This window comes from Rhinatrema bivittatum, chromosome 7 (assembly GCF_901001135.1).
Source record: "Rhinatrema bivittatum chromosome 7, aRhiBiv1.1, whole genome shotgun sequence".
Lineage (NCBI taxonomy): Eukaryota > Metazoa > Chordata > Amphibia > Gymnophiona > Rhinatrematidae > Rhinatrema > Rhinatrema bivittatum.
Genome location: NC_042621.1, coordinates 82929525 through 83073703, shown reverse-complemented (window position 1 = coordinate 83073703; position 144179 = coordinate 82929525). Strand labels below are relative to the sequence as shown.

The following is a 144179-nucleotide window of genomic DNA, read 5'->3' as shown; positions in this document are numbered from 1 at the left end:
TTTCAACTTGCTGCTTCCTCATTAATAAAATGAAAGCGAGCATTTAGTAAGCGCTATCAGGTTAATAATACATAAAAGATTTTTTTTTGTTTGTCTGCTTTACTTCAACTTTTGAGTTTCCAGACCAGCTTTTCTGAATTCAGGAACTTGGTTTTAACCTTTTAGCTTATCAGCATTACTTTATTCAATTTATGTTAGTAATGATACCTTAGATCAATTATCCCTTTTCTGTGTTATTTCCAAAGCCTGATACCCCCATCACAGCTCTGCCTGAGGGACAGCTTGTCTACTTGAATCCTAAACGATTTCAACTTCTAATTCAATTGTACTTTTGCCACAGCTCAGCCAATGAGCATAATTCTTTTATGGGTAAGAAACCTCTTTAGAAATAATCCAATAGCACATATTAAAATATAGGTCACTGTAAGAGCTGACAAATATCTCATTTGTCATAACCTGGAAGACAAGCCGACTCCTCATGGGTGCTGTTGATTCTTCTTCCACTGCTTGCAGGCCTAATTTTAAAACAATCAGTTCACAAGAACAATTTATTTACCACTGTCCAAATCATTTAAAGTTAGTTGACAAACTAATGTGACATTTGCAGCTGCGTTTGAGTGAACACCATAGTAAAGAAAGCTGGAGTTTGCATGCTATGGACTCTGTGAGGAAAAGGCTCTGAGGGCCAACAAATTGAGCTTGATCATATAGAGACAATTCTGTTAAACAATCTAGTATTAGCGAGCTTTCAATCTGTATTTTTCTTGATTCTATTGCTTTTTTCTCTAATCCTTTCCCTTGGTCTTCTTTCTTTTGCAGACTGGTATTAGGGGTATTTGCTTGATATGGGTTCCATGGTTCTAAGTAATCAATGTTCAGTTAGATGTTTTAGTGTAACAGGGGGTGAAATATTCAGTGGGAAAGGCTGATCAAAGCTCTGTGGGAATGTATAACTCATAGTCTCTGGTAGAGCTGGAATAACTGAGCAACAACCTTCTGATGGTTCCAATTGGTCTGATTTTATATACAGAGAAAGAGTATTTAAAAAGTCTTATCCACTATGAAGCTTAGATCTCTTTCTTAGGTGGTACCTCCTAATATAAGAACATAAGAAAATAAGAAATTGCCATGCTGGGTCAGACCAAGGGTCCATCAAGCCCAGCATCCTGTTTCCAACAGTGGCCAATCCAGGCCACAAGAACCTGGCAATTATCCACTGTGAAGCACAAGAAATGCTGATGTTCCTTTCGTATGGAGATATGCTTCCATCAGATCCAGAGAAGTGAGAAACTCCTCTTTTTGCACGAACAATTAATGACCACAGAGTTTCCATGCTGAAATTAGTGTCGTGCAAAAATCTGTTGACATCCTTGAGGTCCAATATTGGGAAAAAAGGATCTTCCTTTGGGGGGACCACAAAATAAATGGAATATCATCCTGATCCTTCAGAACTGGAATTACCATTTTTAATGTGATTAACCTTTGCAATGTGGCCAGCATCATGGATCTTTTCTGGGTGGAGTGACAAGGAGAAACCTCAAGGAGCAAAACGTGAGTTTAAAAAATGAGGGGGGCTAGAATAGGGAGAGGGTAGGTTAGGAGAAGAGGAAGGGAGGTTAGGGTAGGGGGTTGGAAAGTTCCCTCTCAGTCCGCTCCTTAATTGGAGCGGTCTAGGAGGGAACTGGGGAAAGCCCCGATGTGTCGCTATGCGAATTTGCTAAATTATACTCCCCTTGCGTGCACCGACCCAACTTTATAACATGCGCGCACCAGCAGGCACATTATAAAATCACGCATAACTTTTGAAAATCTCCCCCAAGGAGGTAATTTTAAAAAGTTACACGAGTAAATGAACCAATCTATCGTAGCAATTTTAAAAATCCATATGCATGTGTAAAGTGCACTTTATGGACAATTCAATGGCATATATTATAGCAAATTTCAAAAGCTCACTTACACAGGTAAAGTACACTTACACATATAAAACCAAATTTTAAGTGTGTAAATGTCTTTTTAAATCAGGCCCATACAGAGTCATTCATCAAAATATGTTAGGCCGCTATCGCGGGCGTTAGAGCCTTAATGCTCGCGATAGCGCCATAACGCATGCATTATTTATCACATCAAGTGACACGAATAAAAATTAGGAAAATTTATTCAAAGGGGAGGAATTTGGGAGGGGAGGGCATTAACAGCGTGCGATAGTGTAACACACGTTACCGCACGTTTTTCATGCCACAAATAGCTAGGGCGAGAGTTCATTGTAGAAATCTCATTTGTGTATCTTTCCTCATTCCAAATCACATCAGATCTTCACTGATGTGTACTGGTCTGCTTCGTACATCTGACTGTGCATGTAAAACTGCCCCCCAAACCCTAGATCACCACTAAAATCTCATCTCGAGTTACTAGATTACCCTCCTACAGTGGAATAAATAGTTTACTACTTTGAGAGCCTTAAAAAGAGCCTCGCTCTCTTAGGGTGTGATAATTCTAAATCATCATAGTCACAACCTTTTTGCTTATCACGGGCATTATTCCTTCGAAATTTATAGAATTTTGATGAATCTAGGCCATAGTGAGGAAGTAATATTTATTTGAGGAACAAAAAAATATTCCCAGTATATTTTCAGTAAATCCCAAGCAGAATTCCTCACATTTCCTTAGTTGAGAACCAAAAATATTTCAGTATGATTTTAAAACAGAGCGAGTGAGAAACTCTCCTTAATCTTTGACAGCTCTGGATGGAAATTGCCTAATCCCTATTTTCACTGAAACCCCACGATTGATGGAAAAAGGGGTAGAGCTTTAAAATGTAACAGAATTCTGCTGTTGGTGTCCTACCAAAACTAACATAAAAATGCACTTGGGTTAATAATAGTCTGTGAGAAATCCCTTAAATAGTAGTTGGAAAGAGAGTGACTTTAATACATGTGCATACTATCAATATGCACATTCCAGTCTAACATTTATAAAAGTGTTAATTACCTGAAAAATGTGACAAGCAAGGAAAGTACTGAGGAAGGAATAATCCTTTATTGTAAAGTGAATTTGAAAATCCCTGAGTAAAATAATTTTAAAAGGGAAATTTCTAAATTGCTGAGACTGTCACAGCAATACAAGTGAACTATGTGAAAGCTGAATAAAGAGAAATTAAATAGAAATAAAATTGAGAGGGATTGCTGCTTATATACAAATGGGTGCCGGCGCCAGCCCTCCGGTTCCTCCCTTGACCCGTCTACGTCAGGCGCCCGCCCACCTCCACTGCCAATGGGCAAAGTGAGATGCTGCAATGCCGACAGGTGCGCACACGAAGGAGTGCAACAAAGGAGCCTGCCCCTTTGTGTGCGTCTTTAGTGACGCCCATAGCAAGCAAATCTAAACTCAGCCACAACTAAACACCTCTTAAAATGGATCTAGTCTACCTCATTAAAACAATCACTGGACGAGGAAACCATAGAATTTATCAGAAGACTTCAAAAAACAAGGAAAAACAAGAAAGGAAAAACCTGATCTATCCCAAGATGAGTCACAATTCTCATCCTGTGACCTCTTCCAGCCTAATGGTCACTCTCCCTTTACTAAATGTACAGTCACTATCTAAAAAAAATCCCACTGATAAATGACATTTGAAATGAAGTTGGCCATAGAGGCAAAAACTCATAATAAAAGCTTTTTTAAATATATCCAAAGCAAGAAACCTATGAGGGAGTCGGTTGGGCCATTAGATGACAGAGGGGTTAAAGGGGCTCTTAGGGAAGATAAGACCATTGCAGAAAGACTAAATGAATTCTTTGCCTCCGTGTTTACTAATGAGGATGTTGGGGAGATACCAGTTCCAGAGATGGTTTTCAGGGGTAATGAGTCAGATGAACTAAACGAAATCACTGTGAAACTGGAAGATGTAGTAGACCAGATTGACAAACTAAAGAGTAGCAAATCACCTGGACCGGATGGTATGCATCCTAGGGTTTTGAAGGAACTCAAAAATGAAATTTCTGATCTATTAGTTAAAATTTGTAACCTATCATTAAAATCATCCATTGTACCTGAAGATTGGAGGGTGGCCAATGTAACCCCAATATTTAAAAAAGGCTCCAGGGGCGATCCGGGTAACTATAGACCAGTGAGCCTGACTTCAGTGCTGGGACAAACAGTGGAAACTATTCTCAAGATCAAAATCGTAGAGCATATAGAAAGACATGATTTAATGGGACATGGTCAACATGGATTTACCCAAGGGAAGGCTTGCCTAACAAATCTGCTTCATTTTTTTTGAAGGAGTTAATAAACATGTGGATAAAGGTGAACTGGTAGATGTAGTGTATTTGGATTTTCAGAAGGCGTTTGACAAAGTCCCTCATGAGAGGCTTCTACGAAAAGTAAAAAGTCATGGGATAGGAGGCGATGTCCTTTCGTGGATTACAAACTGGTTAAAAGACAGGAAACAGAGAGTAGGATTAAATGGTCAATTTACTCAGGGTAAACAGTGGAGTGCCTCAGGGATCTGTATTTGGACCGGTGCTTTTCAATATATATATAAATGATCTGGAAAGGAATACGACGAGTGAGGTTATCAAATTTGCGGATGATACAAAATTATTCAGAGTAGTTAAATCACAAGCAGACTGTGATACATTACAGGAGGACCTTGCAAGACTGGAAGATTGGGCATCCAAATGGAAGATGAAATTTAATGTGGACAAGTGCAAGGTGTTGCATATAGGGAAAATAACCCTTGCTGTAGTTACACGATGTTAGGTTCCATATTAGGAGCTACCACCCAGGAAAAAGATCTAGGCATCATAGTGGATAATACTTTAAAATCGTCGGCTCAGTGTGCTGCAGCAGTCAAAAAAGCAAATAGAATGTTAGGAATTATTAGGAAGGAAATGGTTAATAGAACGGAAAATGTCATAATGCCTCTGTATCGCTCCATGGTGAGACCGCACCTTGAATACTGTGTACAATTCTGGTCGCCGCATCTCAAAAAAGATATAGTTGCGATGGAGAAGGTACAGAGAAGGGCAACCAAAATGATAAAGGGAATGGAACAGCTCCCCTATGAGAAAGGCTGAAGAGGTTAGGGCTGTTCAGCTTGGAGAAGAGACGGTTGAGGGGGGATATGATAGAGGTCTTTAAGATCATGAGAGGTCTTGAACGAGTAGATGTCACTCGGTTATTTACACTTTCGAATAATAGAAGGACTAGGGGGCATTCCATGAAGTTAGCAAGTAGCACATTTAAGACTAATCGTAGAAAATTCTTTTTCAGTCAACGCACAATAAAGCTCTGGAATTTGTTGCCAGAGGATGTTGTTAGTGCAGTTAGTGTAGCTGGGTTCAAAAAATGTTTGGATAAGTTCTTGGAGGAGAAGTCCATTAATGGCTATTAATCAATTATACTTAGGGAATAGCCACTGCTATTAATTGCATCAGTAGCATGGGTTCTTCTTAGTGTTTGGGTAATTGCCAGGTTCTTGTGGCCTGGTTTTGGCCTCTGTTGGAAACAGGATGCTGGGCTTGATGGACCCTTGGTCTGACCCAGCAGGGCAGTTTCTTATGTTCTTATGACATATTAGATGAACTAAGGGCCTTATTTTCTAAACGGATCGCACGTGATAAGGGATGTTTCACATACGAAATGTCCCTTACTGCGTGCAATACCAAAATGGAGGCGAGTTGGCTCTGGAAGAGGAGGAGTCGGGGCATCACCGGGGGCCGACTCCATGAAGATGCCACAGACGACGAAAAGGTAAGGCCCTTTTTGCGTCCGAGTTAGCAACCAATAGCTACACCTTCTATGGTGGCGCTATTGGGTGCGATCGCTGCTGGTTAGCACAGGCCCGCCCCCCATTTCGGCCCCCGCCCCTCATTTCCTAAAGTATCGCAGGCCTGTGATACTTTAGAAAATGAGGCCCTAAATCCCACTATATTCTGCATTACAGAAACATGGCTAAAAGACAGTGATATTGTCCTTCTAAACCAAATAGATAACACAACCTATAATGTCACTTCCCCAGACACAAATGGAAAGGTTAGGGCCTCTAAATCATTTGCAAAAGGGAACTTAAACCATATAAAGTAGAAATAAACCCACCCATTGAGATTGCTATACTAAAATTGCCACCCCTAAATATTGGTTTGATATATAGCCCATCTGGGACACTCCAGAAAGACTGCTCACCTCTAATCGAGGTCTTCATTAAATTGTTTCCAGCTCCAGAATCAACTCTAATCGTAGGAGACTTTAACCTACATGTAGATAGCATACCCAAATCTACAGCATGCAAAATCTTTCTAGATACTATGGAAGCCATGGGCTGGTCACAATTCATATTCAACCCCACCCATAGAGCAGGACATATCCTTGACCTTATTTTCACTAATCAAAATAACTGGTAATCAACTCTTCCCACAAAATATTGCCCTTGTTTGATCATAATCTAATAAAAGCTGAAATAACTCTCCTCACCATATTACGAACAAATCCACATAACAATCAACCATTCACCTACAGGAAAAAAGATAGAAACCCAAACATTCAAAGACACTATTAAAAATAAAATAGCTGAATTTGAGCACCATAATGCTTCCTCATCTGGGGATAAAATCATCTATGAAATAGCAGATACCCCATGCCCAATTCAGACTAAAACATTCCGAAATGAAGGAAACACAACCAAATAAAAGAAACCTTGGTATACTGAAGAAATTAGACATACCAGACTGAGAAAATCGAAAAAACAATGGAGGAAATGCCAGTCTACGGAAACCCTAGAAAAATACAAATCTCTATTAACAAAATACCATGTACAAATCAATAAAGCAAATAAAGAATACTATGCAAAACATATTAATGATGTAATATTTAACTCAAAACTCTTTGAAACAGTGAAAAACCTTACCAGATGCATCTTCCTCCATCTCAAATAACTACAACTTTACAAAAATACTCATGCAATGAATATGCTAATTCATTATTAAACAAAATCAATGCACTTAAATCACAATTCTCCCACTGCTTACCAACAAAAGAGCCTGAAGAAAAACCTGTTCAAGTGAAATGGAACTCATTTGACCCAGTATCTAAAGTTGAAGTTAACCAAATCACTAAATTGAAACCCGTCTCCCAACCACTAGACCCTATCCCTGCAAGCATGCTGAAAAATGTAAATAGCGTAATAAACCCAATATTCACAACAATAATAAACCACTTGCTAGCAGAAGGATTGGTCCCAGATAGAGCAAAACAAGCTGTGATTAAGCCGATCCTAAAAAATAAATCGAAGAACGGATGACTGCACAATTATCGACCAATCTCTAACTTACCTTTCATCTCAAAAGTTCTAGAAAAAGCAGTTTTATCACAACTAGAGAACCACCTAGAAGATAAACTATATCCAAACCAATATAGATTCAGAAAAAGATACTCAACAGAAACACTACTCATTCCCTTAGCCAAGGCTTTAACAATAATGAATCATATATCCTGGTGCTAATTGATTTGACAGTGGTATTCAACACAGTTGACCATATGCTTCTATACCACCAGCTAAGAAAAATTGGAATAGATGGAAATATTAACAAATGGTTCTCATCCTTCCTAAAAGATAAAACATTCCAAGTAAAACTGGGTAATCAAATTTCAGACACCTTCCCTATCAATACAAGCATCCCCCAAGGTTCAGCACTTTCAACCACACTATTCAACATATACCTGCGGCCTATATGTGCATTACTAGCAAATCTAGGACTAAACTTCTTCCCATATGCAGACAACATACAATTCTATATCCCATTAGACAAAACATTTGAAAAAAACTGCGTCATCCCTATCAACATACATGAACATCATACAACAAAAACCTGCTTAACTGAAACTAACTCTAAACCCCCAAAAAAACAATAATCAAACCACCATCCCTAGACCTACGAATCACTAATATTACTCCCTTAGATCAAGTAAGTCACTTGGGAATACAGGTTGACGAGAACTTCACTACAAAAAAACAAACAAATTAATAAAAACAGGGTACTCCAAGATAAGAATATTTTGACTGAAACCCTTAACAACTCAGTACTTCCTTACTGTCTTACAAACACTTATATTTTCAAACCTAGACTACTGAAACTCTCTTCTACTGGGCCTATCATCAAATCTACTAAAATCACTACAGCTACTTCAAAATACCTCTGTAAGACTCTTACTAGGAGCAAGGAAGTTTGAACACATTGTTCCCTCATTGATTACATTGCACTAGCTTCCCTTATACACGATTGATAACACTGCTGCCACAATGTTGTTCATTCAAGTACTTTTCAGCCACACATTGTGGCAGCAGTGTTATCAATCGTGTATAAGGGATCAAATTCTGAAGAATGTTAATCTGACAGTGTCCTACTTTAACATCTTTGTAAACATGGGATTTAAATGAGAGTGACAAATGTACTCTTAGGAAAATACTTGTCTTTATAACTGCCTATATGTTACTCATTGACTGATGTTTTTAATGAATGAATGGGGTTGAATGATGATTGGTTAGTTGGTATCATGTGTCTAGTCAGGATGTATTATTCTTAATAAACATTTTTTATGTTTATATATACGTTTGTGGGATGTGATGATATTTTGGTTCTCATTGATTGTGGGGTTAACGTAATTTACTAGTGAGCACAGCATTCTGATATATCTTCTTTGCGAAGTCATCCAAGCACTTATCGCAACCAGGTGGGGTAGATGCATGTAATTTTGACTTCTTAGCCCGCTGCATCACTGATTCTACCACGATAGATGTGTGTGGTAGTTGTGGTGTCAAATAAGATGTTTTCTGCATTTTGTATTTGAGATCTGTTTTCCTGGCCACGGCTGGAATGGAAAAAGGAGTTTCCCAAGATTTCTCTCTTACTTTGTCCAGAACTGGTTGTGGAGGAAGTGAGGTTGGTTCATTTGGAGCATCAAAAATCTTTTGGAGACCAAAAGTTTCTGCTCTGAGATCAGGGGTTTTTTGGGTCTCTAGATGTAAAATTGCTCCTATCTTATCTAAAAACTTGGGATACAATAGGTCTTCAGGAGGTGAGTATGGCTCCTGCAGTTGATCTGGCGGGTCCCACAGAAATCCCGTAGAGGACGACGGCAAGGAAGATGGTGAGTCCGTGTCCCATGGTGAATCAGGAACATCAATTACTATAGGAGAGTGACGTGAAACAGGAGACCTTTAGGGGGTCAGAGATGGTTGTTTTGTAGGCCGTGGAGAATCTGGAGAAGTGGTAGACGATTCAGATGGCATTGAGAAATTTGTCTGCAGGGTATCAAAAAATCCTGATAGTGCTTGAGACAGCTGAAAAAAGGCTTCCCTTGTCGGAGGTGGCATGACTGGACGACTAGGAGGAAGAATTGGTACCTGCGAGGGTATTTTGTCTATTTGCAGATGAGCTGGTTCCCTAACCTTCTTTGGAATAGTTTTTCCTTCCTGTAGAGAGATTGGTTGTTGGCGGTGTGAGGAATGGGAGTGAGGTCTGAATGAACTGTCAGATTGACTCCGAGAAGATCCAGGTGTTGATGACAAATGTATCACTTCTGCCTCTGATGACGAGCTGGATATATCAGTTCACCTTTTTGGTGATGACATGGGACTGTAAATAAAAGGGTAGAGTCTGTTTATCCATAAGAGGCTTCGTCTCTCTGTGTTTGTTGGAAACGTGACGCCATTTACATTTAGAATTTGGTTCTGATGATTCCGATGGACTTTGTGGAGTCGTCAGATTGCTTTGCGTCGTGGTAGATATGGTGTGCGTTGCATGTTTCCTCTTGTGAGTCGAGTGTATTGGCTGCTGCATCGAAAGAGTCGAATGAAGTGTCCCATGTGCGTCCACTGATAGTACTTGCATCGATCTCGATGCAAGATTCGTCAACTTGGGGGCCCCATGTGTCGATGTCGACTCTTTGTGCGTCGTTTGATTTAAGCGTTAACTTAGACTCTTTATGCGTCGGTAGCCACGCTCCATGAGTTGGCTTCGAGACGGTATGTTGCTTCGATCTGTGCGTCAGAGTCAAGGATCCCGGCTTCGACGCTGAGTACGTCCGCACTTTTTGTGCCGATGCTTCCGACACTGTTTCGGTCGTTTTTGTCAATGACGGTCGCGGCGTTGATATGGGAGTTGTCTCCCCTGTGCGCCGAAGGGCTTGGAGAAACATCACTGCCCCTTGCCGAGATTTTCGAGCGGATTTCTTTCCCTTTTCTGGTGGATCCTATCTTTTCTCCAGACCTGGAGATAGTAGGTTCCACTGAAGCTGCTCTTTTTGTAGATGGGTCCGTTCTCTTCGCCTGGCAAGGAATGAGTGTTGAAAGGGGGGGGGCATAAGAGCCCTCTCTCACCGATTTTACCTCTTGGATCTTCTGGGCCCGTTGTCGCTGGGCCCTCGGCGACATCTTTCCACAGTGCTGGCAGTCACTCTGGATATGGTCAGGACCTAAACACCTGTAGCATAAATCATGACCATCTGTTATGGACATGATTTTGCCATATACACAGGGTTTAAAACCTGGTTGCCTGCTCTGTTTTTTTTAGACATCTTCTTTGAAAAAAGAAAAAAATCTGAGGAGATCAGAAGCTCCGCCTGCGATCCCGCGCACGGAAAAAACAGATTGAAGAGAATCTGTTACTTTCCTGCACAGGAACCCATGCGCAGCCGCAGAGGGAGAAAGCTCTGACCTCTGCTTGGTGAAGCTCTGCCTCCCAGGGACCTGAAGACAGCTCCCATAACAGCATGGTTAATTCAGCCCTGCTATCGACGGGAAACAATAACTGCTTCTCTAGAAGAAGACCATGCAGTCAGTTGGTGTCACCATCACAAATTCGATGGCTTGGAACTCCATGGCAAGTGCTGTACACAGCCATGTGAAGGATCTTGTTTCAGTTCCTGGCCCAGAGCTTTGTTCCCTACCACAGGCTAGGCTGGTTATACTGGGGAGAGTGAGTCCTAGTCATGTGATGGTGATATCCAGGGGTCTATATTCCAAAAGGTTTTTAGAATTCCTGCCTATTTGGCTGGCCCAAGTTATTCGTTTAAGTCATTAGCCACTAAGCTGGATAAGTCAGGAGTGATCCAGAAGCATTATGGTATGGAGAAAAGTAGCCAGATGACTTAACCAGATAACATTGGATAATTGCCTTAGAATAGGCAACTTTGTGTGTATGTTACACTGGGTTCTGGGCACATCCATGAATTTTCAAAGTGGATTTATGCACTTAAATCCACTTTGAACATTTCTGGCTAAAGTATGCAGCTAAAAAGTACCCACAGATTTCAATCTATGCAAGCTTTTTGAAAATTGCCTTCTAAATTCCTTGAAGGTGGGAGAGAGAGATTATGCAATTGTTAAAACAGATTTCTTACATGCCTTATGTTTTATAATTGTACTTCGCATTTCAGAAGTTTTCTTGTTTTTCAGGAATCAAATATCTTATACTAAAGGGAACACAAAACTCTTCCTGACCCTTTCCAACCATGGAAAAATATAACATGCTGAAAAGAAAATTACTTAAATAAACAGCTCACAAATATTTAAAAGGAACATTTCAAATTCAGCAATTGTATTGTTCTTGTTTAAATCAATCAATAAACAGCCTGTAGGGAAGCATTTTCCCCTTCTTCTCTGACCAATAACTCTTTCTTGCAGGTAATTTATTGAATTTGTATTGATTACATCCTTTTAAAATATAAGCAGAGAAGCTTTGTCTCTAATCCATGACATATTATCCCATTATGTCCTATTAACAAGGATATCTAACTAGTTATAACAATTCTTGTTTTTGTAAAGACAGTATAAACTAGGTTTTGGAAAATCCTGAACTCTGGCTAATCGGCAAGGGCCAAGACAGACGTATTGCATCACCAGGCTAATTTGTTAAAGCCATTAAACCCCTTGTTGAACCCCTGTGCAAGCAATGATGCTACAAACTCTTGACTACTGTAACTCACTCTTTTATTGGGTTACCAAAGAACACTTTGCGTGCTCTGCAGGTTTTATAGAACTCCGCCACTCGCTTAATCTGTGGATCCAGTAAGAGAGCACATATTTCTCCAGTTCTAAAGGAGCTTTATTGGCTTCCAGAGTTGCAGAGAATTCCCTTTAAGGTGGCCCTACTTGTACACAAAATGTTACAAAATTGACTCCCTTCCATACACATCTTACATTCTCAGAGAGGTCTTCTTGATGTACCTTCTGTTCGTTCTGTCCAGTTGGACGAGATAAGGGTTCAGATTCTTTCTGTTGCTGGAATTCTTGCGCCAGTGGAACTAACCTTAACTGAATGTACAACATTTTTAAAGAAATTGCTAAAGACCTTTACTCCAACCAGTTTTTAATGACTGATTTCAGTCTTTGACTACACGTCTGGGATTGTCCATGATTTTATTACTTTGCCTTTATGTCTTGGTTATTACTGTTTTTTTGTTTTATGACAAATTGTATGTTATTTAGCAAGCCACTGAGAGCTGTGGATTTGCAGGATATAAATACGTAAATAAATAAATAGATTGGTCCTTGGGAGATTCAAAAGGGATGCTGGATAGCAGGAAGGTGTTTCTAGTATCTACATGGCTCAGGGGCTAAAGGAGAGAAACTATGGTGAAATGACCTGGACAGGATCTGGAGTGAAAGTAAACTTTACCCAAACTGTGAGTTACCTGTTTAAGATTACCTGCAGTGCTTAAGTCAGGAAATGTTCTGATCTAGCCTTCGTTAATAATACATCTATACTGAATCTCCAATACTGGTGTGATTGCATTGCAGAGACCACCATCCTGACAATATGCTGGGAACCTTTTGTTTTTCCCATTCTAAGTTGCAATCCTTGAGTGTGTGTGTGTGAGTGTGAGTGTGTGTGTGTGTGGGGGGGGGGTGTGGTGTCAGAATTAAAGTGATCCAGCCCTGCTCTGTGGTTAGTTTAGGGATGTAATCAAGTGTAGTTTAGTGCTCGGTTAAAGCTAGAGTTTTATTTTAGGAGATGTTTTTTGTATGTGGTGCTAAAGAGAGAGACAAACACTCCATGGTTGTACGCTATCCCAGCCATTAGTCTGTGGCCAGATTTGCACCTCAGCTCTCTGCCTAAGCAATGTGTCACACCCTGCAAAGTGTTTTGTTCTGAATCTGTGTAGTAAATTCTGATTGAATTGCAGTCCCTGTTTTCTACTGGAACAAAAGAACTGTGACTTCAAGATTTTACTGATTGTGATATACAATTTACCAGTGGCGTGTGCTCAGGGCCTTTAAGGGATTCAAGTGAATCCCCGGCGCTAACCAATTTTCTTTTTCTTTGCGCGCATTTTTTCCCAAGTCAGTAGGGATAAGCAAAAACTCCAGCCCGAGCCTATACTGCACTCAACAGCACGATACACTTCATTGACCTACAGCTGGCAGCAGGAACATCCTCTCCTGCCGCGGGGCCCAACACACAGCTCCTATTACGAGATCAGCCCAACAGTAAGAGGAGATGACCTATCACTGCAACTTCTGCTACATCCATGCCACAAAAAACAGGTAATCCAGCAGGCTGCCGCTGAGCCCATCCTTTTGTGGATGAAAAAGTGAGGAGATCTTGTGACTGCCAGCAGAGCCCATCCCATCGGCGGCTGAAGATGAGTCCCAGCAGACCGCTAAGGAGCCCATACTGCTGTTGCTGAAAAAGAGAGGACCCATGACCCGGCAGCATGATAAAGAGGCACAGACGAGAACAGGAGGCCCTAAGCCTGAGTGAGTGAAAGAGCATGATTAAGCCACTAAATGTGTGAGCATTTTTGTGTCTGTCTCCGAATGTGTGGAGAGAGCTGCAAAGGTGAGTGCCTGAGTGTGAGTGAGTGAGTGTGTGTGTGTGTGTATGAGTGAGAGTCACTGAATGTGAAAGAGTGCCTATGCCTGTGTAGAGAGAGCCATTGAATGGGAGAGACTGCTTGTTAGGGATGCGAATCGGGTGCCAGATCGTTCCCGCTATCGGGTTCGTCTGGCCACAGGAAAATCTCGTTTTCCCGTGGATCGACATTTTTTTTCCGTGAAAAATCGGTTTTCAGCTTAGTGCACGCTAACTCATGTTAGGGCGCACTAACAAAAATCTCAAAAAGTAACAAAAAATAAGAAAAATACATGTTTTTTGTTAGTGCGCCCTAACATGAGTTAGCGCATACTAAGCCGAAAAATGATTTTTCACGAAAATTAGGTGAAAAAGTGTTTGTTTGTAGTTTTTAACCGATATGTAACAAATTAAGAAATATCATACGATATTTCAATTAGTTATAAAAACGATTCACATCTCTAGTGCCTGTGTCTGTTTGTGTGGAGAGAGCTACTAAATGTGAGCGTGCCCAAATGTGTGTGTGAAAGAGAGCCACTGAGTGGGAGAGTGCCCTTTTTTTTGTGTGCCGATGTGTGTGAGAGCCACTGAATGTGAGCATGTGCCTCATTTGTGTGAGATAGTACCTGTGTAAGAGCCAGTGAGTGGGATAGCGGGCCTATGTTTGTGTGTGTGTGTGGGGGGGGGGGGGGGGGTAGAGAGAGAGCCACAGAGTGTGAGTTTCTATGTGTATGAGGGATGGAGAGCCACTGAGTGTGCATGTCTGTGAAGGAGAGAGTGCCTTTTTGTGTGAGAGCATGTCTGCATGTATGAGTGCCTGTGTGTGTGAGTGTAAAAGGGAGAGCAGGCCACTGAGCATAAGAGGATGCATTTGTGTGTGTGCATGAAGAAAGCTACTGAGAGTGAAAGAGTGCCTGTGTGTGTGAAAGAGAATGGACTCGTGTTAGTGTGTGTAAGGGGAAGAGAAAGAGGATAAAGTTTGTATAACTTCCTGCCCCCCCCAAACTTCCCAAGGACAATCTCAAGATGATTGTAAATCAAACGTTCCCGGGTAAGGAGAGCAGAGAATTTCTTTTTCTTTCCTGTTAGTCTTATGTTCCTAATTGTTTGATGTTATTTGATATGTCTGCTGTTTTTATTAAATAGTGTATTCCTATAATATGTGCAGTGGTGCTCCTTCCAGGGTAAGCTGGTTGATGTTTGAGTCCTGGGATTAGTGGTGCTTTGATATGGCAGATTTGACTCATGGGGTAAACTGTATTCTTGTCAGACTGTGATAGTTTTTATTGGACTGTGTAAGTATTATCCAAAATATTGTACATGAGCTAGTGAGACAATATAAGACCTGTTTTTAGATTTATCCCTGATCTATATCTGAAGAAAGGGCCTATGCAGTTTTAAAAGATTTTGTATAATTTTTTATATAAAGGTATTTTTTTATTTTGCAGATTTTTTAGATAGCCTGGGCTGTTCTGTTTACCTAATAAGTGGTGTATTGGTGTTTTAGGGCACGATATAATATTTGTACTGTTGCCTTTTTATAGCAAGGGTTCTTAATATTTGAGTGCTGGCAGTTAGTGCTGTTTGACATGGAAAATTTATTACATTGTAATTGTTCATTCATGGCTTTCTGAGAGCCAAGCCCACACCCAATGTACATTACAAAAGGCCTAAGGCCATATGGGATCCAATTCTCTTTTGTATGTTGGGGAAAGGGGACAGAGGGAGTGAGACTAATGAAGACTTGGGGGGGGGGAGGTGTGGGAGGGGAGGGGACAGAGGGAGTGAGACTAATGAAGACTTGGGGGGGGGGGAGGTGTGGGAGGGGAGGGGACAGAGGGAGTGAGACTAATGAAGACTTGGGGGGGAGGTGTGGGAGGGGAGAGGGGACAGAGGGAGTGAGACTAATGAAGACTTGGGGGGGAGGTGTGGGAGGGGCGAGGGGACAGAGGGAGTGAGACTAATGAAGACTTGGGGGGGAGGTGTGGGAGGGGGGAGGGGCGAGGGGACAGAGGGAGTGAGACTAATGAAGACTTGGGTGGGGGGGAGGGGACAGAGGGAGTGAGACTAATGAAGACTTGGGTGGGGGGGAGGGGAGAGACTAATGAAGACTTGGGGGGAGGTGTGGGAGGGGCGAGGGGACAGAGGGAGTGAGACTAATGAAGACTTGGGTGGGGGGTAGGGAACAGAGGGAGTGAGACTAATGAAGACGGGTGGGGGGAGGTGTGGGAGGGGAGAGGGGACAGAGGGAGTGAGACTAATGAAGACTTGGGTGGGGGGGAGGTGTGGAAGGGGGGAGAGGGGACAGAGGGAGTGAGACTAATGAAGACTTGGGGGGGCGGTGTGGGAGGGGGGAGAGGGGGCTGAGGGAGAGAGACAATCCTTATTATAAATATCACCACTCGCCACTCTTTTACAGGCTGGTGAACCCTGCAATTCCTAAGGCCGAAATTGATCAATTTAAATCACAATTGTTCCAGCAGCCAAACGGAGCTTGCGGGTCCCAGCACATTAATGTCCTTGACGCAGGATTGAGAAGAGACTAAGTGTAACCCAGTGGTTAACAAAGAAAGGGGTAAGTACTTTTTTAAATATTTACAATATTTACCTGGGCTCCTGGAGAGAGGGAGAAGCTGCTGTGGAGTGGCCGGAAACTATCAGTGTACCGTATCCATGGTAACCAAAGTGCTTTCTGCTGACAGGAATTGTGAGAGTAGAATCCAGTAAGTGAGAGAGCACAAGGTGTCACACCTGATCTCTATTCTGAGACTGCTCTAAGGTGTCAGTAATACATCAAGTTATGCACAGAGAGGACAGGCACACGATTATATATGTGAAATTAGAATCCAGTAAGTGAGAGAGCACAAGGTGTCATACCTGATCTCTATTCTGAGACTGCTCTAAGGTGTCAGTAATACATCAAATTATGCACAGAGAGGACAGGCACACGATTATATATGTGAGATTAGAATCCAGTAAGTGAGAGAGCACAAGGTGTCACACCTGATCTCTATTCTGAGACTGCTCTAAGGTGTCAGTAATACATCAAATTATGCACAGTGAGGACAGGCACACAATTATATATGTGAGATTAGAATGCAGTGAGATAGAACAAGGTGTCATACCTGATCTCTATTCTGAGACTGCTCTAAGGTGTCAGTAATACACCAAATTAAGCACAGAGGACAGGCACACAATTATATATGTGAGATTAGAATCCAGTAAGTGAGAAAGCACAAGGTGTCACACCTGATCTCTATTCTGAGACTGCTCTAAGGTGTCAGTAGTACATCAAATTATGCACAGAGAGGACAGGCACACAATTATATATGTGAGATTAGAATCCAGTAAGTGAGACAGCACAAGGTGTCATACCTGATCTCTATTCTGAGACTGCTCTAAGGTGCCAGTAATACACTAAGTTAAGCACAGAGAGGACAGGCACACAATTATATATGAGAGAAAGGATAAATGTGAGTGATTTAGAGAAAGTATATATGGAGATTTGAATGTAACTTACTGATTTAAATATATTTATAACTTTTATATACCTATGATCCTGTATAGGATACATATCACACCGGTTTACATATAAACTGAACAATCGCTGTGAGGCGGATACAAAGACAATGAGGTATAATGTACATGAGGCAACAGTGAACAGTAAATATAGGACAGCTAAGGGTGAACGGAACTTTTTTTTTTCCCTGGAAGAGAACAAATAAATATTAAATAAGGATAAAAAATGTCTGTGAAGATAAACACCTTTTTCAGATGATTAATTCCTTAGCCCAGATAAACAGAGAATCCGAATTGATTTCTGATAGTAATTGTGATCAGACATAACCATTTCTAAGGTAATAATAATATATTAAACTAAGGTATAACCAAGATGTGAATTATATGTAGGAAATATTTGCCTGTTATAACGCTCCCCAAATATAATGTGGACTAGTTCAGGTTGTTGACTTTGTCAAATTTCCTATAGAATTATGTTTCTTTTATTTTGGTGTAATCCTGAATACCTATGTTTTATTAATGTTGAATTGATAAAAATCTAATAAAGTATTAATGGAAAAAAAAAAAAAAAAAGAAAAGGTATAACCATCATGGGCTTTAAACTAAAAAGGTGACTTCATCTTGAAAGTAACCTGCATAGCTTGTCAGGTTAAATTTATGTTATGAAGAAGTGCTTCATAGGATTATCTGATTTAAGATACTCCGCAATATTACATTACAGTGTGAAAATGAGAATTTTATCTGTACGAAAATCCTTGAGGACACCAAGGAGAGTTCACCATTGGCAGTGAGGGGAAATAGAATACAGACTGAGCTTGAAATTGTGACTTAGTGTATGTTGGTAAGGTAAACACAAATTCAGCGTAAAGGAGGGATAGTAGCAAAGAAAGCATGCACACGGGATTACTTACCATCATCCTCTTCAGTGAGCAAAGTGAAGGGAAGGAATGTGCGTACTCCTGACCCAGAGGGAAAGTGTGGAGGCTTTTAAACCTTTTTTTCCCCTCGCACCTCAAGTTTTAGAATTCCTCTGTGCCTTAGCTAGAATAGGGAGATTCAATTATTGTTTTTCTTTTTCACAAATAGATAGCCAGTTCCAATGAGTTTACAAGGACTTACATAAAGGAAACATCTGTGGTACACTGTGGGAAGAGAAGTGGGTTCAGTGTAGTGAAGAAGCGCGCTGTGGTTTTAATTAGAGAGGGACTCAGCCCACGCCAGGGGACAATGCTCTGAAACAGACCTCGTGCAGTTCTTCAGGAAGTGTCAATTAGAGCCCCCCTAATCGCTCTAGCCACCTCCGCTAATGGTGATCCCTCAAACTACGCAGGAACTGAAAGTAAGGAACATCTGTCAAACAGTCCTGACACACGAAAACAAGATCCAGCATGTGCCTTAATTTATGTGTGGGCATTTAATGAGTTCTGACCAGCCTAGTGCTTGCATCAAAGTAAAAAAATATATATATTCACAGAAGGATAACAATGGATTTGTTTCAACATAGAAATTAGGGATGTGAATCGTTTTTTGACGATTTAAAATATCGTCCGATATATTTTAAATCGTCAAAAATCGTTAGGGCCAGCGGGGTTCAGGAACGACCCCCTCAATTGAATCCCCCCGCTGGACTGTTGGCAAGTCTTGTGGGGGTCAGGAGGCCCCCCCAAGCTGGCCAAAAGTTTCTGGGAGTCCAGCGGGGTTCAGGAAGCGATTTCTTGCCGCGAATCGTTTTCCGTACGGAAAATGGCGCCGGCAGGAGATCGACTGCAGGAGGTCGTTCAGCGGCGGTCCGGAACCCCCGCTGAACGACCTCCTGCAGTCGATCTCCTGCCGGCGCCATTTTCCGTACGGAAAACGATTCGCGGCAAGAAATCGCTTCCTGAACCCCGCTGGACTCCCAGAAACTTTTGGCCAGCTTGGGGGGGCCTCCTGACCCCCACAAGACTTGCCAACAGTCCAGCGGGGGTCCGGAACGACCTCCTGCGTCGAATCGTTTTTGTCTATGGCCGCCGCCATTTTGCGGCGGCCATTTTGCAAAATGGCGCCGTCTGAAGACAAAAGGATTCAATTGAGGGGGTCGTTCCGGACCGCCGCCGTTCTGGACCACCGCTGGATCCCCAGGTAATTTAAAGCATTGGGGGGGGGGGTGTTCGGGAGGGTGGGGGATTTAATTTAAAGGGTCGGGGGTGGGTTTTAGGGGGTTGGCTCACGATTTTAACGATTTTTCACAATATTTTTAAAACCCAAACGGCAACAATACGATTCCCTCCCCCTCCCAGCCGAAATCGATCGTTAAGACGATCGAGGACACGATTCACATCTCTAATAGATATTGAAATCTCTAAGCACTATAACGCAGCCTTTGCATGTGTGGTTTCAACTGGACTGCGGGCAGCCTCCCACCCTATTCGGGAGTAGCTTGGGAACATTTCACTTATTCTGGATTCATCTGACTGGACACCCAGAAATGAGAAATTGCTAATTGCCTGATCATTTCCTTTTCTTTAGGACAGTAAGATGAATCCAGCTTCCCTCCCTTGGCTGCAGAATGAATGTAGTGTGGTCCTCCTGTGTGACTGCGTATTACAGGGATTACTGGTAAGTGTTACTCCGATCCCTAGACTAATGTTACTACATTCTTCACTGAGCTCAGTGCTGCCTGTTAACTGTTTTTAATCAGGTTTTTTGCTAGTTTGTCCACAGTTGCTTTTGCAGGGAATACTGGTAGGCTGATGTCACTGCAGGGATGAATATACATTGTGATGTCAGTTTGCTCTGACTCCATCTGCTGGTAGAGGTGCATAAGCCACTTGTTCTGGAGTCATCTGACTGTCCTAAAGAAAAGGAAATTATCAGGTAAGGAGTAATTTCTCATTTGTGAATGCTTTGCGCTTACACTATGAATTAGCAACACTAACACAATGTTTCTCTATTTTTTATAGAACCGGTTCTCCTAACACTCTAATCTGATAAGTATATTTTATTATTGGTAGTATTTTCTCTGTAAAGAATACGTTAACTAACATTATGTAAATAAATGTGATTCTTTGTGTTTCAATTATGCTTTCAGGTACAGCAGGACAAGATCACCATTCCCAGGTTGCAGGCAGGAAAAGGAAAGGTGGGTGTTTTATTTTGTCTGTCTCTGTATGTCTGCTTAATCTTTTCTTTTCTCACTGGCTCTTTCCGTGAACTTTTCAGTCTCTATAAGAACATAAGAAATTGCCATGCTGGGTCAGACCAAGGGTCCATCAAGCCCAGCATCCTGTTTCCAACAGAGGCCAATCCAGGCTACAACTATCTGGCAATTACCCAAACACTAAGAATATCCCATGCTACTGATGCAATTAATAGCAATGGCTACTCCCTAAGTAAACTTGATTAATAGCAGTTAATGGACTTCTCCTCTAAGAACTTATCCAAACCTTTTTTAAACCCAGCTACATTAACTGTACTAACCACATCCTCTGGCAACAAATTCCAGAGCTTTATTGTGCATTGAGTGAAAAAGAATTTTCTCTGATGTCTTAAATGTGCTACTTGCTGACTTCATGGAATGCCCCCTAGTCCTTCTATTATTCGAAAGTGTAAATAACCGATTCACATCTACCCCTTCAAGACCTCTCATGATCTTAAAGACCTCTATCATATCCCCCCTCAGCCATCTCTTCTCCATGCTGAACAGCCCTAACCTCTTCAGCCTTTCCTCATAGGGGAGCTGTTCCATCCCCTTTATCATTTTGGTTGCCCTTCTCTGTACCTTCTCCATTGCAACTATATCTTTTCTGAGATGCGGTGACCAGAATTGTACACAGTATTCAAGGTGCGGTCTCACCATGGAGCGATATAGAGGCATGATGACATTTTCCGTTCTATTAACCATTCCCTTCCTAATAATTCCCAACATTCTGTTTGCTTTTTTGACTGCTGCAGCACACTTAGCCGACAATTTTAAAGTATTATCTACTATGATGCTTAGATCTTTTTCCTGGGTGGTAGCCCCTAATATGGAACCTAACATCGTGTAACTATAGCAAGGGTTATTTTTCCCTATATGCAACACCATGCACTTGTCCACATTAAATTTCATCTGCCATTTGGATGCCCAATCTTCCAGTCTTGCAAGGTCCTCCTGTAATATATCACAGTCTGCTTGTGATTTAACTACTCTGAATAATTTTCTATCATCCGCAAATTTGATAACCTCACTCATAGAAACATAGAAGTGACGGCAGAAGACCAAACAGCCCATCCATTCTGCCCAGCAAATTTTCACACCTATTTGTTTTCATACTTATCTGTTACTCTGACTGCTGAGGTCAGTGCCCTTATTGGTAACCTTGTGATTCCAATTCCCTTCCATCCCCTCCATCGATGCAGACAGCAGTGCTGGAGCTGCATCTAAGTGAAGTATCTAGCTAATTGATTTGGGGTAGTAACCACCGTAATAAGCAAGCTACTCCCACGCCCACTGTACTCCTGTTGTTTTTTGAGTTCCTTAATGCCCTGTGTGAGTGGGGGGGAGGGGGGGTAGACTTGTATGCTGCACAGCTGTCAAGAATGGATGTCTGTGGGTCGCAGGTCTTATCCTACCTGAGCCCACTGTAAATCTTTTTCCTTGACTTTTGGTTTTTCTGTGGTAATGGGGAATTAATTCCTGAATAATGTAAAGTGGGTGAGACTTTCTTCATTGAAGCTAATTCAGCTTTAACTTCAGCCAACTCCTTTTTCAAGGAAGAGAGTTCTGAGCAATGGCACAAACCCTAAATTTCCAGATGATTTCCCTCAGAATAAAGGCTCCACAATAGTTACATTGGATAGTCCTCATTTTGGTAAATTTATTTGATGGATAACACCTAAGGGATTACAAATTACTAATTTATCTAGTTGCCAATTATGTATTCAGGCAGACTATAATCACTCATCGTATTCCTTTCCAGATCATTTATATATATATTGAAAAACACCGGTCCAAGTCCAGATCCCTGAGGCACTCCACTGTTTACCCTTTTCCACTCAGAAATTGTCCATTTAATCCTACTCTGTTTCCTGTCTTTTAACCAGTTTGTAATCCACGAAAGGACATCGGCTCCTATCCCATGACTTTTTAGTTTTCGTAGAAGACTCATGAGGGGTACTATGTCAAACGCCTTCTGAAAATCCAAATACATCTACCGGTTCACCTTTATCCACATGTTTATTAACCCCTTCAAAAAAAAATGAAGCAGATTTGTTAGGCAAGACTTCCCTTGGGTAAATCCATGTTGACTGTGTTCCATTAAATGTCTTTCTATATGCTCTACGAATTTGATCTTGAGAATAGTTTCCACTATTTTTCCCAGCACTGAAGTCAGGCTCACTGGTCTATAGTTACCCAGATCGCCCCTGGAGCCTTTTATAAGAACATAAGAAAATGCCGTACTGGGTCAGACCAAGGGTCCAGCAAGCCCAGCATCCTGTTTCCAACAGTGGCCAATCCAGGCCATAAGAACCTGGCAAGTACCCAAAAACTAAGTCTATACCATGTAACCATTGCTAATGGCAGTGGCTATTCTCTAAGTGAACTTAATAGCAGGTAATGGACTTCTCCTCCAAGAACTTATCCAATCCTTTTTTAAACACAGCTATATTAACTGCACTAACCACATCCTCCGGCAACAAATTCCAGAGTCTAATTGTGCGTTGAGTAAAAAAGAACTTTCTCCGATTAGTTTTAAATGTGCCCATGCTAACTTCATGGAGTGCCCCCTAGTCTTTAAATAATGGTGTTACATTGGCCACCCTCCAGCCTTCAGGTACAATGGATGATTTTAATGATAGGTTTAAATTTTAACTAATAGATCAGAAATTTCATTTTTGAGTTCCCTAGGATGCATACCATCCAGTCCAGGTGATTTGCTGCTCTTTAGTTTGTCAATCTGGCCTACTACATCTTCCAGGTTCACAGTGATTTCATTCAGTTCGTCTGACTCATCACCCCTGAAAACCATCTCCGGAACTGGTATCTCCCCAACATCCTCATTAGTAAACATGGAAGCAAAGAATTCATATAGTCTTTCTGCAATGGCCTTATCTTCCCTAAGAACCCCTTTAACACCTCAGTCATCTAATAGTCCAACCGACTCCCTCACAGGTTTCTTGCTTTGGATATATTTTAAAAAAAATTTATTATGAGTTTTTGCCTCTATGGCCAACTTCATTTCAAATTCTCTCTTTACCTGTCTTATCAATGTTTTACATTTAACTTGACAATGCTTATGTTTTATGCTATTTTCTTCAGATGGATCCTTCTTCCAATTTTTGAAGGATTTGTTTTGGTTAAAATAGCCTCTTTCACCTCATCTTTTAACCATGATTAATCGTTTTGCCTTCCTTCCACCTTTCTTAATACGTGGAATATATATGGACTACGCTTCTAGGATTGTATTTTTAAACAATGTCCAAGCCTGTTGAACACTTAACCATTGCCGCTGCACCTTTCAGTTTTTTTTTTCTATTTTCCTCATTTTATCAAAGTTTCCCTTTTGAAAGTTTAGTGTTAAGAGCTGCAGATTTACTTATTGTCCCCCTTCCAGTTATTAGTTTAAATTTGATCATGTTATGATCACTGTTGCCAAGTGGCCCCACCACCGTTACCTCTCTCACCAAATCCTGCATTCCATTAAGAATTAAATCTAAAATAGCTCCCTCTCTTGTTGGTTCCTGAACCAATTGCTCCATGAAGCAATCATTTATTACATCCAGGAACTTTATGTCTCTAGCAAATCCTGATGTTACATTTACCTATTCAATATTGGGGTAATTGAAATCTATCAATATTGGGGTGGAACTAAATTACATTTAGTAGTAATAGCTATAGAAGGTGTCAGCAAGCCTGACATTATGTGACTTAAACCAAGACACCAACCGGTCTTCTCAATCATTCACCTTCTTTATTTTAATTTATTCAAAAATATTTGTTAGAATTTTTTCTTTTTTCTTATTCATAAAAATAGTCCTCCATCGGTAAAAGATAGACTCTTAGTAAATTTAGCTTTAACATATAATCGCCCAACACGGCCAGTGTTTCACCCTTAAGCTTCTTCAGGGGCATATAAAAAGGCATGTAAGCAAGAGTCTTTATCCATTCATCAGGACATGACGTCTCAGCATTTGTAACCGGAACAAAGTGGAGGGATACTGTCGACTCTCTTTGTTACTAGTTGGGTAATTGAAATCTCCCATTATTACTGCTCTGCCAAATTGGTTTGCTTCCCTGATTTCTCTTAGCATTTCATCTGTCTGACCATTTTGTCCAGGTGGACGGTAGTATACTCCTATCACTAAACTCTTACCCAACACACATGGGATTTCTACCTATATTGATTCTACTGAGAATTTAGTCTCTTGTATGATCTTTATCTTGTTGGACTCTATACCCTCCCGGACAAGTTGATCCTCCCTATCATTGCGATATAATTTGTACCCTGATATAGTACTCTCCCATTGGTTATCCTCCTTCCACCAAGTCCCTGTGATGCCAAGTATGTCAATTCATCATTTGCTGCTATACACTCTAACTCTCCCATCTTATTTCTTAGACTTCTGGCATTGGCATACAGACAAAGTGTGTTTTTTGTTTGTATTAACAACCTGCTTTTCAGTTGTTAGGGATAATTCGGAAATCATTAGCTTTGGTGATTTTTTACATATAGGCACATGGACTATGTGTGCTTTTAATGGAACCTCTCTGTTGGGATGCCCTAACTCTCCTGTTTCATTAGTATCCTTCAAGGATACATTTCTCCAAACCATGTACTGCTGAGTGACTGTCTGCTTTCCCCCTTGTTCTAGTTTAAAAGATGCTCTATCTCCTTTCAGTTTACTTAGGGAATAGCCACTGCTATAAATTGCATCAGTAGCATGGGATGATCTTAGTGTTTGGGTAATTGCCAGGTTCTTGTGGCCTGTTTGGCCTCTGTTGGATTTTATGAGTTCAGTAAGGTCCATATTTATTTTCCAGAGAGCAGGGGGATCTCTCATCGGAGGTTTAAGATAGTTTAGGCCTTTCAAAATCTTGCAATGATAGATAGCTATGAAATGGTAATTTCTTTTGAACTGGCATGGTACATTTCCATAAAGCTGAGATGAATGCAGACTGAGGTAATTTTTAATCCAGAGCCTGATAGTTTTAAAAGATACCGTAGCGCAGTGGTTCTCAACCTTTCTAATGCCGTGACCCCGAAATACAGTTCCTCATGTTGCGGTGACCCCTCGCCCCGCCCTTGCCCCGCGAGGGCGGGGTGAGGGCGGGGCTGGATTTTAGTGCATACTTATTTATTATGACATTTATAAACAGAACCACCATTCCTTATAAAACAATAAAATTAAGAAACATAAAGCATCAGTTATAATAGTAAAACCATACTAATAAAAGAATATTTTAAAATTACTGATAAATAGAATTTCTATTAATTAAAATCATATACATTTTTATAATTTCCCAAACACCAATAATATTTCAAAACAGCACATATATCAAACAACACACAATAATTAAAACTAATAAGGATTTTAAAAAGCCCCTGCTGTCCATACATGGGAGCTCTTGATTTCCAGTCACCCTGATATTGTCGAGGATTAGGAGGTTATCCTCTCTCTCTCACACATACACTGTCACATACATACACATTCATGCTCTTATACCCACCATAACCTCTCACTCTCACAGACACTGATACACTTTCAGGGTGTAAGACACTCTCCCCCCCCCCCCCCCCCCCCACTCACATACACTCTTACTCCCCTGGATTTTCTCATACACACTCATGCTCTCACTCTTACTGGCTCCCTCACAACCTCAGAGCCTCTCAGATAAAACTCTATGCAGCAGAAATAATGCTGAATGTTGAGAATTGTGTTATGCAGACTAATCTGGAAAATGCACTAATTTCTACATGAGTCATAATGAATCAGTCCTCAGCTGCAGGCATCAATTGATTATCCTGGCTCCCTTTATGTTTGCCAAATACAGTTCATGTGTAACAGCAATCCTAATTCTCCACCAGATCAAGTTGATTTCACATCCCACTTCATACTTTGTCACCTCCAGCTGAGTCAAACAATGAATCTAATTACTGCCACTGCTGCCACGTGGCTATTGGGGAGGCACTGATTGCTGCTATTGGCACTGAAGCCCATTCTGCTGCCTCCTCTGTGCAGGCCCCGTGGGTTTCCACTTCCTCCATGTTGATCTCGTACATTGTGAGATCCGCCATAGAGAAAGTGCTACTCTTGCACATTCCCAAAGATTACATGTGCCAATCAGTAAAAAGTAATTTATTTTTTTTTACATCTGCTTCCCTTTCTAATTTTTTGCCATTTCCTTTTATATTGCCTTTTTTTCTATTTCTTTTCTCTCCACCTGTCTTCTTCCCTCAAACACACAGTCAGGTTCTCATTCTCACATGCATTTCTCTCTCACACACACATACACAGGCTCTCACTGGCACAGGCTGTCTGAGTCTCACACACAGGCTCTCTCACACCCCCACATGCTGCCTTGCTCAAGCACAGGCTCTCACTCTTACATGCTGTCTCTTTCACACACACAGAGGCTCTCACATGCTGTCTCTGCAAACACACACAGTCTCTCAACTCATCTCATACTCGCACACACCTCTCTCTCACCTCTGGGCCTCTTCTTTACGGGTTGTCACAGGATGGACTCTGCAGTGGCCCTAGTCTTCCCGGCCCCGCTGCTCCTCTTCTGCACGCGGCTGAAGCGCCTCTTCTACCCACGCGGCTGACGCGCCTCCTCCTTCCTCCCCGTGCAGCTCCGGCAACATTTGTCTTCCGGGGCAGGGCGGGCAGGAAGGAAGTAGGAGGAGCACCTGCAGTGGCTGATACACCTCCTTCCTGCCTGCGTGGCTCCAGCAACATACGTCACTGCGACGCGCTAGCTTTTTGGGCCATGTCTCTTCCCTTTTGGGGTTGGAGGAGGCAGGTCGCCAGCTTCGCCCCGCCTCCCTGCAGCAGCCGCGGCGCCGCGGACCGGCAAAAAACCCCAACGGCCCGGTACTGGTCCGCGGACCGGTGGTTGGGGACCTGCTTTAGGCGACCCCTGCGTTTTGGTCGTTCGACCCTCGCCGGGGTCGCGACCCACAGGTTGAGAACCGCTGCCGTAGAGAGTAAAGGGCCTTGATTAATTTGAGAAAACTAGATGGGAAAATCTTTTCTATTTAAAGTTATAAGATTTTCTGGTACAGAATCTGCATGATGCTAAAAACTTTAGAATCCGATATTCAGCACCATTTGTCCAGCTAAGTTTGGACTTAGATAGACAAATTCATCATTTGAATATCTGCCCAAACTCAGTGGCCAGCCCTTATCTGGCTATCCTTTTATCCTGCTAAAATGTTAGCTGGGTAAATTGGAAGTAGAGTGGAGTCACCTATTTGGATAACTTAGCCAAACACCCATATTCAGCATTATCCAGCAAAATTAGCTGGAGAATTTTACGACTGCATGAAAGATGAATTTCCAGCATAAATTCACAGGATAAGTTTACTCTGTTAACTTATTTGATCCCTGTCTTTTTCCACGATACTTATGGATGTTTTCCAGGACATAGATTGAGGAGTTTATATCCAGTCACAAGCAGGTGGAGGATTGTTCAAACCAAGATGTCTTCAAGCATCATTGGTCAGGGAACTTGCTTCTTGCAGATAACTGTACACTAGTAGCTCATTCACTGGAAAGAATCCAGATTATTGTAGACTGGTTTACCCAAGCAGCAAGACCATCAGCCTGAAAAAAACACAAAGGTTAGCTTCCTGTAAGCCCTATAGCAAGCCTAGTTTTCATCAAGAGCACTCAATTGAATGCAACTGACCAAATCTGTTTTCTCAGAAGCATGCTTACCAACATTGACAATGAGATTATACAAAACTTTGCCACAGCAAGTTTTCTTTGGCAGGCTCTGTCATCTATGGAATGAGAAAGGGGTGAAACTTCTTACTAAGATCAAAGTGTACCAGGCAGTAGTAGTATCCATACTATTGTACGGCTATGAATCCTGGATGCTATAATGCAGAAACCTCAGGCAACTCAATTCCAAGAGCTCCCTGGGATCTATCTGCATTATAAGATGGAAAGACATGATCTTTAAAAGAGAAGTTGTTAAAGCTGCCAAGTTTCTAGCATGGAGGGAATGACAGCTAAAGCTTAACTTCAGTAAGCAGGCTTTGTCATAAGGATGGAGGACACCAGAATTCCCAAACTTATGCTTTATGGCCAATTGAAAAAGTAAACAAAGATCACACTACAGATTCAAGAACACTCATGGTGGCCATTCAGTCACTTGACCAGGGTCTGAAGGAGGCAGTTTGGTTACTAAGTCATCTATAACTTGGAAACCAAGCAAATACAAGCACAAAAGGAAAAGCAAGATGACAGAACTCTACAACGTCATCAACTGCAGGTTTCGCCTGTGGTTTCATTGGTGGATCAAAAAAATCGGTCTTTAATTACATCAATGGACACAAATAAATCTAGTCAAAAGGATTTGCTGCAAACTCATGTCATCTTTGAAGAGAGACTATCAATTATTTCTGAATTATAATTGGCAATTGTGTACTAACAAGATTTTCATATTAGCTGCCAAAATGCATGTCATGCTGATACATCTTGCTTCCCTGAAAATATTTTCAGATTAACTGTTTCCAGTTTCTGAAGCATACACAAAATATTGTACAATAAGCATCTATGCCATTTTTTGTAATGCTTTTTCATTTAGAATTTTTATTTGTATATTTAAACATTTCAAATATGAATTAAGTGTCAAGAATGGATTTTGTGAAAAAATGCAACAGAATTTTCATTTTTTCCTTTGATGTGCAAACAGCTTATTTTGGGGAATTTCTCCCCCAAATCAGCTTGTGTTCTTTGACAGTTCTTGTTAGTACATTCTCATCCTCTAACTTATTGAATTAACCATGGAAAGACACCTCACTAGTAGTCAAAAGTGCCATCATCTTTGAAAAGGCAAATGTTTAGACAACCTAATTCAAATGTTAAGTCATTTGCATCTTGCTAATATAATACGAAGGCTTGCAAACTAAATTTCCCTTGATGTGAATATTTGGCCCTATCTTACAGATGAATCAAATACTATTGCCATAGCTTATTTGACAGTAGATTATCAAAATGACACAGACTTTTCATACAATGAAACAAAAGAATTATGCCCCAGGTACACAGTTCTCATTCTGTCTGGTAGCTTCCTTCTGCACCTTTGAGGTTAAAGCTTAATGGGAATATTCCCCAACCGGGACTATGGAGCCATAAGTCTCTATTTGCAGGTATGCAGACTTTTTCAAATTTGTATTAACTCTACTCCTCCCTGGCTATCATGTCAGTGACACCCTACTGCTGAAAGGCACAGATTTTGGGTCCCTCTAGAGCAGTGGTTCCCATGCCCCGGCCAGTCGGGTTTTCAGGGTATCCACAAAAGAAAATGTGCATGCTATGGAGGCAATGCATGCAAATTCTCTCATGCATATTCATTGTGGGAATCCTGGAAGCCCGACTGGCTAAGGGGTCCCCAGGGCTGGGAAACACTGCTCTAGACCCTGGTACAAAGGCACATGAGCCAAACAACGGGTAATACTTTTGAGAAATGATTACGACTCCTCCTGCCTCTCCTCAAAAGTTTGAAAACCCATCATCCATAGCTTTTAATGGCCTGAAGAGCAGAGTCTGTCTCATAGCACTGATGGTGTTGCTGCTGGGCCATTGAACAGACAGAATGTTAATGAAAAAATACCTGGTTGCTAATATTAAACTATAACATCAAGTTTAATAATAACAACAGAAGACAATAGAGAGATAACAGTATTATTAAATATGTTCATTTATTAAGAATAAGAAAATATTAGGTTGACAATTGACCACATGGCACACGACACAAAAAGGAAATGTTATGGCTTACTTAAAATTTCAAAATCCTTTATTTTTAAAGGTGTTAAAATGTTACAATATTTATTAAGTAAATTAATCATAATCACTAAAATTAAATTGATAAAGCTTACATTATATTTGGTTTTCCATGATGAAAATATTTTGGTACATTGTTCAAAAATCAGATTGCATAGCACATGCAATGTATATATAATTAAACATTCTAAATTATCAGTAAGCACTTGCATACAAAGTTAAAATAAAAGAAAATAGTAAAAGTTATTTTTTAGGTTTATGTGCCAAAAAGCATGAAGAGATAATTGGATAGAAGGCACGAATAGCTGTATCTTCAGTTGGCTGTAGAGGCAAAAACTCACAGTAAAAACTTTTTAAAAAATATCCGAAGCAGAAAGCCTGTGAGGGAGTCAGTTGGACAGTTAGATGATTGAGGGGTTAAAGGGGCACTTAGAGAAGATAAGGCCATCGCAGAAAGATTAAATGATTTCTTTGCTTCGGTGTTTACTGAAGAGGATGTTGGGGAGGTACCCGTAATGGAGAAGGTTTTCATGGGTAATGATTCAGATGGACTGAATCAAATCACGGTGAACCTAGAAGATGTGGTAGGCCTGATTGACAAACTGAAGAGTAGTAATCACCTGGACCAGATGGTATTCACCCCCGAGTTCTGAAGGAACTAAAAAATGAAATTTCAGACCTATTAGTAAAAATTTGTAACTTATTAAAATCATCCATTGTACCTGAAGGCTGGAGGATAGCAAATGTAACCCCAATATTTAAAAAGGGCTCCAGGGGTGATCCGGGAAACTACAGACCGGTTAGCCTGACTTCAGTGCCAGGAAAAATAGTGGAAAGTGTTCTAAACATCAAAATCATAGAATATATAGAAAGACATGGTTTAATGGAACAAAGTCAGCATGGCTTTACCCAGGGCAAGTCTTGCCTCACAAATCTGCTTCACTTTTTTGAAGGAGTTAATAAACATGTGGATAAAGGTGAACTGGTAGATGTAGTGTACTTGGATTTTCAGAAGGCGTTTGACAAAGTCCTTCATGAGAGGCTTCTACGAAAACTAAAAAGTCATGGGATAGGAGGAGATGTTCTTTTGTGGATTACAAACTGGTTAAAAGACAGGAAACAGTAGGATTAAATGGTCAATTTTCTCAGTGGAAAAGGGTAAACAGTAGAGTGCCTCAGGGATCTGTACTTGGACTGGTGCTTTTCACTATATATATATATATATATATATATATAAATGATCTGGAAAGGATTACGACGAGTGAGGTTATCAAATTTGCAGATGATAATAAATTATTCAGAATAGTTAAAACACAAGCAGACTGTGATACATTACAGGAGGACCTTGCAAGACTGGAAGATTGGGCATCCAAATGGCAGATGACATTTAATGTGGATAAGTGCAAGGTGATGCATATAGGGAAAAATAACCCTTGCTGTAGTTACACGATGTTAGGCTCCATATTAGGAGCTACCACCCAGGCAAAAAAAAAAAAGATCTAGGCATCATAGTGGATAATACTTTAAAATAGTCAGCTCAGTGTGCTACAGCAGTCAAAAAAGCAAACAAAATGTTAGGAATTATTAGGAAGGGAATGGTTAATAGAACGGAAAATGTCATAATGCCTCTGTATCGCTCCATGGTGAGACCGCACCTTGAATACTGTGTACAATTCTGGTTGCCGCATCTAAAAAAAAGATATAGTTGCGATGGAGAATGTACAGAGAAGGGCAACCAAAATGATAAAGGGGATGGAACAGCTCCCCTATGAGGAAAGGCTGAAGAGGTTAGGGCTGTTCAGCTTGGAGAAGAGACGGCTGAGGGGGGATATGATAGAGGTCTTGAATGAGTAGATGTGACTCGGTTATTTACACTTTCGGATAATAGAAGGACTAGGGGACATTCCATGAAGTTAGCAAGTAGCACATTTAAAACTAATCAGAGAAATTTATTTTTCTCTCAATGCACAATAAAGCTCTGGAATTTGTTGCCAGAGGATGTGGTTAGTGCAGTTAGTGTAGCTGGGTTCAAAAAGGTTTGGATAAGTTCTTGGAGGAGAAGTCCATTAATGGCTATTAATCAATTTTACTTAGGGAATAGCCACTGCTATTAATTGCATCAGTAGCATGGGATCTTCTTAGTGTTTGGGTAATTGCCAGGTTCTTGTGGCCTGGTTTGGCCTCTGTTGGAAACAGGATGCTGGGCTTGATGGACCCTTGGTCTGAACCAGCATGGCAATTTCTTATGTTATGAGATCTATTTGTGGCACTGCCTCCTTTGTATTCAAATATCTCTCGTGCATATTCATGGTGAAAATCCAAGTACATAATAGCCCTTGAGAACCAAGTTATGGACCTTGAGGCTAAGCAATGACATGACACACAGGCAAGATCTCGGGACAGCCTTGTAATTTATGCAGGCTGCTATAAATGCAGTAGATAAGAGAGCTCTACCTTACTTTCAATAGGTTATCTATGGAATCATATTTCTTTAATGCAAGATTTTACAAATTTCCCTACAAGGAAAAGTCTTTTTCTTGTTTTCCAAAGGCCATGTAGAAGATTTAATGTATTTCTACCAATCAAACTAGGGTGTTTAGCTGTACTGGAAGAATAAAACCAATAAGAAATGGGAATAGCAATTTTAAAGAATTATGATAATGAAAAAACATGGGCTATAATTGTTTACTGATGTCAATTTTACCATGAATACCTCTGAATGTGTTTATAAGAAACACCACCCTAACCCCCACCCTGATTCAATGTGTCCCTATAGAGTATCAGACTGACCCTGTGCAGAGGCTCGCTCTCTCTCCCCCCACCCCCAGGCTCCTGTGCCTCAGGAGGAGCAGTAGCAAAGGTTATGCAGGCGCTGCCTTTGCAAACTTTGTGGTGTCGCGCATCAGTCTTGGCCCTGCCCTGGATCGCCCATGACCTGCCCCTTTTCTGGGCATGCGTACGTGCGCCCTTCCTGGCTTCTTAAAATTTGTGTTGCTTGCGCGCAGCCACATGCATGCGTATGTGTCCGTTTCTGTGCGAGCAAAGCTTTTGAAATCTGCCTCCAAGTACCTACAGGTCAGATTCACACTTTCCTTGTGAGATCTCCAACGGGAGTGAAGCTGAATGTCGACTGTAGGTTTCCTAGCTATCTGATCTCCAGTATAGCCATGTAAAATATATAAGCACAAATACAGAATTGTGGGTTTTACACTCGGAAATATTTTAAATAAAACAAACCAAAAATTTAAAAAAAATTGCTCTTCGCAAAGATGGAGTTTGGATGAATAATATTTCTACAACTGATTCTTATCTTCAGAAGCTGTTCTTGCATGTTTGATGATAGTTTTATATCAACTAATTTACAGATTGCACATAATACAATGCTTGGCATTCTTAATACATGAGCACAAAAAAATAAATTGATTTACTAAAATATTTTAACAGGTACTTAAATATTTGGAATGCACACCAACTACACTCCAGCTTGACCTTTACAAATGACATTACAGTTTCAAAATGTAATCAACCATGTAAATCACGTGGAGGGCAAATTTGATACTGTCTGTGGGGCTTGCACTCACTGGACTGCAAAGCTCACGATCAAAGGGAAATGATTGAGTTTACCTTTCAAAGTGTGGCTGGTGCGTACAATGTGGTTCTTTGTATCCATGTACTTTACACCAGCAGGGAAGCAAGTGCAAAACAGCTGCATGAAGATTTGAAAATGAAATCTGTGTGTGTACTTTTTATGCTCCAACGTAACTATACATTTATGTGAGTTGAAGTATATACACTATGAACCAGTCTATGTGCTTTTACTCACATATGGGGGAAAGGACAACAATTTCCTTAACACATTTTTAATGAGTGTTTTACCATGGAAAATCCTTTGATGGCTGCCCCCTTTATCTTTAATGGATAAAGATGCTGAATGACCTATTTTGACCCCATTAACAAATCACTTAAACTTTCATTAGCAATTTCCAAATATAGCACAACACATTTTGCTTGTAACATTTTATTTGATCCTTAGCACATGCTTTCTGAGAGAATTCCACTGTGTAATTATTTAAAATAGGCCCCTTGGTGAAAAGATTACTACAATGGAATGCAAAGTTACTGTTGAGTCTTTCAAGACCCAACATCAGGAGATAAAAGAATGTCGGTGCCCAATGATGTCAGATCCTGAAAGTACCATCTTAAGTCCTGATGTGCGGTAAAAGAAAGCAGATATGTGATTATCCTGAATCTGTCAACTAAGCAAAGATGACCTGTGTCACAGAACAGCCTCACAGAAGCAAGCCAAAGGACTTATCAATGCAGACCTGCTTTAAATACAGGTGTCACACACTGAGCTACAGTGAAGGAGCTGACAAAATAGTAGACAGACCCTTTGATTTACATATCGTTGTAGGGGGGCAATTTTCAAAACTGTGCAATGTGCACCAATTCTCAATGAGAACGTACGAGCATGTTTGCCCTTTGTAACTTGCCTAGGAAAAAGTAACCACAGAGATTTACTCCTGCGTTTTCTGCAGATACTTCATTAAGTAGTTATGAAAATGCAGAACTACATGCATTATTGCCTCCTCCAACCTAACCCCATTTCTGGGCCCATTTAGTTTTCCTGTAAGTAGTACACGATGTTGATCCCTGGGTGTACTTTTACCCATGTACAGGTTGGGCAAATTTCCCGGGTAAATGGTTTTTGAACCAAAAGATTTTCATTTATTCCAATAACTTACAGAGTTTCTCCTACACAAGACCACAATTGGACAAAAATATAGAGCAAGAATTAGGATAATTTGATGCATGGTTTCACAATGTAAATAGCTGCTTGTGAGCTTTATAGGAAGACCCAATGTCTAATCTCACCTCACTGAAAAAGAAAACTGTATTCAGTCATCTTTTTTGTCAGAAGTACTTAAAGAGTCTTCATTGCTTTCAGAATGGATTTTACTGGAAACAATTTGTGGCAATGTATCTTGAAATTCTTCTTTCTCTGCGTTCATATAGTACCTCTGCTGATCCAGGTATGTGGTAAATAACTTGGCATAAACAGGATGCTTCAGTGCAAAGTCTCTGAACTCACCTGAAACAAGAAAACATTTATTTGAAGCTCTTATGTAATTCTCAAACAGTGGGATTATCAAAATTTGGGTCAATCACACTTGAGAAGTTCTATAATTCTACAACTGCAATTTTCAGTTAGATGTGTTGAAAACATACATTATCCATACCATACCATTTCATTACAATTACTTTTTATTCTATCAGTTTTAAAGACCAGATGTACAGCAAATTAGGTTTTTCAGGCCACATCTGGCCCATGGGAGGTTTCCGTCTGGATTATGGAGGTAAACGGAGTCTCTGCTTGTGAAGGCAAGAGTACGTTACTTGTGGCTGGAAGTAAGTGAGGGGCCAGACGTGATGTTCCTGATCTGCTGGACCTCAGATCCTGAGATTGCATGGAAGCTCTTCTCTGTAGATCTCCAGGAAGACCCTCATTGATGCTCCTAGTAAGAACCAATGTGGCATTCAGGCCCTGATGTACAGAAGTGAAAAATATTAACTATTTTATTTTGTATTTCTTCCGGAGGGTTAAGGTCATTGGTGACTTAGATGTGTGGCTGTAGTTTTCAGTTATGAGATCCCTAATGGTCAATGTCCTTGAAAATATGTAGATTACATGTGATTTTATTTTAATTTGTGTTTTATGTATTACATTTTATGGTTTTAAATGTGTACATCACTTTGGGTGATTAAGTATAATCTGGAATGCGATTCAAACATTTTCAAACAAAAAATAGAAATAAATCATCCGATGGAGCAATTGGAGTTGGTCTTTTGAAACAATAGAAAGGGAGTTTGTGACTAAAGGGGGCTTGAAAGAACTCTATTTGAGGTATTCCCCACTGATGAGTCTTGGGATGGAGAAATCATTTGTGAGGTTGAAGATGACGACTCAGTGAATCTGTTACAGTATAAGATTGTCTTTGCCTCCGAGATAAACAGCACTGAGATGCATCTCTCTTAGGATTGCCCAGATCTATATTTTGCATGCGTCTTGGCATAGCCTTAGGGATCCTGCTTGTTTATGTAGTACACTGCTACTACATTAAAGTATGGTTCCCTTTATAAATGGTTTGAAAACAGCTTTCATTTCCCCAGAGTTTTATTTATTTATTTATTTAAAGTCTTTTCTATACCGTCGTTAAGCTAGAAGCCGTCACAACGGTTAACAATAAGGCACTTAAGAATGAAGCTTTATTTTAACATCTAGGCAGGTGCCTGTAAGGGACAGTACATAGTTTCATAATAGCTATAAGATGCTAGGTGAGGTTGTGTGTTTAGGTTTATCAGGTCGGTTCCAAATTATTAATAATCTACTATCTGTTACTGCTTAAAAGTAAAACACACACGTAATGAGTAGGTGTGTTGTGTCAGGGCACAGACTCATCGCTTTCTGCAATTCTTTGGATTCTATTCTCCCTTCTCTTTGTGGTATACTTGTTTAAATAGCCATGTTTTTAGGGTCTTTTTGAATAGTTTGATGTCTTTTTGCAGTCTGATTTCTGACGGCATGGTGTTCCATAATGTAGGCCCTGCTAATGATAGGGCTCTATCCCTTACTCGAGTTAGTCTTGCAGTTTTAACGGAGGGAATAGTTAGTAATGCCTTGTTTGCAGATCTCAGGTTCCTGTTGGGGACGTGTACTTTCAGTGCAGTGTTTAGCCATTCTGTTTTTTCGACAAGGATTAATTTATGTATGATACATAGTGATTTGTATTGTATTCTCTGTTCAATGGGTAGCCAGTGTAGTTCAATTAGGGTATCAGTGATATGGTCCCTTCTATTTTTTCCAGTCAGAATTCTTGCCGCTGTGTTTTGCAGTATCTGGAGTGGTCTAATTGTTGTGTATGGTAAGCCTAGGAGTAGAGTATTACAATAGTCTGTGCTTGCAAAGATTAATGCTTGTAGCACTGAACGGAAGTTGTTTGCAGTTAGCATGGGTTTTAATCTCCTAAGAGTCATAAGTTTGTTGTTTATGTGGCGTGTCTGTCCTTATTTAAATAAAGTCCCCTGTCAGCAGAATGTTTTGACGTGCGTCTCCCAATCTTGACTGGAGGCATCTGTGGTCAAGGTATTTTAAAACTGAGGAGGATGAAACAGTTGACCACTCAGGATGACCGAGTCTACCATGTCGAGTAGCAGAAGAGAGGAATGTAGACAGTTATTGAGTGAGACATGGGCTCTAATGGAATTGGGTTGTGCCATTCAGCTGTCCTCATGTATACACACAAAAGGTAATGGATTGTGGTCGACACATGACCCAAAATTTCCATTAAAATTCTGGTTGGAGACTACGTGAACTATGTGAACATCCTCTTACATGAAAGGCAGGCCCTTCTGATCTCGTTATCTAGATGTGCTCCTATGAATTCCAAATGATATATTGGGGTAAGGTGGGATTTATCTTAATTTAGCACGAATCCCAATGAGAGAAGTATTTGGATCGGAAAGGATATGCTTATCTTCACTACTTTGAAGGCTCTGCTCAATATTAGCCAATTGTCTAAATATGGGAAAACACAGAACTGCTTTTCCTGACATGGGTGGCTACTACTGTTGGGAATTTGGTGAGAACTCTTGGAGCTGTAGAGAAATTAAATGAGAGAAGTTTGATATTGGTAATGTGCTTCTGCTATCGTGAATCCATAGGGAGTAGAATGCAGAACATCCATCTAATATTAGGTTGCACATGCTTAAAATCTTAAAAAGAAAAAAAGGAAGAAAGATTAAACTACTGCTGGCTGTGTTTATTGTGTGTTACTTTTTAAAGCCAGTATTTGTTTGCAAGTATTAAGAATTGTGAGTTTAGCGATAATAGTAATAATTTTGCGAGCTTGTATAAGTTAGTTTTTAAGTATTAGAACTGTGGCCTTGCAAAGGTCAGTTACTTGATATGGCTCCCGGGCAACTAATCACTAGTTTGATTCTCTTCCACCCCAGCTCCCTCACACTCTCCAGTCTCTTTTTCTGCTAGATAACCACGCCCCCAAACCCCCAAAGAAGAAGAAAAATCTTCAAAATAGGATTCAATTAGCTATTTTGAACAATATACAATTAATCCTGATTTTGGTGATTCACTAATTTTAGTCTTCTTGCTGGTCATTTGCAGACATAAATCACTTAATTTTAAAAACCTTAGATTTTAATAGACAGCAAATAATTTAAAAACCCCTTAAACAGAGACATACCTACTCCAAAACCACCTTAAAAACATTAGTAACTTAATAAAATTAGGATGCAGACAAAAGTCCAGCAGTGAGATGGGGGCCATCCAGTCTTTTGCACAGAGAGCAATATGCATAATTCATCTGTTGGTGGGATGTTGTACACCAACTGCAAAGAGCTGCTGGCTCTCAGAGAATGAGTGTGATTTCTAGAGGCTACAGTCACAGACCTGGAAGAGCTTAGGCAGCTAGAGAGGTATACTGAGGATATCTTCAGGGACGTAGAGCAGTCCCAACTCCAGTCAAGCAGCCCATGAGCTGCTTCAAGCAAGGTCACCTAGCAGGAGACCATCACCTTGGTATGGCAGGAAGTGATCCTACAGCTAGGACATGCTCTGCAGGTGATCCCTTATCCTCTCGCATTGAGGAGGTCTCTCTAGGGCTGGAAAGGATTAGGACGGCCATCATAGTGGGCGACTCGATCATTAGAAATGTAGATAGCTTGGTGGTTTGTGGGCATGAAGAGCGCTTGGGTAACTTGCCTAACTGGTGTGACGGTAGCAGGCCTCACATGCCTCTTAGATAAGATTTCATGCAGCCAGGGTAATAAGGAAAAAAGTCAATCTGACACTGATGAGTGGAAGTCTGTGGGAAAGTATTGGAATGGTCAAGTGCAAATGATCTTTAAATTTTAGTTGTATGATGACTGTATATAAGTGAGTCATATTTTTGATGTTTTTAATATTGTGTTGTGTGTTTTAATTGTGGATGTTTTAATTGTAAACCGCCTAGAAATGTTGATAGGCAGTTAATTTTTTTTAAATAAATAAATACAACAGGTTCTAGAGACTAATTTTAGATTCATATCTGGAAACCGATATTCAGAACCACCAGGTTTGTATTCCAGAAATGCTCCCTGTTCCACGAGCAGGAACCCAAAGGCAGGTTGAACTTCAGCGTCAATGCATGGATGAGACGCTGGTGCAGGAAAATGTTTTAGATTTATGAAGAATTGTGGAACATTTTAATGAATGGAAGCCTTTTCCAACAGGATGGCTCCACCTTAACCAGAGTGAAACCAGCTGCTGGCACTAACCTTTAAAATGGAAATAGAGAAGCTTTTAAACTATATGAGGGGTGAGAAGCTCAGAGGCACAAAGTTTGGAGTGATGTATCTGAAGAATACTAACAAAACACAGAAGTTAAGGCATTTCGTCAGAGAAGTCACAATAAATGCTGAAGTAGCCTAGATGCCTTTAAGAAAAGAGCAGAAAGATTCCAAATGGCCCATGTAAATTAAAACAAAAAGATACTTTGAAATAGCTGCATACAAATTCTATAAGTCTAAAAAAAATAAGAAAAAAAGAGGTAGAATATACTGAACTGAATGAAGACATAATTGGCATCTTAGAGACCTGGTGGAAGGAGGATAACCAATGGGACACTGTCATACTACAGTACAAATTGAATCACAATAATAAGATGGATCAAAATGGTGGCGGTGGTGCTATGTGTTAAAAAAAAAAAATAAAAGCAGAGAGTCAAACAGAATAAAAGTTGTGCAGGAAACAAAATGCACTGTAGAATATTTATGGATAGAAATTCCATGACAATGAATTAGAGAAGCTAACAAAATTAGAAACAGAAATAATGGGTGATTTCTATTACCCCAGTGTTGATTAGGTAATTGTCACAACAGGACAGAAACAAATGACTGCTTCATGGAGCAACTGGTACAAGAATAGACAAGAGGGGGGAGCTATTTTAGACCAAATCCTTAGTGGAATAAATGATTTGGTGCGAGAGCTAACAGCACTGGGGCCACTCATCAATAGTGATCATAACAATCAAATCTGACTGGATAACTGAAAAGACGACATTAAGGAAATCTACTGTGAAAGCATTTAACTTTCACAAGGCAGACCATGATAAAATGAGGAAAATGGTTAGGAAAAAACTGGAAGCAGCAACTGCAAAGGTTAAGACTTTATATCAGGCATGGAAGTCGTTTAAAAATGCCATCTTGGAAGCCCAGGATCATTGTATTCCATACATTAAAAAAAAAGTTGAAGGCCAAATGACTGACGGCATGATTAAAAGGTGAGGTGAGAGAGGCTATTCTAGCCAAAAGAACATCTTTCAAAAAAATGAAAAATGGATCTGAATTAAGAAAAACAAAACAGCATAAGTACTGGCAAGTTAGATGCAAAGCATTGATAAGGAAGCCCAAGACAGAATTTGAGAAGAAGCTTGCTCTGGAAGCAAAAACTCAAAAATAAAAAAATTTTCAGTAACATTCGAAGGAAACATCCGGTGAGGGAATCAGTTGGACCATTAGAAGATCAATAGGTAAAAGGAGAACAAAAGGAAGGACAAGACAATAGCAGAGAAATTAATTTAAATTCTTTGCTTCGGTCTTTGCTGAGGAAGATGTAAGGTGATGTTTCAGAACAACTGAAACAAATCTCAATGAACTTGAAAGATGTAATAAGGCAAATTGACAAACTTAGAGTAGCAAATCACCTGGACCAGGTGGTATGCGTCCCAGAACTGAAAAATGAAAATTCATGCTTACTATTAAGTAATCTGTAAACTATCATTAAAATCAGCTAAGGTACCTAAAGACTGGAGGGTGGCCAGTGTTACACCGGTTATAAATAAGGGTTCTGGGTGATCCAGGAAACTACAGACCAGTGAGCTTGATGTCAGTGCTGGGTAAAACAGTTGAAACTATTCTAAAGAATAAAATTACTGAACCTATAGTCAGTCATAGTTTAATGGGCCAATATAGATTTAGCCAATATAGATTTAGCCAAGAGAAATCTTGCCTCACCAATGTGTTACATTGTTTTGAAGGCATGTATAAACACATGGACAAAGGTGAGCCACTTAATAAGGTATATCTGGATTTTCAGAAAGTGTTTGACAAAGCATCTCATGAGAGACTCTTGAGGAAATTAAATAGTCATGGGATAGGAGGCAATGTGGAGGGAGGGAGAGGGAGAAAACAGAGTAGAATAGAGAAAACAGAGTAGACATAAATTGTCAGTTTTCTCATTAGAGAAAGGTGAATGGTGGAGTGCCCCAGGGATCTATACTGGGACTATTTCTAACTGACCTAGAGATGGGAACAATGAAGGAGGTGATCAAATTTGCTGATTCACAATTATTCAGTGTTGTTAAATCACAAGAGGATAGTGAGAAATTGTAAGAGGACTTTGCGAGACTGGGACTCCAAATAGCAGATATTTAATGTGGACAAGGGCAAAGGGAAGCACATAGGGAATAGCAACCCAAATTATAGCCATACATTGCAAGGTGCCACATTGGAAGGCATCACCTAGGAAAAGGATCTTGGCATCATCATGAATGTGTTGAAATTATCTGCTCAGTGTACGGGTGGCAGCTGAAAGTGTAAACAGAATGCTTGGAATCATTAGGAAAGGAATAGAGAATAAAACAGAATATCAATGCCTCTGTATTGTTCCATGATGCGACCATCTTGAATATTGCATGCAATTCTGGTCACATCTCAAAAAAAAAAAAAAAAAGGTACAGAGAAGGGCAACGAAAATGATATAGGGGATGGAATGACTCTCCTTAGGGTTCTTTAACTTGGAGAAGTGAAGGGACATATGATAGAAGTCTATAAAATGAGTACAGTGGAATGGGTAAATACAAACTGGTTTACTCTTTCAAAAACAAAACAAGGGGAAGGGTTTTAAAGGTTCCTGGAAGAAAATACCATAAACCATTATTAAAGTAGAATTGGGGAAATCCACAACTTATCCTGGGATAAGCAGCAAGGAATCTATCAACCTTTTGGAATTCTCCAGATACTTATCACCTGGAAACAGGATAATGGACTTGATAGAGCTTTGGCCTGACCCAATATGGCAAATCTTATATTCTTATGAATGGGCGATACTTTATTTATTTATTTTTAATTTTTATATACCGACATTCTTACATCCGATGTAAATCATACCGGTTTACATTAAACAGAATAGCAGGAAGTACATTTCCATGGTCTAATACAAAGAACATTTCTAATTAAAATTATTAACAAGCAATTAGAAAAAGTAAGAATTGGAATAAAGTTTAAATAAAAGAAAAAAAAATATATATTTTTTTTTACAAGCACAAGGGTTGCACGAAGGGGTGCACAAAGGGGAGGGCCCCTTTGTCGCGTGACGCACGGCGCCTGATGGTGAGGCGCTCTTCAACCATCGCCGGAGCTCCCACTGATGTCGGGGGGGGCGTGGTCATAGATCGCAGTCATTCAATTTCCCTCACCTCCTGCTGTTGGTTGTTGATTCCATATCTTTTTTTTTTTTTTCTGCCATTCAGTTTGTTGTTTAGTTCTCGTGGGGGCCCAGGATGGAGGGTGGCCTCCCCGCTCGCCGGCGCCTGATGGTGAGGCGCTCTTCAACCGTCGCCGGAGCTCCCAGTGATGTCGGGGGGGGGGGCGTGGTCATAGATCGCAGTCATTCAATTTCCCTCACCTCCTGCTGTTGGTTCCGTATCTTTTTTTTTTTTTTCTGCCATTCAGTTTGTTGTTTAGTTCTCGCGGGGGCCCAGGATGGAGGGTGGCCTCCCCGCTCGCCGGCACCTCATGGCGCCTTTACGAGATAAGTGTGAATGGGAATGTGTGCGAAGGCATCATTGAGATCTAAGGTTGTCAGCCAGTCATCTCCACATGAGGAAGGATGGTACTAAGTGAGGTCATTCTGAACTTCTCTCTCTTGAGGTATTTAACTGCCTCAGGTCTAATATAGGACAAAAGCCCTCCTGACTTTTTGAATTAGAAAATATCAAAGTAAAAGCTTTTGCCTTTTTCTGCTACTGGGACTGTTTTTTCTACATTAGCTGACAGTAGAGGTTAATTCCTCCTTCACTACTGTTACTACTTAACACTTCTATAGCACCACTTGAAGTAAGGCAGCTGTGCAAAAACAGTCACAGCACCTTCTCAGTAGAGCTTACGGTCTAATCAAGACAAACATATAGGGCAACAGACACTTTGGGAATTTCATTTAAGACAATGGTTAAACATTAATGAGGCTGCAAGAGGGATTATGATTTAAAAGCAGCCTCAAAAATGTGGGATTTTTGACAGGATTTAAATAAGGGAAGAGAAGAGACAATGATGGTACCAGCTCAGAAAGTCTATTCATCAGCTGTTTTGTAACATTTATTAGTATAGCTATACAATTAATTCTGTGTGGGGATCTATAGCAGCTTGGCTTGTTCTGTTTTCCTAATAGGAGGTGTATTAGTGTTTAGGGCCTGGTTACATTTTTGTAGTGTTGCCTTTTCATAGATACGGTTGTTACTGTTTGAGTGTGCTCCATAATACAGCTCCCATAACCATACTAGAGAGACAATCAAGAATGGCTTGAGGTGAAAAGCATGTTGAAGTAGTTTGGAAGCAAAAGAAGGGAGATGGGACAATAATTAGGTTTTTTTTGAGGAGTGGTGTGACCCCAGCATGTTTGAAAGCAGCAGGAAGAGTAGCAGTGTTAAATGATAGATTGAGGACGTGAGAAGGAAGGGATGACTGCAGTGGAGATAGAGATAAGGAACTGGGTGGGAATGGGAGAGAAAAATAGTGAGTTTGGAGAAGGAGAGAAGATGGGCAGTTTCTTCCACTGGGACCTTGGAAAGGGAGGAGAGTGGAGGCATCCTGGGGAAGGATATAGGAAAGAAAAGGGGAGAGGAAGATTGAGCTGACCTGGTTGAGCACTCAAGGCTAAATTTTGTGACACTTGTCATGGAAATAGTCAGCCATAGTCTGGGTAGAGAGTGAAGGGGGCGAGGGAGGCAAAGAAAGCCAGAGAATGGAATGGAGTGTGGCAAGAAGACAGCAAGGGTTCGATGTCAGAATGCGCCAGATGGACGTAGTAGCCTTGCTTGGTAACAGCAATAGAGGATGGAAGATGGTAAAGCAAGAACTTGAAATATGAAATCTGCAGGGGCATGGAATTTTAGCCAAAGACATTCTGCAGAGCAAGCACAGGAAAATGGGCAGCAAATGCTAGGGATAAGCCTAGGCTGGGTTTTGGTGTGCCTTATAGGATGGGTAAGGGGAGGGACAAGAGTGTCTAAGCAGAGGAGAGTATAGTGCTGTAAGAAGAAACTGCTTCATCAACCAATTCAGACAATGTAGTGGAGAAAAGGAGAGACATAATAGCTCTGGAAAGGTCGACAGTTTGGATATTCCTGACAGTAGATGAAACTATGGAGGAGGGTGGTTTAGTCTGCCAGAGGAAGAACTGAGGAGGAGAAGTCTAAGACAGCAGTTGGAGGAAAGGACTAATCAAGGCAGTGGGCCATGCTTGTGAGCAGGGGCAACAGAGCAGATGAGGTAAAAGAAAGGAATTTTTAGTCACAAGAGTCAGAGGCGTCAGCATGGAGATTAAAAGCCACCAAGAAAGAAGGAAGGAGAAGGGAGATTTATCAATGCATTGATAAATGACAGCCACACGGAGAGGTAAATAGGTTGATGGGATGGGCCTCAAATTAAAAAAAAAAAAAAAAAAAAGGCCACTGTGGCTTTCAAAAGAAACAGCTGCAAAGGTAAGGGAGAAAAGGTTAGCATTGGTAAAGTACCGGAGGTGACAGAAAGCGGAAGACCGGCAACCATATCTACAAAGAGGAGCTAAGAAAGAAGTCAGGAATGCAAACATTTCAAATGGAAGAAAAACAGCAAATATGGTAAAACGGGGGATGGGGCCAAGATTTATTTTTAGATATGTTAGTGATACAACGAAACGCAAAAGTGGCATTGAGAGTCTCCGAAATGAAGGGGGGCAATATGTAGAGGCTGATGAGGAAAAAGCAAAATAGCTTAAATACTTCTGTCCAGTGTTTACTGTGGAAAGGCCTGGAGCAGGACCACATAAAATGAACAAAAATAAGATTAGAAGTGAGGTAAAAATTAATTTTCAGAACAGTGTGTTTGTGAGGCACTAACAAATTAAAGTAGATAATGTGATGGGGCTAGATGCATCCAAGAGTATGGAGGAAACTTAGAGAAGTGGAAAAAGGTAAAACAGTGGAGTGCCTCAGAGATCTGTACTTGGACCGGTGCCTTTTTAATATTTATAAATGATCTGGAAAGAAATACGACGAGTGAGGTGATCAAATTTGCAGAGGATACAAAATTATTCAGAGTAGTTAAATCACAAGCAGATTGTGATAAATTGCAGGAGGGCCTTGAGAATGGAAGATAGCGCAGTTGCTTACCTGTAACAGGTGTTCTAAGACAGCAGGATGTCAGTCCTCACATGTGGGTGACATCATCCGATGGAGCCCGGCACGGAAATCATTTGTCAAAGTTTCTAGAATTACACTGAGCCTGCCCAACATGCCGCTATCCCCACGTCCACGTGAGGTCCCCCTTCAGTCTCGTAACATAGAAAAATACGAGCAAAAAAGAAAACAAACCTGAAGGAGAATCCAACTCTGTGGGGAGGCGGGCGGGATTCCTGAGGACTAACATCCTACTGTCCTAGGAGAACACCTGCACTTTCTCCTAGCACAAGCAGGATGTTAGTTCTCACATGTGGGTAAATTACAAGCTCTAGACTGCCCCACTCAACTAGAGAGACCAACAGCGACCGAACAAGGTACCAACAGGTACAACACAACTACGGTGCTATAGGTAAACACCCCTGTGGGTTCAGGACTGGAACAGATCACAGGATGGACTGACTAAAGGCACTGTCCTGACGGCCGTCCCTGTCTAGGCATTAGTGGGCCGCAAATACGTGAAGAGAATGCCAGGTTGTGGCTTAGCAAATTTCGATGATAAAGGCTGCATGCAAATGAGCCACATCGCTATAACCCGCAGAGTGAGCTTTTACTCTGCCAGCCCGCTGAAGGCCTGTCTGCGTGTAGAAGGCGGCAATGCAATCTGCCAGCCAGTTGGACAAGGTCTGCTTACGCACAGCCACTCCCAGCCTGTTGGATTCAAAGAACACAAAAAGCTGTGCAATCCAGGTAGAACGCCAAAGCCCGTTTACAGTCCAAGGTGTGAAGCGCCCATTCCCCTGGGTAGGAATGAAGCCTCAGAAAAAAGGTGGGCAAAACCATGGACCAACTGAGGTAGAAATCAGTCACAACCTTCCACAGAAACTTGGAATACGTATGCAAGACCACATGATCATAAAAGAACTTAGTGTACGGTGCGTACGTGACCAGGGCCTGAAGCTCACTGACCCTACGAGCTGAAGTGATTGCTACCAGGAATATGATTTTCCAGGTGAGGAACTTCAGGTTGCAGGACTGCAGTGGCTAGAAAGGAGGCCACATGAGTCTTGCTAGGACAACATTGAGGTCCAAGGATGCAACCGGGAGGGCGAGGGGGGTGGGTGGGGGGGGGAGTGGGCTTCAGCTGGAGGCGGCCCTGCATGAAACTGCCCACTAAGGGGTGGACAGACGGGCATGCCTTGACTGAGCTGGTCCAACAGTTGGGGAAGGGGGCATGAGAAAGGGTCTAAACCATGACCCCACACCAGATGGAAAAGAGTTTCCACTTTGAACTGTAGGACTTCCTGGTCGAAGGTTTCCGGGACTCTACCAGGACCCGGGAAACGCAGCCCGAGAGCTGCAAAGGCTGGAAGACTACGTGCTCAACTTCCAAGCCATGAGGGCCAGTGCCCGGAGGTTAGGGTAGTGCAGGGTGCCCTGATTCCACGATATAAGACCGGACACAGTCCCCAGATGGATGGGCATCCGCACTGACAAGTCCTGCAGAAGTAGGAACCAGACCTGCCGAGGCCAAGGTGGTGCCCTGAGTATCATAGTCCCCTTGTCTTGCTGAAGCTTTGACAGTCTTCGAGAGGAGCAGTAGAGGGGGATACACATACAGGAGGCCCTTTCCTTAATAAAGAAAGTATCTCAAGCTGGATGGTCGGTCCCCGCTACCAGGGAGCAGAACCTGCTCACCTTGTGGTTGTGAAGAGAGGCGGACAGGTCCACATCCGGCATACCCCATCGGCAGAACAGCTCGGCCACTACTGCTGGGTTGAGGGACCACTCGTGTGGTTGAAAGGACAGGCTTAAATGGTCCGCCAGCACATGGAGGTGACCTGGCAGGTAGGTTGCCCACAGAGACATTCCTTGAGACAGGGCCCAGTTCCACACTTGCACCACTTCTTGGCAGAGGAAGAATGAGCCCGTGCTGCCCTATTTGTTGATGTACCACATCATGACCTGGCTGTCCATCTGGATCAGAACTTCCTTGGATGACAACTGATCTCCGAATGCCCACTAGGCGTACTGTATTGGCCAAAGCTCCATAAAGTTTATCTGACAGCAGGCTTCGGTGGCAGTCCAAAAGCCCTGCATATGGAGGCCGTTCGCATGGGCTCCCCATCCCTGGGGGGGGGGGGGGGGCATTGGTGGTAAGGGTCACCTGGGGCAGAACGGGCTGGAAGGGAAGTCCTTGTTCCAGGTTGGAAAGGTTTTCCCACCAGGCAAGAGATATTCTTAGAGGGTACATTATAGTGTCTGGAGCCTCTAGATTCTGAGATGCCTGCTGTCACTGGGACCACAAATTCCATTGGGGGCTCCTCATGCAGAGGTGGGCCAAACGACTCACATAGATGGAGGCTACCATATGGCCCAGTAGGCAGAGCAGAAGGCGAGCTGGTACCCTCCAGCTGTTGCAGACGAGGGTAGCCAGAGAGGAGAGTGCCTGGTCCCTGGGCAGTAAGCTTTCGCTTGTGCCATGTCCAGCCTGGGCCCTATGAAGTCCAGCTGAGACGACGGACAGAGATCGGACTTGGGGTAGTTTATATAATGAACCCCGCCTGCAGGGTCTGCACCTGTGCAAGCGTGTGTAGAGTCCCAAACTGCTAAGGAGACGGAGAAATACTGAAGAGCAGAGCTTCTGCACGGGTATATGTAGTGCTGATAGCAGTTGTAGACTGAGTCAGATTTCAGTCTATCAGGAGCACACTAAACCCATTGGTCCTTTCCATCTGCTACATGCTAGGAAATGTCAAGTGGCCCCACCACGAGCAGCAGTTACTACCATAAACTTGCTGGGCAGACCGGATGGACTATTTGGTCTTTTTCTGCCTATAATACTAAGTTACTATGCATCCCTGCCTCTCAGTGACGTGGGCTGTCACTACTATTGCAATATAAAATGAGGCCCAATCTTCTGGGACGATGCTTGAGAAGCAGGTTCTCTTCCCGTGTTCCTGTGTTAGTTGTTCCAGTTGCTGTTTCCTGGTTTTGCCTCTGGCCTGACCTAAACCCTGCTTCTACTTGTTGCTCATCCTCAACTCTGCTCCTGTTTGCCACCTGCCCTTACTCTTGCCTGACCTCCACCTCTGCATGAAATCTGCCTGTGTCGACCTATACCTCAGGATTCGGTACAGTCCCTTTTCCTGACAATCAGTGCTCTCAGGGCCCATCTTCTAGTCTGTGACAGAGACTAGCCATAATGCCCCCAGGTAGAGAGTCCATCAAGCTAGGTTGAGAGAACATTGCACAAATCTCATCTTTGGGTGAGTTTCCTCACTCCGAAGGTCATCAAATCTTCACAAGAGAGCACTGTTTTGTTCGTACATCTTACTTTGAATGTCAGTGTGGCCCCTAACCCCTACACTAATACCTAAACCTCACCTCGAGTTACTAGGTGGGCCTCCCATAGAGATATAAATACCTATCTAGTATGAGGGCATTATGGGTAGGTTCTCTCTCTCACTCTCCTTAAAACTAAAGATAGCGCTTCGCATAGGTATTAGGCAGTTTATCGCAATTTGCGCTATTACCATAAAACACACCCCTTTTCTTATCGCATGCGATATTAAGTGCATTTTGATAAATCCAGGCCTATGTTAGTAATTATATTATAATGACAAGAAGGAAAAATACACAACAATGTTAATTTTGATTACACTTAAAGGAAAAGATAAAAAATAAACTATAAGTCAATATAATATGGAGGTCACAGTTAGAAACAGATGCAGTTCAAAGTTCTTACTTTTAAAACGGTGCCATTACTTACTATAGGAAATTGTTCCAGAGCCATCTGTATCCATGTCATTAAAGATTTTGGAAACATCAATATCATGAACCCCTAATGATGACTGTAAAAGAGAAGTGAACTCCGCTTCTGTTATGCTGCCATCTTCATCAATGTCAAACAGCTAAAGATAAAGAAAATGCAAAGCTTTAGTACAGAGGTACAACTACTTGCCTATTTGACAATTCAACAATCAAACTAAAAGTAAATGTTAAGGTAACATCAGTGCAGAGCTAATATACATTCAGTAGTGACAGAAGGAAAGCCTCTATGTATTGTAACAAAATTCCATTTCATTGAAAACTGTCCATCCAAGTAAAACATTCACTATAATAAGGATGCAATATTACTGTATCTCTACAAAAGTGTAGAAAAGGAGGTATAATTTGTGTTTGCTGACCAATACAAAAGACTACATAAACTAAATTATAAAACGAATACAGTGACGACCTAATTCTTTCAATGTGTTTTCCTCAATAACATGGTAAATGACAGCTAAAATACCAAATGGCCAATCCAGTCTGCCTAGGTATCTTGCTTCCTGGTTTTCTAACATTTTCGGTAGATGAGCATAAAAATTTCCATACTTAAACCAATGCCAGTCCCTTCCACATCTTTTACTTAACAACTCTGTTCCTAGCAGAGGAAACAGTCTAGCCTCCTCCCTCAATTCTCCTACCTACCTACCCTTACCACTATGCTCTGTATCTGTCCCTAGCATGTTTAGATTCGGTCATGGTTTTGGTCATCACTACCTCTGCCAGAACCTATTTTTATGTTATGGTCAATATTTTAACTGGAAAATGGTACATGCAATAGAGTATAAGATGACCAGCCTACATCCACGAGACAGCCCAACTAGATTGGCTGCACCCAGGATGTTCTTGCAATAAATTAGGGGTATTCATCAGTACCAATAGTTTTGCATATAAAATGAAGGATCAAGAAATTGAGGTAATCGACATTACGGGGATAAGAAAGATAGATAGGTGTTATAGTCGGGTCCACCAAATGCATAGTATACAATATAACAATAGGGTCAGACAGAGTTGCAGTTCTCCATCAGGTCCGATTTACCACGCATTAGAAAAACTAGAATTATTTCATCAATGGGAAGCAATGAGTTATAGTAAAGCATGAATTTAGATTGGCTACAGTAGTAGGACAGTGATAGGACAGAGAACCCAGTAGGAGAAAGGGTATTACTGTAATTTTAAACTTGCTTATTTATGGGTGCATGCAGCCTCTCTCTGAATTGAATAGTAGTGATTGGTCTAGGGTAGTTTAAAAGTAAGGAACGTAGAAGCAGGACGCCAAATGATACAGTGAAGGCGTCGCTAACAGGAATTATTTTTAAAGGAAAAGTGTAAGTAAAAGAACCCTATACGTGGTATAGAATAGGTTTTAGTTAGAAATACTAAACACAGTTGTGATATTTGTTAAATTTTTAAAGAAATGTTTTGTAGAGCCCTTGAAACCATAAGGTGGGCTAGAAGAACAAACTCTGAGGTCCCTGAAGCAGACAAATAGTTGTCGAAACACGGCCGATGTCGGGCAGGCAGCTTCAACCCAACAGAAGTGGCAGGAATTTGTCCACATTCACAGAGACTGATAAGAAGCCAGAACGCTCTAAGAGGGTTGAGCTGACCGCCAGGGAGAGGGAAAATAAAGGACTTGACTTGTAACACAAGAAAATGAAATAAGAAAAAATACATAAAAAATTATTTGGAGACTAAAGATGGTGGTTACATAATGGGATGACAACAGAGTGGTTATCTCACACATAGTTACTGCACATCAGGGTATTCCCTTGATGGTTTGTAGTTTATGAAATACAGACCAGTCAATTTTCAAGGTATCGTCATCTATAGTCCCTGTATTCTGAAAAGATTCAATAGCAAGAAAATCCAAGGTACCGAAAAGCTTGACCAAACCTGGAATGGCGTGTCCGTGACTGGTTAGAGAATCATTATCTCCGATTTCTTTATAGAAAGAAAGAATTGACCTGGAGCTCAGTCTACATGTCCGCACATCTGTTGCCGGTAACCCCAGCAGGGTTTTCAGGCAAAATATCCATTGCCTGTGTGTACTTCTGCGAACAGCTTGAGCCAGCACAGAGGACTTCTTTCGGATCCTCCTTTGGCAATAAATCATCTTCGCTCTCTCTCTCTTCTTTGCTCTAAAGCTTCTGCCGTTCTAATTCTTCAGCCCACCCACAAGAGACACCAAAGCATTAAAAAAAGTGCATAATTCATGTTTGCTGCAGAGAAGCACCTTCATACAGCACCACAATGAAATAAAATGGCCACCAGAAACATGAATTAACTTTCACTTCTGCTCTTAACCCAGGCATTACATTTTCCACATTAAAAAATATGGACTAAAATGTCTCCCTCCTAATGCAGCTCTATTGCCTTGTAATAGCTAATACCCTCTTTTACATGCAATTTGCACGCACCCATCCTAAGCGTGAGTTTTTTTTCTGGCACTAAAACCCATATTATATGCTTGAGTAAGGTTAGCGCTGAAAAACCTGTGCTAAAAATCGGAATAAAAACTTGTGGTAGGCTCAGCATCTACTTTCTGGGATTTGCTCAGTGGATCTTGGTCTGACCCAGCATGGCATATCTTACGTTCATAGGTCATTATTTTATGTATATTAATCATATTTAGCACATACCCATTTGTACAAAGATATACTGAGTGAGACACAAAGTAACATCAGCAATACGAGACTACGATAAAACAAATGAATAAGCCAAAAAATAATAAAATACATCCTAGGTGTTTGAACAGGGTGGGCCACCCAGCTTCTGAGCTGCTCCATCCCAGAAATGATTTTGTACGCACTGGAAGAGCTCTCTGCAAACCTGAGCTGTGCCAGTGTCTGTAGTCTCATGCTATCCCTTGTTCCACTCTGGTTAAAATGGAGCCCATCCCCCCCCACCCCCCCATCCATCCCCAAAACAATGCCCAGTTTCTAAAACCTAAAACCCTCTTCCCTGCACCACTGACAATGCATTGAATCACTGGCACGCTGCCTGCCTCTGGGGTCCTGAATATGGAATGGGGGGCATTTTTAAGAATGTTATCCTGGAGGTTCTGGATTTCAACTTTCTACCTAAATTCAGCTCCAGAAACTCCCTCCTGCACTTTCCTATATCACTGGTACCCACATGTACCAAGACAGCCGGATCCCTCCCCAGCACTGTCTAAAATCCTATCTAGCATGAAGTCCGCCACTTCCCAACTAGGCAGGCAAATTACTAAACGATCCTCACATCCATCAGCCACCCAGTTACCTATATTCCTAATAATCGAATCACCAACTATAACGGCTGTCCTAAATCTCTCCTCCTGATATAATTTTTCTTTTGTATAGACAGCAACATTGATTGAACAATCACATCTTAAATTAGGTTCCCGGGAATATGCAATCTTACAACAAATCAAAGATCTTGTGGAGAGTTAATATGTGCCAGTGGCCTGTGAACAATCTTTGCTGGGCTTGATCCATGAACTTCACCACACACACAATATTGCCGCAGTCTGGTCACAGGCTCTGGCACATACTAGTTCTCCACAAGAATAAGTACCAGTTCCCCTCAGGGATTTCTCAGCTTTATTAAATAAAAGAATACTGGATTTACACTTTGGATACTGTAGACCTTCAAGGCATGAACCAACAATTAGAGTGGTAATTGTTTTAAAAACACTTTAAATACTATCAGAATTTTGTATTATATTTGGAAGGAATCGTCAGGGAACTTTCATTATTTATTTAGTGCTTTTCTATACCGGCATTCAAGATAAAATCTCATCATGCCGGTTTACATTTAACAGGGGGTGAAAAAAATACATAAGAGAATATATTAACAAATTGTAGCAAGTGAAAAGAAAAAACTCTGCAGTTACAATAAAACAGGGGAGATTCGAACTGGGAGGAGGAAAGTCTATAGGAAAATTAACATAGAGAGCAATTATTTACAAAGTTCTAGGAACGTCTGATTGTGGATGTCATTGACTTGCGGTTTAGTGGGTGTCTGGAAAGGCTTGTTTAAACAACCATGTTTTGAGCCTTTTTCTGAAAGTTAGGAGGCACGGTTCTTGACGTAGATCTGGATCTGATTATGTCATTTCCGGTTTGCCTTTTCGGTTAAGAATGCTGTGTGGGACTGTTTGAGCTACTGATTATGTTCACGCAGGTGCTTAATGAAATATGAGTTTATGTTACATCATCTTGGGCTGCTGAAGGAATTGGCTACATTCGGCTAAGTTTATTCACATTTTTTGGCACCACAGTTTGATAAATTTTTTTTTATTGCAAAAGGAAAATTGAAAAAAATTAAAAGGGACCATCTAAACTAAGTAGGCCAAGGATTTCATTAAATTAATCCCTGGTGTTTAAAAGGTCCAACAATCCTTGTCTAGTGAGCACAAATGAAGTTTTGAATCAATCTTGGTGGAAATTTGGATTGTATATTTCCCATTGCTGTTTTGGGCTCTCTTTTGCACAGGAAAGTTTTGATGGCAATAGACTTCAGATAAAATAAGCTAAACCCTTAGAGTTAAACAACTGTTTGACATGTTTGATGTTACCATTTTTTTTTTTTAAGACGGAAGGGAAGGGGAAGAGGGAGACAGGTTAACATTTCTAGTTAGTATACAAATGATTAAAGTACTTTTTTAGCTAAAACCTTAAGGGAGGGGATGATACAGATAAATTCAGTAGTATAACTTGAATTTTTTTGTTATACTAAATACTGATATTGTTTTATGCATGTATATCCTGTGCACTGCAAAGTTATATCAGTTGATGTTATATTTAAACGCCATTAAAATTTAACACAAATCCCAATCTCATTTATAACAAATTATTTTTACACTTAGACAACTGTGATTTGCCATTTCACTAAATTCTATACTAAAATGAGCTTACCTTAAATGCCATCATAATAGTTTCTTCAGTGTTGACAGGATTACAAACTATGGTCATACCTATTACATATTCCCTAAAATCTATGGTGCCATCGCCATTCTATAAAATAAAATACAAGAATGCAAGAGTTATATTCCAGAGTCAGTTTGGAGAAATTTGCCCTACTGAATTGCTGATTTTGACGACAGCATCTACTGTTATATTGCTGTACATATCTACACTGAATATTAAACATGTTAGTAACTCAAGAAAAAGGTCATAATGAGAAACAGCATAGAAAATACATAAATATATACAACAAAACACCAACATGACAGCGTATTGCCATCTAAAAATTTACTAAAATGAACATGTTGGCAAACGAGTGGTGGCAATGGTAAGTACCTGGTCTTTCAGAAACTTGGGACAAGCATGACCCACCATTTAACCAAGACGGACTCAGAATGATACTACAGTGCTTTACATTGCTTTCTGCAGCCCACAGCAACACCTTCTTCCCTGTGGTCTCCCACCTAGATGCTACTTAGGCCAAACCGTGCTTAACGTCCGAGATCTAACAGATTCAGAGTCACCCACTGTGGTGCTGCTGGCAGAGATATAGAATAAATATATTATTCATATCTAATATCACTTTCTAAATTATTGAAAATATTTTCAATTTGTTTGTGATAATTAAAATACATTCATAAGATTATAGAATTTGTGTAGAACATTTTAAGAGGGCGATTTTGAAAGCATCCACGTGTAAAATAATGGTTTAGCCAAGGAAATAGCCAGTTATACAAATGCCTGCGGGTAAAAGTAGGTGTATAGGGTCTCTATATACGTCATTTCACCCACACTGTGGTGCGTAAAGTTCTTGTGGATGAGACTGGGGCAGGTTTGGAATTATACACATACTTTGCATTTTCAAAAAGTATGAGTGTGTGGGCTCATTTTCAAAGGGAAAGGAAGCCTCACTTTCTCTTTTAAAACTAATGGAAAGTCTACAGGTAAAAAGTATCCAGACTTTGTAGCAACGGGGGCAACTATAAAAATCTGTAGAGTGTATTGCACAGACAGACTTGGTCTATATATATATATATATATATATATATATATATATATATATATATATATATATATACACACTTAAAGTTTTAATGTAGAGACAAAAGAATTAATCGCTGGTAATAGTAACAATCCACGTCAGTTTATATACTTTCACAGCCACTGATGTGACATTCCTCTGTCCCCCAAGCTGCAGCGGGAAGAACAAATCAAACCGAAGGTAAACGAACTCAAACAAACATTTTGGAAATTCTAGAAACAAAGTCTCAAATTGTTCAAAGTGTAGCACGACTTTCATTGGATCGAGATGGCTGTAGGCTCCACCAGTGTTTCCAGAATTTGCGCAAGGATCTTTGTCCTTATGCACATTAACTCCGAGTGCTTTCCCCAACGTAAAGAAATCTGAGTAGGAAAGTCTTCTGATGGAGGCACCAGAAAAGGGGGGGGGGGGGGGGTCAGAAGGGATCTCTATCAATCCTACTTAGAGATGAGGAAACACTGATAAAGAACCCCAGTGATAAAGGTGGTAACTGAGGAGTCCTTGGTTGCCTCTGAGGAGCATACTCCTGGCGCACATCCTCTGCCTGGCTGGATTCTGCTGCAAGCAAATGCCATGGGCTAAAACCAGCTCTTGGGAGTTCTGATGGAATATCCATACGAACTGGAGATACTGGGATGACTACTTTGGGTGTAAATCTGATATCCTGGAAAGGATGGAAGATACCCTAATATTTAACCATTAGAGAGATAAAGAAATCCTTCACTACCTATATTACTTGTCAAGGGACTGACATGCCCATTTCTCCTGGCAAGGTCTTGTGTCATGCTGCGTATAGATATGGCAAAACCCATGACAACACAACAGGGCCTGAATCCTGTAGTTTCCCTCTCTGACAGGCTTCAATACTCGTCACACCATATACTGCACACTAGCTCACACGCATACACACACGCTGGAACGCTGTCAGATTCCAGGGCAACTAACATTAAGATTTATTACGTGTGAAGTAATATATATATCTATCTATATCTCCACACATATATACACATACACACACACTATGGGGCCGATGCAATACAGTGTGCTCAGCCGAGCGCATTGTTTAACCCATAGTTGGAAGTGGGTTGTGTAGGCACTATCTAATCCACTTATGCATAAGGGATTAGTGCCTCCACAACGCACGGCAAAACTATTACACATCACATGCAAATGCATGTTGATGAAGCTATTAGGAATTCACTTGAAATTGATAAGACAGGCTAAGAGAGAATTTGAAAAGAAGTTGGCTGTAGAGGCAAAAACTCACAGTAAAAACATTTTTAAATATATCCGAAGCAGAAAGCCTGTGAGGAAGTCAGTTGGACCGTTAGATGATCGAGGGGTTAAAGGGGCACTTAGAGAAGATAAGGCCATCGCGGAAAGATTAAATGATTTCTTTGCTTCGGTGTTTACTGAGGAGGATGTTGGGGAGGTACCCGTAATGGAGATGGTTTTCATGGGCAATGATTCAGATGGACTGAATCAAATCACGGTGAACCTAGAAGATGTGGTAGACCTGATTAACAAACTGAAGAGTAGTAAATCAGCTGGACCGGATGGTATATACCCCAGAGTTCTGAAGGAACTAAAAATTGAAATTTCAGACCTATTAGTAAAAATTTGTAAACTATCATTAAAATCATCCATTGTACTTGGAGGATAGCAAATGTAACCCCAATATTTAAAAAGGGCTCCAGGGGCGATCCAGGAAACTACAGAACATTAGCCTGACTTCAGTGCCAGGAAAAATAGTGGAAAGTGTTCTAAACATCAAAATTACAGAACATATAGAAAGACATGGTTTAATGGAACAAAGTCAGCATGGCTTTACCCAAGGCAAGTCTTGCCTCACAAATCTGCTTCACTTTTTTGAAGGAGTTAACATACATAAGAACATAAGAAAACGCCATACTGGGTCAGACCAAGGGTCCATCAAGCCCAGCATCCTGCTTCCAACAGTGGCCATTCCAGGCCACAAGAACCTGGCAAGTACCCAAAAACTAAGTCTATTCCATGTCACCATTGCTAATGGCAGTGGCTATTCTCTAGGTGAACTTAATAGCAGGTAATGGACTTCTCCAAGAACTTATCCAATCCTTTTTTAAACACAGCTGTACTAACTGCACTAACCACATCCTCTGGCAACAAATTCCAGAGTTTAATTGTGCGTTGAGTAAAAAAGAACACGTGGATAAAGGTAAACCAGTAGATGTAGTATACTTGGATTTTCAGAAGGCGTTTGACAAAGTTCCTCATGAGAGGCTTCTAGGAAAAGTAAAAAGTCATGGGATAGGTGGCGATGTCCTTTCATGGATTGCAAACTGGCTAAAAGACAGGAAACAGAGAGTAGGATTAAATGGACAATTTTCTCAGTGGAAGGGAGTGGACAGTGGAGTGCCTCAGGGATCTGTTTTGGGACCCTTACTTTTCAATATATTTATAAATGATCTGGAAAGAAATACGACGAGTGAGATAATCAAATTTGCAGATGACAAAATTGTTCAGAGTAGTTAAATCACAAGCAGATTGTGATAAACTGCAGGAAGACTTTGTGAGACTGGAAAATTGGGTATCCAAATGGCAGATGAAATTTAATGTGGATAAGTGCAAGGTGATGCATATAGAGAAAAATAACCCATGCTATAATTACACAATGTTGGGTTCCATATTAGGTGCTACAACTCAAGAAAGATCTAGGCGTTATAGTGGATAACACATTGAAATAGTCTGTTCAGTGTGCTGTGGCAGTCAAAAAAGCAAACAGAATGTTGGGAATTATTAGAAAGGGAATGGTGAATAAAACGGAAAATGTCATAATGCCTCTGTATCGCTCCATGGTGAGACCGCACCTTGAATACTGTGTACAATTCTGGTCGCCGCATCTCAAAAAAGATATAATTGCAATGGAGAAGGTACAGAGAAGGGCTACCAAAATGATAAGGGGAATGGAACAGCTCCCCTATGAGGAAAGACTAAAGAGGTTAGGACTTTTCAGCTTGGAGAAGAGACGGCTAAGGGGGGATATGATAGAGATGTTTAAAATCAGGAGAGGTCTAGAACAGATAGATGTGAATCGGTTAATTACTCTTTCGGATAATAGAAAGACTAGGGGGCACTCCATGAAGTTAGCATGGGGCACATTTAAAACTAATCGGAGAAAGTTCTTTTTTACTCAACGCACAATTAAACTCTGGAATTTGTTGCCAGAGGATGTGGTTAGTGCAGTTAGTATAGCTGTGTTTAAAAAAGGATTGGATAAGTTCTTGGAGGAGAAGTCCATTACCTGCTATTAAGTTCACTTAGAGAATAGCCACTGCCATTAGTAATGGTAACTTGGAATAGACTTAGGTTTTGGGTACTTGCCAGGTTCTTGTGGCCTGGATTGGCCACTGTTGGAAACAGGATGCTGGGCTTGATGGACCCTTGGTCTGACCCAGTATGGCATTTTCTTATGTTATGTTCTTATGCAAACCCCCCCCCCCCCAAAAAAAAAACCATATGTCTAAAATGCACATTTTTATGGTAAAAAATTAACGCCTGTCTAGAGCAGGCGTTAATTGCTGAGCACTCCCAAAACTTGTACATAAAAGCAGAAAATATTGTTGCGATATTAAGGAGGAACAAAATGTTTAAGTTAAAAAAAAAAAAAAAAGTTAAAGTGCCGGTGGCCAGATTCAGAAAACAGATGCTCAGTTAACAAGCGTCTTTTTTCCCGAACCCCTGGCTGTGCATCAATTAGGAAAACAGATGCCGATCAATTCACCTTCTATTTTCCTAACCGGCGGACGGCCACAGATACAGACCGCTCGCAGGCTCCCGCTGTCAAGGAGTTGCTGTGTTTAGAAAGGAGACCCGTATTGCTGTTTGAATCCATCCAAAAACTCTGACAATCCATATGGTATGAGATCAAAATCATACAAAATCAAGAGACATCACATATTTTATTTATTTATTTATTTAACATTTTTATATACCGACCTTCATGAAAGAAAATTCATATCAGATCGGTTTACAGATAACATGAGGGGAATAACAAAGTCAACCATATAACAAGAAATGAAAGTTACATATAACAAGGGGTATTAACCTGGAGGGCTAGGATAGCCGGAGCGATAGAAGACATAACTGAACAAATTAGATAATACAATAATATGATGAGAAGAGGCATAAGTGTATAGGCTACACTTGTCAGAGAGTTTAGGTAGGAGTCAGTGTCTGAATTAGTGAGGAATTGCTGGAACTGTAGGTTAAGTGAAGGCCTGGATGAAGAGCCATGTCTTAAGTTTTTTGCGGAAGGTAAACGGGCATGGTTCTAATCTGAGTTCTGTGGGCATCTTGTTCCAGATGGTTGGGCCAGCTGTAGAGAAGGTTCGTTCTTTGGTAGATGATAGGCGAGTAGATTTCGTTGTAGGGGGTTGCAGGGTGCCTTTATATGCTTCTCGAATCGGTCTGTCTGATGAGTATAATTTGAGGGGAATCTGGAGGTCTAGTTGTTGTTGGTTGTGAATGACTTTGTGGATTATAGTGAGAGCCTTGTGTAATATTCTATATTTGATTGGCAGCCAGTGCAGGTTCTGTAGTATGGGAGTGATGTGTGTTCCTCTGTTGGTATTAGTCAGGATTCTTGCCGCAGCATTTTGGAGCATCTGTAATGGTTTGATAGATGAAGTAGGGAGCCCGAGGAGAAGAGAGTTACAGTAATCTGTTTTGGAAAAGAGTGTGACTTGGAGCACTGTCCTGAAATCTTGGAAGTGGAGGAGGGGTTTGAGCCTTTTCATGACTTGTAATTTATAAAAACAGTCCTTGGTAGTGTTATTGATGGCTTTCTTAAGATTCAGACGGTTATCAATGATTACTCCAAGGTCCCTTACTTGCGTGATCTGGGTGTTGCCTGCTGGTGGATTGATTAAGGCCGAGTGGTCCGAGGAGATGATTAGGAGTTCAGTCTTATTTGCATTCAGAACTAGATTCAAGTTGGTGAGCAGACTGTTTATAGATTTGAGGCAGATTTCCCAAAAGGCGAGAGATTTAGGGAGAGATTCTGTAATGGGAATCAGAATCTGTACGTCATCTGCATAGAGATAGAATTTTAATTTTAGGTCCGTAAGCAGTTGACAGAGGGGCAGGAGGTATATATTGAATAGTGTGGGTGACAAGGAAGAGCCTTGTGGTACTCCTAATGTTGATTTGACATCTGGGGATTCGTTGTTATTGATTTTTACTTTGAAGCTTCTGTTACTTAGAAAGGAGTTAAACCAGCTGTGTGCAGATCCTGTTAATCCGATTTCTGCTAGGCGATTTAGTAGGATGGCGTGGTTCACTGTGTCAAATGCGGATGAAATGTCCAGAAGGACTAGGATAAAAGATTGACCTTTGTCTAGGCCCATGAGGATGTGATCGGCAAGGGAGATAAGTAGGGTTTCTGTACTAGCTGCTTTACGAAAGCCATATTGGGATGGGTGAAAGATATTGTGCTCTTCCAGGTATACAGAAAGTTGTGTATTAACAACTTTCTCCATGATTTTTGCTAAAAAAGGGAGGTTGGATATGGGGCGGAAGTTGGAGGGTTCACTTGTGTCGAGGTTAGGTTTCTTCAGGAGCGGTTTGAGGGATGCGGTTTTCAGCCTGTCCGGGTAGATTCCTTGGGCGAGTGAGCAATTTATAATGTTGGCCAATGCTCTGGAAATAGTATTCGGGATGAGAAGCAGTAGTTTAGTTGGAATGTGATCTGTTGGGTGGTTTGATGGTTTTAGTTTCTTAAGTATAGATTCGATTTCCAGTGGTGTTGTAGGTTCAAAGGAATTAAGGATGGCCCCAATATAAGTCCTGGAATTGAAAATTATGGAGGGTGGAGTTGCATTGTTCGGTAGGTGTGCTAATGTGTCTGCAGTTTTTTTCTGAAAGTAGAGTGCTAATTCGTCTGCTTTGGTTTGTGCTTGGTCGTCTGGAATGGTGGGTGTAGGTGATTTTGTGAGTTGGGAGACGTAAGAGAATAGGGTCCTGGCATCAAATTGAAGGTCGTGTATTCTGTGGGCATAGAAGTCTCTTTTTGTCTTTAAGATGGTGATCCTGTAGTTGTGGAGAGTGCGTTTGTAATCAGATAAATTAGTGGAGTTGGGGATCTTACGCCATTCGTATTCTTTGTGTCTGAGATTTTGTTTCATCTGCTTGAGTTCTGGGGAGAACCAGGGTTGTTTCTTCTTCTGTATTGAGTTGATTATTTTCACCGTTTTAGGACATAATTTATTTGCTATTGCCTCAGTGATATTGTGCCAGGAGAGGAAGGCTGCATCTGGGCTAGTGGTGTCCAGATTGGGGAGTTCTTTGGTGAGATGATCACTGAGTGTGTCAGAAGTGCAGGTTTTCCTAAATTGGATGGTGGAAGGTGGTTGAGGAGGTTTAGGGCTTTCTTGAGTCATGAGTGTGGTTGTAATTATTGAATGGTCTGACCAGGGAATTATGGTACAGATAGGATCATTTTTATAAGATATATTAGAATTGATGAAGATGAGGTCCAGAGTGTGTCCTGCTTTATGGGTAGGTTTTTCTATGATTTGTTTAAAGCCCATTGCACCCAGGGTGGTAAGGAGTGCTTCACAGTTAGGGGTGAGGGGAGAGGCATCTACATGGAGGTTGAAGTCCCCCATTATTATGGCTGGCGAGTCCATGTTGATGTATTTGGCTATTGTTTCTATTAGGGGGGAGATATCTGAGTCCAGTAGTCCTGGCGGAGCATATATTAGAAGAATTTGTAGGAGTTTAGATTTGAAAAGACCTAATTCGAGTTTTGTAGGTGTGATGGTTTTGATTGGAAGTGAATTAAGTTTGAATTCCTTTTTGGTAGCTAGAAGAATACCACCTCCTCGTTTCTTTTGTCTGGGGATCGAGATGATGTCGTAGAGGTGAATCGGTAACTGGTTTATTAGGGCTGTGTCTGAGCTTTTTAGCCAGGTTTCTGTGATGGCACATATATCTGGCTTTGAATCTGAGAGGAAGTCATTGAGGACGTGTGTTTTCTTTGTCAGAGATTGTGCGTTGAGAAGGGTAAGGGAGAACATGGTGAGACCTAGCATCTGCGTGAGCGGAGACGTCATGATTGGAATGAGAGATCTGGTAGTGTGTCTTGATGGTTGTTGAAAGGCTTTTGTGTGATGGTGGTGGCGGTGGTATATGATAGGGATTGGGAAGATTTGCATGTTGACTTCTCTAGGAGGAGAAGTCAACATATAGCCCCTGAGGCAGCCCCATTGTGGGGGCGAAACTCGGCCTGAGTCAGGCTTTACACATTGGATGAACGAGTCTCCATAAAAAATTCTAAATGTACATTTCGTGGCATCTAACCCATTTTGTTGCCCTCACGGCTTTTTTAGGTCGCCTACCCTCCTGTTCAATTGGTCCATCACTAAGGAGGTGGTAGGGGCATGCAAGTGTCCCTAGCGCCTCCTCGACAATGTGAGCCCTAATTTGAATATTGCATGGTACCCCCAGGAGAGGTAGAAAGCGGGTGCTGAATAATCAGCATTCTTTTTTTGCATCGGCCCCTATATGTGCTTGGCTACGAAAGTACAAGAAATGATATATATATATATTAGGTAATAGCAATACTACTTCTACTACTACTACTACTATTTATTTGAACTTTTATATACCGACATTCATGTGCAAAAGGACATATCATATCAGTTTACAGCGAAACGAGAGAAGCATACTAATAGAGTGCAACGCATACCTTACCCAAAGCTGCCACGTCTGCTGTGGCAGAGTTTCACAGTCCTATCTTTTCTTCTTCTGTGTGTCTTTATGCCGAGTCTCTTATTATGCTGTGTTGCCAGGGGAGGATATCCTCCCCTGAAACGCCAACAGAGCAACTGCTGTGTAGTTATTCTATGCATTCTGAAAGCAGACTGTGTCAGAGGTCTGTAAACCTAACACCTTATGTTTGTGTGTCTTTCTGCTAGCAGACGTCAGCTGTATGGGAGATTCACCGTTAGCCTAGGTGTCAGGGACATTCTCTGTGGCTCTTTACATTTGTAAGTTGGCCAGTCCCAGTTCTCTTACATGAGTTTGGTGGAGCATCTTCTGATACTAGAACGAGGAACCAGAAGATGTTTAGATCACCAAAGTTTGAACTAGAGGCACATTAGGTGTGAAGTATCAGACAGCAAATGGGATCTGGTGTCCCCAGACAAATCCCTTGTTCCATTCATTGTGTTAGTGCAATGGCTCTGGTAATTTGAGAGGGTAGGATTATTATATCCCTTTCTGCCCATCAAAATTCTCAGACCACCAGCATGCCAGCTGCGTTGGAGGCACTGCAGCATGAAGCATTGATGGAGGAGCCTGCTCTGATGCCAAAGGTGTTTAGGATCAGATGCATCTAGGAATTATGCAACAATGATGCCGACGCAGAGACTCATTTTTTAGGTGCCAGCTGCAGAGTGACGTCTTTTTCTGGGACACATTCCACTTATGTTTACTCTACCCAGCCTTTTCCGAAGGAGGAGACATCTAAGAAGCACATGCTGAGGCTTCTCAGAGACTTTACTTCTTGTATTTTCCTGGCCATCAAGTTTTGGGAACATCTGGAAACAATCATAACAGTTGGCCTGGTCATGGCCCGATCCCAGACAGCGGTAGTACAACTTAAAACCATTCACGGTGGCTTTCTTCTTGCCATACATGCTTTTTTAAAATAGCACTAAAAAGTGGAGGCTTGCAGAGGCAGTGAGAAAACCTTTAAGAAACAGACTGAGGGGGCTGACAAGGCAATGCCTGAGTGGGAATTCTCACTCATGCTCAGTATAACAAAAGGTTTACAAGCAACAGAGGGGTTTGCTGCCACCAGATGACATCATCCAAGTCACGGTTACTTCAACCTTGCTTGTCAATGGAGAAAATTGCAATGCGATAATTATGCCAGATAGTCACAAACACTAGAAATCTGCAGGCTTTCTTTCTTAAAAAGCATACTTTTAAATTCTTTTTGTCAGAAAAATTCTGGAACTATTTTCAGAATGCAAGCATTACCTATTACATCATAGTCTAAAACAGGACTTCCTGAACTGTGGTTCAGACCCCAAACCTTCAGTTAGGGTTGCACGTGCCTTAAATGGCAGTGCTTTTCCGGTGCCAGCAGCAGCATGGGAGGGGGGGGCTGTGAGCCAGCACATACTCGCAGGTCCTGCAGTGGTTCCCCCCACGCCGGTGACAGGGCCTGAGGGCTTGCGCTGCTCACAGAGCCCACACCCTGCTGCTTGCAGATCACCATCAGGACCCAGCCTGGAGGGGAGGAGAAAAGTGATCGTGCACGGGACAGTGAAGATTCCTCACCCAAGAGAAAAATGGTGCCTTTGTCATCAAACCTTCCCCTTTCTTCCCACCCGTTGTCATTCACCTTTGGCCCCGGGCCCTAAGGAAAATGCTGCAGCTGAGACTAGGTAGGGGGTTGCTTGGAGGTGGAGCTGTTTGAAAGGAAATGCAGGAGGGGATTTGAGGGTTGGATCATGTGGAATGGGATTTGATGTGGAGGGCGAGTGGTGGGGGGGGGGGGGAGAGAGAGAGAGGGAAAGGGAATTAGAATAAAGATAGAAATTATGATGGGATGAAGAGGAGGGGCTACAGAGGTTCAGTTGGGGTTAAAGAAGGGCCTGCTTTTTGCTGAGATTAACCATTGAATAAAGCAGCTGCCTTAACTAGAGAGAGGGAGAGGGAGACGGAGAAGGAGCAGAGACAGAGCAGGGAGACTGATGACACAAGAAATAGGTCATCTCGGCAGTGGCTGGCGAGCCTATGTAGGATGGGGTAAGGGTTGGGGCAGAGTGGTGGGCTGGCCACAGTGCCAACCCATAACCAATTTGGGCCCCTTAAATTTAGTTCTGGCTACACCCCTGCTCTGGGGAAATAATCCCTGTTTTGTGTTTTATTTTTCATAGTAACTAGATGGTTCAGTCTGACTGAGTGAAGAAGGTAATTGGTAATTAGTGATATCAACAAGCAGCTCAGGCTTCCAGATTTAGTGGACCAGAGCTAATGGAATTACAATAGACGATGAGACTACCTCCTGAATTATTCTAGTCTAGTTAATCTGGAATCTTGAGCAGCTTGCCGATGCCACTAGCTGCTGGTATTTAGGGAATCAGCCTGCGGTCTATGACACATGAGGAGTAAACATGTTAGGTTTTTTTTTAGTGAGGAAAGCTGGAACTCACAAGGGGGGGGGGGGCATAATTTTGAGTTTTTTTGCCACAATTTTCCAATCTGCTTAAAAGAGAAGATAACTAGTTAGAAAGTGCATGCCACAAGCATTGTATACAGGCAACTTTCCCTTCACTTACCTCTCCCACCCTCCCCACCCAAAGGTCAGGGACATTGGCAGATGAAGCAGTGATAGCAGCAGTGGCAGGAGCGGTGACATGGACCTCTGCTGCTCCTCACACTCTTGTCCCAGCCCCTCCTTATGTGACCATGTGGGTAAGGGTAAAGGGCCACCTACGTGCACAGCACAGAAACCCCTGCATACAGAGGGAATGGACCTTCCACAATAGGCGTCCTTGCTGTAATGAAAACCACCTACGAACGAGCACATTACACATATTTCTGCACAAGTATGATTAAAAAAACAAATAAAGACCACATCCAATTCCAATAGAAATTTCCACGAAATAAAAAGAAATATATTTACCCTATCAAAGAGTGCAAACAATTCTTTGACAACATCTGATACAGGAATCTTCAAGAATTTGGCAAACTCCTCAATTCTAATTCTTCCACCTTTTGACGCACTTGCAATTTCAGCAAATTCATTCAGCTGTTGCCTGATATTGTCCCATTTTAGGCTTAAAATAAAGAGAATTTCATTAAAAAGTCAATAGTATGTTAAAAGTGAATAGGACAACAAAAATGTTTAAATAAGAGGAAGAGTGCATTAGAAATACTGTAATGAACAGGAAAGGAAAGACATCTTACTTGTGAATTCTGTGACCCGCTGCAAGGCACAAAGCCACTGGAGGAGGGAAGAGATTCCTAACACTGGTGGCACGGAATACTACAATAAAATGAACTTGGAAGCCGGAGGTCGAGGAGTGAGGAGTGCCCAGACCTTGTTGTCGCTTCTAGTGCCTGTAACAGCGGAGGTCCCGGAACAGCTGGCCGGCCTGGAGGTAGAGCGAGGCGGCCTAACCAGACCGAATACGAGGCCAGGAAGTGACGTCAGCACAGGGTGCCTGCTGCTATAAAGTAAGCAGCAGACAGAGAAAATACCTGGGAGCCGGAGGTCGAGGAGTGCCCAGACCTTGTTGTCGCTTCTAGTGCCTGTAACAGCGGAGGTCCCGGAACAGCTGGCCGGCCTGGAGGTAGAGCGAGGCGGCCTAACCCGACCGAATACGAGGCCAGGAAGTGACGTCAGCACAGGGCGCCTGCTGCTATAAAGTAAGCAGCAGACGGAGAAAATACCTGGGAGCCGGAGGTCGAGGAGTGAGGAGTGCCCAGACCTTGTTGTCGCTTCTAGTGCCTGTAACAGCGGAGGTCCCGGAACAGCTGGCCGGCCTGGTGGTAGAGCGAGGCGGCCTAACCCGACCGAATACGAGGCCAGGAAGTGACGTCAGCACAGGGCGCCTGCTGCTATAAAGTAAGCAGCAGACGGCGCGTAGCTGCCGTCAGCATGCTGCCTAAGCCGCGCGCTCCGTAAGGGGCGCGCGGCTTGGACCGGCTTAGGCCGGCGAAGGCTGGGAGGCTGCCACGGATCCTCCTTCTTCTGGACTGAAAATTCTCCCTCATTTCCGAAGCCTGAAACTGTTTCAATGTGACAGAAAGTGAGTAGAGACCAAAAAATTTTGTTACTACAATTGTTTTTTAGTTAAAAGATGCCACATACAAAAAGAAAAGGCAAAGTAAGGCAGGATGCCTCGACCCCAGCCAAACCGAGCCTGGTGCAAACAACATTAACTGGTCTCTACTCCCATACAGAGAAAAAGACCTCAGAGATTCCCATTACAATGGAGGATATAGAGCATATATCCCTATTGTCGGGAGAAGTCAGTCTATGTCCTGGGGTTCCAACAACACCAGCACCACCAATGTGCCTTGCAACTACCAATGGCCTAGGTTCACCCATAATACGGATTGCGTCTAGTGGGTTGAATCCGTTCGAGGAGGCAGAGGATAGGGTGGTAAGGCCAAAGAAAACGGAAGGGGTCTCCCCTCGTCTCAATTGGCGGTGCAGAAGAGATAACCTTGAGAGTCAACCAAAGGAATCTGGAGGAAATACTGTGGCCCCCTTTTCTGGGCAAGTTTCAGGACAAGATCTTTCTGGTCATTTGGAAGGTTCTTTCACTTCTAATGCAAATGCTGGAAGTCCAAAACATGTATCATTGGAAATGTTATGCTCAGCGATATTGTCTTTACAGAAAAATATTGTGTCTTTAAATATTAATATTAAAGATATGCAGACCACTTTGTTAAATATTAACCCTGTGGAATGAGTAATGAAGTGTCTCTTGTGAAGATTAAGGAAGAATTAAATTCAGTAAGAGAAGTACAATTATCGATAATAAAGGGAGAAAATATTCTATCAAGGAAAGTAGAACATTTGGAAAATACAGCTCGATATAATAATTTAAGGTTTGTTAACTTTCCTAAGTGTAGAATGATCTCCTCAAGGGAGCAACTTAAGAACTGCTTTAGAGAAGTTCTGTTATTAACATCTGAAAGTTTCCCTTTAATTATGAATGTATATTTTTTGAATGAGAGAAATCAAAATTTGAATGTAGACTTGCCTCAACAAAATGACACCCTGAACGTTACAGAATTACTAGAAACCTCATACACTGCCCAGATTGAGAAAAGAGGGACTTTAATGGTTAAATTTGCCCAGTCCTCGGACAGGAAAAAATTTTTTAAATTTGTTTATGCAAAATAGAACCTCTTCTTATCTGGGTCAGAAGATATGGATGTTTCCAGACGTGGCGAAAGAAACACAAATTAGAAGGAAAAAGTTTATAAGTTTAGCCAATATTGCTAGAACATTCGGTATCCAGATACATATCAGGTTTCCCAGCAAATGCATAATGTATGTAGATGGTGTGAAATATATTTATTATGATCCAAACGATCTGGAAAAATTCTTGGAGGAATGTAGGAACCAGAGTGGGGGAGCAGGGACTCCAGAAAATTGCTCAGTTGGTAATGTAATGAATGAATAATCTGTATATTTCTGTCTATTATTATTAAGATTGATTTCTTGTTTATTTTTGGAAAATGCTCTAAGGCTCCCTTAATTGTTTAGTAATATGGAATCAGGAAGATAAGAGATTTAAATTTGTTGTACCTTAGAGTAGTTGGGGTTTTGAATTTACTAATATTCCTGAAACCTTAAAATTTCAATGTAAACTGAATACAAATATGAATGGAGTTATATTGTAACTAAAAATTCATAAATAAAGAATTAAAAAAAAATAAAATGAACTTATTTAAATAAGAAAAGAAAGAAAGGAGTATGTATGGAGCATTTGAATATGGATCCCTGATCGATCCAGGCAGGCTCAGCTCCAGGAAGAAAGAGAGAGAGATGCCAGCCAACAAGTGAGGCAGAACCAGGGGAGCATGGGATTTCCTAGACATATAGGAAGGTGACTGTATGATGCCAACTAATTCAGCTTTACAAGTCCTATCACTCCCTCACACATGCTGTCTGGAAAGAAGGGAACAGAAACTGTTTGGGTGGGGGGTGGCGTGAAAGGGAAGAAGGCAAAAAATAAAAATACTGCAGGCACCAATATCCTATAGTAGTAACCTTTTGAGGCAGGACCATGAATAGGATTTCAGGTCATTTTATGTTTCCTATAAGCTTCATCAAGAAGTGTGAACTCTTTCTTCTGAATAAATTAGACAAAATGACAACATTAGAATACTACATTCTTAATTCTCAAAAACCTACTTAATAATATTCACAATATTTTATCTGGATAAGTGTAGTTTCCCAGGTAAAATCGAGGGCTGAAAATCAGTTCCTCAGTGCAAGGGTTAGGGGGTGGGCATAGCCGACCAAAGGACGACAGGATTTCATTCGAGGTGCAGACATTGTACCTACTACAATGTATCTGTGCTGCTACTCAATCCCAAATGTTCAAACCCTTGTGGATGTTAGACGTGCCATCCCTCAAGGCGGCACACCTAACCTCCACGAGGGATAAAGCCCTCTGGAACTCACTACCCACCAACCTCCGTCTTGAGCCTTGCACCATCAAATTCAGATCTAAATTAAAGACTTGGCTCTTTAAACAGGCCTACCCTGAATAGACCCTCGCACTCTTATTCCTTGCTGCAACAATACGTGACCGGAGCCTATGTATAAAGTTAGGTTACATTGTTTACCAGGTTTTGTCACTTCTTACATTGTTTACCTATTTTTGCACTTGTTTGCTAGCTCCTCGCTATCGCTCTTGTTCCTTCCAGTCCCATACCCTGCACCTGTTTAATGTAATTTCAACCTGCAGTTATGATGTAAACCGGTATGATGTAACTACTAACACCTGTATAAAAAAAGCTATAAATAAATAAAATTTCCCTTTGAAAATATACTTGCAGGCCAGTGAGTATATCGTACCTGTGAGCCTGCAAGCACCCACAAAAATTCTCATAAATTGCTTACTCTAGGTGGGGTTTATTTTAGAATAATGACTGACGATTTCATAAGAACTGAGAGATTTCCTGATTTCCTTTTCTCTAGTGAAGACAGGTAACTTCTGCATAGGTTATTTTTCCCTATATACAACACCTTGCATTTGTCCACATTAAATTTCATCTGCCACTTGGATGCCTGATCTTCCAGTCTCGCAAGGTCCTCCTGCAATATATCACAATCCGCCTGTGATTACTCTGAATAATTTTATATCTGCAAATTTGAAAACCTCACTTGTATTCTTTTCCAGATCATTTACAAATATATTGAAAAGCACCGGTCCAAGTACAGATCCCTGAGGCATTCCACTGTTTACCCTTTTCCACTAAGAAAATTGACTATTTAATCCTACTCTGTTTCCTGTCTTTTAACCAGTTTGTAATCCACGAAAGGACATCACCTTCTATCCCATCTTTTTAGTTTTCTTAGAATCATCTCATGAGGGACTTTGTCAAATGCCTTCTGAAAATCCAAATACACATCTACCGGTTCACCTTTATCCACGTTTATCATCCCTTAAAAAAAATGAAGCAGATTTGTGAGGCAAGACATCCCTTGGGTAAATCCATGTTGACTGTCGCATTAAATCATGTCTTTCTTTATGCTCTGTGATTTTGATCTTTAGAATAGTTTACACTATTTTTCCCGGCACTGAAGTCAGGTTCACTGGTCTATAGTTTCCCAAATCACCACTGGAGCCCTTTTTAAATATTGGGGTTACGTTGGCCACCCTCCAGACTTCAGGTACAATGGAAGAATTTGATAGGATACAAAATTTAACTAATAGATCTGAAATTTCATTTGAGCTCCTTCAGAACCCTGGGATGTATACCATCTGGTCCAGGTGATTTGCTACTCTTTAGTTTGTCAATCTGTCTTACTTCATCTTTCAGGGTCACAGGGATTTGGTTCAGTTCATCTGACTCATCACCCTTGAAAACCATCTCTAGAGCTAGTATCTCCCCACATCCTCATTAGTAAACAGAAGCAAAGGATTAATTTAGTCTTTCTGCAATAGTCTTATTTTCTCTAAGAGCCTCTTTAACCCCTTGGTCATCTAATGCAGTAGTCCCCAACCCTGTTCTGGGAGCCCACCAGCCAGTCTGGTTTTCAGAATATCTACAATGAATATGCATGAGAGAAAATGTGCATGCTATGGAGGCCGTGCATGCAAATTCTCTCATGCATATTCATTGAGGATATCCTGAAAACCCAACTGGCTGGTGGGCCCCCAGGACAGAGTTGGGGACCACTGATCTAATGGCCCGACTCCCTCACAGGTTTCATTTTTAAATTTTGTAAATTTGTTATACATATTTCTGCTTTTTATTTTTATACTTCTGCTGAAAGTTCATACACATGTACAAAAATGTCAAAGCGGATTGTTAAGGTACAGAGATTGTATTAGATGTAATCTGCAAAACTGTTCTTACTTCAGTTTCCTGCTAACTTTAGTGAATTCAACCAAGCCAGTCTCCATAGGCAATGTCAGCTCTCCAGCTGAGACCATTAATCTACAATCTTCGTAAGTATGGTCTGTAATTGGCACACCCAAAGCCCTATGAAGAACAGAACAAGAGAATTTAATAAAGTAATTTTCAAAAATCTAATTTTGTTATATAGAGAAGGGCTTTAAAAGACAACTAAGAAAAAAAAATTCTACCATAACTGAACCCAGTAATCCCTTTCCATAGAGGCTGTAATTTGTTTTTGTATGTTTGGATATCATGTTTGAAAGTGAACGTAATAGTACAATGAAACTAAAATCGCTGTAAGAATGCTGCATCACTACTGCAGGATTTCACACCTCCAGTACTTTAAAACTCAGATTTCAACTATTTCACGTCTATCACCCAAAGAGACTAGACACATGTCTGACCAAACCTGCCACCAAGACCCCGGTGTTCAAACAGTAATCGGATGTGAGCGTGTGAACTGAAGTCTATATTGCAGCCTTACAAATCTCCGAAGTGGCAACAACTCAGACTTTTGTTTTTTAATTTAGCTCAGGCTTTTTCATTGTTAGCTCAAAGTAAGTTACATTAAGGTACTGTAGGTATTTCCCTGTGCCCAGAAGCATTGGTCCAGTGTTTTAATTACTGAACTGTTATTTCTTCATCTCCCTTCACACACTGCTTGCTGTTCCTTGTCTCCTTTCAATACCACCTCTGACCTTATATATAAAAAAAAGGTTTGTCTCCTCATTTAACCTCTAACATTCCTTTCTTTTGCTTGTCGTTTTGCTTTCCTGATTTCTTTCCTCGTTTCCTTTAACTTAACCAGATATTCTTCCCTGTTCTCTTTTTGGGATATCTTGTATTTCTTGAAAACCCTTATTTTTTAAGCCACCTCCTTTGAGAACCAAACAGGTTTATTTTTCCTCTTACTTTTCCTTATTTTTCTTACATAGATATTTGTTGCCTTATTTAAAATACTTGTCACTCTTAACCCATGTTCAAGGAGATTTCCAAGTGTTACAGTCAAAATATGAAAACAAACTGACAAAAATATGAGACAATAGTACAATGCACTCAAACTTAAAATGTTTACAAGATTCACACACACAAATGGTAAACCCAAGAACAAAGACGACAAATAAAACAGAATAAGTAATCATAACTGGCAATGTATCATACAGTTCACTTAGTAAAGGGCAGGTTTAAAAAGATGAGCTTTTAATTTTTTTTTTTTAAATTTTAATATTTTGTTACATTCCCGCTTCTGAACAGAAAAAGGAAGTTGGTTCCATAGTAAGGCTCCAGCCTTAGGAAAAGCAAGTTTGCTTACTGTAAACTGTGTTTTCCGTAGACAGCAGATGAATTAGCCACGCTGTCTGGGTACGTCTTCCGTGCCACTAGGTCTTTCAGCTAGGTGCTCCCTCTTGTATCTTCTCACGTTTGCCTGAGGCTCTCAGTCCGTATCTAAGCAAGATAGTATGCCGTGTCTGAACTGTCCGGGGAGGTGGGAGGGTCAGCATGGCTAATTCATCTGCTATCTACGGAAAACACCATTTACGGTAAGCAAGCTTGCTTTTTTCACGTAGATAAGCATCTGAATTAGCCATGCTATCTGGGAGTCCCCAGCGGACGTATTGAGCATGTTATAAATGTGATTTGTTAATTATTGTGCTCAATACGTGAATTGTAGGCAGACAGTTCTTATGAAGGTTTCTGATGTATAAAACATGTGCTCTTATGTAGGACTGTCCGGCCCATGTGCGCATTGTCGCTTGTCTGTTTATCTAAACAGTAATGGGACGTGAAAGTATATAGTGATGACCAAATCGCCACTTTGCAGATGTCTTCAAGAGGTACTTCATAGATGTGACCGATGGATGCGGCCATTGCACGAACTTGATGCGCCTTAGAAGTTGAAGATAAGAGTGCAGAACGTTTTTGGTAGCAGAACTATATGCAATTGGATATCCAGGAAGATCATGTTCGTTTTGTCACTGGAAGTCCTATGCATTTGGATTAAGAGAGAGGAAGAGCTGCGAGGGTCTGTTATCCTTGTGGGTGCGCTTTTTATAATAGGCAAGTGCACGTCCATGGTATGGAGTTTTTTCTCGTTTTCATTGTTATGAGGTTTCAGGTAAAAGAAAACCTCATAACAATGAAATGGAAGAATGGAAGAAAACTTGGATGAGTGCGTAATGTCACTTTGTCATGGTAAAATTGCAGGTAATGAGGGTAGTATACTAAAGCTTGAAGTTCACTAACACGTCTAGCCGATGTTAGGGCAATCAAGAATAATACTTTCCAGGATAGGTATCGTAGGTGACAAGAGTCCATTGGTTTAAATGGCGGTAGAATTAGTTGTTCTAGGACTATGTTGATGTCACAGGGTATTGGAGGCTTCTTGATTGGAGGGCGTAATTGCAATATCCATTTCATAAATCGGGATACTAGAGAGTGACAGGATATGGGCTCACCGTTCAAAGGTGTATGGTAAGCTGCTATCGCACTTAGATGTACTCGTAAAGAAGCGGTCGCTAGGCCTTCAGTGTAGAGCAAATGAGGGTAGGTTAGAAGGCGTTCTGGTGGGCAGGTAAGGGGATCAGTACCCATAGTTTCACACCAAGAAGCATAGCATGACCACTTCCTTTGGTAGATTAGCCTAATAAATAGTTTCCTAGAGGATACTAAGATGTCCTGGAGTGGAGCAGCGATGTTTAAGTTTTGAAAGGCGAGCCGCTCAATCTCCATGCTGGAAGATGCAGGGAGGAATGTAGAAGATGAAGCAGTGATCTGTTCTCCTGTGTTAGTAGTTGTGGGTTGTTGCCCAGAGGAATAGGGTCTCTTATTGAGAGTTGCATGAGATAGCTATACCAGGCTGGTGCTATGAGAATCAATTGTGCTTTGTCTTCTAGGCATCGTTGGATTGTGCGAGAAATTATTGGAATTGGAGGGAACGCATATAGTAGGCCTTGGGACTAGTCTAGGAGGAAAGTGTCTGGAGCTAGTCTGGAGGTGCTCGGGTATACTGAGCAGAAGGCTTCCACCTTCCTGTTGCAAACAGATCGATGCAGGGTAGACCCCCATATGGAAAATGTGTGATCTGTCTGCTGATGTAGTTCCCATTCATGGGGGTGAAAAATCTTGCTTAGTTTGTCGGCTTTGGAGTTGTTGATTCCTGGTAAGTCGCTTGGAGGTGAATGGCTCTGTTGTGTGCCCATTCCAGGATTTGTATTGCTTCTTTGCACAGGTTCCAGGAACCTGACCCTCCTTTGTTTATGTAAAACATTGTGACCTGATTGTCTTTGTGGATCATTATAGTTTGTTCTTTTAAGAAATGTTTATTTTATTTATTTAACACTTTTCTATACCGACCTTCATGGTTGGGACCATATCAGATCGGTTTACATCGAAAGGGGGAACTGTAACCAAAACCGTAGGTAAAACAGGAAGAACAAAGTTACATTCAACAAGGGTGGTAAACTTGGAAGCAAAGACTTATTTTTGAAAGACTTATGTTTGAAGGATCGAAGTACGTTTCGTACTGCCTGTAACTCCAATAGGTTTATGTGTAGATTGCGTTCTTTCGGGGACCAAAGTCCCTGAGTTTGAAGCTGATTCAAGTGAGCTCCTCACCTCGTGGGAGAGGCATCTGTGGTGAGTACTAATTGATACCGAGGAGGTCTCAGGGGTGACCTGTGGTTAGCATAGATGGTAGTTATGTTTACTGGGGTCGATAATAGATGTAGGAATGGAGTCCATTGTTGTTTGAGACCCCATTGAAGGCGACGCATGTGTAAACGAGTATGTGGAATCACATAAATCGAAGCTGCCATATGACCCAACATGGTCATGATTTGACGGGCAGGAGCCTTTCTGGCCTATAGAAGTGTTGTGGGTAGTGTGCAAATAGCCAGTGCCCTTGGGTGTGGCAGGAATGCCTTTTCCTGAACGATATCGATATAGGCTCCGATGAATTGTAAAGTTTGCATCAGCTGAAGGTTGGACTTTTCGTAATTGATCAGGAGTCCAAGGTTGTCGAGACAAGAAATTGTGCATAGTAGATTTTTTCGTAGGAGAGATTGGCTGGGTGCTACTATGAGCCAGTTATCTAGGTAAGGAAATATTTGAATCCCTTGACGACGAAAGTGTGCCACCGCTACTGCTAGACATTTGGTGAATACTCTGGGGGCAGAGGAGAGGCCAAATGGCAGGACCTTGGTATTGGAAATGTCAGTTATTCATTTGGAAACAGAGGTAACACCAGGATTTGGGATGCATTGGTATTGAGCATATGCATCCTTCAAGTCCAGTGAACACATCCAATCTCTGAGTTGAAGGAAGGGTAGGATGGATTTGAGAGATGTCATCTTGAATTTCTCTTTCTGAATATATCTGTTGAGCACACGTAGGTCCAGAATTGGACGTAGACCCCCCCCCCCCCCCCGCCCCGCCTGGGAATAGAAACCGACGTGCTGTGTTTTCGCAGATTAGTTCCTGAATGCAGTTTTGTTGGAGAAGAGTGTTCACTTCCTTCAAAAGATGTTTGTGTGTTTCTGTGGAACTAAGTGCGGTAGGTTTGGAATAATTGTAAAATGGAGAGAATACCCTTCCTTTATTATTTCTAAAATTCATTGATCTGATGTGATGGAGGACCATGTTGGGAGGAATGATGTTAAGCATCCTCCTACTGCCAATGTCAAAGCCGGTGGCGAAGCTATCTTTAAAAAGATTGAGGTTTTTGTTGGGAATCCGGTTGTGTTCGGGTTTGCCTAGGGGCTCTAGGTCTAGCGCGAGCATCCTGTTACTGGAAAGGCTGTTGTGGTTGTTGGTACTGTTGAGGCCAATAATATGAATAAGGTTTGTAACTACGTTGGTAAGTAGGCTTTCTATAAGAAAGGTATTTTTTTCAGAACGATCCTTGTGGGTGCGGAGATGTTAATGACAACACTGCTGTTTTTGTTCTTTTAGTTTGGTGACAATGTCAGTGAATTTATCACCAAAGAGATAGACAGGTCGACACGGGAGGTTTGCTAGTTTATCATGGACATCATCCCTGATTGCACTAGAACGAAGCCATGCTAAACATCTTTCTGCTACTGCGTTAGCAGATGCTTTAGATGATATATTGAATCCTTCACAAATCGATCTTAACAAGTGGCTCAAACCTTCCTCTATATTGTGGAATTCTACTGGAAGGGTGGAATCTGCTGTGGTGAGATATGGTTTGAGATTTTGTAAACTGTCAAAAAGGTACTGGGCAATAAAGAATGGGTTTTGAATTTTTGCGTTTACCATACTGGATTGGTAAGAGCGTCTTGCGAAATCATCCAAAAGCTTGGCATCTTTAGACTGTGGTGAATTGGCAAGTATTCTTGCCTTTTGCATTGCCAATTCTACGACAACTGACTGGTGCGGCAATTGCACAGCTGCATAATAGGGAGAATCCCTCATGTGGTATATAAGATCAATTTTTCGGGAAGTGGCTGGGGTGGTGAGGGGTGTGTCCCATGATTTTTCCATGAGGGCATTGAGTACCTGATGTTGAGGCAAAGCATCAGGTTCTCTTGGGGAACTGAAGATTTTTAAAATTCCCATCATTTCTTGTCTTGGGTCAGTGAGTTTCTTGGTCTCAACATTTAAAAGGAGACCAACCTTCTCAAATTGCGAGTAAGTTGAATCCTCTGGCGGGGATGCTGGTTCGGGTGGAATCTGCTGGGTCAGAGGGGTAACCCGTGGATGAAGTTAAAATGAACTCCTTTATTGGTGTTGATGGCTGCACCGGTTGGACTTTCGGTAAAGGGCCTGGGATGTTTGAATCCTCCGGGATAATTGGAATTTCCATTGGAGGAATTGTGGAGGGTGGTTTTGGAGGCTGTGCCTCCATGGACTTTAAAAATTGGCATAAAATATCCGCAATTTGAGTCATAGCTTGCGCAGCTAAATTAGATGTTGATGGCATTGGATGAAGAGTACTGGGCAATGGTAGCACAGGTGGTACTTGAGGCGTTGGAGTTTGTGGCTGCAGGATTGGTATGCTGCCCGAGGAGAATGAAGGGCTTTCTGATAAATGGGAAGGAGATATGTCTCCTTCTGGATCAATTATGAGCAATGGGGATGGTTCCCTAGGCTTTTTATGCCCAGATATATGTTTTTTAGGTGTAGTATGTGCCAATTGCGTCAACTGCATCAATGACTTACTCTTCTGTGTCGATGTGCGCCCTGCATTGGTGCATCGGAGCTTCGGTGGTGTTGTAGTGCATCGTGTCCATGCTTCGTGCTATGAGCTTTATCTTTGCTTCGGGAAGCCGTTGGCGGTGAGGTGCGCAGCTGCGACGCCATCGATGTATCACCGATCCCTTCCCCTGTTTTTAAAGGGTTTTGGGAATGAGTGTATTTCAGAGAGGGGGGGGGGTTCCATCGAAGAAGCCCTTTTTGATGTCATCTTCTTTTTCCTTTCTGGTCCTGGTGATGACCTTACAGAAGCCTCTGAACGGGCATAGGGGCCAGATGGTGTTGCCCTAAGTTGCTCTATTCTTGCTGCACGCTGGCGCTGTGCTTGAGGAGACATGCGTCCGCAGTCTCTGCAACTTTCCTGATCATGATCAGGTCCCAGGTAAATATAACAGGACTGATGGCCATCAGTCACTGACAATTTTTCTACAATTGCAGAACTTGAATCCTGGTTGAGGCATGATAAGTAAACAAGCCTGTTTTGTGGTAAATCTTTGATGAAAAATCTGTTTTTACCTCAACTGTTAGTCAGAGTCTGGAGAGACAGAGCTTTCAGTCGCGTGGAAAAGAAACAGACTCAGGCAAACCAGGGAGAGCACAAGAGGGAGCACCTAGCTGAAAGACTTTACTAGATTTAGAGAGCTCTGCCACCTAGTGGCACGGAAGATGTACCCAGACAGCATGGCTAATTCAGATGCTTATCTACGTGAAAATAGCTCCTTTTAATTGGTTCCACTGTTGATCCACTTCTCCCATCTTTTCCCAATCTTAGTTCCTCCTTAAGGTATGTCCCCATTTTACCAATGTCTATAGTTTTGAAATTCAAAACTTGGATCTTAGAGTGACTTTCCCTTCCCTCTTGGCTGCTATATCTGATGATCACCTATTTGGACATTGGAGACATTATCTCCATTTGTAAGCACTAGGCCAAGTATCTCTCCCCCTAGTGAATTCTATCACCATTTGTTTGAGAATAGCACCTTAAAGGGCATCCAATATCTTTCTGCTTTTTGCAGAATGTCCAGATTTTTTTTTTTTTTTTTTATTGATAACACTTTGGACACATAAGAATCACATTAAAAAAAAAAGTTACAAATAAGGAAATGGGAGATTTCTGACATGATTATTAGAATCCACTATGGAGTGACATTTTCCATCTGAGGCAGTCTGAAGTCTTTTCCCTCTCTAAAAATGTTTTAAAATATTTTCCTCCTTGTTTGACAGATTCTGTGATATACATTGGTAAATGATATACATTGGTAAATGAAGTTCTGGAATGGATAGTGGAGTTCACTTTACCACGTCAGATTGTTATTGATGTAATACTTACGCAGCCATTGCACTTCTAACCCCATTGGCAAAAAGTAACGGATCCTTTTTTTCTTCTTCATTAGGAAAATGAACAGGCATAAACTAAAGGGAAAAAAGGATAAGGAGAGCTTAAAACATGGTCACTCAACCATAGTAAAGTTACATGATAGACATATGCAATGATATAGAATATATTTATAATACATTTTTAGTTGAGGTTTAATGAGTCATACAGTTGCTTTTCTAGATAAATATGGCAACCACTAGAGCAATGGTTCTCTACCCTTTTTTCTGTCGGGACACACCTGACAGATGGTTCTCACATGCGTGACACACCGACCCATGATAGTCATGGGGCTAGATGTAAAAGTACAGTTTGTATCCACGGGAACCCCCCTGACCCACAATAATGGATGTAAAGCAGAATTATGACATTCCCCATACAACTCACCCTACAAAAAAAGATATTCTGGTTCTGGTGTCATCTCAGTAACAGCAACACAAAGTCCTACTACCAGGCTCAATAGCCCTACTTATGAAAAGTCAGCAGTTTACCACCAATGCATGTCCTCTTGAGAAAACACAACAAATAAGACTGATACAAACACTTACATGCTAGTAAAATATCTCATCTCGGTAACAGACATAGAACCAACCTAACATACTCCCAGGATCTGTAGTAATGCACATAAACTAATCCGCACACAGTTACACCTGTATTATGGAATGCACTTAAACAGGAGCAACCCTATCTATGAAAAGGCAACACTACAAATATTAAATCAGGCCCTAAAAACCAATACAGCTCTTATTAGGAAAACAGAACTAGCCAAGCAGCTATATATTCCCACACAGAAATAATTGTATAACTATACTAATAAGCAGAATAAATGTTTCAAAACAGCTATGAATAGAACATCCAACAATTAAAAACTCATAAAACAAAAATTCTCCAAACACCAATAAAATATTTCAAAAAAGCAGACACATCACATAATATTAAATAATTAAAATGGCAGTCAATCAAGAAAAATAAACTTAAAAAGCCACCTTTACTCCCTCCAGCAGCTCTCCTACTCCTCTTGTACATAATTTTCTGTACTTAGGGCCAGGGCAACAAGAACACTTAGACTCAGTAAAAGGTATAAAGTAAATTTTATTTGACATTAGAAGTGTTCTTGGGAGATGCTGCATACTGGGTGCCCTTTGTCTTTCAAAACAACCAGCATCTCATAGGATACAGGACGGGACCCTTCTTTTATAGTTAAACATACAGTATTGCCGAAACTTCTAGAATTACGTGACTGCCCAAAGACTCATTTACAGAGACACATCATGCTGTTGTCATGACAACCTATCCTCTGAACTGCCCTGACAGGTTTCCCCAGGTGTAGCTCATTTGCTCCCACTCTCCAAATAATCCTTTTGTCCTGTAAATGATCTTGTCCAGTGAGGTTTCAACAGAATAGTGCCTGAAGCTCCCGCCGTTGGTTCCTTCTGTGTGACCCATTGAATAGGCTCACCTCCTTTGGTGCCAGCTTGTCTATCTGCTCAAAGACATTCTGCAAGTCATGCTCAGAAAGGCACTCAGAGTTCATTCAGCTCTGACAGGCCACAGAACAGCAGAGGCGTCTGGGTATTTACCTTCTCAATATTGGTTGTCTGATCAGGCATATTCTTCACTCTTCCATGCAGGCCGTAGCACACACCAGAAGCAGCAGTAGAGGCTAAGCTCTATACTCATGGTCCTCTTCCTTAGGGCCCATGTGTCTCTCACACACACCATACCAGTCATGCATGCCCCTATGACCAGTTTCTGTCTCACACACCAATCATCTCCCAGTCTTTGATACACACCAGTCACCTTCCTGAACAGTTTCTCTCATGCCATGCACACACACAGGCTTCCCACTCCCGTGTTCTACTTACATATACGGGTTTCTTGCTCTCATAATCACTTTCTATGTCACACACACACACACACACACACTCACCAGTCTCTCACTCCCATGCTTGTTCTTTCCACATGCACAGGCTTCTCATTCCCATAATCACTTTCTTTCTCTCACACACACAAACACACACCAGTCACCTGATCTCTCTCATACATACACACACACACACAGGCTTTCCACTCCCATGTTCTCTCTCAGATATACAGGCTTCTCACTCCCATGATGTGTCTCACACACACCCCCAGGTTTCTCACTCCCATGCTCACTCTTCACATGCACAGGCTTCTCATTCCCATAATCACTTTCCCTCTGTTACACACACACCAGTCTCATTTCCATGCTCACTCTCCACATTCCCTGAATCATTCTCTCTCTCATATTCACACACACCAGTCTCTCTTACATACACTGTCACCTTACCAACCAGTCTCTCATGCATGCATATACACACAGGTTTCCCACTCCCATGCTCTCACCCCCCCCCCCCCCCCACAACACCAGGCTTCTACTCCCATGCTCTCACATATCCAGATTTATCATTTCCATGCTTTTTTTTTCTCACACACATTTTTCTGTGCAGAAAACATACAGAAGTCATGGGTTATGTGTGGAAAACATGCATAATTTGTACACAAAATATGGACATATATCTCAAATATAGAATCGCTGAACCATGAACTCCCCCACAGAGTAACTTCAGCCCTGGAAACTATACTCCACTTCTGAAGGAAGTTAAATTTGAGTATTAAGAAAACCAGTATAAGATTAGGAATCTCTCTGCATCAAGGGGTAATGACTACTGGTTTAACATGGAATTTGCATGAAAGATCGCTAATGTATGCACACATGAGCTCAGGGTTATGTGCACATATTTGTGTGTGCAAAATTGGGAGATAAGTTGGAGCACAAAAAATGATAGTTGTGCACATATTAGTTATTACATAGGGGACACTGAAAAATTCCATGTGTGATGGAGAAGAGTATAGGAGTAGGGGTATACTACTGTCCACTGGCCAAAAAGTACAGTTGATGAAATGCTAACAAATTTAAGAAGCTAACAAGTTTGGAAGCACAATAATAATGGGAGATTTCAATTACCTGAATAATGATTGGGTAATGTCATGTTTCTAGATAAAATATATGTCTGCTTTATGGAGCAGTCTAAGATCAGATGAGGAGGAGCCTTTTCTTCGTGGAAATTCTTAGTGGACTGCAGATTTTGGTGCAAGAGGTAATGGTAGTGGGGCCGCTCAGCAACAATGATCATAACGTGATCAAATTTGACAATGACTCAAGGAAGGACATTACGGGAATCTACAACTCTAACATTTAACTTTCAAAAGGGAGACTGAAAATGAACTAACTAAAAAAAAAATAAAAATTAAGAGGTCATGCTACAAAGGTTAAGCATTTACATCAGGCATAGACAGTTTAAAAATGTCCACATGTAAAAGGCGTAGAGCGAAGCACATTAGGATCCAAAAAGTGACTAGAGGATTCAGTCAGTTACACAGAATTGCGTGGCAATTCCACTTCAGTTAATAAATGTGCATCAGAAGGAGTTGATTTCAGTCCCCCGACACAGACCGCTTTGGCTGCATCAGGAAGGACAGAAGCCCAAACCAAAAAGTATATTGAAAAAGAGTAGATCAAAAAATACAGCGTCTCCAGACTCACAGTAGAACAGCCAATTCCCCTAGAGAATTAGTCGCAATATAAATATGCAGGAAATCTGTGAATAGGGACATAAGAAGGCATCGGGGGGAGGGGGGGGCAGGGCAGGGTGCACAGTAGAATATATCTTTCCCACTTCTCTTTGTTATTGAAGTGGACACTCGATGCTAGGATGCCTCCATGGAATTCCCATTATAACTAGAATTTACTTTAGAAGTCCTTTAACATGCCCCCCCCCCCCCCCAGCGCCTTAGGTCCCTAATTCGCAGATTTCCTGACAATTCCCTGATGGGTTCCTGCAAGTTCATGGTGTGACAAACTCTCAAGGTGTACCACTCATCCTCTCCACCTTTTTTTACTCACTGTTTAAAAATACTATCTTGGAAGCTTAGACGAGATATATTCCATGCATTTAAAAAAGATGGAAGGTCAAATGACTATAGCCATAGTTAAACGGTGAGGTGAAAGACTATTTTAGCCAAAAGAACTTCTTCAAAAATTGGAAAAAGAACCCAACTGAAGAAAATAGGAAAGCATAAGCATTGGCAAGTTAGACCTAAAATACTGATAACAAGCAAAAAAAAAAAAAAAAAAAAAAAAAAAAAAAATTAAAATAAGATGGCCATACAGGCAAAAGCTCATAACTTTTTAAAAATATATCTGAAGCAGAAAGCCAGTGAGGGAGTCTGTTAGATGATTAAGGGGATAGAGGAGCACTTAGGGAAGACAAGGTCATAGTGTTTACTGAAAAGGATGATGGGGAGATTCCTGTGCAGGAAATGGTATTTAATGATTTGGAAGAAGTGAAAAAAATCACAGTGAACCTGGAAGACGTAATAGGACAAATGAAAAAGTAATAATTCACCTGGATCAAATGGTTTACACTTCAGTTCTAAAAACTCAAAGATGAAATTGCATAACCATTACTAGTAATTTGGACCCTATCATTAAAATCATCTGTTGTACCTAAAGATAAGGGGGTGGCCAAAATGACACCGATCTTTTAAAGGGCTCCGGGGTAATCCAGGAACTATAGATAGGTGGGTCGGACTTCAGTGCCAAGAAAAATCGCAGAAACTATTCTAAAGAACAAAATCACAAAACATATATAGAAAATCATGGTTCAATGGGTTTATACAAGAGAAGGTTTGCCTCACCAATGCTACATTTCTTTGAAGGAGTTAACATGTAGATAATGGCGAGCTGGTGGATATAGTCTATTTGGATTTTCAGAAGGTATTTCATAAAGTCTCTCATGACAGACTCATGAGAAAATGAAAATGTCATAAGATAGGAGACAATGTCCTATTGTGGACTGCAAACAGAGTAGGACTAAATGGTCAGTTTTTTCAGTGGAGAAACAGTGGAGTGCCTCAGGAATTTGAACTGGGACCAGTGCTTTTTAATGTATTTATAAATGACCTGGAAAAGGGAACAAAGAGAGGCAATCATGATAAACTTATTCTGCATTTTTAAATCACAAACAAACAGATTGTGGGAAAACTGCAGGAGGACCTTGTGAGACTAGAAGACTGAGCATCCAAATGGCAGATGAAATCTAATGTACATGCAGAAAGGTAACCCACACTGTAGTTACACAATGTTAACTCCTATTTTGGTAGCTATCACCCAGGTGTCATTGTGGACAATATTTTGACATCTTTAGCTCAATGTACAGCAGCAGTCAAAAAATAAGCAGAATATTAGAAATTATTAGGGAAGGAATGGAGAACAAAACAGAGAATGTCATCATACATCTGAACTGCCAAATGCGGAGACTGCACCTAAACTGTATAGAATTAAGGTCACCAAATAGCAGAACTGGAAAAGGTTTAGAGAAGTGCGATCACAATGATAAAGGGGATGGAACAGCTCCCCTGAGGAAAGGCTAAATAGGTCAGGACTGTTCACCTTGCAGAAGAGACAACTAAGAGATGATATGATAGAGGTCTATAAAATCATGAGTGGAATAGAATGGGTAAATGTGAACCTGTTATTTACATTTTCAAATACAAAAACAGAAGTTAGCGAGTAGCACATTTAAAACTCAGAAAAGTTTTCATTCAAAGTACAATTGCCAAAGGATGTGGTAGAGGCAGTTAGCGTAGCTGGGTTTATAATAGATTTGACAAGTTCCTGGAGTAGTCCCTAAATTTATTAACCAGGTAGACTTGGGGAAAGTTACTCCTTATCTCTAGGCGTTAATAGCATGGAATCTGTTTGGGATTCTGACAGGTACTTGTGACCTGGATTGGAAACAGGATGCTGGGCTTGATGGACCCTCAGTCTAACCAAGTATAACAATTCCAAAATCAAAGAGTCCTTTGAAGTGGTGGAAGGTCAAATGAAATCTAAGCTTTTCTACACCAGCTACAGAAAAACCACTCCATGTAGGTACCATGCAATTACAATGTCCTCTTGTAGTGCAAAGTCATCCTGCTTGTAGAGGGAAAGCACATTTAACAGATAGTAAAATGTTTTGGCAGGGAGGTGTTCATGGTATTTTTCTTTTGCCTTTAACTTACCTCTACTTCCACCTTTGTAAACAGCTGGCATACAGTCATCAGAAAAATCTGGCAACTGGAGAAAAATGAATATTAATAAGGCAAATATGATTTACTTTTTATTTAACACATCTGCTCTCCTGAAAACTTATTTTGGTGAGAAAACCTCATATGACCTGCATGTTCACATTATCCCTGTAAGGTGAAACATTTTTTAAACTTTTAAAACAGAAAACACATACATCATGTGATAAAACTGGTTAACAGCCTTCCAAAGAGTGCTATTTAAAAATGTATTACTCAAGTACCCCACCGTTCATGACGAATTACATAAAAACATTTGTGATTAAAAGAAATACAAACATAAAACAATCACAATGATCAAATCATTGATCACCAGGGAAGAAAGCAAGTTTAAATGGAAACAGAGAAATGACGGCAGAAGACGACCAAACGGCCTATCCAGTCTGCCCAGCAGCTTGCATAGTTAATTCATCCAGTTGTCTATGGAAAGCCCCATTTACAGCAAGCAAACAATTTCTCAGTTGACAAGCAAGGCTGAATTAGCCATAACACATAGGGAGTCCTAAGCCAAAGGATGCAGCGGAGCACTTACTGAAAAAAAACATGGAGAGTGGACTACTGGGTGAACAGGCTGTGAAAAACGTCTTGTCCAAATTTACTGTCACTTCTAGATAGGTTGTCCAGATAGTAATGAGACGTGAAGTGGTGAACTGGTGACCCAGTTGCAGCTTTGCAAAATGTTCGATAGGCATGGCTTGGAGATGAGCCACTGAGGTAGCCCATGGCTCTCACCTGATGAGCCTTGATAAAGTCTGCTAGAAGGTGGTCAGCATGTGCTTAGCAACTGTTATTCCAAAGTCTGTTAGGATCATGAGAGAAAAAGTTGAAAAGCCTGGCGATGCACTTGCGTCCTCTGGAAATAAGTCAAGGCCCTTTTGCAGTCTGGTGAATGTAGGACCTTCTTCTGCTTAATTGCATAAGGTCTTGGGAAGAATGAAAACAGATACAATGCCTCGATTTAGATGGAAAGCCAAAATTACTTTTGGCAGAAAATCGGGGGTGAGTGTGAAGCACCACTTTGTTGTGAATAAAATTATGTAAAGTGAGTAATGCGACTGATGCCTGCTGCTCGCAGACTTCTAGTGGACATGATCATAACTAGGAACGTCAAGGAAACTGACTCTTAACCATTTGTAAGGTAGTTTTCTGAGTTGTGCCAATATCAAGTTGAGATCCCATGGCACAAGTGGTTTGTGCCAGAGAATCTCATATGCCATAAAACCTTTTATGAACTTTGATACTAAAGGATGTATGAATATCGATTTGCCATCCATTTGAACATTGTAAGCCACAAGAGCGCATAGGTGTACTTTGACCAATGATGTACTAAGACCCGAAGGTAATAGAAGAAGTATTGGAGCAACTTCCTATGCATGCAGGCAAATGAGTCCAGGGAACTTGCTTGATACCAATATGAAAAACTATTCCATTTGAATCTGTTAGCTCTTCTGGTTGAAGACTTCCTGAAAGAGGTTACAATACCTTTCACTTTCTTGGATGAGAGTAATGAAATTAGCAAGCACTCAACATTCATGCCATTAATTTGAGAGAGAAAAGGTTTGGATGGCATAGATGACCCTCTAGTTAGAGTCAGATTGGACTCTAGAGGGACTGCCTGACTGGTTTCCTTTGCCAGATCCTCCCGGACTGATTGACAGCCAGTGGAAGTACAAGAGCCACACAGAAGCAATGAGTGTCAAATGCACCCGATCCTTGAGCACTTTCCACACTATCCTAGTTACTAGCGGAAGAAGCAGAAAAGCACATGCTAGATCTGCATTCCATTCAAGCAGAAAAGCATCTGAATTTGCTTTGAAGAATGAAACATTTTTCACTTTCTTGATGTCTATGGATATGAACAAATTGAACAGGAGACTCCCAGAGACTGAATAATCTGTCTGCTACTGCTTGATCCAGAGAACATTTGATGATGAAACACTGTAAGGTGATCCACCACTGTGTAGGAGATCCTGGGAACACAGGATGCTTGCAGAATGGCTCTGTGGCTGCAGGCCTATTGCCCAAATCTCAGTGATTCCTGGCAAAGGACCCATGACCTCTTTGCCTCCTTGCATATTTATGTAGAACAGGACTACTTTATTGTCAGTTTGGATTAGAATTCTCCTTCCCTGAAAGAAAAGTAAAAATGCTCTTAATGCATATCTGATTGCTTGTAACTCCAGAAGACTGATCTGAATCAGACATGCTGCTAGCAATCAAATCTTTTGGGTTTGTAGCAGACCTGTGTGCGTTTTATTAGGAACTGGGAAACATTTTGAGGAAGAGGAAGCCTATTCCAAAAGGATGTGCTCCATCTTACCCAGCGTGAAAGCAGGCTGGTGGAGCTAACCTTCAAAATGGAGAGAGCAGATATTAAACTAGAAGATGGGGGAAAAGCTGTCACTCAGCAGCACATGATTGAAAGGGCGGTATCTTCAAAGGATACTAAACGAGGAGTTAGGGCATCCCGATAGAGGTTCCAATAAAAGCAATAGAAGCCCATGTACCTATAAGTAAATAAGCTCCTGAGTTAAAACAATTCCATTGTTAATACCAACAAAAAACATACTTTCTACTGTCCGCCAATTAATGTATTTGATGAGTTTTATATGCCGTTATTCGGTAGAGCCATAACGGTTTACAGAGTGAACATTTTTTCTTAGCAGTTTTGAAACATTATAACAATGTGAGCATTTACAGAAATAAACATATCAAGTCCAGTAGGTAATATAAGGTTGGATGAGGAGGGTAAGCATGTTTAGTTGGAGATTATAGCTGAGAGTTCATTTGAGAGTTGGTATGGTCAGATGAATGAGGGTCCATGTAAAATTAGCGAAAGTGTTTTTAGGTCTTTTTTGAAAGTTTTTATGTTGTGCTGGGTTCTCAGGTCTTCAGGTAGTGTGTTTAAAAGTTTGGGGGAGGCGATGGAGAAGGCTCTCTCTTGTTGTTGCCAGATGTACATCTTTGATGAAGGGGATGTTTAAGTAACTTGAGTTATTGGAGCGCAAGTTTCTTGAGAGGTTTTGAGAAGTTATGTTAAGCGTGTTTAGACCTTGATGATCATTGTTTAGAATTTTGTGAATGATGGTCATTGATTTGTAGGCAATACGTGCAGTAATAGGGAGCCAGTGAATGTAAAATGTGACAAAGAGAGAGAAGGTATAGCACTGAATGAAGAAGTAGATATAATTTCCATCTCAGAAACCTGGTACAAGGAGGATAACCAAGAGAGGACACTGCTCTACCAGGATACAAATTATAATCGCAATGATCAGGTGAATCAACCTGGGGTGGTGGTGGCGCTTCATGTTAGTGATGGCACCTGGACCATCTGCTCCATGTACCAGTCATTTGTTACATTTAGAAACTTTACCTGTCTCACATGTTCTGCTGTTACATTAATCCAGTCAATACTGGGGTAATTCAAATCTCTTGGGAAAACACCTTGTATCAAACTCTTATTTTTTAGTATCGTTACTGTCATACATACTAAGAATCCTTACTATTTTTTCATTTTTCTATTATTTTCTTGGACCTTCATAACACCCCGTGCTTTGCAAGTTTATAACTTTCACTTGTCTATTCACCGCTGCAGGTCATTTTTAATCAGCGGTCCACTAGTCCTTAAAATCAAGAAAATGTTTACTTTTTGTGTTAATATTTTTCTTTTTCCTTTTTTTTGCTTGATGCTTTTAACTTTAACGTAAAAAGTGGTACTTCCCTTTGTCCTGGACACTGGTCTTTTCAAGAAAAGGGATGTACTATCGAAGTTGCCATGCTGCCAGTCAAAAAAAAAAAAAGCAATGAGGACAGATGTCTGTAGTTAGCTAGGATCTGAGGTTTTAGAGGCCACTTTTTTTTTTCGATAGTACTGGTTTAATAGAGGTGCAAAGACACACTAGTAAGCTGCCAGATGATATATTATTAACTATTATGTTAGCATCTCTCTCAAGACAGGTGTTAAAGAAAAGCTGGTAGAGATTAGAGGTCATTACCTATTTTACTTCAGTTGTCAAAACCACTGAAAACTGGTCCCGCTAGGGCTCTCGTAAGCTTTAGGTACATCAAAATTCATATCATTGTTGACCCTTTCTTGAGAATAACCTGCCAGTTTATCAGGAGGGATGGAAATCGTATTTGATGTCGTAGAACAACTACAAGGAAGGGGAGTAAAACAGTTTGAAACAGCTTGTGACGTCTACTTAAGACTCAAATGAATCCTGCCTGCAAAGTAGTTTTTTTAGCTTCATTAACAGCTAGCCTATAGCCCTCAAGCAGACATTCATAAATGTTCAGATCATGCAGCAATTGTGATTTATGGCAATGGCATTCCTTTCCACATAGTTCCTGTGTGACTTCCCTCACTCTCCAAGAGCACCATGGAGCTATGTGTGGGTGATGAAGTATTGTCCTCTTCAACAGGGCCAGAGCCTAACTAGATATCAACACAATCAAAGTCATCATAATTAAGAGAAAACAATTTATTAGGCAGCCAGCAGGATTGCAGCAGTTCTAATTCAATGTTTCTTCTTTTTATCTATAGACAATATATCAAATACTAAACCTGTGTATATGTAGTATTTTATCAATTTTTATTTTAACAATATCAAAAATAGTTTATAAAAAATATTTGTAATATGACATCATACACAATATACCGTATTTTTCGCTCCATAAGACGCACTTTTTTGTCCACAAAAGTGGGGGGAAAATGTTTGTGCATCTTATGGAGCGAATATAAAAAAAAACAAAACTACAACCAATGTTTTTTTTTGTCCCCATTCCCCATCCCAACCTAACCCTTTAAATTTAACTACAACCCCCCCCCCCCCAAGACTTGCGAAAAGTACCTGGTGGTCCAGCGGGGGTCCGGAGCAATCTCCTGCACTCGGGCCGTCGGCTGCCAGTATTCAAAATGGCGCCGATAGCCTTTGCCCTTACTATGTTACTATATTATCATCCCCACAACGGACACCTTACACAAGACCATGGCCTACTGGAATAAATGCCTCTCATCCATCAACGAGCTGTTAAGCAGCCTCAACCTGGTTCTGAACACCAACAAAACAGAAATCCTGATAATAGCACCGGAAAAACATACCTCACAGACCTCAAGCAATTCTCCAGACACCTCAGGATACACCACCTCACCACAAGTCAGAGATCTGGGTGTGATATTAGATGACAGATTCAACCTCAATAAATTCGTCAACACCACCAAAGAATGCTTCTTTAAATTACAAGTCTCTACGCTACAGAGACTTCCGCACAGTACTCCAAGCCATCATTCTCCCGAAACTAGACTATTGCAATTCACTTCTGCTAGGACTTCCTGCCTGCTCTACAAAACCCCTCCAGATGGTGCTGAATGCCACAGCAAGAATTCTCACCAACACCAAAAAAAGAGACCACATCACCCCGATCCTCCAGCACCTTCACTGGCTCCCCATTAAATACAGGATACAGTTCAAAAGCAGTATGATGATGCATAAGGCCCTTCATAACATATCCCCACTCAACTTAACCTTCAAGCTGCAACTACATACTTCGGACAAGCCGACTAGAAGTGCATACCAAAACAGAATGATTACTCAGCCCGCAAAATCCTCACTGAGAAGACGCGCTATATCAACCGCGGGCCCGTCCCTCTGGAATTCCTTACCACCAGACCTCCGCCTGGAGCCGTGCCATACCACTTTTAAGGCGAAATTAAAGACTTGGCTCTTCCTGCAAGCATTCCCAGAGAGCTAAGAACAAACTGATATAACAACCCATAACAATCCTGGTCCTTTGGTTCTAATGTATTATTCTCTACACTATTTAGCTAAGATTTATATTGCCTTACTTATATGTTTAAAGTTGTAACTAGTTAGTTTCGCTTATGCTTATTAGATCAAGTTTCTGATTTGTTCCATGGGCAATGGACGGCCAGTGCCATCTTGTGCTCCTACCATGTGACAGGGGCCGACCAATGGCACCGGTAGTCCCTGTAACATAGTAAGGGCAAAGGCTATCGACGCCATTATGAATACTGGCAGCCGACGGCCCGAGTGCAGGAGATTGCTCCGGACTCCCACTGGACCACCAGGGTCTTTTGGCAAGTCTTGGGAGGAGGGGGGGGAGGGGTTTGTAGTTAATTAAATTTAAAGGGTTGGGATGGGGACAAAAAACATTTTATGACCTACCCTAATTTGCTCCATAAGATGCCCGGGAACAGTGCCAGTTTAGCACACCAATTTTTTTTTTTTTTTTTAATTTTCCTGCTGAATCCTATGTGCATCTTTTGAAGCGAAAAATATGTTATAATTCCTATAAATCATCTGCTCTCCACAGGGGGCTCCACAGGTGTTATAGTGCAAAATGGATTCAGTTGAATTCTACTTTATAGAAAAAGTCCTGTCTGATAAATGAGAGAAGCCATTTTAAAGGGGTATCAGTTACACTTAACTTGATTAAGCAGATTAAAAGGGAATGGTTGACAGGGTCGAAAGCTGCACACATGTCCAATAGGACTATGAGAAGAGTTGTGCTTTTATCCATACCCAGACTAATTTCATTAAGTACTGAGATCATAACTGTTCAGTGCTAAAGCCTTTATGAAATCCTGATTGTCTTGGGTGGAGAACAAATGTATTCTCTAAGAAAAGAGACAAATGGAGAATGCTAGGAAAGGCCCCTTGTTCCAGGCTAGAATAATGTTATCTAAATATGGCAGGAAATCAAGAACTGGGTTTTTAAGTAGAAATGGAGGAAAAGGATCCAATGACGAAGCAGAAGTCTTCATTTACTTCAGGATGTTAGATAATGCTGCTGCTGAGAGCCTCTATCCATGCCTTTCGGTCAGATGAAACTTCATGGAACTCCTGCTTGGATGGGAACTCAGGCAATCCCCAGGCTAGAGGCCTACCCAGACTGCAGGTCCCATGAGTCGCCAACAAAGGCACAAAAAGTAGACTAAATGAAGGAGAGGACAACACCAACAAGCTGCGGGAATAGCATTATTTATTAGGGAAAAAATAAGCCTCTGCCAGGCTGCACTGGGTACTAGATCCACCATGTGGCTGACCTGGGAGGCAGGGAGGTGACAACAGCTGCATGTACTCAGAGGAGAGTGCGGCAAGTTCCAGAATCTCTGAAATCAAAGCTCCGAGCTGGGCTCCATCAGATGATGCCATCCTGTTTGTGAAACTTACCACCATCATATACTCTGACTAGTGATCCAGATTTACAGTCACTTTTTTGTATACTGTAGACTAAGGATGTGCGTTACTAGAAGCTGCAACAAAGAGCCACAAACCCATCAATTGCACTTGTATCAGCATCAATGTTTTCATTTCTGTACGACATGACTGCATGCTCAATACAATTACCACCATAATATACAACTTACAATTTAGGGCCTTGCCACGTCCAGGTCACAGTATCCTAAATAAAATTGATATTTGGCATGTAAGTGTAAAGAAATACAGTTTATCTCATCAGGTTCATTGTAAAGCCCTGTTGGCTAATTATTGTTCTATGGAAACCGATGTGATGATTTCTTAACGAATGTCTGTATACAAAAACTTTCAAATAAATAAATAAATAAATATGTCTGTGGACAGAATACTGAGCTGTGAAACTTAACTAGATTTGAACTTCATGTATTCTCATTCTGTAATCATGGAGAAATCAATTATTTGTACAAGTAGCATGTTTAGCACAGCTTTTTGATACAAACCTTAGGTCTGAGACACTGTAGTTTGTGATTAATCTTCAACAGAGATGAGCAAAAATCAACAGCACTCAATGAATATTATAATTACATGATGTAAAATATTTGTTTAATCAAAGAGCCTGGAACCTAGTTTGCTTTAGTAATGCCGTGCAATTTTCACTGCATTCCAATTCCTAAAATCACATGTATTAAAATACAGTTCGAGATAGTGCATTAAGACTTTTATGATTCAAAACATTATTCCTTTTAATCTCTTTTATCAAACTTTATAGATGCCCACCCCTAGATGGCATATCCAGGTGAATCAAGTACCCCTTGTTGGACTCAAGAGCTGGAGGGGACATCTCCAAGTCTCACTTTCCGAGCTGCTCAATAACCACTAGGGATTGCCACAGTACTGGTAGTCATCTTCCCTTCCCCAGACACAAGCACGTCTCTGCTAGTTTTCTACAATCCTGTTGGGCCCTTCATATAGGAGACTAAAACACCAACCTCCTATGCTTCACCCTCTATGGCCAGCACCATCCTAAAATTACTTTATTAAGATTTATCAAGATATCCAAACAGTCAAGAATTTTATGACAAATCATATAACTTTTTACATCTTTCAATAAAGCAAGTTTCTTACCATAAATTGTGCTCTCCGTAAACAGCAGGATGAATTGACCAGGGCATGGTGTCAAAATCTGATAGCACCGAACAGACTCCTCTCTCTTAGCTCAGAGCTTTTCCTCTACCGAATATGTTCAGGAGTTTGGTGCATGGGCACTGCCTCATAAGCCCCTCAGCTGATTTTAGAGTAAAGTTTAGCTAAACAGCAACTCTCCAGGGAGGCAGATTAGAATTTAGTAGCAATATGAAGAGTCAAAAAATGTGTTTTGGTTCATTTATTGAAGTAAACTGCAACAGTGATTCATTTGGTTCATTTCAAATGAAAAAAATGTGTTCATTTTATTTGTTCATCTTTCTAGTCAACGGAGCTATTTTAGAGTCCCAAATTACTACTTTTATAATCATTTCTAATGAAACTGGTCGGTAGACATTATCAGAAGGATGAAGGAATACCAATGCAAGACTGTCAATGTGGCACCAAAAATGTCACGAAGAACCCAAAGACCCACAATGTAGGAGAACAGAACTAAGAGTGGCAAGATCTTTTCAAGGCACCTTCAGAAGAGCAAAGCGTCAGCGAGAGTGGCCAGAACACCAAGGCTCCAAAAGAGGGGTGAATAGCACCAACAGTGGCATGTACGAGAGGGGCAAAGCAGGACAAAGTACGGCATAATGAGGTATGTAACGATGGAGGGGAAAAAAGCACCAAGAGGCAGAAAATCTCCCAAGGCATTGAAGAGGGTCAAAGAATGGCAGCAAGAACCCAACACATCATGAAAGTCACAAAGCAGCCACCTAGAATAGCAAGAACAGGGGCAAAGGCCACAAACCAAATTAGTGGAAAGTTCTAGACATGGAGAAGGCAAAGGAAATCCCTAGAGGTGATCTGTCATTTCCATATGGCATCATCAGGTGATGAGTTGGCTGGTCATATTTGGACTGTCTTCACTGGAGGCCAAGATGCTACTGACTAGAGTCACCAAATGCTCTTTAGCCACTAACTGTAATAGCCTGAGATTCAGGAAAACCAGGGCAGAATCATTCTTCTAAATCAGTTTTAACCAGTGCTTGTAAATACTGTCTCAGAAGCAATAATCATGGAGGAACATGGCCCCAGTTCTAGGTGTTGCACTTCTGCGTCCCTTGCCTTTTGCTGTGGTGTAATCCATTGAAGGCTAAATACAGGATAAGACCAATAATTGTAAGAACAGTAAGAGAACAGAGTTTGAGTAAAATATCCGAGAGGGCACAAACTCATTAAAGATAATTGGGTGGGTAAGGCCTGTGTAAAGCATTGGATGGCCAGAGCCAGACCAAGAATCAAACTACTGTAGGTGAAGGAGATTTGGAGCTGTGACAGCAACTGTAGTACTGGAGATGAAAAACAAATGGTAGGAGCAGAGCACATCAGCAGGAAGAGTGGCTAAAAAGCCCTCCACAGTGTACCGTGAGGACTGAGGCAGGAGAGAGAATGGCATCAAAAGCCCATACTATAAAGAAAGGGCAAAGCAGTCTCTGACACACACACACACAGTGTAAGTGGGCACCCCCACACACACAGTGAGTGGGCACCCCGACTGACTCATCATCCACACACACACAGTGAGTGGGCACCCCGACTGACTCATCATCCACACACACACAGTGAGTGGGCACCCCGACTGACTCATTATCCACACACACACACAGTGAGTGGGCACCCCGACTGACTCATTATCCACACACACACACAGTGAGTGGGCACTCCGACTGACTCATTATCCACACACACACACAGTGAGTGGGCACTCCGACTGACTCATTATCCACACACACACACAGTGAGTGGGCACTCCGACTGACTCATTATCCACACACACACAGTGAGTGGGCACTCCGACTGACTCATTATCCACACACACACAGTGAGTGGGCACTCCGACTGACTCATTATCCACACACACACAGTGAGTGGGCACTCCGACTGACTCATTATCCACACACACACAGTGAGTGGGCACTCCGACTGACTCATTATCCACACACACACAGTGAGTGGGCACTCCGACTGACTCATTATCCACACACCAAAAAACCGTGCGAAACAAACAAGGCAGCCAGCACCCTGGCAAAGTTCTTCAAACCATCACTGTCTGCTAACCTCACTGCGCTATATCAGACAGGGACAAAAAAAATCCCTGGCACTGCTTCCAGCTCCACTGCTCCCCAGTGCACACAGAAAGCAGCAGCACTGCCTCTCTGCTTCTGACAGTGAGAGAGAGAGCACTGCAGCAGAGGAGATCAGGAAAAGCCCTTCACCGGTGACAAAGCTTACTCTTCAAAAGCTTTTTCCCAACTCTGAGAGCTTCGGCACAGAGATACTTCTCTGCCAACTGCTCTCCATCACTACTATCTTTCTTTCAATCTCAAGTCATCAGCTCCAGTCTGGTTTTTGCGTGCTACAAAAAAGTGGCCCTTGCAAAGTATCCAATGACCCATGTATGGTTAAAACCAAAGGCCTTTAACTTAGTCCTTATCCTCCTCGACCTACCTGCTGCTTCTGACATGATTGATCAGCACCTACTCTAATACTCTGTCCTGTCTCTGTTCTCTTCTTTCCTCTCCCATCACACTTTTAGTGTTTCCTCTAGAGGATTCGTCTGAGTCCTCTTCTCTCTGTATACTAATCCCCTTGCTATTCCAATTGCCTCTCATGGTTTTCAATAGCATCTTTATGCTGATAATTCCACACCAGAAGTTTATACGGAATCCAGCCCCAGATCCCAGTCTGCTTGTCCGATATCCCACTGCCACCTTAAACTCAACTTAGCCAAATTAGAGCTCTCTCTCCCCAAGCCCATTTCCCATCATCATTTTCCTCTCTGGATAACACTGCAAACTTCCCTCGGTCCTCAGCCTGTTACCTTGGAGTCCACTCTATTCTCTACATATACCCAAACACAGCTAAAACATGTTTTTTCTCTATATCACCAAAATCGATCCCTTGCTTTCAGAACACTACCAGAACCCTTAGCCACACTCTTATCATCTCAGACTATTGCAACCTGCTCCTTACCAGTCTCCCAGTAAGCATTTCGCTACACTACAATCTATCCAAACTTCAGCTGCATGACTTCTTTGACAAAATTGCTACCCCCATATAACCCTTGTTCTGAAGTTACCACATTGGCTCCTTATCCGATCTCACATACAGATCAACCTCCTCTTACCTACAAGAGCCTTCACCCTGCAATTTGTCACTACCTCTCATCTCTACATTCCTCTTTGCACACTCCACTCATCAGGCAAGTTACTTATCTATGCCCTTCTCTACTACCAATTCCCGACTCTGTGCTGCCCTCCTGGCTGCACCATATACCATGGAACTGAGGAAAAAAAAAAAAGTGTATTTATTTTTTTTTATTCTAGCCACTGGTGGCTAACACATGACCCAATATATGCTGCAATGTGCTTCTGCCTGAAAAAAAAGCTTCATGTCCAGCAGTTCCCAGCACCCCTGCAGCTGTTTGGATTTCCCCGGTCGGAGGCTGGAGACTGTCACATCACTTTTTTCAAGCAGCTTGTATGAAGCGCATCACACCCCATATTTAGCTGCATGTTATTATTTGCATTACCTCTCACCAAGGTTAGCATTTTTTTTTTGGTATGAGGCCTCTGTCTTGATATACCTTTTGTCGTCTGCCATTTATCTAATCACCTACTTAACTTAGTAATCATTTCTGCTATGGTCATAGTGGCACATCAAAAGTTCCAGCTTAATTATGTCCTCTTGGTGTGACCCCCAGAAAGTAATGTTAATTCTGTTTGTAAATGCTCTGCTTCTCAAAATATAAAAAGGGAATGAGACGCTCACTAAGTAACGCCTGCAGGAAAACTCCCGCACATGCTCCGTTCAGAATCATCGGATGACATCACCCACACGTCATGGCTAATTCAGCCCTGCTGGTCAATGGAGAAATCAGGTTACATTTTTTTCTAATTTATTATATTTTGATAAAATGTTTGCAAAGTACGCCCACTGCAAATTGTGGGTCAGTGACAAACTGGAATCTTGATGTATACTTGTGCATTTTAAAGCTTTCTATATGTTGAAATTTTGAAAGGTAACAGAAGCACACTGTCAATGGTTCAGTGTGCTGAGGCAGTCAAAAAAGCAAACAGAATGTTGGGAATTATTAGAAAGGGAATGGTGAATAAAATGGAAAATGTCATAATGCCTCTGTATCGCTCCATGGTGAGACTGCACCTTGGATACTGTGTACAATTCTGGTCGCCGCATCTCAAAAAAGATATAGTTGTGATGAAGAAGGTACAGAGAAGGGCTACCAAAATGATAAGGGGAATGGAACAGCTCCCCTATGAGGAAAGACTAAAGAGGTTAGGACTTTTCAGCTTGGAGAAAAGGCGGCTGAGGGGGAATATGATAGAGGTGTTTAAAATCATGAGAGGTCTAGAACAGGTAGATGTGAATTGGTTATTTACTCTTTCGGATAGTAGAAAGACTAGGGGGCACTCCATGAAGTTAGCATGGGGCACATTTAAAACTAATCTGAGAAAGTTCTTTTTTACTCAATGCACAATTAAACTCTGGAATTTGGTGCCAGAGGATGTTGTTAGTGCAGTTAGTATAGCTGTGTTTAAAAAAGGATTGGATAGGTTCTTGGAGGAGAAGTCCATTATCTGCTATTAATTAAGTTGACTTAGAAAATAGCCACTGCTATTACTAGCAACGGTAACATGGAATAGACTTAGTTTTTGGGTACTTGCCAGGTTCTTATGGCCTGGATTGGCCACTGTTGGAAACAGGATGCTGGGCTTGATGGACCCTTGGTCTGACCCAGTATGACATGTTCTTATGTTATTGAGTCTTTCGAGCTTGTCACCATGTTTATTATAATTGAGCAGGTATGCTGTAAGATTCTATACCATTAATTTTCAAAATTAAGTTACTGGTGTGTTTATGGAGTTCTGTTTTGATTTGCTTTTTTGTTTTGCAATTTTGCTTTCTGAATAACTCCTGATGAAAGCATTTACTGTGCCAAAATATGGACCATGTTGGATCATGATGATTGGCCAACTCTCTAAAAATTTGATAGTTTAAATATCACTATGGAGCAGATGTATTTTTTGCACAAGTTTATTGGATATTTATTGACACTTTATAGTAGATTAATATATTAATCAATTTTACTTAGGGAATAGCCACTGCTATTAATTGCATCAATAGCATGGGTTCTTCTTAGTGTTTGGGTAATTGCCAGGTTCTTGTGGCCTGGTTTGGCCTCTGTTGGAAACAGGATGCTGGGCTTGATGGACCCTTGGTCTGACCCAGCACGGCAATTTCTTATGTTCTGAAGTTTTTTAATTTTGTATTTAATATGGAGTCTGGTTAATGATTTGAATCCTATGTGCTAATATACTGATTTGAAGCCCATCATGGGCAGGCAACAATGGATTAAAAACAGCACCTAATTATTCTGATATCGTTCTCCATTTTGAAATACTGCCAAAAATATTGAGTGTATTTTGTATTTTTTGAACCTCATTATCTTTGTATATTGTAATATCGAGAGGTGTTGCTCTTTGTTTCACTAGTAACGTCTATTTCTTTCACCAGTTTAACAACGGACAGGACGTTAAACTGCTTGAACTTAAAACAGACCTGATTAATGCTAGGTCACTGCATTCACAAGCTGTAAATTTTTCACCTGATTTAAGACCCAAGACTAGCTACCCTGTATGCTGCTGAAACCTGTGTTATTTTTTTCTCCTTGCAGTCAGTGATGTCACTGAAAAGGTTGAGGCTCTCTATCTCCATCTGCTGGCAGGACAGCGTAAAGCCATGCACCTAGCTTGGTCTAGTAGGATGAGTTCATAATGGTTTGTAATTTTATTTATTTTTTTACTGTATTATTGCAACTTTTCAGGTAGCAGATACCTGAGCCAAAGGGTATTGAATACTTTATAAGGCTCAACAGAAGCATCTTTTGTGGTGGGATAAGGGGGGGGACTGTCCTTATGCAAGCAAGAGCTCCTTATCAGTAGATCTGCGTGACAGCATTTAGGTGCAGTGAAGAGGTGCTATGATGGCGTGCCCTGTAGACAGCATGATGCAGCACAGCAGGGAATGGGAGCAACTGCACCCATAGCTTGAATAATCATGCTGGGACTAGGGAACCTGCCTAATGTGGTATATGGCAGGCCATCCAGCTAACCTATGGCAGGGCAATTGGGTTCAAAGGCTCAGGATACCTGTTACATAATCATATTGCTACAAAGACATTGTAGCTTTTTATTTTTTATTCCATAAGTCTCTTGTCTGGTTTATTACATCAGCGGGAGCAGGACCAATAGAAATGTATTAGGCACCCTAGGCTAACTTTCAATCTTGTGCCCACCCCCCTTACACATCTGCTTCTCAGGGGCAGCTCTCACACAGCATCCCCTCTCTTGTCCCACTCAGCATCCACATCTCACTCTCCTCATCGTCTGTCCAAGGTCACCCCCCCTTTACAGTGTCCAGTCTACTATCGGGCTCCCTCACATCCTCCAATTTTTCCAGTCCCTGCTCAGCACAACAGTATTACCCCATCTTTTTGCAGTGTCCAGCTTCTCTCTCCATCCCTTATCTGCCCCAAATCATCTCTCTCCAACCCACCCTAAGCTGCCTAGTACTCCCTCTTCTCCATCTGCCCATCATCTCAAACTCCCTTGCCCCTTCAGTTTCCTCTCTCTCTCTCTCCACCCGCTAGATCTACCCACCATTCATTCCCTTCTCTTTTGAGGGACCGTGCCTTAAATACTGGGTAGATGGCACCTGGAGGTTTCGGGGGGTTGCTTCCTTTCCCCAAATTTTGGCTACCTAGGCAACCACCTAGTTCATCTAACAGAAGAACTGGCCAAAGGAATGGGGGCCGGGAGAGGAAAGGGGTGGAAACTGCCCATGCAATAAGATGCATAGAACAGGCAGAATAATCAGCTGCACATAAACGCAGCAGCCTCAAATGCACAAAGGCCTAAGATTCGATTGCAATAATTAAGAATTTAATTAACCAATCCAAAAAAGTAAAACACAAAAAAAAAAACCCACACTTTTATAAAATTACTGGCCAAAGCAAGTTTACAGCTCTATAGTCTTAAGGCCTGGAAAAAAAAAACTGGATAATTTTCAAACTGTAGATACCCTGTTATCAGGCCAGCACAGGAACTATCCAAAAATGTTGATGTATATGAGTTTACAAAGTCCACACGGGTCCTGTGTCTTCCAAACCTGAAAAATATTCTCAAATGTTCCTATACAACAGCATCTCATGTTGATCCAAGCAAAGGTATTGCAACCAGAAACATCCAGCTAAAGTAAGCAGCGCTGCACGGCAGCACTCGAGAAAATGTGATTGCATTCTTTAATGTTACTCAAAAAAGGTAAACGTACATACCACTTTATTTGGGTACCTGAGAAGAACTGGCTGTACAGGAACTCCGGGACTGAAGGCACCTGTAAATACAAACATAATGCACAAAGAGCTGCATTAAAACATTAAAGACCTAAAACTAAATGAGCAAAAGCAAACATGGTCAGGATTTATGTCTCTAACTTATCTGAGTCTGAGAACTGCACGCGACTGATTGTACTGTAATATTAATATGGAAAACCTCAGGGCTCTAACCATCAGATAATTGATAAATTTCCCTCAGCTTTCCTACACCAACATCCATCACGACTATCCTATCGTACAACAATGTCTTACTCTTTCTCCCTCGTTTATCTGATTATTGCTATTGTTTCTTTAAAAATTCTAATGAAAAATGTCACATGATTAAATATTTAAACAATGTCACTGCAATAAACATTTATATTGCTATATTCTCTTTTACTGAATGCTCCACATCAAGCTAAATGTAATAAGTCAATTGTTTAAACATTACACAATAAAATGCGGAATGAGAATATGGGAGTGGCAGAAGGAACACTTCCCAAACATCTTTTTCCTCCATAGAGACTACAAAAAAAAATAAAAAAAAAATTACCACCATAAACTCAATTATGAAAAGAAAGTTGTCTCCATTTACTGTGTTTTAATTACAGCATTTGCAATTTCCTAAAAGAAAGAACAGAAATCTACACAAAATTTCATTCACAAATACTCTGATTAAAATGCAATATATGCAAGCGATTCATGTTAATTGTGAAGTACTAAAAGCACACAGATTGCTTTTAAATGCTCATTCCATAATACCCCAACCTGGAACTGTTAAAGCAGATAAGTAGAGCTGTGTAGGGAAAAATGTTTGTTTTGTTTATTTTTGTCTTTAATGTTCATGTTTCTACAATATTCTGAGTTTTCTGGAGGAGAGAATTGTGTGTGTTATTTGCAAACAGCTTGCACAAAATGCTGGCAGCCAGACCCCACTCTGCCAATTAAATTCAGACCCCCAAACTTTTTTTTTTAATTTTTATTTATTTATTTTTTATTAGTCACCCTGAACTTATCCTCCCACCACCTTGCCCAGTCCCTGGAGTCCAAATGAGGCAGAAATGATCTCCAGATGGCAGATACTCCTACCCCACTGCTGCTGCACTCCAAAATGTCACCAGCAGAGCGGGTAAGAGAATGGAAAGCTAGAGATGGGGAGGGGGGCTTTTCTAGCTTAGTCGGTAGGAGGACATGGCAGGCTCCCAGCTATTAATGCATGCTTACCTATCATTAAAATCATCCATTGTTCCTGAAGACTGGAGGGTGGCCAATGTAACCCCAATATTTAAAAAAGGCTCAAGGGGGGATCCGGGAAACTACAGAACGGTTAGCCTGACTTCAGTGCCAGGAAAAATAGTGGAAAGTGTTCTAAACATCAAAATCACAGAGCATATAGAAAGACATGGTTTAATGGAACAAAGTCAACATGGATTTACCCAAGGCAAGTCTTGCCTAACAAATCTGCTTCATTTTTTTTTTTTTTATTGAAGGTGTTAAGAAACATGTGGATTTTATCTTTCTTTGCAATTATGTAAAATCTCAATAGACACTTTGCTCAGAAATACAGAAACATGACTCCTCTTGACATCTCATGCTCATAAAAAGAAAAATTCACAAAATTAGACCACAATCTTTTTAAAGGGGGGGAGGATAAGCAATTCTGGGAGTCTCAAAATACATTATATTTAACCAAGAGAAATCAGCATAGCAGGCTTCCACTTTACCTTCTCAACAAATTACTACCTGGATCAATTCACATGGTTTTCTCTAGGAGAGGAGGTTATCAAGACTTTCGCGAGTCTAGAAACACCCTTAGTTGTTCCGGGGCATAAAATATATAGGTATCCTTATTATAAGTAACCACGCATTTGCACGGATATCTAAGCAGAAACTTTGCCCCAATTATAGTAGCTTCCTGTCTCATTGATAGGAAGGCTTTCCTCCTTTCATATGTTTGACAAATCTGGAAAAATTTGGACACATTGTCCCATAAAACCTTCCTCCATATGTTCAAAATAGTATCTCATAATCAAACTTACATCTGATTCAATAACTAAGGAAATAAGTAATGTCGCTCTTTCACATAAAATCAAGATAAAATAAAAAAATAGAAACATGGATAAACATACTGACAAACTGTCCAACGTTGCTCTGATTGTCTGGTCCATAACTTATGTTTTAAAATGGAACAAAAGTGAAAATAATAAATGCTGTTTTATTTTGTATTTAACAGCAAGCATATTCAAACTTAGGGAACCTCTCCATAAGCTATATTGCCCTTATATTTGACATCTCATTGCCCCTAAATAGCAATTGTTACAGAATATTTAAACACAGATTCCAGTACAGATCCCTGGAGCATTGCGTGGCAGCCTGTGTGTGTATACGTGGCAGCCTTTGTGTGTGTGTGAGTTTGGGGAAAAACTGTGTGCACGCGCACCTGAAAGACTGTTTTGCAGAAGGAAAATTAGCAAAAAACTACTTGGCATAGCTCTGGTTGTCTCAGTTACAACTGATGTAAGTTTTCAAAACCAAACAAAAAAGTTAGAGAAAGAAATATTCTTTTAAGGTATTAAATTAAGAGCCTGCATTTCCGTGCGAGGGTTTGGGCAGACTTTGCAGAAAGAGCATATCATCTTTGCACAGTGCACACCCTGGTGGCAACACACAACAGTCTGACTGACAAGCATAGTACTAGTATTTAAGCACCAGATCCCTGGGGCACATCACTATCTTTCTCCATCTAGTGAAATGATCACTCAGTCCTGCTGTTTCCTATCCTTTAGCCAATTACCAATCCACAAAAGGCCATTGCTTCCTATCCCATGACTTCAAATTTCTGTGGCTTAAGGGCTGTTGTGGTGAGACAGTGTCCTTCAGGATAGTTAAGTCTTCTCACACTTCTCAGAACATACATAGTTTTTATTTTTTTACATTGTGATCTACACCTAGTAACATGAAAATGTGCATCACATCACTTAAACCCCATAGCTCTTTTTGTCAGTCATGGTGGGGAAAAAGGGAACCACTCAAACTGAAGAAAACATTTTGAGGGCAGCACCCTGTCTGACAGTGCAGAGAAAGTTAGGGAGGAGACAGATTAAGTTGAAAAACCAGCATTTCCTGAAGGAAGCTCACAACCAAATGATCTGAGCACCACAAAAAAACTCATCCTACTTAGTCCGTGGAAGTAAAAATAGTAAGGGGACCTACTACTACTGCTGCTTAACATTTCTATAGCGCTACACAATGCATGCAGCGCTGTACAAACACACAAAAAGACAGTTCATGCTCAATAGAGTTTACAATCTAATCAGACAAACATACCCCAAGTCTCTTGTCATGTATGTCATAAAGCAAGACAATGATTAAAAAGAAAAGAAAGTTGGTTAACAAGGCTAAAAGCAGACAATCGGGCATAAGATTTAAAAGTGGGTCTTTAAATGGGATTTAAACATGGCAAGAGCACGACGCACCAGTTCAGGAAGACTATTCCAAGCAGACAGTATTCCAGGTGGAAAGCACAGAGTCGGGAATTGGCAGTAGAGAAGGGTACAAATAGGACTGACTTATCCAATGAGTGGCATGCACGAGGAGGGGACCTCATACAGTACATATTCAGCAGAGCACAAAAAACGTTTACTTCAGAGCTATGTACTTCTGTCTTTAACACCATTGAAAAACAGAACCGATTTTCCTGCTTATCCATAGAAAAACACTGAAGCAGAGCTCACTACAGTGGTCAGAAGCCTTGCCCCAGGTCGACATTAACTCATTCAGAAATCTATAAGTGATATATAAACCCAGAAGATACACACAAAAAAACTAAAATTTTATTCAAATCTGCGAACATTAAAAAAATAACAAAACTGAACAGTTCAATTATCAGCTGCCATTTTCATGTCTATTTTAATTCTGTGTCATTTACAAACAATAATTGCAAATAAAAAGGTCTCACCTAGTCTGAAAGTGATTAGACAGGAACGATTCGAACATGTGCCTTCTGGGAAAATCAGCACCTTAGAGAGTAAATACAAAGACATTGCATTATAAACTGTAATTGTTAAAAAAAACAAAAAACAACCCACTATAAATAATTATACTGAAAACAAAGCTCATCTTATCCAATCACTAAACCTGTATTTATGGGCAATGGTTCTCTCTACAGTACAAAGAATATTTGGTGGGCAGGAGATTGTTGTGGATGGTACTTCCACTTTTTTTTTTTTTTGGACAAAATTAAAGACAACTAAGGGCAGTGTTTTCCAACCCTCTCCTGGAGGTACACCTATCCAGGCAGGTTTTAGAGAAACGGCCAATTTTGTTTACAATAATTATGAAATTTTAAAACAATCTTGCTGAACAGTAGTTTTTATGATTTTTAAAATTCTTGCCATATTTTTGACAGCCATAAACAACGTAACATGTAACAGAGACTTTTTAAAAAATACACCAAGAAACTCTGCCTGATCATGCCAGAACTTGTTCAGGCAAGCCCTAGCTTGGCTGCAAGATTCCAACTTGTTTCCATGATGACACAGCCTTGTATAAGCAGCAGCAATGAGTAGTCTCCTATGCAACATCTGTGTGATTGAGCGGATCGTATCACTAAAACTGTTGAGTTTAAATCCACAAGCTTTAATTTCATATACTTTATGAAATGTCACGCCAATGTTGTAATAGATCTTTGTATTACCCATCCTAATATCCCTTGTTGAAATATGTAAACTGTTGTGATGGCATTACCGAATGACGGTATATAAAACTCAAAAAATAAATACAAAAATAAATAATAGCAGTGACATGTTTTGTTACACATCTGTGGTAAGTTTACTCTGAAAGCACAGAAAAAGTTTGACTTCACTCATTAAGAAGGCATACGAGATACTTCGGGTGCAAAATTGGTGACCAGGACAGAGCATGGGCTCCTCATATATGTTGCGCATCTTGCGCCAGTAGTGTGCGACCATCCATGCCATTTGCCATCCCAATAATATGGAGGGAACAGAAAGATCATATAACTGACTGTTACATCTGCATGATGAATGTGTCAGGATACTCAAAGAACAGGAAGTTTGAGTACCCTAACCTTGCATCGGCAATGAGACCAGTGCCTCATGATGACAGTCTTCCTGTTCCAAAACCGCCAGAAGTGTGGACACTTGATGACAAGGATGAGGAGGTAGGCGATGATGGCGAGCTGTCACAGATGGAAGCTGCGGCTGATCCTGACTTTGTGCCAACATCCAGCGATCCTCATTAAATCTCTCAGTCAGAGCTGAACAATCTGGTCAGAGATTTGGCTTTATCAAAGAGTCAGGCGGAGCTGCTTGGGTCAAGGCTGCAAGAATGGAATCTTTTGTCAACTGATATGAAAATTTCAGTATTTCGCAGCCGTCATGAAGATTTGACAAAATATTTCAAGCAAGTAGACAGTCTGACTTTTTGCTGTGACATCAATGGATTGGTTTTGTGCTCTTGGATGTGAACACGACTCAACAGAATGGCGACTGTTTATTGATTCAATCTTAAGTTTGAATGCTGTTTTGCTGCACAACGGCAATATCTACCCATCAATACCTGTTGGACATGCCGTTCAGATGAAAGAAACGTATGAGAACATGCAGCTATTGCTGAACCACGTTGAAGTACAACTGGAATTTGTGTGGTGATCTTAAGGTAGTTGCAATTCTACTGGGTCTGCAGCTTGGTTACATCAAGAATTGTTGCTTTTTTTCTTAAGCACAGACTTGCATCCTCTATTTCAGAAATTTCTCACAAAATCCTACCAATTATGGATCATCACACTATCAACAATAAGGAAGTCTGTAATGGCATTAAGCATACTGAGCTTTAATCACCATTGCTCACGCGCGGTGCACATACTTGCATAAATTTGACCTGGACAGAATAGTGATCACACTCATTTAACACCTAGCATTGATTAAAAACTTATGTTACCGAACCTAATGGCACCTGTGTAAACTGATAAATTTTAATAACATTATTTTTGTGCCTTACTGTAAACCGTTATGACGGTACCCACCTTAATGACAGTATAGAAAAGATTTAAAATAAATAAATAAATGGGCCTTTTAGTGCGAGAAACTGAAGTTCAGCCCTCAGATTGCTTCATTACTTTTCTTTTTACATTTAGCACTGTAGCACGCAGCTGCTCAGGTGTACATTGATTATAAATTCTTGATAAATCAGATCCCAAGTATTATATAGGTTCAGAATACACATCTCGAAAATGAGAAAATATAGTCCAAGTTGTCTTAGCTTGTGTCCTCACTACTTCAAGATGTGTGCTACAGTGCTAAATGTGAAAAGAAAAGTAATGACGCAATCGGAGGGCTGAACTTCAGTTTCTCGCACTAAAAGGCCCATTTATGCAAGTATGTGCACCGCGCGTGAGCAATGGTGATTATAAAAGCCACTAATGCAGTAAACTTGTGCGGCTAATGAAAAGCTGCAGCACGCAGCTTTTCATTAGCCGCACAAGTTTACTGCTCGTCCGGATGAGGTGTAAGTGCAGAAATTACGTTTTAGATCCACTATCACAGGGGTGAACTAAAGAATGCAGGATGAATAACCAGAGGGTCTGGATGACCTTGAGTTTGACTCAGCAAATTGGTGGATTAATTGATAAAGCTGGGAACATTAACGCGAGCATGTTTTAAAATCTGCTTATCTACGCACATTAAATTCGATAAAGTCCTAAGGAATGTACACGAAGTACATTTGCCCGAGTAACGGCTTAAAATCAGGAGCATGCTTACGCACAGTATGAGTAGTTTAAGTCATACGCATGCATGATTTAAAATTCCAGCAAATGTCCACTCGCACGCTCATATGCGCAAAACTGAAAAGTACACCAGCATCAGTTTTAAAAAAAAAAGATAAATATGGAGGGTGCTGGTAAGACATTAGGAGTGATGGCAGCCTAATCCCTGAGCCCTCTCCCCAGTTAATTTGTAGTTAATGTGGTACAGAAGGGTTACTTTTGTGTTATTCCCTTTTCTATCTCCTGAAAGATAGGTTTTTTTATATGAACTACTGACTGATTTCAGATACAACAATGCTTATGTGGGGGAGGCCAATTTTGGTGGTGCATGTAGTCCCGCGGCCTGGGCCAGAGTGTGCCTTGCGTGTCCTTGCCGGGATTGGAGGAGTTGCACAATTGTGGTTTGATGTGATTTTTTTTCTTTTATTCTCTAGCACCGGATGATAGACTATGATTATTTATTTTTGCTGCAGTTGCTTCCATGCTCTTTGGCCCTCAGAAGTGACGGAGAAATCTGGTCTGCAGAGTTGCCACAATGGGAGCTACATGCCGGAAGCCTGGGACCATACCAGAAGTCTAGGAAGTGAGGCATGAACACTTTGAAAATCTCCAAGATCCCTATAAGTTGTACAACTCCTTGTTGGGTTTCCTTTTATTTTATTTTTTTTCTTCTTCTGCTGGAAGGACACCTGCTCTTATGTTTTCATGTGTGATTTTTTTTTTTGTTTTAAGGACTTTGTAGTTTTTTTCCTTTCTGTGGAGGCTGCAGCAAAGGTGACAGCACCACGCACATGGAGCCTGTGTCCACCTATCACGTCGGACACTTCGATAGTTAGACCAAAATCAAACTGGAACCCCCCCCCCCAATGCCAGGGGACCCGGCTGTTAATACTTTTCAAGAGCTTGTTATTCGGGATGTAGAGAAGCTAGAACAAATCAAGACCCATATTTTCTTCAATATGTCAACAGAAGAGAAACTAGCCTTGGACCATTTACAAAAAAGATCTGATATGGTTATCAAGCCCGCCAACAAGGGCAGAGCAGTAGTGGTTGCGAGCACTATTACCATCAAGAAGTCCTCCGTCAGGTCCTCACCACTAGTTTCTATCAATCACTCACAGAAGCCCCGACAATGGAGATTCTAAACGAGGTGGAAAAATTAGTGGAACAGGCCATGAACTTGGCTATTTAACTAATGCCAAGAAAGCATTTTTGATCAATAAATACCCCTGAATACCAGTTCTGTATATAGTCCCCAAAATGCACAAAACACTACAAAATCCTCCGGGACGTCCAATCGTGTTCGCAAATGACTCAGCTCTGGAACCGATTTCAATTTTTTTAGACAAGATTCTACAACTGTTTGTCTCTAAAGCACCCACATTTGTCAAGGACAGTTCTAGTATCCTACAGTTTTTGGATACACTTGTAGTCCCTGAAGATTGTTTACTGGTGACCATGGACATAAAATCGCTATACACAGTCATTCCACAAGATCAGGCAGCCAAAGCAGTATTTGATGTATTGGAAACATGTCCCGCGCCACAGCGACTACCATCACAATACTTGTCGACTTAGTTCTTATTGAGGGCCAATGTAAGTATTTAATGTGCGATGGAGATTTTTTTCCTTCAAATATGAGGCACAGTAATGGCTCAAGATGTCACGAATATTTTCGCCTCCTCGTTTGAAGCGACATTAATCCAGAACTGTGAATGGCAGATTATATATCTCCTCCAGCAGAGCATATATATGACGACGTCATGTTAATTTGGAATGGCTCTCAAATTAAACTCCTTGAATTGTTTACATGGATCAATTCTCTTGATTCAGGTTTGAAGTTTACTATTAATTATCATAAGCACCAAATTGCACATTTGGATATCCTTATCATGAAACAAGGCACTAGAATATGTACCAGCAATCATCGTAAAGAAAATGAAAGAAATAACTTGCTGCGCTTTGACAGCTTTCACTCCACCGAGTTTAAAAAGAATCTGCCAGTGGGACAATTTTTTAGACTGCGGCACCTATGTATGGATAAAGCTGATTTGGACCGAGCTCTGCTATATTCTCAAGAGGAACACTCGCACTTAAACTGAATAGAGCTGAACTGAGCTCCGCCATTTAAGGGAAGTACCTAATAGTGGCGAATAATAAATGCTTTAAAGAATTTCTGTGTGCTACGATATAACACTGAATTTTAATATAATATAAAAAAAAAAAAGAAAAAAAAATTTGAGTGTTGGACAGTACATGACCAATGATTAAAAATGGCCTCTAGCAGACTAACGATGGAGCAGTAATGCCTAAAAACACTGCAGGATGTTATGAAGGTCATCTATGAAACACAAGAAGTTTATGAACGTTGGGAATCTGATATAGCTCATATAGTTAGTTTAAAGGCAGTTTTGTACTGATGTCGTTCTGAATATATAGTAGTACAATCATTAAAAACGTAAAAAGAGTAAACTACAATTTCTTACCATGATAATCTTGTTTAATTTAAAGCCGCCATTTTATACAATAGGGATATAAATTAAACAAATCCATGTTTCTTGAGACACATTATGATTCAAAGTATGAATAAAACCAATTTAAAATCAGTGTGTGAGGTCATCCTGCCAAGATTACCCAAAGAAGAAACCAGAAAATCATTTAGTCACAAAGAACCCCAGACTGACATCCAAAGATCTACAGGCCTCTCTTGGTACAGCGGACTCAAGGAAAAAACTGAACGGGAATGGTGTTCATGGATGGATAGCAAAGAAGCAGCCACTGTGCTCTTAAAAAGAACACTGCTGCCCTCCTCAGGTTCACCAGACGACATACAAGACTTCTGGAATAACCTTCTCTGGACTGATACGAAAAAAAAGCTGAACTTTTCAGTCAGAATAAACAGATTCCGCCTTCCAAAGTAAGACCCTCATCCTGTTAAGCACCATGGTGGGTTATGGTGTGTGGCACTGCTTTGCTGCATCAGAACCTGCACTGCTTGCCATCAATGGAGCCATGAATTCTGCTTTACATCAGAAAATGCAATAGGACCATGAGCGGTCATCTGTCCGTGAGCTGAAGCTGAATTAAGTGAGTCATGCAGCAAGACAACAATCTTAAACAGTCACGTGAATCTACTACAGAATGGCTGAAGAAATCAAACTACCAACCTAAACCTCCGTTACAGAATGAAGGATTCACAAACTTTTTCACACAAGAATATTTGTGCGAATCGGTTTGTTGAATAAACAAATTATACATATATCTGATTTATTTATTCAGTAGTGTTATCCCTCTATCATCAGGGTTTAATAATGAGTATAAAATGTACAAAAATTGACATCCTAGGTGATTCAGAAACTTTTTCTCAGTACTATATCCCCCTTATTAAAATGTTACAAGCATCACACTTGAATTTGAAACTGGTTTTTTTTTTGACCAGCCTAAAACGTTTGCGGTTATATTCACTTAGGCCAGTGCTCTATTTTTTTCTAGAACCAGAGTACTGTAACAGTGTGATACTTGTAGTGCTGTAATGTACCTTAAAAATGCCCCATATATGTATAGCATTGCAACATCTACCCACGTAAGTGTTAAGTCAGTAGGTACTTTTACCTGAGGTCCTATAACCAATTTTCAAAAGGAAAGAACAAGCATATTTTCCATTTGAAAACTGCCCCATTTCCCCAGGCGTTTTTCTGTTTGTTCACTGTTGTCCTGCTTTCACAGCAACCTGTTTCTGTTGCTAAAGCTGTTAGTGCAGTTGTTTACCTGTAACAGGTGTTCTCCTAGGACAGCAGGATGGTAGTCCTCACATGTGGGGTGATATCATCAGATGGAGTCCAGCATGGAAAACGTTTGTCAGTTTCTAGAAGCTTTGAGCAGCACACTGAGCATGCCCAGCCTGCCACTATCCACGCGGGATCCCCCTTCAGTCTCGCTGCATAGATGAGAGTATGAGGGGAAAAAAGTAAATAAACTGCAGGGAGAACCCAACTCCGTGGGGAGGCGGGCGGGAGTTCTGAGGACTAACATCCTGCTGTCCTAGGAGAACACCTGGAGGTAAGCAACTGCGCTTTCTCCTCCTCTCATGTGGGTGGAATGCCAAGCTCCAGACTGTCCGAATTTACAGAACATAAGAACATGCCATACTGGGTCAGACCAAGGGTCCATCAAGCCCAGCATCCTGTTTCCAACAGTGGCCAATCCAGGCCATAAGAACCTGGCAAGTACCCAAAAACTAAGTCTATTCCATGTTACCACTGCTAATGGCTGTGGCTATTTTCTAAGTCAACTTAATAGCAGGTAATGGACTTCTCCTCCAAGAACTTATCCAATCCTTTTTTAAACACAGCTATACTAACTGTACTAACCACATCCTCTGGCAACAAATTCCATCTGCATTGAGTGAAAAAGAGACCAACAGCAATCGAACAAAGTGCCAATGGGCACAACAACTGCGACGCTGTAGGTCGGCAGAGGACTGTCTGGTTCCCACAGAAGCACGAATAGAAAGTTGAGCTCAGGTCTGGAACACGTTGCGCAGGACAGATTGACCGAAGGCACTGTCCCGACGCCAGTCCTTTTCTAAACAGTAATGAGCTGCAAAGGAATGAAGGGAACTTCAGGTTGAAACTCTGCAAATTTCGACAGGGACTGCACGTAAGTGAACCACAGACATAGCCAGAGCCCGCACAGACTGCGCCATTACACTGCCGGCTAGAAGAAGGCCTGCCTGCGCATAGCAAAAAGCAATGCAATCCGCCAGCCAGTTCGACAAGGTCTATTTACTCACTGCTTTTCCCAGGCAGTTGGCAAAGGACACAGAGCTGGGTGGACTGCCTGTGTCCGGCTGTGCGACCAGAGTAGAAAGCCTTTTGCAGTCCAAGGTATGAAGAACCCGTTCCCCTGAGTGGGAATGAGGCCTCGGAAAGGTGGTGGATAAAATGATGGATTGATTGAGGTGGAAGTCAGTCACTACCTTGGGCAGAAACTTAGGATGCGTATGCAAGACTACACGATCATGGAAAAACCTCATGTAGGGTGGGGTACGTCACTAGAGCTTGCAGCTCACTGACCTGCGAGCCGAAGTAATTGCCACCAGGAATATGACTTTCCAGGTGAGGAACTTCAGATCACAGGACTGCAGCGGCTGAAAGGGAGAACACATGAGCCATGCCAGGACAACACTGAGATCCCAGGATGTGACAGGAGGCCGAAGGAGGGGCTTCAACTGGAGGAGACCCCGCATGAAATGGCCTACCAAAGGTTGCACTGAGACAGGCGCGACAGCAACACCTCAATAGTATGCACTGACCGTGCTCAGGTGGACCCTGACTGAACTGATTTGAAGCCCAGACTCAGAGGTGCCACAGGTAGTTCAGCAGCCAAGGAAGGGGACATAAGAAAGTATTCAAGCCACACCCCACACACCAGACGTAAAAACCTTTTCCACTTCAAACTGTAGGACTTCCTGGTGGAAGGCTTCCAAGATGCCACCAGTACCTGGGAGACAGTCAGATAGCGCCAGGGGCTGAAGGACTATGCGCCTAACCTCCAAGCTTTCAGAGCCAATGCCCGGAAGTTCGGATGATGCAGGGTGCCCTGATTCTGGGAGAGAAGGTTGGGCACTGTCCCCAGCTGGACGAGGGTCCGCACTGATAGGTCCTGTAGAAGCAGGAACCAGACCTGTGGAGGCCAGAAGGGTGCCATGAGGATCATGGACCCTCTGTCCTGGTGAACAGAGGTGTCCTCAAAGGAGCGGAAGAGGAGGGTACATATAGCAAGCCCCTCCCCCAGTGGAGGGAGAAGGCGTCGCAGGCCAGATGTCTGCCCCCCCCCCCCCCCGACACCAGGGAGCAAAACTTGCTCACCTTGTGGTTGTGTGAGGAGGCAAAGAGGTCCAAATCCAGCATACCCCACTCGTGTGGCTGGAAGGAGCAGTCCGCCAGCACATTCAGGAGCCCTGGCAGACACGTGGCTCGCAGAGATATCCCCTACAACAGGGCCCAAGATCATACTTGCACCGCCTCCAGATAGAGTAGGAACAAGTCCGTGCTACTCTACTTGTTGAAATACCACATCACTACTTGGTTGACTGTCCGAATCAGGACTTCCTTGTGCAACAAATGGTCTCTGAACGCTCACAAGGTGTACCGGATCACCCGAAGCGCCAAGAAGTTTGATAGTGTGCTTCGGAGATGGTCCAGAGGCCCTGCGTGTGGATACCACTGACATGGGTTCCCCATCCCTGGGGGGAGGCATATGTGGTGAGGATCACCTGAGGCAGAGCAGCTTAGAAGGAAAGTCCCCTTTCCAAGGTGGAGAGATCTTCCCAGCAGGACAGAGACACTCGCACAGGATCTGTGATTGTGACGCGAGTCTCAAGATCTTGAGAGGCCTGTCACCACTGGGACCAAAGGTCACAGCCTTCTGCATGCACAGGTGGGCGAGAGGGGTCAAATGGATGGAAGCCACCATGTGGCCTCACAGACGGTGGGCAGATACCTGCTAGCTGTTTCCTGACAAAGGTGGCCAGTGAGGCGAGGGCAAGAGCCCGATTCCTGGGCAGGAACACTCTCACATGCACTGTATCCAATCTGGCTCCTTTGAAGTCCAGCTGAGGAGATGGGCAGAGATGAGACTTAGGGGTAATTGACAAAGTCTGTAGCATCTGCACAGTCAGGGCCAGAGCCCTCAGGGTCCCCTGCTCAGGAGTCGATCAACCAGTCGAGCTATGGAAAGATATGAACCGATCGACGTCTGAGATAGACAGCCACCACTGCCGGGCATTTGGTGAAGACACGAGAGGCTGAGGCCAACCCAAAGAGCAATAGCCTGTACTGGTAATGGGCCTTTCCTACCACAAAGTGGAGGTACCTCCGGTGGCTGGAGAAAATAGCTATGTGAGTGTAAGCTTCTTTGAGATCGAGGGAGCAAACCTAGTCTCCTCTGAGGAGTGGGATCAGCGTGCCCAGAGAGATCATCTTGAACTTTTCTCTTGCGATAAACCTGTTCAACGCCCTGAGGTTGAGGATGGGCGCCATTCCTTTTGGAATGAGGAAATATCTCGAATAGAACCCTCGGCTCTGCCGATGGTGCGAAACCAGTTCCACTGCGCCTGCTACCAGGAGGGCAGAGAGTTCCATTTGAAGTACGACCTGTTGGGTGGATGAATCCCACGATGGACATGGGGGCGTGACTTCCGGGAGCAGATTGAAATTTAGACGGTACCTAGGATGATGCCACAGATGCCGATAGCTTGATCTTCTTCAATCCGAACAGCTGCTCCATCTTGTCAAGCCGAAGACTACGTCCCTTCGGGGTCATATGAGTGCATAAGCAGCAATTCCCAGACGTCATGTGATGCCCCCAGGCAGAGGATATATCTCATGGGGGTCCATAATGGACATGGCCCTCGGGCATCGCCGAAAACCAGAGGTAGCCCTGACGGAATGAAACAAAAAGGATGCCAAATCAAAGTCTATGATGGCGGGTGTCAATAGCCAGCAGTCACCAAGGCACCACCACTGCGGGGGAATCAACCGTGAAAGGAAGCTTACCAGAAGCATTAAAAACCCTAAGGACACGACAGGGAAACAGAGGGACTCAGTGAACACCGTAAAGAAAATCCACGAAAAATGCGAGAAAAGAGAAAGTTTTCCACAAGGCCAAAAAAAAAAAAAAAGCCAAAGTTAGCTCACTCACACCATGATGCTTACAGTTCCAGAGAAAGAGACTGGAGAGGGACCCCACACGGACCCGTAGTATAGGGCATGCTGGGTATGTTCGGTGTGCCAAGTCAAAGTTCCAGAAACTGACATAAGTTTTCCTTGTCAGTGCTCCATCTGATGTCGCCCATGTGCGAGGACTACCATCCTGCTTGTCTTCGGAGAAATTAAGCTGTGCATAGGAAATACGCAGCAGACACGGAAAAAAAAAAAAAAAAAAAAAGATTGCCCTGAGAAAAAAAAAAAGTACCCACAGAAATTTACAACTGTTTTTTCTGTGGAAACATTTTGGGAAAAACATTTTTGAAAATGCAAAACTGCATGTTATTGCCTCCTCCCAAACTAACCCTGTCCCAAGGAAGACCTCCGCATGTGAATAAAAGTGCTCAGGTTGTAGAACGTGCATACTTTTAACCACGTGGAGGGTAAACAATTTTCATAAAGCTCTTTTAACTGAATAATAATTGCCCTCACAGCAAACAGTCTTCAAAGGGATCTATAAGTAAATTAGGTAAAGGCATGCAGTGATTCTACTTTGTTAACAACTATTCCAGACTTTCTATGGTACACTGGCAGTACAGAAAAGCTTAAGTCATTCCAGATTTTGCAGGGAATGGTTTAGTAACATTTTACACAGGCACCACACACATCCATGTCTCTAGCATGGAATGACACCTGTAAAAGAAGCTTGTTCAAACCGTACAGCAGTAATTACTTTTCCGCAACTCCACTTCAGGATGGCTATCGGTCACTACAGACTCTGCATTTGACAATTAGTGATTTTCCATGCCAATAATCTGTAATTAAACTTTACCTGTGGCCATTCCCCATCTGAAGTTACTCGCTTTATTATCTCATTTGCTGTTCTCTTTCTAGAATCTGGGTCAATGCGGGACACCAATACAGGCTGAGTAGCACGGAGCATTCCTTTAAAATAAATGTAAAAAGTCAAATATTTAAGATGCGTAAAACTTAAAACAAGGTTTTCTAAATTCAAAACTCATCTCTTGCTGTAGGTTTATCCCAATAACTGATTTCCTCAGCTTTTTGCCCTGGGTTGAGTCCATGACACTTTTTTTTTTCCCAAAAAGCATCTTGGGCAGGACACCACAAATACTTTAAAGTAGATAATTAAGCTTCCAGACCCTGTGGTTTCATATTGAGTCAATGGCGAAGCCACATTCCTGCAGTGTAGTATACAACACATCCTCAGACAGGAAGAAACTTCAACCTCCATAAGGGCGGGATAATTATTACATAATATCTGTACATCCAGAACGTTCAGGAGACAGGGGCAAAGCTGGATATTTTCAGAAAACCCAATATAAACAGGAGCAACTTTGATTTTGCTTCATAGGGGTCAATTTTGAAAAAAAGGGCAGAGCATCTAATGTAAGCTCCGATGAAATAAGAGAAGTAAAAAATGTGTGCTCACTTTCAATGCACATTTTCTTTTCTTATATGCAAAAAGTTAACACGACTGATGCAGTAAACCTATGGTAGGTACCTAAGACATCAGGAATATTTAAAGAGAAAAAAAACACACCACACACCAACCTGTAAAACGTGCAAAGACTTGATTAGTGTGCATAAACCATGATATCTGCGTATAAAAGCACAATGTCTACACAAGTCATATTTTATGCAGGGAAAATGATTTGAACAGAAATGTTATTTGTTTGATATCCCAGAATTTCATTATGACCTCAATGCAGTTACAATAAAATAGAGTTACTTACTTCTAACAGGTGCTGTCCAAAGATAGCAGGATGTCAGTCACGAGCATCATCACATTGAGAACAGAATATTGACAGTCAAAGCTTCTTGAAATGTTGAGCATGCCCCACTGGGAATGAGCAGCCTTGACCACTCCCCTGCATCCCATCAGTCCATGATACAGCTAAGACTTGGAGAAAACAAGTCCAAGGAGAGGTAGAAGGGTTTTGTGAAGACAGAGAATACCTTTTATAGCTAAGTAACTATTTTCTCCAGTTCTCACATGAAGATTTCCAAGTTACAGGCTGCTTGAACAAAAGGAGGGAAAAAAAAGCCTCCAAAACAGTGCCAATGGGCAAGACTGTTTTTAGTGGTGACACGCCATCCTAATATTTTCTGTTTGGTTTTTCTCTTATGGCAGTCTGAAACCAAAATAACAGGCCCTACGAGGCATGGAGTTGGGTTCTACACTTCAAAGAGACTCCATAAGACAGACAGACCAAAACTACTATTATGTCAGAAGCCCCTGTTGAAACAATAGTAAATGTGAACGAGTGGAGAAAACTCCATGCTGCAGCTCTACAGATCTCCTCAATGAAGACCGAGTGGACCGCTTACACTGTCATGGTTGTAACAGTGAGCTTTTATATAGCCTGTCTGCACATAAGAGAAGGAAATGCAATCTGCAAGCCAAATAAAAGTAAACTGCTTGACGATGGCAATTACAGGCATATTGACAACAAAACAAAAAGCTGGGAGGGCTTCCGTTGACTCCAGACAGAAGGCTGAAGGTCCCTGGGAGATCCATGCATAGAACCGTAGTATTGTGAGAAACTTTGTATAAGGCAGATTAGTCACTAGGGACCAAGTGTCAAAGTGACCGCCACCAAAAATATGACCTTCCAAGTCAGCTACTTCTGCTCACAAGACTCCAAAGGCTCCCAGTTCATCAACTGGGTGAGTACTACACAACAGAAGGCTTGACGGAAGACTTCAACTGAAGCAACTAAAAACTGAACGGAGATGAGTTACCTTCCACATGATGGTGATGAATACCAATTGCACTGAGATGAACCCTGAGCTGATATACTGCAGGGGAAGAATTCAGTAACTCTTAATCCAGTAGGAGTATTGAGAGAAGATGATTAGTCAGTGTTGTTTTGGGAAATCTTAGCATATAAACGTTTAAGTGACAGGTGAAATAGTGGGGTATATTCTCCAGTGTGTGCACCTGAATAAAAAGCAAGGATAAAGGTAGGCAATTCTAGTGGGAGTGCCCTTTCACCTACCCCCAGCCCTAGGGCGAACGCTGGGAACAAATAAGCACCGCTTCTGTTTTTTGTTTTTTTTTTAATAGAAACTTTACTGACAAGAAAGAAAAGGAAAAAAGTTTACTTTCCTGAAGAAGGGTGGCAGAACTTCCCATGATCCTCGCTGAGGGGGAGGGAGCTGGACCACAGACTGTCACCCCCAGTGTACCCTAAAGAGCAAATTTGAGGTTCCCAACCCCTGCTCGTCCTTAACCTACCACCAGGAAGGATGGTCCCAACAGGACCTTGCCAACCTCCTGGGAGGAAACTCTGATTAATGTCCCTAATACTTCTCCCTCCCCCCCCCCTCCCAAACTCTGGTACAGAACTGCAGGTTTTGCACCACTTCCATTTGCTGGGGAGAGAGAAATACTGAGGAAATGTAGGTGGCACACCAGGTTAAGAAACTGTGCCTGAGAAAATCTCTCTGTCTCCATCTGCTGGAAGGGAGGCAAAACCCAGGAGTCTGGACTGATCTGGGTACATACAGGGAAAGGATCTTTATCCTGTTGGACTCTATGCCATCCTAGACAAAGCATTACCCCGCCACCAAGATGTTCCTTCTCTGTCACTGTAATATAATTTGCACCCTAGTATAGCATTATCCCATTGGTTATCCTCTTTCCACCTTGTTTCTGACAATCCAGTGGAAGCACTGAGAGGAAGAGGTCCCCTTTTCCTAGAAAAGGAATCAGGATATTGAGGGAAACCACTGTGAACTTTCCCTTATCACCACCAGGTCAAGGGTGGGACAGGTTCCCTCCCTTAGGCTTAGGGATCAGGAAGTACCTGGAGCAGAATCCTATCTTTTTACCCTGGTGAACAGGGTTTATCACATGATCTTCTAAAAGGGAAGGAAATACCCTTTTGCAACAAGTCCTAATGTAGGAGTCTGTCGAAGAGCTTCTTGGTGGACAATTTAGAGGACTATCCAATAGGCATACTCTCCTATGCTGAGTCCCTGAATGTCTGAAGATAACCAGGGGCAATGGTTTACTTTAATTCTCAGCCTTCCTTCAATAGGAAGGTTCTCTGACAGACACTGGAAACTGGGCTATGCTTTTCCCAATCCAGTTAGAGCACCATGCCAGATCGTGGCTGGCTTGTGAGCAGTGGGCTTTTGGGCTCTCTGAAATGAGAGCAAGTACCCTGCTGTCACATGGGGGTAGGGGGCAGGGGAAGATGGGAAGCAAATCCTCGCTTTTTGGCACCTCACAAGATCCTTGACTTTGGATGGTGGGTCTGGTGCACAGAGGGCATCATCACTGAGCTACCACATCCTTAACACTATTGTCAAAAATGTTCGCCATATCATGGTATTCTAAATGTTATAGGTCAAGCAGGCAATGCTATCTATACACTCCAGCACATTGACACTAGCAAGTTTACCAATGTACTAGCATCTGAAGGACCAATAGGCAGCTATTTGAGCATTGAACATAGCCACTTGAAATGCCTTCCTCCAAAGGGTGCCCAGGGTAGAGTGGGTCAAAAATCTTGCCCTTCCTAGGGGCAGATTTGAGCATCATAGACCAATGAGATAGCAGAAAGGTAACATACTACATTCCAATCTGGATCTTCCGGAAGATCTCATGGACAGGCACTACCACAATAACCATGGAGACATTCAAAAACTGGTCCTGAATTCTTCCTCCTCCTGCAAGTTAAATGGAATGGCATCTGCTATTTTCCTCAAAGTCTCCATAAGAAATCCTACAGGGGAGATGGGACTGACCACTCCTGCTCAGAGCCCATCCCAAAACTTATCACATCCAAATCAGATAGGCATAATAGAGTATGGATTGGGATCTCACCTGGCTAGCAGACAATACCCCAGAGAGGACTTGGTTGCCTATGGGGTCCGGCCAGAACATTTGTGCATTGGGGAACTTCTCCTGCCAAAGCACTGGAAAATGTCATCAATGTCTGGGCACCTAATGTTGATTCCCATTGGTGTGGCCATGCCAGAGGAACTGGATATCAGTCTGCCTTGATTCAGACATTTACACTCTTGCACCAATGCACTGCAGGGCCTTCTAAAGCTTTATGTCCTGCTCCTCCTTGAAACGGCCAATGCCAGTACAGGTTGGGAAGAAGGGAGAAGAGGCAACTCGATCACCTGGACTCTTGAAGACTGATACGATTCCTGGGACTGCTCAGGGGAAGATTCATGGCTGCTATCAGAATGTCAGTTTTTTGCACCAAACTTCAACCAAATGTCAATGCCTCTTAATCCTTCCTGATGCCTTGAAAAGAGGGCTGGAGGGGAACTGATACCACCCCAATGTTGATGCACCATCGATGGCTGGTCCAGTTCCTGGGTCCCTCTATGTTTATGCCTCGGATCAGGCTAAACTCTCCCCTAATTCCCACCAGGAATGATATCTTCGAAGGGTCATAGCCTCACCAAGGATGCAGCCCAAGATGTGATCAGACCCCAGGCAAAGCACCCACTGATGAAGAGGGAGCAGGGGATCCAATCCCAGCCGCCCAGGGAGCATTTACCTAAGCCACAAGCCTTCCAAGGCATCAAATGAAAAATAAGAGTCAAATAAACTACTCAATGATAGGGCAAAAAATCCCTCACAGGTGATACCACGGAGCACCAGAATCAGTGCACCATGTGACTGAAGAAAAACATAAGTGAATTTAAAACCATATGAAAATACCTACCTAGGCATAACCAGCAGGGCCTCGTGAGAAATGGCTCCTGCAGCTCCAGAAATATTTCCCTGGAGCGACTGTAAAACAAAGATGAATCCTGACCTGCAGGCTGTGTGGAAAAAATGAGCATGAAGGGCCTTACATGGAACATGGAGGAGTGGTAAGGGCGTGCTCAGAGCTTCCAGAAGCTTCATGCCAGGCTCCATCTGATGTCACCCCTGCAAGAGTACTGCTGCTGTGTTTGACGGGGAAAATTTGATACACTCACCACTAGTAAGTAAGAAACAAATTCTTACTTTCTAAACTTTCTCTGAATCCTGCTGCAGTGAACAGGTGCATTATGTCCCCCTATAGCAGATGGAGGCAAAGCACACAGGCTGTGACTTTATCACCATTATGTTTAGGTGGTGCAGTACAGAGAAACTCCAGTATCCCTATGACAAAGGACTTAAACTGCATTAAATATATGCAAAGTACCACCTCAAACATACTGGGAGAGACCACACCCAAAACTCACCCCCTTTAAGCAAAAAACTCTGGAAGCACAGGCAAGGCAGAAAGACCATACATTCTGTCAACTATACACATACATAAATAATCTGTAGTAACATGCCTCTATGGAGGAAAAAGGCAGTCCAACTTCCCAGGAAGGTCTGGGGCTGGTGTAGCAGAATTAACGGAAAGAAAATTAGCAGATAAAAAAAAAAAAAAAAATGTCTCCTTCCACCTTGCTACACCAGTCCAGTCAGTCCAAACAGGTGGGAAGAACCAAAGCCCCACTATTATGGGTGGAAGGAAGGGCCACTAAGAACATCAGCCCTTAGGCAATACATCCAGACAGTAATGCAAGGACAACCACATGGCTGCCCTGCACGGTCCTCAGGTACAGCCATCTCCACCCAGAAGGAATACTGTGCATGGATAACGCCTAGCTCCCACTATCCCATAAGCAAGTTTGTCAAAGAAACCATGACCTTGAACCCAACAAGCTAAAGAATTCTTACAGGCCACTTCTCTCCCTCATGCAAAGCCACTGCCAACAAAAGCAGACTCTCACACCTACAAAAACCAATTACCGTAGTCATTCCAAGTACTGAATGAGAACCCGAACATCCATGAACCTCACTGACCAGCTAACACCCCCCTCTCTAGAAAAAGCAGGCAGGGTGACCAACTAATCCAAATGAAATGCTGAAAACCACATTTGGTTAAAGAAAGGGACAGTCAGAGGTGGCAATCATCAGTAAAAGGATCCCCTACAAGATAGTCTTCATCTGAGAGACAATGTGTAGAAGAACTCAACCCCCCAAAACAAGAACTATGAACATGCTTTAGTAGCTCAAAAGGCACAGAGACCAGGGCCTGAAAGACCAAATAAGTCCACTGAGGAACTAAAAGCCCGAATGGCAGCCAGGGTCAACTTCTTGGAGAAAACAACGAACCACATCAGTACAGTTTGCCACCAAAATGCCCTGCACTTCACACCAACAACAGGAGACTGCTGCAATTTTAAACCTTCAGGGAATTACGAGCCACTTCCTTCTCCAAGCCTGCCTGAAGAAAAGGATCAGTTTTTGTAAGGAACGGGGGAGCCTTTTGGGGGTGGAAACCAGGCTGCTGGCGCTAACCTTTAAAAGGGAGATTGTTCTAGTTTAAAAGCTGCTCTAAGGGGGAAGCCGACAGTCGCTCCAGGCAGCGCATGGTTCGGAGGGAGGGTATCTTCAAAGGATACTAATGATGCATTAGAGTTAAGGGGATCCCACACAATGGTTCCTTCATGAAGCTCGCACATGGTTTAATATTAATGAATGGAAAGGTTTTCATTTTTTGTACTCATTCATTACTGTGTGTTATCTGCATTGCTTGCTCACCATGGCACACAGTTTATATAATTCTTCATTTATAGTATTCTAGTATATTAATTTTTATTTACTTTCAATATTTACTTATAAGTAGTGGCAGATTACTTTGCCTTCCCAGCGTTCTTCTTTATTTTGTCTTTTCAGTGTGCTCTACTCGTTATCAGTGCTTTTCTGAGCTTGACAGATTTTAAGGAGGACTGACCATCACAACCACCGGTATGTATGTATATATATATATATATATAGATATATATATATATAGATATATATATATATATATATATATGATATATATATATATATATAAATATAAATAACATACATTTCAATATACCCTAGGTTTTTACCTTTTTTTTTATTTATAGTTTATTATAATTTCTTAAGTACATTCAAGTAAAATATGAATAGAAAATATGGATTCACAGCAAAAATCAAAAAATTTTTAACTTCAACCTCAAGAAAACATTATTCTGTAAATTTACATACAGACCCCATAATCAATGGGGGAGCCTATTATATCTAAGAAAACAAGGTAATTATGAGAACATAAATCAAGAGAGAGACTTTACTTTTTTACCAAACTCTTTCTCCAACTGGGGTAGTAACCCTTTTAAAACCACCTTTATCCTGAAGAAAAGGTTCTAAGTGTCCCTGGGTCAGTGAAAACAAACTTATTTTTTTGAAAAGAAATCATACATTTGCATGGATATTTAAGATAAAAGGTAGCCCCTAAGGCCAATACCTTCTGTTTCATTAACAAAAGTGTTTCCTTTCTGTGCTGAGTAGCTCTCGACACGTCTGGGAAACATTTGCACAGTTTGTCCACAAAAAACGCAAAAACTTTTATTCAAAAAATATTTCTGGAGAACCAGATTTTTCTGACTCTCCAGAGCAAACACCACTACCAATGTTGATCTTATCTGGGATATTATCCACTGACGCCTCTAAGAAAGATGTTAAATTAGGGCTTTCAGGCTGGAGAATATCCATATCTCCATCATTTTTTGCCAGGGTTTTTTTTATATTAGATACATAATACAAGTTAGAAATTATTATATCTTCAGAAATACCCAAAATTTCTTTTGAGTATTTCTTAAATAATTCATAAGCCGACAAAAGTCTAGTGATGGGAAAATTCAATATTCGAAGATTCTTTTTTCTCAAAACATTATCTATATTCTCTAACTGCTTATATAGCATTAAAGTGTCTTTTATGAAGGCTGATCCTGACGCTTGCATAGAGGTAACTTGTGTGGCATTTACCACCTCTAGATGTTTTAGTCTCTTTTCATGATCCTCCAGGGCAGTCTTAGTATCTGCTGCGAAGATGGTGGCTTGATTCATGGACTGGACTAATCTCCTGTCCATGTTAGTTACTGCCCTCCACACATCGGTTAATGAAATATTTTCAGGTTCAGACATGCATGGTTCCTCATACAGAAGGGGTCTACTACCCCCCTCTTCCGTGATGTTCACTCCCCCTACTGCTCCCATGACTATTGTCTGTACCCTCTCTTTTGCCTCTGCTGGATTAGCAGATGTCATTGCTAATTGGGAAGGGTCATGTTCAATTCCATTAACCTTCCCACCAGTCAGGGGTGAAATGGACGTTTGGATCTGGGCTGGACTCCCGGAATCACCCGATGAGAAAGATATTTCTGAAGCCAGTTCTCTAACATTATATCTCACCCTCCGCTGTAGGTGGTCATCCATGGGGCCTCTGACTTCTTTCACCGTAGGAGTGGAGGTTTTTACCTTTCTCTTTCTCCCCATCAGATGGCTAACTTGTCTGCCGGAATTTCACCCAGGGGCGCGCGGCTTCGGCTGCGCGCCGCAGTGCTGATCTTAAATAGCCCCAGCGGCTCCCGCTGACGTCGGGGGTGGAGCCGGATCTCCTTCGGCTCCTTCCGGTATCGCGTCCTCCTGCCCTGCACCCTCCGGTGCGCTCTCACGGCGATAGGCTCCCCAGGTTTTTACCTTTTTAATACATTCTGCCTTATTTAGATTTAGTGTCTTGTTATTTATGCTGATATACCTATCCAAATAACTGGATGACAGCTACAACGGGCCGCTTCTTAGGTGTCGTTTTTTTGTACTATCAGCCAATTGAGTAAATGTTTGCAAAAAAAGATGTGTACCCAGACGTTTCTTGTTCTGGCATTTATCACTCATTTGTTTTTAAGGAAGTCGATTAAATTATTAAGTTATTTATTTATATATTTATAATATCGTAATCAGACTATTCTAAGTAGATGTTATTTTCTTTACATAGGAACTTGTCCTCAGTATCTTTCTAAGATGATTTACGATCTCATGGTTACAGGGCTGATTGGGCCGCTCAAGGGGGGGAGGGGGTGTTTCATAAGTGTTAGTATGAATGTGTATGACTGTGGAATGGATGCTGGGTTTGGGGTGGGGGTTGGGGGAGTGGGAAGGGGTTGCAGTATTGAAGGGTTATACAAAGTTACTGGTGTATCAGGTGGCACATAACTGCTGAAGTTTCTATGTAACAGTTTCCTAAGTTTTTGTTCTACTGTTTTGTTCGCTCAGAAGTTTCTGGGCGCGATTGGTTTTTCACTGCCTGCTAACACCAATAAAAAATACTATTCTGAAAAAAAAAAAAAAAAAAAGATCCATTCATAAATGTACATATATAGGGACAATATAAATATATATATATTAGTTGTGACACTGACAAGCATCAGGTTGTGTTACAAGTGTATAATATCTATAATATATTGGGCTTGGGGTCCGTCGGTGCTCGCACATGTTCCACAGCCTGCCGATAGATGGCGCTATAATGCTGTCCGTCAGTGCTCGCGCGGCCATGAGCTACTGCACAAGATTCCTCCTTCAAACCACAAGGACAGCAGCCATCGTGGGACAGGCAGCAAATAGCAGAGGACACCCTGGCATGCTGCGAACGGAGCTCGTTCCGCGGCACACGCTCAGTTCACGGCAAAGATGAAGGCACGGCGCGCCCTTCGTGGTGAAAAAGGAAGCCCCCCCGTGTGCCGCGATCAGCATGCCTGGACCTTCACCTTCGCCGCGAACGGAGCCTGTGCCATTCGCGGCATGCCGGGCTGTCCGCTGCTATTTTATGATGAAGCTGAAAATGGAAGGCCCCCCCCGTGTGCCTGGAATGCCTCACCGGGACTTCCCTCTTTGCCACGGAGGGCACGCTGGGCCTTCATCTTCGCCACCAATGGCATGGGTCCCGCAGCATGTGAGAGAGTATGGGGGGGGGGGGGGGTGCCGGTGAGAGAGAATGTGTGTGTGTGAGTGTGTGTGAGAGAGAGGGGTGCCGGTGAGAGAGAATTGTGTGTGTGTGTGAGAGAGGGGTGCCGGTGAGAGAGAATTGTGTGTGTGTGTGAGAGAGGGGTGCCGGTGAGAGAGAATTGTGTGTGTGTGTGAGAGAGGGGTGCCGGTGAGAGAATGTGTGTGTGTGTGTGTGAGAGAGGGGTGCCGGTGAGAGAGAATTGTGTGTGTGTGTGAGAGAGGGGTGCCGGTGAGAGAGAATGTGTGTGTGTGTGTGTGTGAGAGAGAGAATGTGTGTGTGTGTGTGTGTGTGTGTGTGAGAGAGAGAGAATGTGTGTGTGTGTGTGTGTGTGAGAGTGGGGCCGGTGAGAGAGAATGTGTGTGTGTGTGTGTGAGAGAGAATGTGTGTGTGTGTGAGAGAGGTGCCGGTGAGAGAGAATGTGTGTGTGTGTGTGAGAGGGGTGAGAGGGGTGCCGGTGAGAGAGAATGTGTGTGTGTGTGTGAGAGGGGTGCCGGTGAGAGAGAATGTGTGTGTGTGTGTGAGAGGGGTGCCGGTGAGAGAGAATGTGTGTGTGTGTGAGAGAGGGGTGAGAGGGGTGCCGGTGAGAGAGAATGTGTGTGTGTGTGAGAGAGGGGTGAGAGGGGTGCCGGTGAGGGGGGGGGGTGACAGAGCAGAGAGGGAAGAGCCTTACCTCTACCAACCACGATGTCCACATTTAGCCACTCAGTCCAATACATTTTCGGAGGCTTTGATGAAGCTAAGCCCTTTGAAAACCTGCCCCTTTGTGACTCCGTTTAACACTTAAGCTCCCCCCCTTAGGGCTTACATGAAGGCTGAATGCAAAGTGTTATACTGCACTCTGCGGTCCCAGTGATCTCTCTGCATCACAGCCAGGTGACATTTGTTTCTTATAATAAAACCAAAACGAACATCCAGAGTAAAGAGAAATAAAACACCGGTGTATAAATATATACCTACTACCAAAAATTGGGATGGCCACGTTTTCTGTTCTGGAGACGGGAGAAGGTAACCCGGCCACAATACAAGCAATCGCATCGAAGAACGTGGAATGAGGCGCTACCACGAGAAGCGGCGCTTCCAGCTGACTCGCACGCTTTCCTTTAACTTTTACCACAAACCCCATGGAAAAGAACAAAGCTCGAGTGAGGGAGCCAATGCAACAATGAATTAATGTCCTAAAAAAAAAAAAGGAAAGCAAATAAATTCAGCAGCTGCAGCTTATGAACATTCATAATTAAAGTATTTAATCAGCACCCTGCTTTCACAAGAAATTCCAGTTAACAAGCAGTTTCTTAAAAAAATAAAATAAAAAGCCAATGGCAGGGTTTTATGCAGGTCCACCTGGCATCCTTACCACAATGTTTAACAATGCATACATTTAAATTAAAAATAAAAAAAGCATTTAGTACTTGGGCTAGTGGTGACCAGATATATCACTTTTTTTTTTTTTTTTAAACTGTCAGTGACTTTCACCGTGTACTAGAAATTTTGTGCAGAGTATCTATGGCATATTCACCGAAAGGTGCTTCACAGCTGTTCTTCCACTTATACCACTGTAAATATGTCATTGTAAATATGTTTTAATTGTACCAATCATGTTAGCTATCATGTTTTTAATTGCATCCCTCTTGTTCACTGTAAGTTCGTATCAACCTTGTTCCAATGTATCTGCCCCTGGGGTGACAGTTCAGTTCTCTGTAAAACAGGTGCGATATGTATTCTATACAGGAACATCGGTATATAAAAATTAAAAATAAATAAATATTAAAAGGTATATTTCATTGCATATAAAGAGTGTATACATATTAGATATTATGCAAAACAGTCAGGTCATCAAGGTTATCCAGATATGTATTGGAACTGACTTTCTGATAAGAGATGTTTAGCAAATTAGATTATATAAGTGGATGGTAAGATTTTGGAGAACTGTTTGAAATGTCATTTGGATTCTTGTAAAACTAACAGCACTGGGCAGATGATGAAAAATGTTCCAGAACTAGAGGTCATAAGAAGCTCCAAGAGCGTAGACTCTGACATTACATATACACTTTCACACCTAGAATGTCCTCCCGCAGAAAGTTGTACAGAGAAAGGAATAAACAAACAGAGGTTACTTAGCAGCCAGAAGATGGAAATGAATCAAGGTTGCCAAATGGCTCCAGATTTACTAGATAGAGGGTTAATCCAGTCCAAGGTTTACCCCATTACATTCAAGGACTTATATAGTCTTACTTTTCTTAGGGACTACAACAGGGAAAACAGAACTACAGATCCCTGCATGCAATGGGGTAAATCCTGGACTGATCAACCCTGTCAGGCAAATCTGGAGCCAGTTAGCAACATTAGTAGCAAAACAATGGAAATGAAGCACTAACCACAGAGCAGCACATACAGCCCACAACAGCACTGGCAATGTCTTGTGGCTTCCTAGAAGGTATTGGGAAAAACCTGCTTTCTACAAGGCAATCAACCTACACAGGCATCCTAGGCAGCAGAAGTAACATTGCATCGGGCCCTCCAATGTCAGGACCAATTGGGCAGCTTTTGCATGTCTCTTGGACCATCTGTTCAGTCCTCCCAGCACTATGCCTGATGCCTAGATATAATTGTTAATCCTTCCCGCTCTCTGACCTGCACCTCCTGCTGGCAATCATGTTCCTGTCTTGTTTCTGTTATATTTCTGCGTCTCAATCTCTGTTTTGTCAGAGCTTTGGTCTAACTAATGATCTTCTCTTAGTCTTGACTCTACCCATGAGGCCCTAATTTGCGGCCTTGTGTGGGGCCCCTCCTGGACCAATGTATTCTATGTTCTTGTCTTGTGGCCCTAGTTTATAGCCTCACAAGAGTCCTCCTCTTTGGCATATGCATTCCGAGTTCTTGGAGTCCTTGTCTGTTTCTGTATTTACTGTTTAGTCTTGCCTCCCCCTAATATTGTCCTTGATTCAGTGGATGCCTTCTAGTTCCAGTTTCTGCAGTTTTGCCCTGCTCCTGTGGGCACTTTCCAGGTCCCTGATGTGGAGTGTTCCCTACTGTCTAAGTCCTGCTCAATCTGTGGTGGCGGCAGTCTGTAATAGCAGAAGACACCTTGCATCCATTCCTATTCAAGTCATCCTACCTTGGGGGGTCAGAACTCTGGCAGCATACAATCACAGGTGGTTGATGACTCTTGAGGAACACAGAGGCATCCATCTGCCAACTAGACATGGTGTCCCATAGGGAGGTTTTGGCAACCACACACATTGACCTTTTCAATGCTTTAGAGTCGAGAGTAGTTCAAGAGGACTGGAGACAAGCTGATGTGGTTCCTTTCCTCAAAAGTAGAAACGAGGAGGAAGCTGGGAACTACAGGCCAGTTAGTCTGACCTCCGACATGAGTAAATGACAAACATGACACAAAAAAAAAAAAACCCCACCATATAGTCTATCTAGTCTGCCCAGCCACACAACATCCTACTCTACAATTCCTATCACTTCCTCAGAAATCCTCTGTGCTTGTCCCATGCTTTCATGAATTCCAATACTGTCCTCCACTAGGAGGCTCTTCCACAACCTTTCTGTAAAGAAATACTTCCTTAGATTACTCCTCAGTCTACCCTCATCCCATGACTCGCCTCCTGTGCATTAATACATCTCACCTTTCCTCTAGAGTATACATGTTTAGATCTTTAAGTTTGTCCACATACGCATTTCAACAAAAATTGCTATTTATTTCATTAGCCACTGCCTTAACCAAATCCATTATGTTAATATCCTTTTGAAGGTGTGGCCTCCATAACTGAACACAGTATTCCAAAATGAGTATGCTTCCCAGGAACTTCAACGGCAGGGGCGAAAGACTGATACTTCACGCATATCCAGCATAGCTCTCTGCTTCAACAGCAGGGGGAATGAAGAAAAGTGGATCTATATACAGACAACAACCAACAAGGACTGAATTACATAGTCTGGGTTAACAAATAAGCATGGGTGTAGCTTGCTTATTGCGGCGGTTACTACCCCTAACTAATCAAGCTGATATTTCACTTAGATGCAGTTCCAACACTGCTCTCTACATTAATGGTGGGGGTGGAAGGGAAATAGAACCAAAAGGTTACTAAGAGCCAAGAGTAACAGATAAGTATGAGGGAAAAAAAGTGCCAAACTTGCTGGGCAGACTGGATGGGCCGTTTGGTCTTCTTCTGCCGTCATTTCTATGTTTCTATATTTAACAGTTTTATATACCAAAGTTCTGGCAACAAAGTTACTAATCACTTCGGTTTACATTACAATTAAATTGACAGTATATAGAATAATGTCTTACAAACAACAAGGTGAGTTGAAACTTGGAAAAAATAAATAATAATAATAACTTACAATGAGTAAGGAGAGTATAATTTAAATACAATATATTTTGAGGAAAAGTGAGTATAATCGCTGGTACTGACTTTGTCGAGACTGATGTCGACAGTCGTGAAGTTCACAAGCTTGGTTTTTGGGTTAGGAGAATGCTTGGTTGAACAACCAGGTCTTGAGTCTCTTTTTAAAGGTGGGTGCCGATTGTTCAAGTCTGAGGTCTGGTGGGAGTGAGTTCCAAAGTTTAGGGCCTGCGGTGGAAAGAGCTCTTCTACTTAGTGATGTTTTGAGATGATGTTTCTATGAACTTATAAAGTGGCAATATCACCTTTTTTGCTGTTGGCCATTCTTCTCCTTATGCACCCAGCCATCTCTCTGGCTTCTGTCATCTCCTTATTCACCTGTTTGGCCACATCGAGATCAAATACCATTACCCCAGATCTCATTCGATTTGTATACCACTTCTTTGGATTTTTGTTCAAAATGTATGAATTCATTTTTTGCATTAAATCTTAATTGCCAGACTCTGTACCATTTCTCAAGCTTAGCTATATCCCTCCTCATGTTTTCCATATCTTTCTGGGCGTCTACCCTGTTGCAGATTTTGGTATCCACAAAAAGACAAACTTTCAATACTTGCAGGTCAATGGAGGAAAAGGTAAGGGATTTGGTAGATCTCTTTTCTCATTTCTTTCAACACATACTAGGATCCTAAGAAGAACAGGACAACTGGAAAACATGTCAACATTACTACAGTTAATACTGCTGCCTCTCTTCAGACATATCCTGAACAGTGAGGAACTGGTTCGGTATGAAAGATGCCTAGAGGTCAATTCACTCAAGAAACAGGATGCAGAGCTAAGGGAGCAAGTGGTGAGGCTTAGAAGCATCTGCATATTGATTACTCCAACAGTCTTCATTTAGGTCTTCCTTCTAATTCTCTAAAACCATAACAAGTACTTTTGAATTCTGCTGCACGACTGATTTGTATATATTACCTAACTTTGTACAGTGGCGCTTCTCTGCAGATATTTGGACACAAGGATATTTACAAGTAATTTAATTGAGGCAAACATAACTATTATTGCATATCCTTGGTAGATACAGACTGCCAGACCTTCAATACAGGAGCCCTACAGCCTGTGTCTGTCTATCTTGTAAAAAGCTATATTATATAGATTCAAACTGCTAAATGCTTGTGACGAGGATCACTTACACAATATGACAGTGTAATGAGCTGATCTTTAGCCTGAGAAATCCCCTCCCACCTGAAGGTCCCTTTGTTTAGTATTGCTTTGATGTGCTCTGTTTCTTCTGAACTTCTTTATTCTGTCGATAGATCAATCATTTCATCTCCAAGGGGCAGGGAGAAACTCTGATTTCAGTTGGAGTCTCTTGGAGCCAGATAAGCAAAAGAATACAGTTTCAGCCATCGATTACCTCCTGACCTTTAATTATAGGCTTTGCAGAGCCTAAAGGTCTTCCAGATATCTTCCAAATTCTTGAATCTGAGGTCAGTGAAAGGTTCACTGTATACCAGCAGGTTCAGTTAAGGCAGACAGCAAAGGACTCTGGGACAAGCTGAGTGAGCCAAAGGCCTGAACCAAAATCTTATGTTACGCTGCCATATATCAGATTACAGGTACAAGACGTTACGAACATATTACTCCTGTATTAAATAAACTAGCGGTACCCGGCCACGCGTTGCAGTAGCAGAGTCAGGTTCTTTACCCTCCCTCCCCCATTTACCTCAGTCACTCATCCTCCTCCCCCTTGGTCACTTCACCCCCACTTCCTTCCCCTGTCCCCACTCCAACTCTCTCCCCTCACTCTCCCTCCCCTGAAATGTATGCTTTCTTAGGTAAGAGGACCCAGACTGTAAGAAGCAGCTAGGATGCCAATTGAGAAAAACACACCGAAATAGAAATTGGTGGTGGTAAACGTGGTCCGTCAGTTGGAGGTTGTGCGTGTTCTGTATCAAAATAGCACTCTCTATTTAGTTAATTGTTTTGCAGAGGGCTACTTTGGTGCCTTTCCGAGATCAGGGACATTTTGTGTTTGTGTTCTCAGACATTTGCAAAACTGCAACTTGCTTACTAATTCACTCCTTCATGACCCATTACTGTCTGTATCATCTATCAAGAAATGACAGTAATAGAATGCATCCTGTTAACACAGTAGTCCACTCTCCATGGTGGGGTCTGGATTGCTTTTTTCAGTAAGTGATCTGCTGCAATACTCATCATGAAACTCTCCATGTCATGGCTAATTCAGCCCTGCTTGTCGATAAGAAAGCAAATTTGCTTATCGTAATAAAAGGGTTCTCCATAGGCAGCAGGTTCAACTATGCTTAATACCCACCTACCTCCCTGGAGAGTCAACTACCAAGCTAAAACTCTACAATCAATAAAGTGCTCACGAGGCAGCCCTTGTATGGGAGCTTTTGCACATGCTCAGTAGAGCAAAAGCTGTGACCTAGGAGAGAAGGGTCTATTTGATGCTATTGGATGATGTCACCCACATGTTCTTGCTAATTCATCTTGTTGGCCATGAAAAGCCTCGTTTTATGGTTAAATAAACTTGCTGAAGAATGCCAAACGCCTTACTGAAATCTAAGTATGCAATAATATAATGCCCTCCCATGATCCAACACTCAGCCAAAGAAATTGATCAACTTGTCTGAAGAGCCCTACTTGAAAAGCATCCTCCTCACTCCCCTCTGCTACATGCACAGTATACCATCACCACAAATATATTTTCCCTTTGCTATATTGTCCTGCTTCTGCTCTTTCCATCCTCTCTCACCTTCACTCATGTCCCACTTACTCAGCACTTTCTCTTCACCCCATCTCCTCAGGACTTCCTCCCCATCTCCTCAGCACCCTCTTTTTCATCATTTTCACCTGCCCAGTAACCTCTTTCCAACCCTCCCACCTGCCGATCATCCCCTTTACCCCTCCCCCACACCTAGCCACCATTCATTTCCCTCTCTCTTGCTCTACTCCTAATGCAGCAGCTCCAGGCTACCTCCTGTTTTCAGCAGCGTGGCAAGATAGGTTCCACCGGGAGCCGCAGGGCCTTTGGACACTGGCGCAATGACATTGTTGTGAGGCCTGGCCACGATCACTCACGGCCAGACCGCCCTACCTCCTCTTCTCGGGCCAAGCAGGATCCCCCTCGTGGCGGTCGGCAGCACGCAGACCACGACGCGAAGGCAGGGAGATGTCAGGGAGCAGCGAAGAAGCCGCGGCTGGCTCCGCCTCTTAAAGGGGCCGCGACGCTGAAGCGAGGCCGGCCCCGGAAGATGATGTCATCGGTGAGGGAGATTTAAACTCCCTCAGTCAGGAGCAAGACGCCTTCGCAACAGGTTCCTGTAGTTGGCTGTGTTTTGTGCTCACCTGTGCCTCCTGGTTCGACTTTTGGATTGCCTTGGACTTCGTTGTTTTGCTGCCTGCCCCGACCCCTGCTTGGATTTTGGACTTTGTTTGGATTGCTGCCTGCTGACCCTTGCCTGGAATCTGGTTATGCCATTCGGCCTGTGCAACGCACCTGCGGTTTTCCAGAATGAAGTGTTCTAGGACATGTTATATAAGCAGGTGATTATATATCTAGATGACATTCTTATCTGCTCGAAGGACCTGGCTACCCATCGCAGAGATGTTGGACAAGTTCTACAACGTCTAAGAGAGAATCGTCTATTTGTGAAGCTGGAAAAGTGTCTCTTCGAGAGGCAGTCTATACCCTTTTCAGGATTTATTGTATCCACCACTGGTTTTCAAATGGACCCAGAAAAAGTGGCCTGTATTCGAGACTGGCCACGGCCAGTGGGGCTTCGGGCGATACAACGATTCCTTGGTTTCTCTAATTTTTACCGGAACTTTATTCCACACTACTCTCACATCGTGGCACCAATTACCGCTCTGACTAAGAAGGGAGCGGACACCAAGAAGTGGACCGGTGAGGCCATACAGGCATTTGAGAGTCTGAAGACTGCCTTTTTACAAGAACCTTGCCTCCACCACCCGGATCCTACCCGACCATTCATAGTGGAGGTAGACGCCTCTGAAGTTGCGGTCGGAGCAGTCCTCAGTCAACATTCAGATCGAGGCATCCTCTTTCCCTGTTCTTACTTCTCCCGAAAATTTTCTCCGGCCGAAAAGAATTATGGAATCGGCGACAAAGAATTATTGGCCATAAAAATGGCCTTTGAGGAATGGAGACAATGGTTGGAAGGGGCACAACACACCATTACTGTATACACTGACCATAAGAACTTAGAATATCTCAACAAAGCCCAACGCCTCAACCCTCGCCAAGCCTGCTGGTCATTGTTCTTTTCACGATTTGACTTTATTCTACGATATCGTTCGGCGATCAAGAATAGTCGTGCAGACGCACTTTCCAGATCTTATGAAACAGAGGACACTCAAGAGACTCTTAACTATATTATAGATCCTGCCAAGCTGATGCTCGCTTCCACAGAGACCGTACCTCCCGGGAAGACGGTGGTACCACTCTGACTTCGCTCCAAAGTACTTTCCTGGGCGCATGACTCTCTCTCTCTGCTGGCCATCCTGGGAGAGCACGTACCTTGGAGCTGCTATCGTGCTACTATTGGTGGCCACAGGTGAAGGGGGATGTGCGGGCCTACATGACTTCATGCCCAAAATGTGCTCAGCAGAAACCATTACCTGGTCGACCCTGGGGCCTCCTCCAGCCCCTTCCACCTCCTCAAGAACCCTGGACCCACATATCCACGGACTTCGTTGTAGATCTCCCTCTTTCGGATGGTAATCAAGTAATATGAGTTGTAGTCGACCGGTTCTCGAAAATGGTTCATTTCGTACCTTTGCCTAAGTTGCCATCTGCGCCTGAATTGGCTGAGCTATTCTCTTTACATATTTCTCGCCTACAGGGACTTCCTCTTCATATAACCTCTGATAGAGGCCCGCAATTTACGGCCAAATACCGGAATGTGCTTTGCAAGAAATTTGGCATACAATTAGATTTTACCATGGCGTTTCATCCGCAAGGGAATCGGTCAGGCGGAATGCATCAATAGAGGACTAAAGATGTTTTTACGACTTTTTGTGAACCACCGCCAAGATGATTGGGCTTCCCTACTACCCTGGGCCGAGTTTTCACATAACTCCCATATACACTCGGCCACTGGACAATCTCCATTTCAGATCGTCTTTGGTAAACAACCACGGCCTCCAATACCTCTACCCCTTACGGTGGCCTCCCCAGCAGCCCAACTGTCGGCACAGCGACTCCATGAACTCTGGGAGGTTACCAATGCTCGCCTTCGCCAAGCGGCCAAGACCGCGAAACGGATGGCCGACAAACACCATCGTCCCGCTCCGCAATTCAATTCAGGAGACCGGGTTTGGCCCTCCACCTGTCATTTACGCCTACGGATCCCCTCCATGAGACTCACTCCCCGGTACATTGGACCATTCTTCATCAGTAAACGGTTGGGTCCTGTAACTTATCGTCTGCATCTTCCTACCAGTCTTCGGATCCACAATTCCTTTCACGTCTCCTTGCTTAAACCTCTAATTTCTTCTTAATTCCATGATACTCCACGTCAATCTCCTATCATAGAGTCTGACGAAGTTCCCATCTATCAAGTACGGGAGATTCTGGATATTCGCCGTAATCATAGACGATGGGAATATTTGATCACCTGGGAGGGGTTTGGTCCAGAGGAAAACTCCTGGAAACCTGTGGCAAATATATTGGATAAATTGTTACTTCACCACTTTCATCATCTACATCCCGACAAGCCAGGCCCGGCCAGTAGGGGGCAAAAGAGGGGGGGGTACTGTTGTGAGGCCTGGCCATGATTGCTCGCGGCCAGACCTCCCTACCTCCTCTTCTTGGGCCGAGCAGGATCCCCCTCGTGGCGGTCGGCAGCGCACAGGCCACGGTGTGAAGGCAGGGAGACGTCAGGGAGCAGCGAAGAAGCCGCGGCTGGCTCCGCCTCTTAAAGGGGCCGCGACGCTGAAGCGAGGCCAGACTCGGAAGATGTCGTCATCGGTGAGGGAGATTTAAACTCCCTCAGTCAGGAGCAAGACGCCTTCACAACAGGTTCCTGTAGTTGGCTGTGTTTTGTGCTCACCTGTGCCTCCTGGTTCGACTTTTGGATTGCCTTGGACTTCGTTGTTGATGCCTGCCCTGACCCTTGCCTGGAATCGGGACATTGTTTTGGTTGCCGCCAGCCTAGACCCGTGTTGGTACTTGTTCTGCGTACCAGCCTCCTCACTGAGGACTCCGTGTCAAGGCTTCGCAGAACTTCCACCTGCTGGAGACGAGTCCGCCTGAGTACTGCAGATGGGTGTCATCTCTTGCTCCGGTTCAAGGGTTCACTTGCATAACAGACATCCTCCCATGGCCCACTGCTGGCACAAGCACTTTTTAAATGTGGGTGCAGGTACAATCAAGAAATGGCAGCTCACAAGCTATAAAAATATTTCCAGCGAGTCATGATGCCATGCTTTCTTTGAAAGTGGGTGGCAAGCATTCAAAGGGTTCTGTAATGTTCCCACCCTCCCACCTAGTTTGCCTAATGAAGAGTCTGCCCTGTTGATAAAAATATATAGGGATTGGGCATCCTGCCTGAAGCAACACACTATAATTTACTTATTTTTCAGCTTCATATAAACACCACAATATATACAGGTAAGTGCAAATTAATTAGCTATAAAAGGTTCTTTAAACAAACATCTCAGAACACTTAAGGAGCTTTCTGTGCACACAGACCCTGACTCCAGTTCAATGTGTACGTAAATGATTTATCCAGAGTAGCACACGGTCTGCCCGCATGGCATTTATTTATTTAACTTTTTTATATACCAACATTCAAGACGGTGGTCCCATCATGCTGGTTCACAAGAAACAGGGGTGTAATTATAATAAACTTTACCATTTAAACATTTAAACAATTACCATTTAAACAATAGTGCAGAAAAGCAGTTACATATAACAAGGAAAACAATAACTTGGAATGAGAAGGGAAATGAAGATCAGATAGTTATATATAAGTATAAATAACATTGTAAGAGGTGGCTATTAACGCTAATGCTAGCGGAGCGTGTTGAAAGAAGGAAGTTAGATGGAATTGGAGTTAGGAAAGGCCTGCGTGAACAGCCACGTCTTGAGTCTTCAATAATAAACTGGTAGGATATTTGGTTCTTACCTTCTCCATCCTATGAAAGGCTGAGAGCCTTTTAAAGGGCAGCAGGCAGTTACGACAGCTACAAACGGCCAAATCATCATCAAAATGATTAAAAGGCATACGAGACGGATTGGAAACAGAATAATTCCAAGTACGACCATCTGGAAATTAAAATGCATGAAAGATTGGTATAAGGGAAACGTTTCTTCTAATAAATGTAAAATATTTATGGACATTTGAAAATTATAATTTGCTTAGGCCTATTTTGTGTTATGCGATTAATACATTTTAATAAATGAAGTGACATGCTTAAACAGTAGCATTGGAACAATGTGCTTCAGACACAATCTAATAAGGGCAGCTGAGAACACTTGTTTCAAAGTCAAAATTACTATTAAATATGTATATAACATTTAAATAAAATGCTAACCAACCATGGAAGAAGAAAAGGAAATGTACACAGGGAGGAGGCTGAGCCAGTAAGCTCCATTGTAAACTTTTAAAAACGCTTTAGTAATGGATGTTTAAATGTTTAAAACTCAGTTTCATAGTAATTTTGTCTCTAGAAAGAAGCACTTCCAAGTCTCCAGTTCTAGCAAATCTGCTTGCAGTAAACAATGTTTTCCGTAGCTAAGAGGAATTAGCCGTAACATGCAGGTGACATCATCCAGCGGCACTGAACGGACCTCTCATACAGCTGGTTCTTACGGGCATACCAGACGGAGATTTGTCACTATTCATATATGCGCAGGTGACATCATCCAGCGGCACTGAACGGACCTCTCGTACAGCTGGTTCTTACGGGCATACCAGACGGAGATTTTGTCATATGTTTGCAATTATTCATATATGCAGCTTATGCCTCCAGTTCCAACTTGGCAGGGAGCTAGGATGCAACAGATATTAACAAGGAGGAAGGGATGGCACCAGGAGCCTGAAGGGAAATGTCCACCCGGGTTTACCGCATCACTTGACTCACAGGGATGCTAAATAAGAACCCGCGGCCCTGCTGATGGCGAGGGACCAGTTCCACCTCGCCCGCCATGAGGAGGGCAGCAAGTTCCGGCTGAAGTATGTCCTGGGGGGCGGGGGTGGGGGGGGGGGGGGAGAAGAGATCTCCGGGAGCCGAATGTAGTTCAGATGGTACCTCTATCGGATGATAATGAGGATCCATCAGTCCGATATTTTCCCAGCAGTGGGTGAAGACCGCCTCCGACCAGGGGATCCGGTGTCCGAGGTACAGTCAGCTGACCTTCATTCCCTCGCCGCCAGTCAGAAAGTCCATGGCTGGGGCACTTGTTGGGGTCTGGCTGCTCGCTGTTGACGAGGACAGCCCCTGGAACCGGTGTGTGGCGTATGAGCCCGGGACGCTGGAGGATATTTCTTCTGCCAGTAAAAGGGCTTTCGGGAACCCGGCCTGGAGGATTTCCTGGCGGAGGACGAGCCTTCAGAGGCGCTAGTAGAGAGCTGCTGAAGGTATCATGATGGTCCTTCAATTGCGCCACCGCATACCTGACCTTATCCCCAAAAAGAGGTTTTTACCTGGGCAAAGGAGGTTGGCTAGTTGATCCTGAACTTCCGGTCCAGAGCCATTGCCATTCCCCTGGCACCGATGCCCACCGCCGCTACCTGGAAAACATCGTAGATGGAACGCACCTCATGTTTTCCCGCTTCGAGACCCCATCATGGCCGTCACCGAGAGGGGCCTCCTGCTGCTGTTGCGGAAGGCCCGCAGCAAAGTCCTGGTCCCTTTTACAGAGGCTGCGGTTATACTGGGTCATATAAAGCTGGCAGGCGGCGCTGCGGGCCACCAGCATGGCGCCTTGGAAGGATTTCCTGCTCACGACCCGGAGGGGCAGAGGCATGGGTGCAGGAATGCCAGCCTTTTAAGGCAGACTCCATGGGGAAGGTGCTGCTTTTCAAACCCCATGGCCTGCTGCACCAGGTAGGTGGCGGCCTCTCTCTATTGATGGGGGGGAAGATGGAACTGGAGGTTGTTTTAGAAGCAGCTGCTCCTCCTCCCCTGGAGCTGCTGGTGCCCATAGTCCCATAGCCCTTCCCCTACTTAAGGGCTGGGGGGGGCTTCACTGGGCTCATCTGGGGAAGCCAAACTGGTGCACCCATCGCATGCCAGGCAAAGAGTCAGCAACGTTGAGAACTATTTTATAGCTATAGGCCAGACACCTGCGGCTGTGCAGTATTTCTCTCATCCCCCACCCCCCAAAAAGCAGCCCTCTGCACTGAAGCAGCTCTAGGGCCAAGCATCTAACAGATGTGGCGCACCAGCCTCAGGATGGTTCTCCCACTCCTGATTCCCTTACAAGGTCCCTGTAGCATGCACTACCTCTGGGGGCACTCCTGTGGACAGCTGGTCAAGGTCACATTGCTTGCCATGGTGCCCCTGCCCATATTTCTTTTTTCACTGTATTCTTCCCCATACAAATGCTGGGAGGAATAAAGGCAGAGAGCAATGACACAGAGAGATAGGGGGTGGGGGGCAAGAGATGAGGCGAGAGCTCAAGTTCCACATACAGGGCTAGGTCCTCCAAGTTCCTCTACTCCCTAAGGAGTGGGGCCCCTCCCTTCGGATGGATCCTCAGTTCCTAGGGGAAAAATGATCCACTCCTAGTCTGCCTACTACCAGATTTGGGAGAACTGAAATCATGGTGAACCCAGATGATGTAAAGCAGAGTTGCTTACCTGTAACAGGTGTTCTCCAAGGACAACAGGATGTAAGTCCTCATCATGGGTGACATCATCAGATGGAGCCCAGCATGGAAAACGTCTGTCAAAGTTTCCAGAACTTTTGACTTGGCCTAGCATGACCTATACTGTGCATCCACGAAAGTCCCTCTTCAGTCTTGTAACATAGAATTACGATTAAAACTAAAAAAATAAGAGAAACCCAATTCCACAGGGTGGCATGCAGGTTTCTTGAGAACTAATATCCTGCTGTCCTTGGAGAACACCTGTTACAGGTAAGCAACTCTGCTTTCTCCAAGGACAAGCAGGATGGCAGTCTTCACACATGGATGAATCCCTAGCTACAGGCTGCTCCCCAAAACAAAAGGGGAGCAACAGACACCAACCAGGTGCCAATGGGCACAACAGTGCTGTTGGTAACAGTGGGAGACAGCCTGAACCCCAACAGGCCCTAGCTTGGGAGAGTTGGGTTCTCAAAGAGATTCTGAAGAACAGACTGGACAAAACTACTGTCACGTCAGACACTTCTACCCAGGCAACAGTGAGATACAAATATGTGGTGAGAACTCCATGACACAGCCTTGCAGATCTCCTCTATGGGAACTGCTTGTAAATGGGCCACAGATTTTGCCATGGCTCTCACAAAATGAGCCTTGACATGACCCTCAAGATGCAGTCCCACCTGGGTGTAACAGAAGGAGATGCAACCTGCTAGCCAACTGGATAATATCTTTGGCAAAGACAAACACGAACTTATTGCTGTTAAAAGAAAAAAAAGTTGGGTGGACTGTCTATGAGCTTCTGTCTGCTCCAGATGGAAGGCTAAAACTGACTTGCAGTCCAAACTGTGCAGTACTCTTTCGCTTCGGTGCGAACAGAGCCTGGGAAAGAAAGTTTGCAGGATGATAGACTGGTTAAGATGGAAATCCTTCACATCCTTAGGCAGGAACTTAGGGGGTGTGTGCAGGACCACCCTGTCATGATAACATTTACTATAATGTAGATAAGTCACTAAGGCCTGGAGCTCTCTCATCCTGCGCACCGAAGTGACAGCTACCAAAAATATGACCTTCCAGGTCAGGTACTTCAGGTTACAGGTATGCAGCGGCTCAAAAGGAGCTTTCATGAGCTGAGCTAGTACCACGCTGAGGTCCCAAGACACAGGCTGTTGGAGGGTCTCATGGTGGTCCCACAACTGGGCTACCGCATCCCTCACCCGATCTCCAAACAGATTCTCCCCAGTAAACGGTACGTCAGCGAGCCATTCCTGAACATCCCCCTGCCAGGCTTCCAAGATCGTATTTTTAAACATCCAGGCCAGCCACTCCATTCAGTTTTTCCCTAGCCATTTTTCTCAGTTTATTATAATCTCCCTTTTGAAAGAGAACTGCCATTGCAGTAGATTTTCTGATTGTCCTCTCTCCACTTATCAAGTCAAATTCAATGTTATGATTACTATTGCCAAGTGGCTCTAACATCATTACCTCTTTCACCAACTCATGCGTTCCACCAAGAATTAGATCTAAATAGCTTCCCCCACACTTGTCACAAGGGTTAATAAGGGGTGTAACCAGTTATAAGTATATTTATTTTAATTTTTTAGAGGATCACTAAAATATTAAATAAACCAAAAGATTAAAAAGTTCTGTAACTGAACAAAATCAAGATGCAGATAGTTCAGCAGGGGGGGGCTATCCATTGGTTTGCACTGAATGCCATATATAATTATCTCCACGGTTGGCGAGAGGTTAAGGGTGTGCATTTGCTCGAGTGCTCCTAGTCCTCAGAGGATGAGTGGCTGTGCTCAGGCATTATTGGGGGCCTCAGGTGACTTTGCACAGGTGTCAGCTAGTGCTTCTATCCTTGGGCATTACCTTTATTTACTCAAGTGCATGCCTCAAAGCTGCTCCCACAACACACCCTGAAACTGCAGGTGAAGCAGGTCTTGGAAAAACGAAGAAACGAAAAAAGAGGACGCAATGAGTCTCGATTCAGTCTTTGGCGTTATTCTTTCCCACTCTGCCGATACTCATAGGCGCTCGTGGGTTCTCAAACATTTCCTGCAGGTTTGCATTTGCTTGGAACAAATAGCTCGTACTCTATTACAGCCAAGTCAATTTTTTTAATTGCTCCTGACCAGTTCACATTGGTTGTCATGACGAGGACAATAGATGTTTCGGGAGAAAACCTACCTAGTTCTGCTGCTTTTGCCTTAACTTGCATGTACAAGTAACGGCAGCAAACAGGGGAAGAAGGAGGGAAAAAAAAAAGGACTTCCCTGTGATGCAGTTCCTTCTCACTTCCTTACAGAAGGATCGCTTTGTGTTAACGACAGACTTATCTCCGGAACCAGAGACAGCTCATCCAAGATTTAAAAAAATAAACCCTCACTACTGACTACAAACCACACTGCTTTTCGGCTGCCAAATTAAGACGCTGCGATGGGCGGAAGTACTAAAGGTACATCCTGCATGCATGGGGGGGGGGGGGGGTAAGTTTAGTACATCTCAGGAAAAGTTACCGCGGCAGATCCATGCAAGAGCCAGCAGAGAGGCCATTAAGAAACGCACCCCTTGCAAATTTAGAAACCCCCCCGATACATCGCATCCTGCCCCAGGGACTGCTCTGGTACTGCTACCCGGAGGCAGCCAGGAAACGCTGCAACAAGCGCTCCCGGGGCTCTGGCAGCCTCCTTTTCTCCCTCCTCCTCCCCATGCTCGCTGCTTACTTTGAGTTTCTCTGCAGCCGTCAGCTGGGGGTCGTGGATGAAAGGGTTCCGGATGAGCGGCGGGGTGAAGGAGAGCTGCCGGGGCACCGCCGGCTTCCTCGGTGCTCGCTCTTGCACGGGTGCTACCTGCGCCATGCTGCTCTGCTACTGCTGCTGCTGCTGCCACCACACCTAGCGCTTCCGCCCTTCCCGAGGCCCCGCCCCCTCGCTCCTCCTGCTGCCGCCACACCTAGCGCTTCCGCCCTGCCCGAGGCCCCACCCCCTCGCTCCTCCTGCTGCCGCCACACCTAGCGCTTCCGCCCTGCCCGAGGCCCCGCCCCCTCGCTCCTCCTGCGCACGCGCCGCCAGGCCAGGGAGATTCGATTCTCGCCATTCAGCGCTGCAAAGGCGACGCTCCGCATGTTTGAGCTTATGCGGCTCGTGAGGAGGTTTGCGCTCTTGGAACAGTGCCGGGAGCAGCTCATAATAAGAACAGGCCATACAGGGTCAGACCGAGGGGCCATCAAGCCCAGCATCCTCTCTCCAAAAGTGACCAA

At 42.2% G+C, this 144179-nt stretch overlaps 2 protein-coding genes across 4 annotated transcripts in view; both read right to left on the bottom strand.

The window, feature by feature from the left end:
• SLC6A2 (solute carrier family 6 member 2) overlaps nt 1–18952 on the bottom strand; it is a 415085-nt gene extending 396133 nt beyond the window's left edge. Inside the window, exons 1-3 of the mRNA XM_029608577.1 lie at nt 18492–18952; nt 18284–18413; nt 16462–16545 (exon numbers count right to left, since the gene is read on the bottom strand). The gene's annotated coding sequence lies outside the window, so the exon portion shown is untranslated. The remainder of the gene's footprint in view (nt 1–16461; nt 16546–18283; nt 18414–18491) is intronic.
• Nucleotides 18953–27811: 8859 nt separating this feature from the next.
• LPCAT2 (lysophosphatidylcholine acyltransferase 2) lies at nt 27812–143841 on the bottom strand. 3 transcript variants are annotated; one of them, XM_029608574.1, is made up of 15 exons: nt 143644–143841; nt 138234–138373; nt 127658–127875; nt 116683–116795; nt 105313–105373; nt 101316–101374; nt 92941–92975; nt 85488–85542; nt 79353–79435; nt 71768–71893; nt 66339–66492; nt 54568–54666; nt 49611–49752; nt 35223–35439; nt 27812–28160 (listed from the first exon to the last, which is right to left on the bottom strand). In XM_029608574.1, exons 1-14 carry the CDS (start codon nt 143776–143778, stop codon nt 35246–35248), a joined length of 1614 nt encoding a protein of 537 aa, XP_029464434.1. In that variant the 5' UTR covers nt 143779–143841; the 3' UTR covers nt 27812–28160; nt 35223–35245. The 3 variants fall into 3 exon arrangements, with proteins under 3 accessions (XP_029464434.1, XP_029464433.1, XP_029464435.1); XM_029608573.1 differs by lacking the exon at nt 27812–28160 and having other exon boundaries at nt 34886–35439; XM_029608575.1 differs by lacking the exons at nt 27812–28160; nt 85488–85542; nt 92941–92975 and having other exon boundaries at nt 34886–35439.
• Nucleotides 143842–144179: the final 338 nt, after the last annotated feature.

Coding starts and splice junctions, on each gene's coding strand:
- LPCAT2 (XM_029608574.1), bottom strand. CDS start 143,778: ATGGCGCAGGTAGCACCCGTGCAAGAGCGAGCACCGAGGAAGCCGGCG. Junction 92,976..101,315: donor TCAGGTACCCAAATAAAGTG/GTATGTACGTTT, acceptor AATTTTATTTAG/GATACTGTGACCTGGACGTG. Junction 79,436..85,487: donor TTACAAAGGTGGAAGTAGAG/GTAAGTTAAAGG, acceptor TTTTCCCTTTAG/TTTATGCCTGTTCATTTTCC.